Source organism: Rhinolophus hipposideros (assembly GCF_964194185.1).
Source record: "Rhinolophus hipposideros genome assembly, chromosome: 5".
Classification (NCBI taxonomy): domain Eukaryota; kingdom Metazoa; phylum Chordata; class Mammalia; order Chiroptera; family Rhinolophidae; genus Rhinolophus; species Rhinolophus hipposideros.
The window spans coordinates 6,855,205-6,980,842 of NC_138051.1; the positions used below are offsets into that span (position 1 = coordinate 6,855,205).

General features: G+C 38.9%; 4 protein-coding genes and 1 long non-coding RNA gene across 5 annotated transcripts; 2 read left to right on the forward strand and 3 right to left on the reverse strand.

Moving 5' to 3' along the window:
- Positions 1-54,195: 54,195 nt before the first annotated feature.
- Positions 54,196-56,884, reverse strand: LOC308497516 (uncharacterized protein; the record flags this gene model as incomplete). The annotated part of the gene is made up of 3 exons (XM_081048291.1): positions 54,196-55,514; positions 55,983-56,513; positions 56,596-56,884. The coding sequence occupies 3 exons, from the start codon at positions 56,882-56,884 to the stop codon at positions 55,273-55,275; spliced, it is 1,062 nt and encodes a 353-aa protein (XP_080904417.1). The 3' UTR covers positions 54,196-55,272.
- On the forward strand, positions 56,275-110,468 carry NEMF (nuclear export mediator factor). The gene is made up of 33 exons (XM_081048060.1): positions 56,275-56,490; positions 57,326-57,394; positions 57,540-57,642; positions 60,577-60,702; positions 68,497-68,645; positions 69,620-69,687; positions 71,093-71,179; positions 72,612-72,685; positions 73,565-73,635; positions 73,716-73,791; positions 74,169-74,231; positions 75,964-76,041; positions 76,129-76,337; positions 76,679-76,870; positions 77,272-77,335; positions 78,987-79,075; positions 84,990-85,093; positions 86,597-86,659; positions 94,847-94,959; positions 96,640-96,697; positions 97,171-97,229; positions 97,330-97,450; positions 98,598-98,877; positions 99,591-99,633; positions 99,789-99,838; positions 101,680-101,833; positions 106,228-106,305; positions 106,451-106,648; positions 107,882-107,914; positions 108,961-109,061; positions 109,162-109,205; positions 109,288-109,367; positions 109,655-110,468. The coding sequence occupies exons 1-33, from the start codon at positions 56,288-56,290 to the stop codon at positions 109,730-109,732; spliced, it is 3,378 nt and encodes a 1,125-aa protein (XP_080904186.1). The 5' UTR covers positions 56,275-56,287; the 3' UTR covers positions 109,733-110,468.
- On the forward strand, positions 69,870-70,118 carry LOC308497404 (cytochrome c oxidase subunit NDUFA4-like; the record flags this gene model as incomplete). The annotated part of the gene is made up of 1 exon (XM_081048062.1): positions 69,870-70,118. One exon carries the CDS (start codon positions 69,870-69,872, stop codon positions 70,116-70,118), a length of 249 nt encoding a protein of 82 aa, XP_080904188.1.
- LOC308497405 lies at positions 97,143-104,279 on the reverse strand. The gene is made up of 4 exons (XR_013993321.1): positions 101,848-104,279; positions 100,561-100,734; positions 98,960-99,098; positions 97,143-98,792 (listed from the first exon to the last, which is right to left on the reverse strand). It is a non-coding gene; the product is annotated as an uncharacterized lncRNA (long non-coding RNA).
- KLHDC2 (kelch domain containing 2) lies at positions 110,098-121,527 on the reverse strand. The gene is made up of 13 exons (XM_081048061.1): positions 120,607-121,527; positions 118,581-118,660; positions 116,956-117,073; positions 115,031-115,146; positions 114,621-114,702; positions 114,378-114,461; positions 113,908-113,988; positions 113,774-113,832; positions 113,230-113,339; positions 112,762-112,834; positions 111,630-111,717; positions 111,481-111,533; positions 110,098-111,234 (listed from the first exon to the last, which is right to left on the reverse strand). Exons 1-13 carry the CDS (start codon positions 120,757-120,759, stop codon positions 111,111-111,113), a joined length of 1,221 nt encoding a protein of 406 aa, XP_080904187.1. The 5' UTR covers positions 120,760-121,527; the 3' UTR covers positions 110,098-111,110.
- Positions 121,528-125,638: the final 4,111 nt, after the last annotated feature.

The following is a 125,638-nucleotide window of genomic DNA, read 5'->3' on the forward strand; positions in this document are numbered from 1 at the left end:
ACCAATATGCTAAACCACCTCACCTCCACAAGGTAACCTAAGGTTTTGTGAAACCAGTTCTGCCCACACTAGCCTTTACCAGGTCTAGCTGCTACAAAAGTACAAATTGGAGAGGCCTGGAAGAAAGGAGGATCCTTTTGGAGATGGGCATGGAAGCAGGTGCTTCCCCTTTACCAAGTGAGGGGAGCTTGAGGAGAACCACTCAGAGGCCTTGAGGGGTCCCCAGGATTGAAGGTCATAAAAATTTACATGTACCTGAAAAACCTAAAGACAACTCTCAATGAGGTGCCTCGCGATGGAGTGGAGAGTAAGGAGAAAGGTCTATCTTAGGGGAGCAGCACTCTACTGACAGTGGGCAAGGAAGCATGTGTTTACCAAAGGCAAGGGGGAAGAAGATAAGGGGAAAGGTGTCTGCCCTCTGGGGGACAGAACCAAGCAGAGAGGGTCCGCTGGGGAAGAATAGATGGCCAGCTGGAGTTAAGACGTCACCATGCCATAGTCCCAACGGAGTGAAGGGCTCGGAGAAATCCATGAAATGCTAAGTAGAAAAAGACCTTTAGACTTCTGCAAGCCTAGAAAGCACCAACCCACATAAATGCACCTGTCTTTTAAAACTGGGCCCTTTCCCTTACAACTTCCACCCAAGACAGCCAGACAGTCCTGCCCCAGACAGTTCTGCAGATTGCATATGGCGCTTTCTCTCTCTCTCTCTCTCTCTCTCTCTCTCTCTCTCTCTCACTATATCTCTCTCTCAATCTCTCTCTCTATCTTGGCAATGTGATGTTTGTCTTAGAAATACAAGGAAGGTTTAACTTCAGAAAAAAATGGCTCATGTAATTCACCATACTAACAGATAAAATGATGAAGAAAAACTACATGAAAAAAATATTGATAAAACTCAAACCTTTTTATATTTTAATTCAAAGCTTCATGTTAAAAACAAACAAAAACTCTTAGAACATTCGGGATAGTAGGAACTTCCTCAACTTAATAGAGGGTATCTTTGAAAAATATGCAGCAAACGTACTCAGTAGTGAAACATCAGATATATTTTCTTTAAAATGATAAATCATGTTATCTAGAATTAAATCTAACAAAAAATACTATAAAAAGAAAAATATAAAACTATATTGGAGGACATAAAATATTTAAATAATAGAGTATTACAGCACATCCATAGATGGGAGTTGTCTGTCTTTAAAAAATGGCATTTTCCCAAAATTATGTCTATAAATTCAATACCATTCTTGCCAAAATCCCAAAGGATGTTTTTCATAGAAGTTGATAAGATGATCTTAAAATTAATATGGAATGAAGGAGGTTCAAGAATAGCCAAGGCAATTTTGGGGAAAAAAGGAACCAAAATTGGGGGACTTATCTTACCAGATATAAAGGATTATTATAAAGCTATTACAATTAAAAGTGTGGTGTTGCTACAGGAATAAATAAGCAAACCGTAGAATAGAAAATAGAGCCCAGAAATAGACCTATGAGCATAGCTAATATGTAACAGAGGTGGAATTGTAAATCAGTGTAATGAATTATTCTATAAATAATGACTATAATGAATTAAGAAATGAGTTATTTTATAAATGGTTCTGGAAAAATTGGCTAACCATTTAAAAAAGTAGGCTTGTCTTCGCATTGTACACACGCACACACATACACAATCCAAGGAGATTAAAGATCTAAATGTGAAAGAAATAGAAATATAGAAAAATATTTTCATAACATTAGTATAGGAAAAATTTTAATCAAGACACATTAATTACAAACTATAAAGGACATTTTTGAAATGTTGGACTATATTGACATTTAAAATCTCTGTCTCTGACAAAAACTTTTATAAATAAAATGGAAAAGACAAGTCACGGATTGAGAAAAGGTATTTCAACCAACAAAAGAATATATAAAGAACTCCAACAAAAACCCCTCCTTGATGTCTGCAGGGTCTAGTCACTCCTTTCCAAGTGCCCTGGGGATTCCCTGCCTTCATTTTTGCCTGAATGACGCCATAGACGCCCTGCTCTACACTGGCCCCTGGAAGCCATCTAGCAGCCAAAGGCATCTTTCTAAGACATATACCTCACATTGTCGCTTGTCTGCTTAGAACCCTTCAATGGCCTACAAGATAAAGCCCAAGTGCGTTAGCAGAACCCACAAAAGTCTCGCCAACCCTTCCAATCCAGCCTCACGGGCTTGTTCACGGTTCATCAGAGATGCCAGCTGTTCAGCTGCCATGCCTTCCTCATGTGACTTGCTCCCTTTGCCCACCTGCACTGTTCCACCCGGCAAAGGGGATCAATCTGTCTATACTAGTGTCTATACTATACTCAAGTGTCTATACTCACAGCTCAGCTCATGAATTTCCGCGAAGACTTTGCCAAGTGCCCACACACCCCCACAGCCCCTTCTGCCCACTCCGTTGCTTTCTCCTGCGATCCCTCTGGCCACACCTCCAGGCACAAGGCCAGAATCTCTTCTCTGTGGGAACCAAGGCGAATCATTTCCCACTCAGAGCCGAGGACCACCCCTACGTAACAGCACTGACCGTTTGCTCTTGCTTTTCATGGAGGCTAGAGTGTGCAGGAAAGCTCTGGACGGGGCGTGAGAGGCCGGTTCTCTCTGCTCGACACTGCTCCTTCCCAGCCTTGTCAAACTGCATCCGGTCCTGTGGCTGTTTTCCTCCTTCCTTCCTCCACATCCCCACATTGAGTTCACACTCTGGTATGGAAGACTCACTAACAGAGTCGGAAGATGCAGGCTCCATATTGGGAGGGATGGTGTTCTTCATGGGAGAGCTTTAGTAGGAGACAGCCCCACCCGGCTCGAGCCCAGGAGGAGCCCATTGAGCAGATGCTCAAAGCCAAACTCTCGTGTCCTCCACTTTCCCACATGCATAGCCCAGAGAACCAGCCAAGGAGAAGGAGAAGGAGCCTGGACTGCCGAGGAAAGAGGACAACCAGGAAAGCAAGGTTGGACGCAGCCAGGGAGGAAGGAGCGCCTCAGACGCTGCAGAATGTTCTCATAGGACGGGTCTGTGGGAAAGAGTCATCATCCAACCTTGTGGATAATGGACCAAAAGCAGTGCTGTCATCCCTGACCCTGCCAAAGTGGTGCCAGGGATGTAACTGTGTAAAATGGTTTTTAACTCCTTATGACGACACCTCCTTTCTGTAGAAGGCTGAGCCTATTAAGTGGAAATCTTTTTGCCTGCTGAGCACGCTGGCGGGGGTGGGTGTGTGCGCTTGCAGGTTGGAGCAGCTCAGTGCTGAACTGCTCTGCCAAATAGAAGGAAAAGCACATGGACAGCCATGGGAGGGAGGAGGCGAGCATCAGAAAAGGGGGAAAAAAAGGGAGAAACTAGTAGGTGGGCATTTAGGGGTGAGGAGGCAAGTCAGAACATTGAAATAAAAAACACCGCTGCACAATCCTAAATCACGTGCCAGCTCATGCTCAGGTGGGTGGAAGAGTCGGCCATGTTCAAGGATATCTGTGTACCTGGGTCTCTTAGGTGTGGGGATGGAGTGATGGGTCACGTGGGGTGAAAGAGAGAGGGGGTTCCTGGATCTGCACCTTGAGACCGTGGGGTCCCTTGGGGAAGCACAGACTCTGAGAAGCACAGGGGGGTTCAAAATGGGGATTCAAGATATTCTGATGTGGATCACTCCTGTTACCTGCATAGTATCTAACAAACTTTTTAAAAAGGACTGTTTGCCTTTCCAAAGTGCATCCGAGCCCTCTAGCATATCATTTGCTCAAAACTACATGGATCAGTATGTACACCGACCACGTCTCACGTGGTATTCTGCTTCCCCTCCTTGCACTGCCACCCATCACGATCACTCAGCTGTCGAGGCCGTGGAGATAACCGAGGTGAAAGTCCATTTACTGATGGACCACACAGCTAATGGACGCAGAGCTAAGGCTTGTTTTCTTCTTCCCCCAGGTTTGGGCTTTTTCCCCAAAGTACCACAGCTGCTTATGAGTTTGGCTGGAGCCAATTTGGGTTTGAAGGCAATTCATTAAAACGTGTCCTGGGAGTCAGAACAGGAGACAAGGAGGCCTTGTTTTCTAAGTGACTGTCCCAGGGCTATGTGCTCCAAGCAAACACATTCCTGAATCGTTGCCACCACATTTAAAACCACAGTAGAAAAGTTATAAATGGGGTTTTTCTCTATAGAGAAGAGAACCACAGATGTTAAGTTTGCAGGAGATGGACTAGTGAGGTGTTTCCCTGCCCAGACGCCCTGCAGCCTAAGTGTCTGAATGCTCTACCATGTACTTTTATTGTTCCCTAGACGAGAAACAATGTGTCTTTTTTTCCTGCAACATCTGAGTGTATCTCATTCCTAATCCTTTTTTTTAACCCATTCCTCCACCTCCATCACCTTTGACAACATCAGTTTGTTCTCTGTATCTGTGAGTCTGTTTCTGTCATGTTTTGTTTATTCATCTGTTTTGTTCTTTAGATTCCACATATAAGTGAAATCATATGGTATTTGTCTTTCTGTGTCTGACTTATTTCACTTAGCATATACTCTCTAGGTCCATCCATGTTGTTGCAAATGGCAGCGTTCCATTGTTTTTCATTTCTGAGTAATATTCCATTGTATATATATACACCACTTCTTCTTTATCCATTCATCTATTGATGGATATCCAGATTGCCTCCCTATATTAACTATTGTAAATAGTGCTGCAATTCTTCAGATAAATACCCGAAAATGGAATTGCTACATAGTTGGCAGTTCTGTTTTTAATTTTTCAGAAAACTCCATATTGTTTTTTATAGTGGATGCACTAATTCACAATCCCACCAACAGTGCACGAGGGTTCACTTTCATCCACATCCTCACCAGCACTTGCTATTTATTGCTTTTTTTTAAGGGGAACAGGACTTTTTTGGGGAACAGTGTGTACTTCCAGGCCTTTTTTCCAAGTCAAGTTGTTGTCCTTTCAGTCTTAGTTGTGGAGGGCGCAGCTCAGCTCCAGGTCCAGTTGCCGTTGCTAGTTGCAGGGGGCGCAGCCCACCATCCCTTGACAGAGTAGAACCGGCAACCTTGCTGTTGAGAAGATGCACTCCATTCAACTAAGCCATCCAGGAGCTCAGCGGCTGCTCAGCTCAAGGTGCCTTGTTCAATCTTAGTTGCAGGGGGCGGAGGCCACCATCCCTTGCGGGACTCGAGGAATTGAACTGGCAACCTTGTGGTTGAGAGCCTACTGGCCCATGTGGGAATTGAACCGGCAGCCTTCGGAGTTAGGAGCATGGAGCTGTAACCGCCTGAGCCACCGGGCCGGCCCTATTTATTGCTTTTTTGATGATAGCCATTCTGACAGGTGTGAAGTGATATCTCACTGTGGTTTTAATTTGCATTTCCCTGATGATTAGTGACGTTAAACATCTTTTCATGTGTCTCTTGGTCATCTGTATGTCCTCTTTAGAGAAATGTCTATTCAGGTCCTCTGCCAATTTTTAAATTGAATTGTTTGTTTCGTTGGTGTTAAGTTGATTTCCTTACATATTTTTGATAGTAACCCCTTATCAGATGTATCATTTGTGAATATCTTCTCCCATTCAGCAGGTTGCCTTTTTATTTTGTTGATGCTTTCCTTTGCTGTGCAAAAACCTTTTAGTTTGATGTAGTCCCATTTGTTTATCGCTCTCTTTTGTTGCACTTGCCCAAGAAGCCATATCCAAAATTATACCAATGTCAAGGAATGTACTGCCTATATTTTCTTCTAGGAATTTAATGGTTTCAACTCTTCCATTTAAGTCTTTAATCTAATTTGAGTTTATTTTTGTATATGGTGTAAGTAAGTGGTCTAATAACAATTTTTTTTGCATGTTATCTGTCCAGTTTTTCAACACGATTTACTGAAAAGACTGTCTTTACCCCATCATATATTCTTGCCTCCTTTGTCATAGATTAACTGACCACATTAGTGAGGATTTCTTTCTGGGCTCTTTATTCTGTTCCATTGGTCTATGTCAATGCCAGTACCATACTGTTTTGATTATTGTAGCTTTGTAGTATAGTTTGAAATAAGGGAGAATGATACCTCCCACTTTGTTTTTTGTCAAGGTTTCTTTGACTATTTGGGATCTTTTGTGGTTCCATATAAATTTTAGGCTTAGTCGTTCTAGTTCTGAGAAGAATACCATTGATATTTTAATAGGAATTGCATTGAATCTGTATATTGGTTTAGGTACTAAGAATATTTTAACAATATTAATCCTTCCAATCCATGAGCATGATATAGCCTTCCATTTATTTGCATCCTCTTCAATTTCTTTCTCTAATGTCTTATAGTTTTCAGAGTACAGGTCTTTCATCTCTTTGGTTAAATTTATTCCTAGATATTTTGTGCTTTTGGATGAAGTTGTACATGGGATTGTTTTCTTAATGTCTCCTTATGATCATTCATTGCTGTAGATAGAAACACAACAGATATGTGTATATTGATTTTTGTGTCCTGCAACTTTGCTGACTTAATTTATTAGTTCTAATAGTTTTTGGTGGAGTCTTTAGAATTTTCTGTGTATAATATCATGTCATCAACATTTCACCATTGAGTATATTAGCAATGGGTTGATCATATATAGACTGCATTATGGTGAAGTATGTTCCTTATATATTCACTTTGTTGAGTTTTTATCATAAATTATGTTGAATTTTATCGAATACTTTTTCTGAATCTATTGAGACAATCCTATGATTTTTATCCTTCATTTTGTTATGTGATGTATCACATTAATTGATTGATTGACTGAACCATTCTTGTGTCACTAGGATAAATCCCACTTGGTCATGGTTTATAATCCTTTTAATGTGCTGTTGAATCCAGTTTGCCAATATTTTGTTAAAAGTGAAGTGTGTCTTTATTAGCTTCTTCAACAAACACTGTAAATATTTTTAAATCGTTTTTACTTCTTTTATCAGAGAAAAACAATAATAGGCATTAAATGAATTACATTAAATATTTTGCAAAATTCTGATTTATTTAACTTATCAAGAATGCATTTCTTCAAGGAATGGCCAAATGATGATAAGCATTAAAGTTGGGTTCTGGATACATGGGGATTTATTATACTATTTTCTCTATTTTTATATATGTTTTTAAATCTTCATAATAAAAAGTTAAAACTGTATGTATAATTTTTAAGTTTGGTTCTTAAATAAGTGTCAGAAGTAAGGATTTCCATCATAAACATTTTGCTGCTGGTCATTGACATTTTGCAATGTCAAATTACCATCAATAAACTCCAGTCTGTATACCCTTGCTTCTATCTAAGTTCTTGTTTTAAAGATGAAATTAAAAGTGCCTCATTTCAAGTGGAAATTGAGATTCAATGTAGTTAGGTGCACTGCATAATCCCACCATAGACTGAGGCAGCAATTACATTTAATTAGTCTGCATGACAATCACTTCACACTTGTGTACACACACACACAAGCACACACACAAAACACCAGCAGTGTGTTGATGGATCTGTGTTGCTCACTCACACTTCTAAGCTCTCTGCCTCCCCAGCAGAAGCGAGTACCCCCAGAGCACTGCATCCACCCCACGAGTCTTCACTGGTCATATTCTTTTATTATCGAATTCCTTCCTACTCATTTGTCTCCCCAGATGCCCTCTGCGCCCCTTGAAGGCAAGGATGGTGTTGGGCCCTCTTGGTTCTGGGCTGAGACCCTGCCCCACACAGAGTGGGCACTCAATAAATAAATTTCATATGATTTAAAAGTCAAACTGTGTAGTATTCTGAGCTTGGAGTATAGACAGTGGGGAGAAAACAGGAGAGAAGAGAAGTGACTTGGGAGATGGAGCAAGATCTGTGCTCCTTATCCCAGCTGCACTACTTATTGTCTGTGGGGCCTCAGTCTCTCCATCAACAAAATGGGAATAATAAACTTTACTTTGCATAGTTGTGGTGAAGAAGAGAAATGATGGATATGCAGTAACTGGCACATAGTAGGTGCTAAATAGAAGGCTGCTGTGACTAAAACGATGTCACTGAAATAAAGACAACATCTGATGCTAACTTGGTGCAAAGGTGAGTGTTCCAAGCAGGGGCAACGAAGGGTTACCAGACTGACACTAGCTGAAAAGTTCATAACCTTTTAATAACAGTCAGGGAGGAGAGAGAACTCACAGGTATTTAATACTTTTATATGCCATGACTTTAATTAATCCTCATGTCAACCTGTGAAGTGGATGGTTTTGTGCCCAAGCAAGCCTACAGGAGGGAAGGAGGCAACGGCGACACAGACAGGTGCTCACCCACGTTTTCAGGGGCGGTAACTGGTGGAATTTCTGGCATCTGAGGCAGGAAGTGACTGGGCTCCAGATACTCTCCCTATTCTCTTTAAATCTAATCAAGTCCTGGAAGCAGCTCAAAGCTCACCCTGTTTGGGGCCCAGTCCCTGTGCCTTTGTTTAACAACAAACATGGTTTCATTCCAGACTGGCCTAGTTCAAGTTGACCTGGGCAGGGCTGTTGCTTGGGGAGGTAGACAGAGCCTCTCTATTCCCTCCCTTCCCTTGTTCAGTCAGAGGACACGACCCTCTCTTCTCCAGGTCTGTAACCCTGCTTACCTTGGGTTCAGCTCTGAGTATTTGACCCTCAGAAACCCCTTCCTCACCTTGGAACAGGGAGTGAAGAGCTTTGAGGGGCTCAGAAGACAGAGAGAGGTTTGCTGAGAAGCACCATGAGGCAAAAACAAAAAACAAAGACAAACCTGGGTGGATACCCCTGCTGCCTATTCACGGGCAGTGGGAAACTTGGTTGAGTGACTTCACCTCACTGCACATCAGTGTCCTGCAAAATGGGGATAACGGTACCTGCCTCAAAGTTTGCTGTGAGGGTCTTCAATGTGATGATGTGGAGAAAGTACCCTGCCCACAGCAGGTACTCAATAAATGTCAATTTCCTGTCCCGTCATCCCATAGCATCCCATGCTTCCATCCCAGGGGACGTGGCCATTTCTGTGTACCACTGATGTGAGCCTCGTATTTTTTTCATGCATTGATTCACTTTTACAACTCAATCTCACTTCTGCAAATAGAAAACTAGCAGCACTTGGCAAACATTTATTCTTTGTTTAGTCAATATTTATGAAGTGGTCGTCACATACTAGCTACTGTCATGGGTTCTAGGGATGCAGCAGTGAGCCAATGACCCCTCGCCTTCATACAGCATGCGTTCCTGTGAGGGACGCAGACAGTGACCAAAGAGCAGACTATGACATCAAGTTGTACTACACACAGTCAAGAAAAAGAAACTAAGGCACATGGCTAGACTAGAGAGACAGGGCGGGCCCCTGTTTCATTGTGTGGAGCCAGCAAAAATAGACATACCCCAAAGCTAATGAAGCTTAAACTTCAGGGCTCTTTGCGTGACCACGTCCCTTCTTGTTCCCATTCTAAATATTTCCCTACCAAATTTTGCATCCATAATCACAAGTTCTTTTTCCTAAAGAGTGCTCTCAAAAACCAGATAAGCTACAGGCCCCACGGAGTCTGGTCCTGCTACTGCTGCTCAGGAAAGACCTCTCCAAGAAGGTGACATCTGAGCATAGACCTGAATAAGTAGAAAATAACCATTATAATGAACAAAACAAAATTCTTGGCCCCACGGAAGCCAGTGATTCTGAAAAATGCCCTGAACTATCTGCTTTGCTGAGTGAAAGGCTGCATTTGAAATTCCATCTCAGACCAGGTCTCCAAAACAAGTTGAGCCTGAAAGTTTCTCTCTCTCCCAAGCCCTCCTCCTCCCACCGTTTTGGCCTAAGCCAGGCCTGAGAAGTGGGGCAGAGAGGGTGGGAGAACCAGGGAGGATAGGAGGCATTGGCAGGCCTTGGGTCTCAGGGAATGGAGGGAGTGGAGACCTGTAGGAGCAGGAGCCCAGACAGACAATACCAGATGAGAATGTGGAGCAACTGGAACCCTCATCTACTTCTGGTGGGAATGCAGAGTGCTCCAGCCACTTTGGAAAACAGTTTGGCAGTTTCTTTCAAAGTTAAACACATACTTAACACATGACTCAGCAATCCACTCCTGGGTATTTACCCTAGAGAAGTGAAAACTTATGTTCACACAAAATCCTGTACACAGTGTTCATAAGAGCTTTATTCATAATAGCTGAAAATTGGGGAAAAGCCAAAAGCAGCCTAAATGTCCAACCACAGGTGACTAGATAAACAAATTGTGGTCTATCCATGCAATGAAATACTCCTCAGTATTACAAAAGCACTAACAACTGAAACACCCCACAGCATGTGTAAATGTCACAGACATTGTACTAACTTCTAGAAGAAAGCAGACACAAAAGAGTTTATCTGTGGGCTTCTATTATATGACATTCTAGCTATAGATACAGAAAGCAGATGATTGTAAAGGGACACAAGAGAACTTCTTGGGGAGACTGAAATGAATCTTGATGACGGTATATCTCATTGAATGTAGACGTAGGTTTGGTGCATTTTATTATATATAAGTTACAACTTAATTAGTTATAGCTTAATAAAGTTGATATAAAAATCAGCACAACACATTGTCCACTGAAAAGGCCCTCCTTGAGCTCAGTTATCCACACCCTTCACTTTATACATCAGGAGACTGAGGCCCAGAGAGGGGAGTGACTTTCCCAAGGTCACACAGTGAGTCAGGACTATTAACAATGAGCAACTGGATGGCTCATTGCAGTTCACTGAGGACGTTCCCAACCTCCCCTCACTTAGTGCTCACTGTAGCTTTGTGAGGCAGCAGCACAAAATCATTATGCCTGGGTTACAGATTAGCACACTGAGGCCCAGAGGTTGGAAGACTCGCTTGAGGTCACTCCGCCAGCTTCACCCAGCCTGGGCAGCTGCTGGTGAAGTGGGAATGCAGACCCAAATCCTCTGCTCTCAAAGCCCAGTTCTTCCCTCCTCCCCACAGTACTCCTCCTTGCAGAGGACGATGAGTTGAGAATCTTCACTGAAGCTGGGCGGCCCAGAGCCCAGGACTGGAGCAAGGGAGCCCCCGAGGGAAGGAGAGCGCACAGCACTCGCGAGCTCTCTCCACTGTGGGGCTGCAGGCTGGGCGCAGCAGCCATCAGGAGGCGCTTTTCCTCCCAGGCAGGGTGCACCCATTTGTGCGAGGGAGCGGGTGGGGAGACAGCCCTGGCTTTGCTCAGAAAGATCCGGTTTCCCCTGAATGATTTTTCCAGCACAGCCTGCCAGAGAGATTAAGATCGCAGAAAGCAACACGATCCTGAGGAGAAGGAGCTCCGCCTGTGACCACGGCCTTGGCTCTCTCTCTAAGGGGGGGGGGGGGGGGCTGCCCCAAACTCTCCCCATCTCCAGCAAAGGAGCACAGATGGGTTTGCAGACCCCCGGGCCCCAAGCCCGGAGCCTCTCTGCTCAGCTGCCACATCCCTTGACTTCACGGTGTTTGAAGGTCTAGTCTGGTCCCCGGGCTGAGTTCTTGTAAATAGCCAGTTGGGCATGCTACCAAGAATGTGTTGGCCCTTCCTTTCCAATGGCAGGGATAACGTGATCCATTATTTACTTGTTTGGAGGTTGCTTGCTCAAAGGCAAAGAGACTGAGCCACCAAACTTGTCGGGTGGCCTGTATTTCCATGGTGGCTCCAATGCCAGTCTGAGGTCCTGGCGTAGTATCCAGAGCTCCCGCCTGGGTGCCAGGAGCCTAAGCTCCCAGTCCAATTTTGCCCTGGGTACTATGTGACCCTAGACAAGTCCTGGGCCCTTTCGTCTGTTCCCTTTGAGCTGAGGAAGGATAGACGTTCTCCAGGGTCCTTCAGCTCTGACCAGAGAATCATGCTCCCCCTAGTACCCAGAGAAGATCAAGTTCAGGTCTGCCCTGCAGACAACCTCCTGAGTTAACATTTCACTCTTTTGTAGAACACAGGTATCTTCAGTACAATGCTTTTTGGCTGGTAATTACATGGGGGGAAATGAATGTGTCTGTCTCTAAAATCCAACACAACATGTTTTTTATAATGCTTTTTATAACAACATGTTTTTATAATTCATAGCCACTATGAAAAACAGTATGGAGTTTCCTCAAAAAATTAAAAAGAGAGCTACCATATGACCCAGCAATCCCTCTTCTGGGTATCTATGCCCCCAAAATTGAAAACATTTATCCCTAAAGATATATGTAACCCTATATTCACTGCAACATTATTCTCGGTGGCTAAGACATAGAAACAACCGAAGAATCCTGCACTGGATGATTGGTAACGAAGATGTGGTACATACATACAGTGGAATATTACTCGGCCATGAGAAAAAATGATATACTGCCATTTGCAACAACATGGATGGATCTTGAGATTATCGTGCCGAAATAAGTGAAATAAGTCAGAGGGAGGAAGTTGAAAACCATATGATTTCACTCATATGTGGGATATAAAACTAAAAGCAACAAATGAACAAGACAACCAAACAAGCAAAAATTCATAGACACAAACAACAGTTTATGGTTACCAGCGGGTAAGGGGGCAGGAAGGTGGTTGAAGAGGGTAAAGGGGTCAAATACTATTCAGGATAGAAGATGTGACTTGGGGTGGTGAACACAATGCAATATACAGATAATGTATTATAGAATTATACACTTGAAAGCTATATAATTTTATTAACCAATATCACCCTAGTAAATTTTAATTTAAAAGTACAACATTTTTAATGAAACAGGGTGTGGGAACAGAATGAAAATACATTCCAAATACAATTAGCAGGTGGTCTAAATCAAGGTGTTTTGAAAAAACATGAAAGTAGATAGTGGATGGTGCCCCTTGGCTGTCACTGGCACTAAGAGAGGCCGGATTCCAGTGTACAGAGCAGGTTGTTAATGTCCATATTATTTATGGGGTGACGAGGAAGCAAAGATTTAAGCAACTTATAACCTAACATGATCATTTGTTACCTATATAAGCATTTCGCTGTATTTTAGTTAGATCTAGGAAACTGGTTAAGGGACTGGGATTGACACAATGATATAATTTTTCTCCTTTAAAAATAATGGAACGAAAATAAATAGGAAAGGAAAGAAGTTCCCAGGAACATTTTCACAAAACAGCTCTTTTTCAGGGATACCTTACAGACACGAAGCGGGAGATACTGCGCATTCTTCCAAATTTAACGGTAGTGGTATTGCTGGGAAATTCAGTGTATATTAAAACTTTGCAAATATTTGTGGTGTTTATTATGTAAGGCAAAGTTCAGGTCTTAGCTCAGATAATCATCGATATCAATGTCCTAAGAGACATCGTGAAGTCATGTGGAATGCCAGAGAATTCATTGCGAAATGTTTAGTATCCATGGCTCCTCACATACCTCCCAAAGCCAGCAGCACCCGGTCAACACCATGACCCCCTAAAATACCCCCACATGTTTTAATTTCCCGCCTTGTTGGAGAAACACAGTCACCACATACACTGAGGGCGGGGGTAGGACAGGGCATGACGGTAGGGCCCTTAATATCTATCAAAGGTTTCAAGGACCCCACCATTCTTTCCATGGACTTTTTAAAAATTGAGATATAATTCACATCCCATAAAATTCACCCTTTTAAAGCACAATCAGTGGTTTTTAGTATATTCACAAAGTTGTGCAGCCATCGCCACTATCTAAATCCAGAACATTTTCATCACTTCCAAAGGAAACCTTGTACCCATTCGTAATCACTCCCCATCCTCCTCTCCCCCAAGCCTTGACAACCACTAATCTACTTTCCATCTCTATGGATATGCCTCTTCTGGACATTTCACATAAATGGAATCATACAACATGTGGCCTTTTGTGTCTGGCTTGCTCACTTAAAATGTTTTCAAGATTCACCTGTAAGTATGTTGTAGTGCGTATCCATGTAGTGTGTATTCATTACATTTAATGGCTAAATATTTCATTATATATGCGTATGCCACAATGTATTGATTGATTCATCAGTTTATGGGCAGTTGAATAATGGTGATCTTGGGCTGTTGAATATATGCTGCTATGAACATTTGTGTATAAGTTTTTGTGTGGATGTATGTTTTCAATTTTCTTGTGTATCGACCTAGTTGTTGCTGAGTCACATGGTAACTCAATGCCTGACTTTTTTAGGAACTACAAAACTGCTTTTCCAAAGTGACTACACTATTTCAAAATCCCACCAGCAATGTATGAGGGTCCCAATTTCTCCACATCCTAACATTTGTTACTGTCTGCCTTTTTGATAATAGCCATCCTAGTGGATGTGAGAAATTATGGTTTTGATTTTCATTTCCCTAATGACTAACGTTGTGAAACATCTTTTCATGTGCTTATTGACATTTGTATATCTTCTTCGGAGAAATATTTAGTCAAGTCAATTACCTATTTTTAATTGGGTCATTTGTCTTTTTGTTGTTAAGTTGTAAGAGTTCTTTATATATTCTGGATACGAGTCCCTTATCAGATATATGATTTTCAAATTTTCCTCCCATTCTGTCAGTTGTCTTTGCATTTTCTTTTTTCTTTATAAGTTTTATTGGGGAATATTGAGGGAGAGTGTGTTTCTCCAGGGCCCATCAACTCCAAGTCGTTGTCCCTCAATCTAGTTGTGGAGGGCGCAGCTCAGCTCTAAGTCCAGTCGCCGTTTTCAATCTTAGTTGCAGGAGGCTCAGCCCACCATCCCATGCGGGAATTGAACCAGCAACTCTTTGCATTTTAGAATTGAACGCTCTAACTCTTTCCATATTCTTGATGGCATCTTTTGAAGCACAAAAATTTTTAATTTTGATGAAATCCAATTTATTTTTCTTTGGTTACTGTGTACCATGGACTTTTGAACCAGTCGTCCCAGCAGCTCCACCTCACAGAGCAAGGACAGGGAATGGAGACTGCTGTGGTTTTTGAATGAAGGCAACATCTTTCCGGCTTCAAAGCCTTTTGCTGAGATTCCATAAAGAGTTGAATTTCTCTGGATAAAAACTCTATGCCTGCCCAAATTCAAATGCCCTCAGAATGGATAGCACCAGTCCTACCAGTCACTCATACCTTCGGGAAAAACGAATCTATTGGACCCTTTCCTAAAAGCAGACCATACCAAGGATGCAGAGAGAGTGTAGGGACCCTGAAGTCTGAGTGGGTACCATGTGGGTAGAGGGACATGGGGAATGAGGCAAGCTGGACAATGAGGATGACCCAGGTCACCTCTTTGCTGTGGGAAGTCACTCGAAGCTCTCTCCTTCATGGACCGTAGCTGGGAGCCTGTCCATTCCCTACCTCAGGCTACCCTTTTGGGGTTTGCAGCAAAGTGCCCTGTTAAAACATGAATAGGTTTGTAGGATAGGGACACTTTCCTAGATGGCTAATGCTAGACTGAGAGGGACCTCAACGCTATCACCTGCAGCCCTTCCAGCTGTACATGGAGAAGTCAAGGCCCAGAGAGGACAAGGGACTTAACAGCGAGTCCACAGCAGGGCAGAGACGACACTGCCCTCCTAGTTCCCAGTGCCCTCCGGCAAGCATGTTGCCCTAAATAGGATTCTACCAGCAGGGCCCTTGGGTCATGGGCAGTTTGCGGAGGCAGAAAGGTCAGTGTTCCAGAGGGTAAGCTCATTGAAGGGCCATAGCAGGGGACAAAGCAGCTCGAGAGCCCCACACCTTGGAAGGCCAGGGCCTCACCGCTTTGGGACTACCCCGCAAGTCACTTATGTCTTAATAACAATAATAGCATCCGTTCATCGGGCGCTCACTTGGTGCCAGGCCCCATGCTAACAAATGTACGTCGCATCATCGGCTTATTCCTCCTGACCGCCCCGTGAGATGAATGTTAATTTCTTTCGATGAGGTCACTGAGGCTCCAAGAGCTCAAGGGACTTAACCCTGGATCACACAATGGGAAAGAGCTAAGCAGGCTTTCAAATCCAAGTCCACCAACTCCAAGGCCAGTCCGAATGCCCATACCGACTGATATCGGAAGAGGCCTCTAGTTCTCAGCTCTCAGGTAAAAGAACCCTGGGGGGACGGTGGGCTCCTGGCCTGCGGCCAGTCTAACGGGACCCAGCTTTGCTCAGGAGCAGTCAGAGCCCCGGGTCTGTGTCCCAGGCAGGCACAGCTCTCCTCCGGCGTCATAGCGACCCCTGCTGCTCAGTCCCACTCTCTTCTGCACGATCATCTAACACCAAAGGGCTGCCTGTTAACGGAGACTCCGAGGGTTTCCCAAATGACAACCCCACTTTCTAATACCCTATCTTCTTGAAAGTCTCCTGGGGTTTGGGACAAAGCAGAGAGAAAAGTGAGAATGTTTATTTCTGGGTTATAAAGTCTGTGCCTAGGAGCCCCCAAACCCCACATCTATTTACCCTCCTGTCACAGAGCAGGCAAAGAGGAACTCTGGGCTTTGTGTCAGACACTGGAGGGCAGCCCCCCAACTCCAATTCTTCACAGTCCTACAGACGTGTAAACTGAGCCTCAGTTCCCTCACCTGCCAAATGGAGACAGAAGTGCCTGCCTCTCTGCTGGGGTATGTCTGGAGTTCAGTATAAGACAAGTACCCAGTAAGCTCCTTTTCTTTCTGAGCCTCAGTTTCCTCATCTGCTGGTGTTTATTGGGTACCTGGCCTTTACCTGTATTACCTTACTCAATTATCACAGTAATTCATGAGATAAAATAAGGCAATTTAGGCTCAGAAGAGTGAAGCAAGTTGCCCAAATTCACACAGTTGGCAAGATGTGGAGCCAGCATTCCAACCCAAACAACCTGGCTCCAGGTGCCAGGCTCATAACCACCTTGTCATAGTGCCTTCCAGAAGCAAGAGGCCTTATGTACTATGAAATGTGCAGAGTCTGTGCAGGGCTGAGGAGATATGGAAGAGGGGAAAATTAGGAAAACTGGTAATTAGAAAAATGAGGCCATAGTGGGAAGTCTCCTAGAGCTGCAGCCGTGTCAGCAGACTTCCCGGAGGAGGTGGGGGCTAAGCCACATCTCACCATGTCACAGGGTCCAGCAGCACGAGTGACTGGTGGCGAGGGGCCTGGCCGCCCTCCATTGCCCTGTCTGGGGCTTGGGGGTGTTTCCTGCCTCACAGGAACAGAGAGAAAATGCCTGATGGAACTGGAACTGTCCTGGTGTTGAACATCGTTTCTTGGGTGTCTATATAGACCACATACAGTATAAGTGTTTTGTGTGAATTACATCCTGAAAGAAGGATTTGGACTCAGAAGATTGGAGTTCAGAGTGCTGCCCCTCCATTTTATAGCTGTGAATCCTTAAGTCTCAACCTTGTAGCTTCATTTTCTTTATCTGCAAAATCTGATGAAGAATGGTTATCATCACAAATGAAGAACTTCACCATTGATGGATTGTTTGCTGTAGCAAACACTGCACTAAATGCTTTAAAATTTTTATTTTAATCCACACATATGAAGTAGCTTTGAGTGTTAATATTTCACAGATGAGGAAACTGGGGGTCAGGGAGGTTAAGTAATCTTTTGAAGATCTGAGATTAAATAATAAATCTACAGCTCATTCTCTTAACCCTCAAATTATGCTATCTCCCTGACTACCTAACATAGTTGCTTTAAAGCTCAATTACAGTATTTCTTAAAATGCTTTATAATTATAAAGTGCCATAGTAATTATTGTTATATTTGAGGAGGGAATCTTTTAATATATGGCAGGTAGAGGTGAGTATTGTATTTTGTTTCATTCCAACATAATAGTTTTCTCAGGGCAGATTCCAGTTTTTCCAAGTCTGCTAGGCTGGGATTTATTTTTCAATGGAAGCCATTGAAAAGTAAAAACAGAAGCAACTTGAAGCACTAAGCATGTCCCTGGCATTGATGCTATGCTAAGGCTAATAAGTTATTTTTGAAAGCCATCTTCCATTTTCACTCCACCAGAATGCAAGACTCATGGAGGCAGAGACTTTGTCTTGTCAACACAATGTCCCCACTGACTAGAAGACAGCATGGAGTATCAGGAGCTCAGTCATTATTTGAATGAATGAATGAATGCCACAAATAAAATAAAAAAAGAAAAGGCACATATTATGTTTATCTGGGGGGGTTAACTAATAGGTTAATTGACAAGCTTTTCATACAGTGGCATGTCTTAGAGTATTGGATATCTAGAGTGGCTCGTTATATAATAAATTATAGATAAAATTATTTTAAGTAGTAATAAAACATAATGGCCAAAACATAAACACAGGCAGTGAAATTTTTTTACTTTGTTTATATAATCATGGTAGTTAAAAAAAAAAAAGTAAGTGTGAAACTAATAATAGTAAAAAAGGGTAAGTGAAGCAACATGGCAGTGTGAGAAGACCTCCGGGTCTTTCCCCTTGAAGTTACAAGTTCCACAGCTATAATTCAACAAAAAAATTCCCTGCTCAATGCACAAACACATCTGTGAGATCTCCACCTTGAGACATCTGAAGGTGGGCGTATGTGAGTGAGTAGGGAAGATGGGACGGGAGGGGAGGACAGAGACGGAAACAGCAGACGCTTCCACAGCCCCAGTCCACGCCATAGCAGTGAAGGGTCAGGACGCGACCCCCACTTGGCAGAGCAGCGGGACAGAAGCAGCAATCCCACCTAAGTGGCCAGTACACGTGGAGGCTGAGCCCCATCACCACTCTGGGAACCTCCGCCCCTCCCCCGCCCCATCCTGTGGCCCGCGGGCATCACAATCTTCACTGAGCAGATCATGAAAAGGGAGAAGCAACTTTCCAGCCTAAGTGGTCTAAACTCACTCATGTGGTTGAACCCACTGGAAGGAACAGAGCCACAGACACTTGAACCTCCTCCCCTGCCCACCCATCACCGTAGGGCCGGGTAAAACAGCTGAGACAGAGCAGCATAGCTGGCCCCTCCTGGCTCCAAGAAAGTGATACTAGCATCACACAGGCCAGGAGACCTATAGCCGGCCACATCCCACCACGGAGGTGGTGCCCTGAGACAGAGGTGACCAGGCCATAAAGAGGACACCCAACTCCTCAGCGAATATGGAGCATTTTCCATGCCTGGCTGAGGTGACACCGTCCCTCAGAGATCCCTGAAGTCCCAACAATGCAAAGAGAAAACAAAAACTTGAGCTGTAGCGCCACCTATTGGAAAACAAAACAAAGACCTCTACTCATCATGCGGCTAAACAGTTTCAAAAAAAGACAGTACTTAGAAAAACAAACAAAAAAAACCACTTCACTCTCTCAATGCCCAGGCAGAGAAACAATCCATCAAGCACAATGCATAACCAAGGTAACAAGGTCATTCAGAAAGACAATGAAAAATTTCCAGAAAATAAACTTACATACACGGAAGACTGTGGTTTAAATGACAGAATTCAAGGCCGCAGTTCTGAAAAACTCAACAAGATACAAGAAAACTCAGAAAAGCAGTTCAATGAGCTTAGAAATAAAATCAATGAAGAAAAGGAGTACTCCATCAAAGATTGAAACTACAAAAAGAACCAAACAGAAATTCTGGGGCTGAAGAACTAATAAAAGAGATGAAGAATGAATTAGAGAGCTTAGGGGATAGAGCAGACCAGATGGAGGTAAGAATTAGTGACATTGAAGATCAAAATCTAGAAATAACTCAGATGGAAGAAGAGCGAATTGAGAGAGCGAGAAAGAGAAGGGTAGGGGAGAAAGAACTCTATGAGAACTACCTGACACCATTAGAAAGAACAATTTAAGAATAATGTGTATACCAGAAAGAGAAGAGAGGGAACAGAGAGCCTATTTAAGCAAGTAATCAATGAGAACTTCCCAAACCTATGAAAAGAGCTAGACTATCGAATCCAAGAACACCTAATTATCTCAATGCAAAATGAGACTGGCACACTATATTTAAGCTCTCAAAAGTTAATGACAAAGAAAGAATTATCAAGGCAGCCAGACAAAAGAAGATGGTAACCTATAAAGAAAATCCCAGTAGATTATCATCAGATTTTTCATCAGAAACCATACAAGCTAGGAGAGAGGGGAATCAAATATTCAAAATATTGAAAGAGAACAATCACCAGCCAAAAATAATATATCCAGCAACGTTATCCTTTAGATATGATGGAGAAATAAAGGCTTTTCCAAACAAACAAAAGCTGAGGGAATTTATCACCACAAGACCTGCATTACAAGGAATGCTGAAAGGAGCTCTTCTACCTGAAAAGAAATAAGGGAAAAGGATACAAAACTGTGAGTAAGGTGACAGACAGACAGAAGCCAGAAATTACACCTCTCATTCAGAAGAGAGTGTTAAACACTTAAATAAAACATAAAGATTAGAAGAGTAAAAGCATATATTAAAAAAAAGAAAAAGGCAATAGGTACTGCAATTTGGAAATGAACACACAGCATAAACAGGGATAATTTGTGACAACAAAAAGGGGACAGGGAAAAGGACTGAATGACGATAAGATGCAGTCAGAAGAAAAAGAACAATTGTGCATATGCAACTTTTTTTTTCCGTAGACATAATGGTTACCACAAGATGAAAATCTAGAACTGAGACATAGAATTAAAAAAAAGAGGAGGAAATGGAGGGGGGAAAATCATAGAATACCACCAAACTAAAATAGCAGACAGAAACACAAAGGTAAAGAAACAATGGAGACACAGAGCAACCAGAAAAACAAATAAAATGGCCATAGGAAATCCTTATATATCAGTAATCACCCTAAATATAAATGGACTGAATTCACTGACTAAAAGGCACAGAGTTAGAGGGATGGATCCAAAAAGCAAAACCCAACCATATGCTGCCTTCAGGAGACACATCTCTGTTGAAGGACAGAGACTCAAAGTGAAGTGGTAGAAAATGGTACTCCAAGCAAATGGCATCCAGAGAAAAGCAGGTGTATCTGTACTTATAGCAGAGAAAACAGATTTGAAGATGAAAAACATAATGAGACAAAGATGGACATTTTATAATGACAAAGAAAGAAATACCACAAGAAGACACACACACACATATGTATATATATATGCTTATAAATAAGCATATATATGTGTATGTATATATATGTATATATATATGTATATATATGTGTGTGTGTGTGTGTGTATATATATATATATATATATATATATATATATATATATATATATATATATATATATGCATGCAACCAACCTGGGGGCATCAACACTTCTTGACTTAGGTTTAACTTGGGTAAGTTATTCATCCTCATTAATTGTGAATTTCTATATTTCTGCTATAGGGAAATCTCTCTTAATTGTTTAGGGCAGAATATGTTATTGCCCTTTACAGTTGAAGGAGCTGAGGCACTGAAATTGTAAGGAATTTTCCTAAGGTTAATACATGGCATAAGAGTGATTCAAATTAAGATTTTTTTTTTGATCCAAATCTGGTGTTTTATTTTCTCTATTGTACCACAATGGCTGCACATTAAAATCACCTGGACCTTTTTTTTTCTTTTTAAGATTTTATTGGGGAAGAGGAACAGTGTGTATTTCTAAGACTTTATGATTGGGGAACAGTGTATTTTTCCCAGGACCCATCCCATTAGCTCCAAGTCAAGTTGTTGTCCTTTAATCTTAGTTGTGGAGGGCGCAGCTCAGCTCCAAGTCCAGTCGCTGTTTTCAATCTAATTGTAGGGGCGCAGCCCACCATCCCATGTGGGAGTCGAACCAGCAACCTTGTTGTTAAAAGCGCTTGCTCTAACCAACTGAGCCATCCGGCCGACCTGGACTTTTTTAAATCACATAAATGTTTCGGCCCCACTTCAAATCAATTAAGCCAAAATATCTGGGGTAGAAGGTTGACTCACCAGTATTGCTTTTAAAGCTCCCTGAATGATCATAATGTGTAGCTAAGATTGAGAACGACTGAAGTAATTGTTTAACTTCCCTTCATGTTAAAAATTCTATGAATTCTAACTCCTCTATTTTGTTATCCCTCATCCCCAAGATACATACCCCCCACACAAGTTTTGCGTAGTACAGTGCAATAATACTTTGATCACTGCTATAACGTACCAAGACATTAAATCCGTCAGACAAAGGCATAAATATTTTTGAGATTCTTGCAAAAAATGTTGTGAAAGTATACTATAATTATAGCTAAATTTATTGAATTATTAATAGAACCACTTTCAACTAGTCTGTGCCATTAAATGAAGAGAAAGTAAGGCAGAATACCTGACAACCATGGGATGATCAAACTTATGAGTTCTAGAGCAAAACTTGTCCATGAATCCTTGCCATTTGGCTGCCCAGTGTGAAAACACCCCTCCTATTTCATTTGATCCCAAATAAGGTAGAAGAAAAAATGAAGTGGGCAAACAGAAATTCCTTTTTCTATCTCCTTGGTAGCTTGGATTTGGGTAAGTGAACTGGGCTCAATGCATTAACTAATCAATGTCCTAGTCCAGGCTTTGAACTTTGAGAGTCAAAATTTTAGAGTTGCTGGGATAATTGTCCAGAGTGACTGAGTCCAGCAGCCTGATGGCAGCTATCCAGTGGCAGAAGTGCTATTGGCATCAGTAGCATAGTGAAAGCACCAGCAGTATGTTCTAAAGCCAACTGTTCTTTGGCATAGCCCTAGCAGTGCTTTTTCTCCCATTTCTACAGCCTTCCTGACAATTCTGTGGGCCTCATGATACACTTACAAAAAAAAAAAAAAAAAAAAAAAAAGCTTTTCTGCTCAAGTTCACCAGGGTCAGTTTCTATTGGTTGTATAAGTAAGAACCCTGAATGGCACATTTTAACTTCACTTTAAGTTAACTTTAAGTTAACTTTAAGTTAAAATGGTGCATTTTAACTTAAAGAATGCAAAAAAAAATCTTCTACCAACATCATACAAATTGGACATGTGATTGTTAATAATTTTCCCACTTGATAGTCATTTGAACGTGGAGTCAGACAAGAATTCTAGAATCATCATCATTACCAATCTATTAAAATTATGTTCCTTCTCATGGAAGTTTATGAATGTATTGTTTTTACATCAACTACATGAATCACTAAAATTGTTGGAGTGAGAAATAGTTCATATCCTGGAGATATGCATAACATCCTCTGTTAAGAAGAGGCATACAATCTCAGAAATTTGGTTTTCAATACCAAAAGAGTATTTTTAAGCTGAAGCAAGATTATTACTTTGGCAAATTAACAAAGAATTTACAGTATTGGTGCTCTGAAAAAGCTTTTGTGTGTGTGTGGTTTTGTTTGTTTGTTTGTTTGTTTTAAGAGCAGAGAGGCTAAGTCATTCAGACTACTTAATTGGCTGAATATTCCAAAACTTATAATTAAGCAATAAAACAACAGTGTGTGTTTCCAGTAACAATTGTTGGGCCCTATGCTAATGAGTTACTCAGATGTGCTGTTATCATGCAATAACATAGTTTATAGGTAGGTAACATGCTGTATACTGTGTGTTGATGCAGACGGTGTGCTCTTTATGAAGACATTCAAAGGACAAGGCTAAATCTTTGTCCTGTCTTTGTAGTAGCTCCAGCTTTAAATCTCCTAATTTTTAGATTTTGTCTTGTCTTGGTTCTATTTTTGTTTCCCCCTATTGTTAGAGCTATATGAAGGGAATGGCATATAAGCAAAACATTGACCTCTAATTGGTGAACGAGTCACAATGGTACTAAACAAATAGATCTCTCTGCTAGCTCTCTGTTACTTTTTGCCTCCGTCATAGTATTCTGCCTTTCGTCTACCTTACTTCCTGACTTGCTCTTTAGAGATACAGCTTCTCAAGGGGATCCTTCTAATGGCTAGGTTAATGGTAAAAGCAAGGTGGAAGAACTTTCCATGTTACAGAATTCAGAGGAAAATAATTAATCTTCCAAATCTCAAGAAAAAGTTGGTAAGCCAGTAAATTTACAACTGTTTATAGATTAAAAAACAAATAAATAAAATAACTTTTAATGCCACACAGATCTGCTTCAAAGAGAGAAAATAAATGAATATTAAAATGAGGTGGGGAGGGGCAGCGGGTTAGCTCAGTTGGATAGAGCGGTGCTCTTAACAACAAGGTTGTCAGTTCGATCCTCACATGGGCCACTGTGAGTTGCACCCTCCACAACTATATTGAAACAACTACTTGACTTGGAGCTGATGGGTCCTGGAAAAACACACTTAAAAAATAAATTAAAAATTTTTTAAAAAGAGTGGGAAAGAAGGAAGATAGAAGAAAAAAAAGGAAAGAAGGGAGGGAAGGTGGGCTAGATGGAGGGAAGGGGGAGGTAAGGAGGAAGGAAAAATGGAAGGAAGAAAAGGAAAAAATGAAAGGATTGTATCTATAAGTAGAGTTTCACAATGTTATAAATAGATACTCTAATCTAATCCAAAACCCAGTTTTGGGTTGGAAAGGAAAAATTCCTTAGAAAAGCATAACCAGGTAGATTCATATGCGATTTCCTCCTCCATAAAATTTTTTAAATTTTGCTTTATGTACACACGTTATGTGTATCAAGAACAAACAGTGGAACAGTTTTTGCTGTTCAGTACTTTTGGACCATCAGTATATAATTGTCGTAGCTCCTACAGTTTTGAGCAGTCACCAATACTTATGGGTGTGAAAATGGTTGTAAAACCCTAGGTAAATGTTACACTACAATGAATTGAACAACAGCTTAGTTGGGCAAAATTTATGTGTGTTTCCATTTCAAGTAAAAAAGATTTATTTTCCAATAGGCTTAGGAAGACACCTACTGGATTATACTTCTACAAATAAGAGTCAGATAACATAATCCTGCTGATCTAAAGACTGGCTTCAAGAGTAACAGTACAGTTTCATGAACTGGGGTCAATGGTTGCGATCCTCTCTTGCAAAGTAGGGCAACAGTTCCTGTGCTCTCTTTACTATAGGAAGGTTGGTTACCCTGTATGCCAGCTTCCCAAATTAACTGGATTAATGCTGGAAAGGGAAAGTTGTAGAGCCTTTCAGCAGCTTCTAATATTGGACTTCATTTCCAAATACAAAAAAATGGATCTTTCTGCTGTTTATTATATCTTTTTAAATTACAAGAAACATAAGTCATGAATTCAACGTGCTTACAACAGTAATAACTTTAGTTATACAAGAAGTTTAACCTGTAGCTTTGTAACAATTTTGATATGGATGCATTTTTCACAGTCAAAGATTCTAAAGAGTAGAGCAAGTTACCCAATGTATATGACACTTTTAGGGTGTCTTTAGGATGTCTTTGGAAATGCCCTCCCCCCCATCCACAGGAATATAGGAGTAGATTCCTGGTAATCCTGTTTTTTCCATGTGACCCCTGAACACATACATCTCTGTCCATACCAGGTACATTCATTATCCCAGCTGGCTAATTGGATTCCTATTCCTGAGAATTTAAAATCAGATTTGAAGAAAGATTACATGGGTCTGTCTCTTCCTGATGGATCCATGTCCAACAAACTAGGGACTATGTCACAATCATATTCTGCTTTGAGAACTGGGTGGCAGACAGAAGTTAGTCTTTAGGGAGAGAGGGGGGAAAAACTCAGATGTACCAAAAGGAGCAGAGATGAACCAGATTATTCCCCAGATTCCATTTTATGGTTCTAGGCCTTTCCCCAGGTCTGCATACCAACCTTTAAATTTCATGAGACATCCTGTATCTTTATACAAAATTACCTTTCTTTTTGCTAAAGTATGCTTCAGGAGGCTGCTGTTAAAGTAACCATCATAAAAATGCTTCAATGAGCAATGAACATGCTTGAAACAGTTGAAAGTCTCAGCAAAGATATAGAAAATATATAGAAGAACCAAATGAAAATTTTAGAACTAAAAAAATATAATGACTGAAAGGACAGGCACAATGGATGGGCTCAACAACAGAATGAAAAGGACAGCAGAAAGAATTAGTGGACTGGAAGGTATGACAATAGAAATCACCCAATCTGAGCAACAGAGAGCAAGTGGAGTAAAAAAATAATAATAATAATTGAGAAGAACCTCAGAGACCTGTGGGACTACAGGTTCAGGAAGCCTAACAAACATCCAAATAGAATAAATCAAGACACATCACAGTCAAACTTCCAAAAACTAAAGACAAAAATCTTGACTGTAACCAGAGAACAACAGCACCTTACCTACAAGAGGGGGAAAAACACATTTAAATGACAATCGATATCTTATCAGAAACCATAGAGGCCAGAAGGAAGTTGCATAGCATTTTTTAAGTGCTGAAAGAAAGAACTGTCAACCCAGAATCCTATGTCCAGAGAAAATATCCTTTGAAAATGAAGGGAAGATCAAGGAAATCTCAGATGAAGAAAAACTAAGAGAATTTCACTAGCAGACCTATCCTTAAAAAATGGCCAAAAAGTTAGAAGTTCTTTAAACAGAAAGGAAAGAATTTTTTAAAACAGGAATCTTAAAACATCAGGAAGGAAGAACATGGTAAGCAAAGATACAAGTAAATAAAATAGATTTTCCTTGTCTTCTTGAGTTTTCTAAATTATGTTTGATAATTGCAGCAAAAATTTATAACACTATCTGATGTGCTTCTAAATGTATGTAGAGAAAATATTCAAGGCAGTTATAATATAAACAGAAAGTAACAAAACAACATAAATATGTGAAGCAAAAACTGATAGAACTGAAAGAAGAATTAGATAAATCGAAATCCACAATTAGTTATGGAGACTTCAGTATCTCTCTTTCAATAACTGATAGAACAAGCAAGACAGAAAATCATCAAGGATATAGAAAAACTCAACAACAGCATCAACCAAAAGGATCTAATCAACACCTACAGAATATTTCATCTAACAACACAGAATGCACATTCTTATCAAGTGCCCATGGAACATATTCTAAAATAGACCACATCCTGGGCCATAAAACAAATCTCAACAAATTTTAAAGAACAAACCTCCAAATAGAGTAGCGTACAGAGTATGTACCCCAACCACAATGGAATCAAATGAGAACTAACAGGAAAATCCACAAAAAGTTGGAAACTAAACAACAAATTTCTGAATAATCCACGGGTCAAAGAGTAATACTCAAGGAAAGAAAAACATGTTCAAATGAATGAAAAATGAAAATACAACCTATAAAAATGTTCAGGAACAGCTAAAGCAGTGCGGAGAGCAAAATTCATAACACGGAATGAATACATTAGTATAAAGGCAAAGCTGCGAATCAATAATCTAAATCCCACAAGTTCAAAATGGTGGCTTGAGGTGAGTCTCTGTAAAGCTCCCCTGGAATTTACAACTAATCGAACAACAATAACTCCACAAAGGACTCCCTGCACAGCAGACAGGCAAGACGAAGAGGCCCACTACTGAATTCACCTAAAGGAGGGCGAATTGCTCAAGTGCGGAGGAGGGAAGGGAGAAGTGCGGAGACGGAGCCTCACAGGGGCAGGACACAGACCTGGCTCAGTGCTCGGAGCTCGCTGCATCCCGGAACTACCGCAGCTGCGGGAGAGGGAAGAACTTGGACTGTTAGGGCTCCGCTTACGGCCCACAGGGCTGAGGAGACAGCATATAACACGGCTGACCCCAACGCTCACGGCAGAGACCTCGGAGCAAAGACTGAGGGAAGAAGGCTGAAAACGGTGGTTTAAGCCCTCACTGCCGAGCAGAGAACGGAAGCCTTAGGCACTGAGACTAGCTGCCCCCTCCCTAACCTCCCAGAGCTCGCCCCGCCCCCACCTGCCCGGTGCTAGAAGCAGAACAGTAGCGGTGTCAGATCAAAAGAACAGAATATTTGCTGTTCTGAGAACTGTGGACGCAGACACAGATTCGCAGCCCAACTAGTTCCGGCAAAGGGGAGGGAGCTGTGGAAGCAGGACCGGCTGTGGTGGTGGTCACCGCCATTGCTCTGGGCCACCTCTCACAACTCATCCCGCCTCTGGCCCCACCTATCTGGGAGGATTCCTGCAGGAGTAAACAGAACTGCTGAAACATACGGGCTCTGAATCTGGTGCAGAAAGAGCTTTGGAACTTCAAAAGCTCTCTGCATATCCACACAGACACTGCGCCCTGTGACCCAGGAGAACTATTAACAGAGGAGAAGCCCATCTCCCAGTGAATCCCCCCATTGTTTGAGAAGCTGGAATAGTGCAGAAAAAACATAGCTCTACCGTGTGAGAGAGAGAGAGAAAAAAGGCTGCAGTCGGAGAGAAAACAAAACATTCTACCAACAAGTACTGGAAAACAAAAGAAAGACCTCTTCCTATCAACCTGTTGCAGAAGCCACTCCTGTAGATGTCTAGGAAGAGAAATAATAAATCAGTAATTGCCATGAATAACCAAGGCAACAAGACAGCTCAGAAAGAAAGTGAAAAGTCTCCAGAAAAGGAACTTAAAGATATGGAAATATGTGACTTAAATGACAGAGAATTCAAGATTGCAGTTCTGAAAAAACTAAATGAGATGCAAGAAAACACAGAAAAGCAGTTTAATGAACTCAGAAACAAAATCAAAGAACAACATGAGCATTTTACAAAAGAGATTGAAATTTTTAAAAATAACCAAATAGAATTTCTGGAGATTAAGAACTCAATAGAAGAAATCAAGAATGAAATAACCAGCTTAGGTAGTAGAGTTGACCAGATGGAGGAAAGAATCAGTGACATCGAAGATAGAAACCTGAAAATTACACAGATGGAAGAAGAAAGAGACTTGAGACTTAAAAGAAATGAAAAGACTCTACAAGAACTTTCTGACTCCATTAGAAAGAGCAATATACGGATAATGGGCATACCAGAAGGAGAAGAAAGAGAGAAGGGAACAGAGAATATACTCAAACAAATTGTTGATGAGAACTTTCCAAACTTGAGGACAGAACTGGATCCTCGAATCCAAGAAGCAAATAGAACACCTAATTACCTCAATCCCAACAGGCCTTCTCCAAGGCACATTGTATTGAAGCTGTCTAAAATCAAAGACAAAGAAAGAATCCTCAAGGCAGCCAGGGAAAAGAAGACGGTAACCTGAAAAGGGAAGCCCATTAGATTATCATCAGATTTTTCAGCAGAAACTCTACAAGCCAGAAGGGAGTGGAACCAAATATTCAAACTATTGAAAGAGAGAAATTATGAGCCAAGAATAACATATCCAGCAAAGATATCCTTTAGATATGAAGGAGGAATCAAGACCTTTCCAGACATACAGAAGCTGAGGGAATTTTCTAATACACGACCTGCACTACAAGAAATACCACCATCAACAGGGACAATTTGTGGCAACCGAAACATAAAAAGGGGGAGAGTAAAAGGCCTGAACCGGAATATGGGAATGGAGAAAGTAGGCGTGCTGAAGAAAATGGAATACTCTAAATATCAAACTTTCTTTTACATAAACTTAAGGGTAACCAATCAAAAAGAAATCCAGAACTGAAATATATACTGTAATAAAACAAAGAAACAGAGGGAAAGATCATAGAATACCACCACACAGAAATAATAGACAACAACAAAAAGGCAAAGAAACAATGGAGACACAGCCTTACCAGAAAACTAAAGATAGAATGACAGGAAATCCTCACACATCAATAATCACCCTAAATGTAAATGGACTGAACTCACCAATAGAAAGGCACAGAGTAGCAGATTGGATCAAAAAACTAAACCCAACCATATGCTGTCTCCAAGAGACACATCTCAGCTACAAGGACAAGCATAGACTCAAAGTGAAAAGGTGGAAATTGACACTCCAAGCAAATGGTACCCAGAGAAAATCAGGTGTAGCCATAATGATATCAGATGAAACAGACTTCAGGGTGAAAAAGATAACAAGAGACAAAGATGGACATTTGTAAGGAATAGAATATATGAAGGTCTGCCTGGGAACATTTGGGGACGTAAACTCTCACAGTGGCTGGGGTACGTGCTTGGCCTTGGAAGGATTGGCTACCCTCCCAAGGACCAAGAAAATATTTACAGGATGTGGAGCCTGGCCTTCGCCTTGGTACAGGTGGGCTGAGCTCTGATACATCTAATCTCACACCAAGGACTGGCCCCGGCTCCTAGCCAGATCCGAGACCAGTTTCTTGTGTTGTTAACACGTATGTTTATTGGCTCCTTGCCGCTGTTGTAGTGAAGTCCTAAAAAACCCCAGAAAGCCGAGGAGCAGCAGCAACAGTTGTTCCCCAGCCACCTGGGCTTCTGTAAGGTGTTTCGCTCGTGCTGATAAAGGGCCGGTGCTGTTTCTGCACATGATGTTTTGCCCGTGTTGATATTTTACCGGTGCTGTTTCTGCGCATGATGTTTCGCCCATGCTGATAACTTTACTTGATTGGGATTTTGCCCTGCTGATGAAAGGCCGTTGCTGTTTCTACGACTCTAATTGACCGGGCCCTGGTGGTATGATGAATTGCCTCCTTGCTTGTTAGTGGTATGATAATATATTCCCCTAATCTCTGTTTTGTCTTACTTACTTTCACTTTGTAATAAAACTCTTTAACCCCTTCATCCTGGCTTGTGGTGGTGTGTCTTAAGTATCGGGCCTTGAAAATAAGTCTGTGCACAGCAATCGATAATACTTATGGATACATTTCATAATGGTAAAGGGGACTATACAACAAGAAGACATAACAGTCTTCAATATTTATGCCCCCAATCAGGGAGCACCGAAATATACCAAGCAACTACTAACAGAACTAAAGGGAGAAATCGACCAAAACACAATTATACTAGGGGACTTAAATACATTATTGACAGCTATGGATAGATCATCCAAACAGGAGATAAATAACGAAATAGCAGCCGTAAATGACACATTAGATGAAATGGACATAATTGACATATATAGAGCACTTCATCCTAAAACATCAGACTATACATTCTTTTCGAGTGTACATGGAACATTCTCAAGAATAGACCATATATTGGGGCATAAAATCAGCCTCAGCAAATTTAAGAAGATCGAAATCATACCAAGCATATTCTCTGATCACAAGGCTTTGAAATTGGATATCAACTGCAAAAAGAAAGCAGGAAAAAACACAAATACATGGAGATTAAACAACATACTTTTATAGAATGACTGGGTCAAAGAAGAAATTAGAGGAGAGATCAAAAGATACATAGAAACAAATGACAATGAAAATACATCCTACCAAAATTTTTGGGATGCAGCGAAAGCAGTTTTAAGAGGGAAATTTATATCATTACAGGCCTATCTCAAGAAACAAGAACAATCCCAAATAAATAACCTCATGTTACACCTTAAAGAACTAGAAAAAGAAGAACAAGCGAAACCCAAGGTCAGCAGAAGAAAGGAAATAACAAAAATCAGAGCAGAACTAAATGAAATAGAGAACAAAAAGACAATAGAAAAAATTAATGTGACGAAGAGCTGGTTCTTTGAAAAGATTAACAAAATTGACAAACCCTTGGCTAGACTCACTAAGATAAGAAGAGAGAAGACACTAATTAACAAAATCAGAAATGAAAAGAGTAAGTTATCATGGACACCACAGAAATACAAAGGATCATGCAAGAAGAATACTATGAAGGACTATATGCCACGAAATTCAGTAACCTAGAAGAAATGGACAAGTTCTTAGAAACATATAGCCTTCCAAGGCTGAACCATGAAGAACTGGAAAATCTTAACAGGCCGATCACCAGTAACGAAATTGAATCAGTCATCCAAAACCTTCCCAAAAGCAAAAGTCCTGGACCAGATGGCTTCACTAGTGAATTCTACCAAACCTTCAAAGAGGATCTAATACCAATCCTGCTCAAACTTTTCCAAGAAATTGAACAGTACTCCCTAACTCATTTTATGAGGCCAACATTACCCTGATACCAAAACCTGGTAAGGACAACACAAAAAAAGGAAAACTACAGACCAATATCTCTGATGAATACAGATGCAAAAATCTTAAATAAAATTCTAGCAAATCGAATACAACAATGCATTAAAAAGATTATTCATCACGACCAAGTGGGGTTCATCCCCAGGGCACAAGGATGGTTCAACATCCGCAAATCCATCAATGTGATACATCACATAAACAAAATAAAGGACAAAAATCATATGATTATATCAATTGATGCAGAAAAAGCATTTGACAAGATACAACATCCAATTATGGTTAAAACACTTAATTAAATAGGTATAGAAGGAAAATACCTGAAAATAATAAAGGCCATATATGACAAGCCCTCAGCTAATCTCATAATTAATGGTGAAAAACTGAAGCCCTTTGCTCTACGTTCAGGAACACGACAGGGCTGTCGCCTATCACCTCTGCTTTTCAACATAGTGTTGGAAGTCCTCGCCAGAGCTATCAGGCAAGAGAAAGAAATAAAAGGCATCCAAATTGGGAATGAAGAAGTTAAATTATCACTCTTTGCAGATGACAGGATGCTATATATAGAAAACCCTAAAGACGCCACCAAAAAGCTATTAGAAACAATTAACAAATACAGTAAAGTTGCCGGCTACAAAATCAACGTACAAAAGTCCATTGCATTTTTCTGTCTGACTTATTTCACTCAGCATTATACTCTCAAGATCCATCCATGTTGTCACAAATGCTCCTATATCATCTTTCCTTAACGCCGAATAGTATTCCATTGTGTATGTATACCACAACTTCTTTATCCATTCATCTATCGAAGGACATTTTGGTTGTGATTTCACTGATATGTGGTATATAAACCAAAAACAACAAAAGAACAAGACAAACAAATGAGAAAGAAAAACTCATAGACACAGACAATAATTTAGTGGTTACCAGAGGGTAAGGGGGTGGGGGGTGGGTGATGAGGGTAAGGGGGATCAAATATATGGTGATGGAAGGAGAACTGACTCTGGGTGGTGAACACACAATGGGATTTATAGATGATGTAATACAGAATTGTACACCTGAAATCTATGTAAATTTACAAACAATTGTCACCCCAATAAATTTAATTTTAAAAAAAGTTAATGTGAAGTATATTGGACATGACATAGTGTTTCTGAAATATTGTTGGGTTCAGAGAATAAATGAGAAAACAGTAAAAAAAAAAAAATGTCCATTGCATTCCTGTATAGTAACAATGAAATCTCAGAAAAAGAAATACAAAAAAAAAAAAAAATCCTCTTACAATTGCAGCAAAAAGAATAAAATACCTAGGAATAAACTTAACCAAGGATGGAAGGTCCTATATGCTGAAAACTATAAGACATTTTTGAAAGAAATTGAAGAAGACACAAAGAAATGGAAAGACATTCCGTGCTCATGGATTGGAAGAATCAACAGAGTTAAAATGGCCATGTTACCCAAAGCAATATACAGATTTAATGCAATCCCCATCAAAATCCCAATGGCATTTTTTAAAGAAATAGAACAAAAAATCATCAGATTTATTTAGAACCACAAAAGACCCTGAAAAGCCACAGTAATCTTAAGAAAAAAAGAACAATACTGGAGGTATCACACTCCCTGACTTTAGCTTGTACTACAGGGCTACAATAATCAAAACAGCATGATATTGGCAGAAAAACAGACATGTAGACCAACGGAATATAATTGAGAACCCAGAAATAAAACCACATAAATATGGACAGATAATTTTTGACAAAGAAGCTAAAAACATACAATGGAGGAAAGACAGCCTCTTCAATAAATGGTGCTGGCAGAATTGGATAGCCACGTGCAAAAGAATGAAACTGGACTGCTATCTGTCACCATGTACCAAAATTAATTCAAAATGGATCAAAGACTTAAGCATAAGACCTGACACAATAAACTGCATAGAAGAAAACATAGATACTAAACTTATGGACCTTGGGTTCAAAGAGCATTTTATGAATTTGACTCCAAAGGCAATGGAAGTAAATGCTAAAATAAACAAATGGGACTATATGAAACTTAAAAGCTTCTGCACAGCAAAAGAAACCATCCACAAAATAAAGAGGCAGCCAACTGAATGGGAGAAGATTTTTGCAAACAGTGCCTCCGATAAGGGGCTAATATCCAAAAATGAAGCTCAACAACAAAAAAACAAACAACCCAATTGAAAAATGGGCAGAGAACCTGAAGAGACATTTCTCCAAAGAGGACATACAAATGGCAAATAGACATATGAAAAAATGCTCAACATCACTAATCATCAGAGAAATGCAAATAAAAACCACAATGAGATATCACCTCACCCCAATCAGAATGGCTATCTTCAACAAGACAAATAGTAACAAGTGTTGGAGAGGCTGTGGAGAAAAAGGAACCCTCATACACTGTTGGTGGGAATGCAGACTGGTGCAGCTGTTATGGAAGGCAGTGTGGAGGTTCCTCAAAAAATTACGAATAGAATTATCAGCAATACCTATGCTGGGTATCTACCCAAAAAATTTGAAAACATTTATACATAAAGACACGTGTGCTCCAATGTTCACTGCAGCTTTGTTTACGGTGGCCAAGACATGGAAACAACCAAAATGTCCTTCGATAGATGAATGGGTAAAGAAGTTGTGGTATATATACACAATAGAATACTATTCAGCGGTAAGAAAAGATGATATAGGAACATTTGTGACAACATGGATGGATCTTGAGAGTATAATGCTAAGCGAAATAAGTCAGACAGAAAAAGCAGAGAACCATATGATTTCACTGATATGTGGTATATAAACCAAAAACAACAAAAGAATAAGACAAACAAATGAGAAACAAAACTCATAGACACAGACAATAGTTTAGTGGTTAACAGAGGATAAAGGGGTGGGGGGAGGGAGATGAGGGTAAGGGGGATCAAATATATGGTGCTGAAGAACTGACTCTGGGTGGTGAACACACAATGGGATTTATAGATGATGTAATACAGAATTGTACACCTGAAATCTATGTAATTTTACTAACAGTTGTCACCCCAATAAATTAAAAATCAATCAATAAATAAATAATCTAAATCCCAATCTAAAGAAGCTGAAAAGTAAATCCAGAGTAAAAGAAGGAGGAAATATTAAAGATAAGAGCAAAAATCAATGAAATTGAGAACAGAAAATCAATAGAGAAATTTTTAAAAAAAGAGCTTGTTCATTGGAAAGATCAATGAACAAGCTCTAGCAAGACTGATGAGAGAGAGAGAAAGAGAGACAGAGACAGAGAGACAGAGAGAGAGAGAGAGAGAGAGAGAGAGAGAGAGAGAGAGAGAGAACAAATTACCAATATTAGAAATGAAACATGAGCTATCACTGCAGACCTTGCAGTTATCAAAGTGATAATAATGGAATGTTACAAACAACTCTATATACATACATTTGACGACTTATATGAAAGACCAATTTCTCAAAAAGCCCAATCTACCCCAACTCCCTATACGAAATAGATTATTTGAATAACCCTGTAATTATTAAGGAAATAATGTAGTACAAATAAGTACAAAAAACACTACAGACTGCTATATCCCTCATTTATATAAATGCAAAAATTTTAAACAAAATATTAGGAAATAAAATTAAGCAATACATAAAAAAAATAATACACTATGACCAATGGGAGTTTATTTCAGGGATGCAAGGCTGTTTCAATATGTGAAAACTCAATGTAATTCACTATATTACTGGGCTACGGAAGAAAATTCACACAATCACATGTGTCAATGCAGAAAACTACTTGATAAAATTCAGCACCTACTCATGGTATAAAACTCTGGAAAAAAAATAGGAATATATTTCCCAACGTTCATTGTTAAAAAATCTACATAAAACCTCACAACTTGCATTATACTTAATGGTGAAAGAATGAATGCTCTCCCTGTCAAATCAGGTACAAAACAAAAATGTCCACCCTCACTGCTTTTATTCAGCATAGTGCTGGAAGTTCTAGCCAGTGTATTAAGACAAGAAAAGGAAATAAAAGGCATAAAGATTGGAAAGGAAGAAATAAAACTGTTCCTATTTGTAAGAAATGATTGCCTGAAAAGAACATCCCAACAAATCTACCAAAAACAGAAAAGAAAAACGAGTGAGTTTAGCAAGGTTGCAGGATTACAAGATGAACACACAAAATCCATCATATTTCTATATACCAGCAATGAACACTTAGACACAAATTAAAGACACAATCATACTTATAGTAACTCAAAAAAATTGAAACATTTAGGTGTAAATGTAACAAAACATGTACAGGACATGTATGCTAACCACTATAAAATACTGATTTAAGAAATCAAAGAAGATCTAAATACATGGAAATATACTATATTCATGGATTGGGAGATTCAACATGGGAAAGATGTCAATTTTCTCCAATTTAATGCAATCCCTATAAAAATCTCAGCAAGATTTTTTTATAGATATAGACAGGACGACTCTATAAAATGTATATGGAAAGGCAAAGAAACTAGAATAGCTGGATAATTTTCAAAAAGAAAAGTGGGAGGAATCAGTCTACCAAATTTCAAGGCTGATGTAGCTATAGTAATAAGACTGTGTGATCTTGATGGAGCGATAGAAACACAGCTCAGTGAAACACAAGGGAGAATCCAGAAATAGATCCACACAAATATGCCCAATTGATTTGTGTGTGTGTGTGTGTGTATATATATATATATTATATGTATAATATATAAAATAGATTTTAAAATGTATAATACATCTTGTACATTTAAATAAATATACATAAAATTGTGGTAAAATATACAAAATTTGCCATTTTAATCATTTTTAAGTGTACAGTTCAGGAGCACTGATTAAGTTCACAATGCTGTGCAACTATCACTATTATATTTCCAAAACTTGCTCATCATCCCAAACAGCAACTCTATATCCGTGAAACAATAACTCCCCATTCCCTGCTCCCCTCACCCTCTGTCTACTTTCTGTCTCTATGTGTTTGCCTTTTCTAGAAATTTCATATAAGAGGAACCATACAATAATTGTCCTTTTATGGCAGGCTTCTTTCACTCAGGGTAATGTTTTCAAGGTCCATCTGTGGTGTAGCATGTATCAGAACTTCATTCCTTTTTATAGCTGAATAATATTTCATAATACCACATTTGTTCACTCATTCTCTGTTGATGGTCACTTGGGGGTTCTATCTTTTGGCTACTGTGAATAATGCTGCAATAAACGTTGGTATACAAGTAACTGAGTCCTGGTTTTCCATTCTTTTTAATATATACCTAGAAGTGGAATTGCTGGACCGCATGGTAATTGTAGGTTTAACTTTTCCAGGAACTACCAAACTGTTTTTCACAGCAGCTGCACAATTTTACACTCTGCCAGCAATGTACTAGTGTTCCATTTTTTCTACATTCTCACCAAAATTTGTCATTTTTGTTTACTTTTTTAAATTACAGCAATCCTAGTAGATGTGAAGTGGTATCTCGTTGTAGTTTTGATTGCATTTCCTTAATGACTAATGATGTAGAATTAACAGATGGAGTTAATGAATGAATGAATGAATGCACAAAGGGACTTACTATTTTAAGAAAATTTTATCATAAGATGATAAATCTCTCTTCTAGTTTATATTATTATTATATTAATGTACACAAGCATCAATATTAGTTTTGATAATGATGAATCATAATCAGCATTTGTATATATTTGTTTTAATTATACATATAATCTTTTTTTCTTTTTTTGTAAGTAGCATATTTGTATAGTTAAGGAAACTTGAAAATAGTATAGATATTAGATGTTCTCAAGGAAATATTTTTTATTTTATTATTTAAAAAAATGTATTTTATTAAGGATCATATGGAATGGTAATTATGTCAAACAAATTCCCTTTGTTGAGAGGCATATGAAGTACTTAGGAGTGAAAAAACCTGAGATTCTCTTTGAAACAGCCTCTCTCCCCAAATAAAAGTGTTGAGGTTGGGAGCTGATGAATCAAGAAGAGCAAAATGATGATGGCATTAGTCAGTGTTGTTCAAGCAAGAGATGGCAACACGCCTGGGCTTGAAGAGGAGACAGGAGGGGCAGTTTGCAGGCCCTAAATGTGGAGAGCTCTGTGAGAGGGCAGGGTGACAGGAGCTGCAAGTCAGGGTATAGGGGAAAGACCCTGACCTCAACCTCTTTCTGCCTTTGGTCCTCCGCTGTTGGGCAGATTCATCAGAAACTGGAGGGTAGGAAGCCCTGGTCCATAAAATCCCCTTACAGAGTGAAGAGGGAGAGACAAATATCCAGAGCAAGGTGGACCTAGCCTGCCTGGTACATTGTGATTCTATATATATGGGAGACTTTTATAATTAATAGTTTGATGAAGCAAGAGAAATGTGATTTTCTGATTTAGGGTGAGAAAGATTAATACATAGTTTCTAGGTCAAGTATATTAACTACATTATTCAAATCTCCTGTATTTTTACTTATTTCTGCATATTTGATATGTTGAATTCCAAGGAAATGTGTAGAATTATCAATTTCTTTTTATTCCTCATAGTTTTTGTTTTATATTATTTGAACCTATAAGTTTCCATGAATAATACATCTTCTTGATCGATTGTTCTCTTTATTGATATGAAATGTTACTTGCTCTTTTAAGGCTTTTTGCATGAATTCTATTTGTCTGGCATTAGCTATATCTGCTTTTTTGTTAGTATTTATTTTGCAGTTTTTCTATTTATTTTTAATATTTCTCTTTGTTTTGTTTCAAGTGTGTGTCTTAAACAGGAAATAGCAAGATTTTTTTCTTTCTTTTTAAAAATCCAATCTAAGCATCTCTTGTCTTTTAATAGGTGAATCTCATCCCTTCACAGTAGTTGTGATGACTGATTTACCAAACACCCTTTTTGTAATATGTAATTGTTTATCCATATATCATGGTGGCTATAGATTGTCTCCTTTAACAGCATATTGTTAATTAATGTGCAATGGTTTTGTCTGTCTTTGTTACTTTCACGCCAGGCCATGCCCTCTTGTGAAATGAGCTGTGCCACAAAATGAATTAGAAATCTGTCATTGTACAGGAAGGGGTTCATTTGAATAGGCAGAGGCATAGGCAGCCTGTGCCTTCAGTATTCTCTGTACAAATAGGGCTCCTTTCAGGGCTCATTAGCCCTAAAAGCAACCCCTGAGGAAACTATGAATCACTTTAGTTTTAAATTGTCATACACAGAAATCATAGTATAAGACAACGTATTTTTAATTATTAATAATGTGACTAGTGATAACAATGTACTAATAAAGCACCCCTTCGCAAGCACCATTGGGACTATATATTCAAACATCAAGTCATAAAATCTCAACAAGCAATATGAAAATTTGTCTAAACCATACACACAAATGTTGAAAATGTCCCCCTCCAGAGTAAAAGTGAAAGTAGGTTGCCCTTTGAACCTCAGAAGGCCTCAGTATTCTTCCACTCATTCATAGTAACTAGAGGAGGTCTAGGGGAAGATATCCTCCTCACTCCCTCCATATAGGGTAAGCCTTAGGATTTTTTTATTAGTTAGATTCGAGGCCAGCAGCCATACAAGATTAGCTACATTTCCAGTTATTCCTCTCTTATAAAGCCCTTTCCTCAGAGTTCAAGGGGAACAGCCAAAAACCTACATATTAGATTATTTGTATGGTGTCAAGTAAATTGTTTTTCCGTGTACACTTTTATTCTCAAAACTAAACTTTATCCCCAGTATTAATTGTTAACTCTTTAGGGGACCTAGCACATAGCAGGAGCTCAGTAACTATCTGTAGGATGAGTGAATGAATGATGTAAGGAAAGAATGTTATCTTGATTCTCTCTCACTTCAGTCAGTGAAAGGTGGATACAATTTATTTGTTTTCCTACCCAAAGCCACGCTGTTCAAATAATTAGCCTTAGGAATTGAATTTCACAATAAAAAATAAATCAATTTGCTGATTATTCTGGCTGGGTGTGACATTAGCCTGTCTAGGAGTCCCCTAACAAAGGAAGCACTCTTTCAAACGTTATCTGATGAAAGCGAAACATTCTAATGCATTCTAATACTTTCAGAACGAATAAATTAAATATAGCAGAAAGCTTTTGCCACACTGGTGGGATGAGAGAGAATAATATCGAGATAAAGTCTGTTACATATCAGATTTTAATGTAAGAAGTTTTGGTTTGGTGATGTGATTTATTCCTCGTCAGATCAGAGTCAATGTAATAAACGGTTATGCTCTAACGGAATTCTACTACTAAGTTCTAAAGTGCTAAAACATTTCAGCCGAACTCGCAGATGAAAGTCAAAACATATTCAAACTGAAGAAAATTGCCCCATACGTTTAACTTATATTTATAGGTTTCACAGTATGACACTGGATAAGTAAATGTGTCCACTGTTAGGATTTATTCTGGTATTTAAAAACCGCCACAAGAAATGAGTTTCTGGATCAGTGAGGTATTGTGTATTAACCGTATTACAGGCTCTTCCTCCATACAGGATGCGGCCAAGAAGGAAACGTTTATTATATCAAACTGTTAATTCTCATTAATCCATTGTTCGTTTATTAAATGTCATAGAGTCAGGTCAGGCCCCAGGGGGAAGGGGATGGCTCCGAAATGCAAACAATCTAGCTTAATGAAAATCCTGCCTGCAGCAGCAAGTGATCCCCCTGCAGGGAAGAATCCACAGTATGTCAAAGGGCGGGAACAGAGGATCTTTGTGGGAGGACGCTGCCCAAGAGTGGACCACGAGATCCTGGGGACCCACATCTTGGTAAGTGTTTTGACCTCCTCGCCCCGTGGTGTCCTCTACTCTGACCTTGCTGGCCCTGCCTCTCCATCCTCTAAAAGCTCCGCCTCTCCCTCTCCTGGTGACTCCGCCTCTCTCTTTCCACCACCCTCTCCACCCCCACCCTAGTCCCAGCCACCTTCCCTGAGGCCCTGGAGGCCTCTTTCCTCCCCTACCAGTCCTGTTGCCCTCCTGGAGGCCCTGGCTCTCCTTGCTGGTGGTGGAGGTAATACCCCATCCCAGTGTCTCTCCTGTTCCCCAGCAGCGGTCCTGGCTGGCTCTTCGACCTGGCAATAGTGCCCAGGGGGCACCCCTGTCATTCGTTGGTCTGTGGCCTCTGCGTCTTCTTTTCTTCAGCCACGTTGGGCCTCCTCCTCGGGTGTTTTCTGGGGGCCCAGCAATTGGAGCCTGTGCTGTCCGGGTGAGTCTAGCCTCAGCCTTGTGGGACGTGCTCCCCTGTTGACTTGCTGAGGCCAAAGCCCGGGACAAACTTGCCGAGGAGCCTCCTCCCAGAACAGGGCAGGTCCCCTTCTGACCACATGCTGTTCCTCCTTTCACATCCTAATTTATAAAGGTCTTGAGCCCCCACTGAGTGGAGCTTTTTAGACAGACTGAGACATCCCATTTGGTGCAGTACCTCTTCTAATGCTTAGTTTCTCAAAGTTAACCTCCATTAAGTTTATGTCTTGAACAAGCAAAACCTCATACAGCCCGACATGGCCTTGCTTTTTACACTGTTAAAAAGTAACCTAGATAAACGCTGGTGAGCATGTGGAGAAAACAGAATCCTTGTACACTGTTGATGGGAATGTAAGCTGGTTCAGCCACTATGGAACACAGGTATGGCAGTTCTTCAAGAAATTCAAGCTAGAAATACCATAGGCTCCAGCAATCCCACTTGTGAATATATATCCAAAGGAGGAGGTGTGTTTACTCCCATGTTCGTTGCAGCATTCTTCACAATAGCCAAGGCATGGAAACGGCGTTAAGTGTCCACCGATGGATGAGTGCATCAAGGAACTGTCGGACTAAGACTAAGGAAGGCAGGCAATGCAGAGGAACCAGGTTATTGCGTTTCCTTTGGCGCTCGGCACGCGTCCGGACTCCACACCCACAAGCATTGAGCGCCTACTGACCAATCTCTGTTATAGAACAGAGTTCGAGCAAAACACCGGGAGACGCGATGGAAACAAGGAAAGTAGCGTCCCACCCTTGCTCGTAAGGCCGGGCCGCTACCCCGCCCGGAGGCTGTCACGCTGGCCTGGCTTCCGGCCCGCCTCTTGCTGGGCGTGGTTATTCTCACGAGAGCCCCGCCCTCGCCCCGCCCTCGCCCCGCCCCGGATGACGTCACCGCGGCTCAGCCTCTAGTACCCTGTAGCGCCGCTTCTCACCGCCGGGCGCGGTGGCGCGCGCCTGTAGTCCCAGCTACTCGGGAGGCTGAGGCTGGAGGATCGCTTGAGTCCAGGAGTTCTGGGCTGTAGTGCGCTATGCCGATCGGGTGTCCGCACTAAGTTCGGCATCAATATGGTGACCTCCCGGGAGCGGGGGACCACCAGGTTGCCTAAGGAGGGGTGAACCGGCCCAGGTCGGAGACGGAGCAGGTCAAAGCTCCCGTGCTGATCAGTAGTGGGATCGCGCCTGTGAATAGCCACTGCACTCCAGCCTGGGCAACATAGCGAGACCCCGTCTCTTTTGAAGGAATCGTGTGATTCAAGTTTACCAGTGTTCATTACTGGCTCTTTTCTCACTTAGATTCGTCTCACGTTTTCCTCCTTTACGAGTTAAAGCCCGCGTAACAGGATAACTCAGGGTCTCACGGCCAGCTCAGTACTGACCCCTGCTGGAGCAGAGTCAAAACGTCTCTGAGAAAAGCTGTTATCACTCTCGGAACCAACAGGGGGTGCTCGTGTACTCACAACCTGTTGTGGGGGATAGCCGCCGACGCCAGGACAAGACACACACCTCCGGCTCCAAAATTACCAAGTTCTTCCCGCAGCAGTCCCACATGCTGCTGCGTTACCGCCGTTTCTTTTACCTGACCCGACCTTCCCTCCCCGCCTCCTGCCACCTTCTTTCACCACTGTCGTCAAGGTTTTTGTTTTGAAATGTTGCAGACGTAAGATCAGGCTAATTAACAGTCTTTCTCCCGAATATTTAAATTCTGCGGATTTACCGGGGGTGCTGACCTTCCGACTGGGCCCCGGCTACTCCCTCCTCATAGGGGGAAAAACAGCCTAAAGAGAACGCAGACGCCCGGTGACAGCAGAAGTGAGGGGCCAGTGCGGCAGAATGCTGTCACTCTTGTCTCTCTGCTTGCCAACCTCTAACGTAGGAGACAGAATTGAAGTGCAAGGAGGTTGGAGGACCCGGTAAGGATGGATCTTGAACCCAGTGTTCAGCAAAGCCTCAATGCCCTCCGCTGAGCCTTATTGAGAAAGTCTTGAATCCTTACCTCCTTTTTAAAACAAATAGGTGAATAACGTATGGAAGAACAGAATCTGTCAAACTGTCAGTTCTTGGTGGTCTATGGTAGTAATTCCATCTTTATGAAAGAACTATCTTAGAGGGTTCCCTTTGAAACTCAGGCATTTTAGGAGCAGTGGAAATTGATCACACGTTCACATCAGTCTTGACATTCATCTGATAATCTATTGGGGATTTAAAAGATCCAAGCAGATTTTCACTATTTGTAAAATAAAGGGGACAATGTAGTAAGCTTTTCATAAAGCTAATTGGATTCAATTTTGTTGAGGTGACTCATTCCATTTGAACAAACATCTGTTTTTTTTCAAAAAGTTTCTCTTTCAATTAAATGGATAACTTCCATAAAATGTGGTTGCTTCTGGGTCTGCCTTCTACAACCACATGGAATAAATCCTACTCCAATTCCTCAGGACAACTTTTTCAAGAATTCAAGTCACCTCCAAATCAATGTATTTTCACTAAATAAAAATACGTGGACATGCTTTTCACTTTTTAAATTTTTACCCTATTCCACCCAAAAAAATAAGAGGCAAAACACTTTGGGCATGTCACGTTTTTTACTGAACAGATCCCTGAATTTGGCCCAGAATGACTTAGCTATAGTGGTAAGGAGTGCATTTGAGTAGCTGCCTCTGTTAACCCTGAGATTCCTACCCACCTTCAGGCTTTTCCACCACCTTTACAACTCAGCTTTGTGGAGCTGCGGTGTGGTAGGCAGCACATTGTGCTGTCCCCCAATGATGGGTACATCCTAATGTTGGAAACCTATAATACCTACTTTACATGGTCAAAGGGGTTTACAGAAGTGAGGAAATTAGGGATCTTGAGATGGAGAGATTATCCTAGCTTATCCCAGTGGGCACAATGTAATTACAATGATTCTTATAAGAGGGAGGTAAGAGGGTCAGAGTCAGATGGGATGTGTCCTGGAAACAAATACTGGAGTCATGCAGGGTCACCAACCAAGGAATGTGTACAGCTTCTGGAAACTGGTAAAGGCAAGGAAACAAACATATTCTCCCCTAGGGCCTTCAAAAAGAATGCCGTCCTGCTGACCCATTTGGAACTTCCTGGACTTCATAACTGTTACATAATAAATTTGTGTAGCTTAAGCCACTGAATTTATGGTAATTTGTTACAGTAGCAGTAGCAAATGAATATATGAGAGGTGTCAAGGTTAGTCTGTAGCTGAAAAAACCCTATGAGGTCAGAAAGAAATCATTCCAATAACTTCTTTACCATGCTCGTACTTTTTAAAAACTTCATATTGAACAAGTTTTCAGGGTCAATACTTATTCCCTCCCGTGTGTGTGTGTGTGTGTGTGTGTGTTTAAACCATAATATTTTAACAATTCATCTATCCATTCATCCATTCATCTATCTATCCATTCATTTAAAAAAATGTTTACATGCCAAATATTACATGCCGGATCCCATGTTGATACTAGATAAGCAGAAATAATATAGAGAAGCCATTGCCTTTGCAGAGTTTCTGATCTACGGAGGAAGGGGGAACAACAATCATTTTAAAATGAGCCATGTATGGTATGATTAAGGGTTGTCATGATGCCCTGCCAAGTATAGTTAATTCTTTAGCTTGCCTGAATGCCCGAAATCTCCAATAACAAAAACTCTCTCCTGAGTTAAAGCATGGTTTTCAGAAGGCCATTGTTACAAGTTTACTTTGTTTGGCTTTTACTCGATATCATTAGAGAAAGCCTATTTCAACCACCCACCAAGTACACTTTACAATTTCCTACAACGTCCATGAAAGTTCAGTATATCATGAAGCTAACCATATTTTTTGAGCCTTTAATCATGTTAATGGCAGAATATTTTTGACATGAAGAGACTTTAAAGTTTTATGCATTCATAAAATTTTATGTATTCAGATCTCAGTCTTATCTTTTATGGTTTTTACTTTTGGTGTTTTCCTTTGAAGGGTCTCAGCCATCCTAAAATTGTATAAATATTCACATGAATGCTTACAACTCTTTGATCTTTAGAGTACATACATCACTGATTTAAAAAAAAAACACTGTCTCTACAAAACAATACTTTTGGTTCTTAACTCTCTTGTTTACTATTAATATTAGAACGCTTGCATTCTTTCTCGATTTTTTTGTTTAAATTTGCCTATTGTTTGTGTTATCTAGTATATATACTATAGAATCAGTGTTTGTGTTCCCCAACTTAATTCCCACTGTGATGGTGTTTGGAGGTGGAACCTTTGGAAGGTGGTGGAGTCATGAAGGTGGTGACGTCGTCATGAATGGGATTAGACACCCCAGAGAGCTCCCTTGCCCCTTCTACCACGTGAGGATACATCAACAAGACAGCTGTTTATGAAGCAGAAAGCAGGCGTTCACCAGACACCAAATCTGCGGGCCCATTGATCTTGGATTCTCAGTCTCCAGACTGTGAGAAATAAATGTTTATTGTTTAAGCCATCCCATCTGTGGTGTGTTTTGTTATAGCAGCCTGAAGGGACAAAGACAGTGTATAACACAAACTACTCCAAAACTTACTGCTTTGAAATAACCATTATATTATATTGAGGATCAGGAATTTGGGCCAAGCTCTGCTGGACAATTCTGCTTCAGGTGATATTGACAGCGGTCACTTGGTGGTCTGCAGCTGATGGCTAGTCTAAGCTGGAGGGTCCAAGATAACTGAATTCACGTGCTCGGTGCCTTGACAGCCTTGCTGTAAAACTGCACTCAGTAAGGCCCATCTCAGTCTCCACGTTGTCTCAAATCCTCTCTGTGGCTGGTTGTGAGACTTCTTACACAGTGACTCGAGCTTCAAGAGACCACGTTGGAAGCTACCAATCGTCTTAAGGCTAGAGCAAGAAATATTAGGTTGGTGCAAAAGTAATCGCGGTTGAAAAGGTTAAAAATAATTGCAAAAACCACAAGTACTTTTGCACCAACCTAATATTATAGCACCCCTTCTGTCTGCTGTACTTTATTAGTCAAAGCAGTCACAAGGTAGTCTCGACTCAAAGGCGGGAGGGGAACAGAACCTATCCTTTGGGCGTTAAAGAATTTGTGGCCATTTCTAATCCCCCACCACACATATCTATCCTTCAACTTTTTGTTTTGTTTTTCACTTTCGTGAGATGTGTGATACATATGAAAGACATACATGGAATGTAAAGTTTTAGTAATTTATAAACTGAACTACTATATAACTGGTATCTAGAAACAGAACTTGCTTGCGTCCTGGAAGGCCATACACAAATAACCTTCCCTTCTAAACATAACCACGATTTTGACTTTGTGACATTTTCTTCTTATTCTTTATGACTTTACCACCTATGTTTGCATCCCAAAATAGTTATTTCTTCTTTGAACAGTCTTGACTGATAGGCAGTTTTTTCTTTGTATTAAGACTTGATTCATTTCCCTGAAAATCCTCTCATAAGTACTAGCTTTAACCTTTGGGGTTACAAATCACACATCATTTCTGCCCATCAACTCCTCAACCATTTCTCACATTACATGATTCCAATCTCACTTCACCTTTATTTTGTCCAATTTAAATTCATATATCTTTCTTGGAAAACATGATCTCCAGTACAGAACATAGTATTCTACCTCTGGTTTCTCATCTAAACATAGGACTGGAATATCTTATCTTTCATTCTAAATTCCAAACTTCTGTTGATAAAGTCAGTGTTATTTGCCTGATGCTGAGCTTATAAGAAACTAAAATACCCAATATAAAACAATGCCTAGGGCTCGATTTATGGCTATTGAATAAATAAACGCATGAATAAACACACCTTGTGAAAGTTTGCCAGATTGGACTATGGTGGAATAGAGAACTCCTAGGCTCTGTCCTTCTCAGAAGCAACAAACAAGTTGTCAAAAGCTGGGGGGGAAACCTGTCCGAATCAGCTTTTTCAGAATTTTAGATTCTAATCAAAACCTTACAACCACAAGGGAAATGTTTAATGAAAAAAAAAACTGCATAATTCCAGTACTAGAGCTCTGTGGCATTCTCATTTTCCTGGTCACCATTGCCTACTCCTCAGTTCCCAGTAGCCTGGAAGACAGCAGCTCACATTCCATGTGCAATATGCTGGCAGCAGAAGGGGCAGTACAGGCATAATAATTCTCAAAGAACTGGAGTTGTGTATTTTGACCTGTGTGGTAGCTTCTTATGGAATCAACTCAAGACTGACTGCCTTTGTTTTCTTTACATAGGGGCTTTTCCGGGAATGGGGAGACTTCCTGCTCATCATTTGTTGAAAGCACTTAAAGGTAAATGTATTAGCTGCTGCCACCTGAGGCAAGAGATAACAGTTGAGGCAAGAAATAGACAAAAAAGCCTGGGAAGAAAGAAGCTGGAGAAGGAACTATTTGGGGGAATTAAGGCTGTGAAAAGCTCTGTTATATTCCAGAGAATCTAGAAGCTCAAACACATGCATAGGGCAGAGAGAATGCTCAGAGAAGACCTTAAGTTCTCACATCTGGCTGACCTTCGGGGTCTGAGCAAGAAGAAAGTGAAAGCTAATGCAGAGTTACAAACTTCCAGGCTAATGTTGAAGAAGAGCCCCAACTGAGCCCAATCTGCAAAGTGAGGGAGTGTTCTTTTGTTTGTTTGTTTGGTTGGTTGGTTGGTTCTACCATTTAAGGAAATCTCTGTCAAACCATTAGTGGGCCACATTAATGTAATGGAACAGAGACTTCAGTGACCACAAACGAAAAAGGCTTAAAATTAGTTCAGAAGGAGAGGGTCTTGGGAAGATGGCAGAGTAGAAAGCACAAGGAATCTGTCTCTCCACTTAGACAACAATTACACGGGAGGAATTAGTTTGATGTAACTATTTGGCAATTCTGGAGTCTTTTGAAGGCTTGCAGCTTCCAGGAAAAGGACTAAATGGTAAACTGCAATTAATTTCTCTCCTTTCAGCTCTCAACACAGAAGCAGCCACCCATCCCCAATTCATAGCTTTGTGGCAGGTAAATGTATACCTGTTCCTGGAGCAGCTTGTACACTGCTTTCGGGAGGAAGACTAAGCACAAAGGACTCCGTTTTCCAAATTGCTGCTTCTGGTCACAGAGGTGCAGACAAAGAGGCAGATGGTCATTACTGCTGCACGTCCCACAATAGTTGGAAGCCCCTGCCCCTTCCAGCTGAAGTAACTTCCAGGGAATTAAATGGGCTAGCACCCTTTTTTTTCCCCATCTTATTTTTTTTTCTTTTGCCTGTTTTGGGAGCCAGAAATTAAAGGCTAGGACATCCAAAGCAACTGCATATATGGGGAAAATTAGAAATTTCTGCTTCAAAGGTCTTGACTAGATATTTCTCCAAAGAAGATATTCAAATGTCCAATAAGCACACAAAAAGCTGCTCAACTTCACTGATCATTAGGGAAATGGAAATTAAAACTAAAACAAGACGTTACTTCACACCTAGTAGGATGGCTAATATAGATATTTTTTAAAAAACAGAAAATAAGAGGTGTTGGTGAGGATGTAGAAAAATTGGAACATTTGTGAATTTTTGGTGGAAACATAAAGTGGTGCAGCCATGTAGAAAACAGTATGGTGGTTCCTCAAACAGTTAAAAAAATAGAATTACCAAATTATCCAACAATTCCATTTCCAGGTATATGCCTACAAGAATTTAAAACAGGGTCTTCAAGAGATATCTATATACCCATGTTCACAGCAGCATTATTCACAATTGCTAAAATGTGGAAGCAACTCCAGTGTCCACTGATGGATGAATGGATAAACAAAATGTGGTATACACATACAATGAAATAATTTCAGCCTTTAAAAGGAAGGAAATTCTAACATATGTGCTACAGCATGGATGAGCCTTGAGGACATCGTGCTAAGTGAAATAAACCCTTCACAAAAAGACAAAAATGGTCTGATTCCACAAACACTGTATATGAGATACTCAAAATAGTCAAAATCATAGAGGTAGACAGTGAATTGGAGGTTGCCAGAATCTGGGGAGGGGGAATTGAAGTTATTGTTTAATGGGTATAGAGTTTCAAGATTACGAGATGAAAAGAGCTATGGAGATGGATGGTGATAATGGTTGTACAATATTATTAATATATTTAATACCACTGAAGAGTACACTTGAAATAATTAAGTTGGCAAATTTTCTATAATGTGTATTTTACCACAATAAAAAATTTGGAAAATATTAGTTCAGAAAAAAAAAACTAACGTGTTTAATTCACTATACAAATAAACAAAAAACAATAAAAAAAATGTTTGACCAAATATCTAGACACTGTGACCCAACCAAGTTGACACATAAAATTAACCATCATGAGTCCACCCCATAACACTAGACTCCCACAGGCCTCTTCTTAAACCGTACTTAATATCCAAATAATGACAACAATAAGGTCATACTTCTGCCTAACATGACATAACTATCCTGTGTACAACTAACAAGGCACTAACGCTGTCCCCAGAAGGGGATGCAGAGTCCTTGGATGATGTTTGCTCTTCTTGAGCTCCCATACTTAAGTGCTACGATGTAGAACGAGCAATACTTAAATACTATGATAGAAAGTCATTACATCTTATGTGATAAGAGGATAAAAGAAAACAAAGATATTTACTTGATATGTACATATCAAAATATACACACAAATCTATTTCTAACAAAATAAAGATTACTCAATTACAGTCCTTGCTTCTATGATTGGTCATGTAGTTGTACCTATTACTTAATAACCACCTTCTTCCACTACCCATTCCCTATTCCCTTTGCCTTCAGCAATCACCTCAACTGGTCAAGGTTCTTTAACTGGTGGAGTGAACCAAACCTTCCTTCCTGAAGGGTCTGAGCCATTAGTATTCCTGTCTGGATTCGGTTGTTGTAGTTTTGCACTGACTTTAATCTCAGGGCACGGTAATGCTATGAGATGCCCTAAGAGATCTACAGACATGCTCTTCCTTAGCTCCCCTGTGGAGCGGCAGTCCAATTTCTCCTTGGGAGTCAGGACCAATCACCCCAGCCAGCTCAGTAACTCCCTTCTTTGCCTGTTGATTCATGGTCATGAGGAACCCGAGTGACGAGGCAGCAGTCTAAACTTCCAGTTCAACTGAATCGTTATTGTGTCTCCTGGTGGAAACGTTCCTCCCTTTAGAACTAATACCTTTAGGCAAGCAGATTATAAGACTGTGAGGGACAGGAAGCAAAAGTTTTGCTAGTGAGTCACTGGTGGTAATAAAAAGTAAGTGGTGCCACTCCCATTTCTACCCTTGATTCCTGGACTCATTAATGTTGGCTATGGGAGAAATAGCACCATATATTGGACGCTTATTCAGAGCACAGATAACCTCCTGGAGAACTTTGCTTCAGCCCTGCAAAGTATTGCCACCTAGCTGGTATTGTAACTGAGTCTTCTAAAGGCCATTTCACCATTCTGTAAAGCCAGCTGCTTTAGGATGGTGGAGGAAATGGTAAAGCCAGTGGATTCCATGACCCTGGGCCCTCTGATGCACTTCATTTGCTGTGAAGTGAATTTCTTGATTAGAAGCAACGCTGTGTGGAATACTATGATGGTGGAAAAGGCATTTTTTTAAGTCTATGGGTAGTAGTTTGGGCAGGGAAAGCAAATCCGTATCCAGAGTAAATATCTATTCCAGTAAGAACAAAACCCTGCCCCTTCCGGGGTGAAGTGGTCCAGCGTAACCAATCTGCCACCTGTAGCTGCCTGATCACCCTGGGGGAATGATGCCATATCCAAGATTGAGCACTGGCTGCAGCCAGGTCTGCCTCGGTGAGTGGAAGTTCATGTTGCTGAGCCCATGTACAACCTCCCTCCCTATTACTATGGCCATTTTGTCCATGAACCCATACAGGTTGGTCATCCTAAACATTTGATTATTAAAATCCTCCTCTGCTGAGGTCACCCTGTGGTGAGCATTCACATAGAACACAAATATCTTCACATTTTTCATCCATTCAGATCTATCTATCTACATTCCTCTTCCCCCAGATTTCATTACCATCAATTTCCAAATCATGTTCCTTCCAAGTCCCTAGCCACCCAGACAAGCCATTGGCCACAGCACATGAACTGGTATATAATCGCATGGCTGGTCATTTCTCCTTCCTAGCAAAATGAACAACCAGGTGCTGTGCTCGACGTTCTGCCCACTGGGAGGATTTCCCTTCACCACTGCCTTTCAGGGATGTCCCAGACAGGCGCTGTAGTGCTGCAGCTGTCCGTTTCCAGGTGATGCTCACATATCACACAGAATCAGGTACACGTCAGGCCCAAGTCTTCTCTTCCTGTCAGCTGATCATAGGGAACTCCCATGAGGCCACAGTGGCACGCCGGGAAAGAGAAGGTTCTATAGTAGGAGTGGGGAACGTGGCTTTGGGCCACTTCCCCAGGAAACTTATTTGTCCTGCAGGGCCTGCTTGAGACCAATCTCATATATATCACTTCTTCCATTTGAGGATGGAGTGCTGCTCTGCATCCCCAACTTGGTGGCTCAGGGCCTCATGGTAACTTGGTGACCTATGGCTAAGCATTCAGTCTCTACTAAGGCCCAGTAGCAGGCCCAAAGCTGTTTCTTAAAACAGAGAGTAGTTATCTACAGAGGTTGGCAGGGCTTTGCTCCAAAATTCCAAGGGCCTGCCCTGTGATTCACCATAGTGACCTGCCGAAGTCTCCAAACAGCATCCCTATGTGCTACTAGCAGTGGTGCTACCAGAAGCACCACTGGTTCTGCTGGGTCATGTGGCCCAAGCGGCAAAGCAGCTTGCATGGCAGCCTGGATCAGTTGCAGAGCCTTCTCTTGATGTGGACCCTACTCAAACTAGCAGCTTTTTGGGTCCCTTGGTAAATGGGCTGGAGTAGCACACCCAAGTGAAGATTATGTTATCTCCAAAATTCAAAGGGGTCTACTAGGCATTGTGCCTCTTTTTTGGTTGTAAGAAGTCCAGATACAATAATGTATCTTTCACATTAAAAGGGATATGTTGACATATCCCACACCACTGGACCCCTAGATATTTCACTGAGGTAGGTCTCTGAATTTTTGTCAGATTATTTCCTCCCCGGGACACACCATATCTTACCAATAAGTCTAGAGTAGTTGCTACTTCTCGTTCACTAGGTCCAATCAGCATGATGTTATCAATGTACGGACCAGTGTGATATCTTGTAGAAGGGAAAGGTGATCAAGACCCCTGTGAAACTCATTATGATTTAGGGCTGGAGAGTTGATACTCCTGAAGTAGAACAGTGAAAGTGTATTGCTGGCTTTGCCTGCTAAAAGCAAACTGCTTCTGGTGGTCTTTATTAACAGAGATGGAGAAAAAGACATTGCTACGAGGTCTGACAATTAAAATCGCAAACTTGCCACCGTGCGCTTACATTGGCAGCACTGTACAAACAGTTCAAAGCTTGGTAAGGTTTCATAATCTTGTCATATCAATGTCTCACAGTTATGTTTGTGTCAATGTGTGGTGGTGTCTTGCTGAATGGCATTCTTTATTGTTGCATGTTTTTGTGTGCTGTAGCGAGAATGTCTGAGCTTGAATTAGCACAATGTACAAACATTAAATTTCTTGTTAAATTTGGCAAGAGTGGAAGTGAAATCAGGGATATGTTAGTCAAAGTTAATGGGGATGAAAACGGCAGTGTACTAATGGATTAAATGTTTTTCTGAGGGGAGAGAATGCGCCACTGATGAAGAGAGGTAAGGGCGGCCAGTAATGAGCAGAACTGACAAAAATATTGCAAAAATTCATTCAATTGTGCGTCAAAATTGTTGGCTGACTGTGAGAAGCATAACAGATCAAGTAAACATTGATAGAGAAACAGGAAAATCTTAACTGAAAATCTTGGCATGAGAAAGGTGTGTGTAAAAATGGTCCTGAAGGATCTCACCAATGAACAAAAGCAAAGGAGAGTCGAAATTTGTCAAAACCTTTTGGAGAGGCAAAATAACGTTTTGGGCCATGTTATCACTGGTGATGAAACCTGAGTGTACCGATATGACCCTGAAACAAAGTGCACAATGGAAGTCAGCCAATTCTCCACAACCAAAAAATTCCATTAGTACAAACAAGAGTCAAAATGATGTTGCTAACCTTTTTTTATATCAGAGGGATTATTCATTATGAATTTGTACCAACTGGACAAACAGTTAACCAAGTTTACTATTTGGAAGTGCTGAAAAGACTGTGTGAAAAAGTTAGACAAAAACGACCTGAACTTTTCGCTAACAATTCATGTCTCTTGCATCACGACAATGCACCAGCTCACACAGCACTGTCTGTGAGGGGGATTTTATCCAGTAAACAAATAACTATATTGGAACACCCTCCCTGCTCACCTGATCTGGCCCCCAGTGATTTCTTTCTTTACCCGAAGATAAAGGAAATACTGAAAGGAAGACATTTTGGTGACATTCAGGACATCAAGGGTGATGACAGCTCTGATGACTATTACAGAAAAAGAGTTCCAAAATTGCTTTGAAGGATGAACTAGGTGATGGCGTCAGTGCATAGCTTCCCAAGGGGAGTACTTTGAAGGTGACCATAGTGATATTCAGTGATGAGGTATGTAGCACGTTTCTAAGATGAGTTCATAAACTTAATTGTCAGACCTCATACAGATGGCTAATGAGCATATGAAAAGATGCTCAACATCACTAATCATCAAAGAAATGCAAATTAAAACCACAATGAGATATGATCTCATACCTGCCAGAATGGTTATTATCAATAAATCAACAAACAACAAGTATTGGTGAGGATGTGGAGAAAATGGAACTCTTGTGCACTGTTGGGGGGATTGCAAATTGGTGCAGCCACTATGGAAAACAGTATGGAGGTTCCTCAAAAAATTAAAAATAGGACTACCTTATGATCCAGCAATTCCACTCCTGAGTATATATCCAAAGAAATCCAAAACACTCATTTAAAAAGGTATATGCACTGCTATGTTCATTTCTGCATCATTTACAATAGCCGAGATATGGAAGCAACCTAAGTGCCAATCAATAGACGATTGGATAAAGAAGTGGTACATTTATACAATGGAGTATTACGCAGCCATAAAGAAGAATGAAACCTTACCATTTGCGACAACATAGGTGGACCTAGAGGGTATTATGCTAAGTGCAATAAATCTGACAGAGGAAGACAAATACCATATGATTTTACTTGTATAAAGATATGGAATCTAAAAATCAAAATAAATGAACAAAGTAAACAGAAACAAACTCATAGATACAGAGAACAGACTGATGGCTGCCAGATGGTTTGGGGGGGCTGGGTGAAAAAAATGAAGGGATTAAGAAGTACAAATTGGTAGTTACAAAACAGTCACAGGGATGTACAGTAGATAGCTTAGAGAATTTAGTGAATAATATTGTAATAATTATGTTTACTGTGGGGTGGATACTAATCATGGGAATCACTTTATAAATTATATAAATGTCTAACCACCATGCTATACCCCGACACTAATATAAAATAATACTGAATGTTAACTTTAATTAAAAACTAAAAAGATAAAATGTGTGTAGATAGCCCGTATTTTAATTAATCATCCCACTATTATTTAAGTTGATCAAGTTCAGTTCTTAGCTTCATAAGGAATACCATGCTGAAATAAAAAACTAGAAATGATAGGCTTCAGTAGTAAATGATGAAGATCCCTTGTTACTTTTACACTTGTCTTGCTCTACCTCTCCCCCTTAAGTATTTGCTTGCATTTTTCTTCTGATGCCCATTTTCCTTGACACAGCAGAAGCACTGCATGAGTTAGTCAGTGGGTTTGTCTGTCCCACGTATAATTTAAATTAGCATCTTGATCCTAGCTTATCGGTCTAGGGCCCTAAAGTGGGAGTTTTGCTATAAAGAACTTCCGTTTCTGTTTTCAAAGCGGCATCTGAGTGTTGTCTCTTTCAGTGTGGCGTTTTTACATGGGTTCCTTTTATTATGCAACATACGTACTCTGTAGGCATGCTTTTGGGAATACCTTCAGAGCCAATATAAGAACTTGAATGTTGTTTATGTTAGATCTCCCACGTGTACAATTTGGGCTGCCGTCAACTTGGCTTGCCCGTCTTTCCTAAACCCTCCAAGTGGTTTATTTCATATTTTGAGCTATTCCGTAGGATCTAGTGTGCCACGTGTGTTAGTTACATTATAGCAGCTCCCTTAGCGTCTACAATTCTCGGTTTCTTCGGAAGTGACAATCGCGCCCTATCTGCTTAGAGCTCCATCTGCTGGTGGGCGTTGTCGTTGCTACGACTTCCAGGCGGCAGGCTCGACCACCCTCCCACGTCCCCGCGCGGTGGCGCGCGCCTGTAGTCCCAGCTGCTCGGGAGGCTGAGGCTGGAGGATCGCTTGAGTCCAGGAGTTCTGGGCTGTAGTGCGCTATGCCGATCGGGTGTCCGCACTAAGTTCGGCATCAATATGGTGTCCTCCCGGGAGCGGGGGACCACCAGGTTGCCTAAGGAGGGGTGAAGCGGCCCAGGTCGGAGACGGAGCAGGTCAAAGCTCCCGTGCTGATCAGTAGTGGGATCGCGCCTGTGAATAGCCACTGCACTCCAGCCTGGGCAACATAGCGAGACCCCGTCTCTTGAGCTTTGACCCAAGGCGCCGTGTTTCCATTCTTGCACGTTCCTCCCCCCACTACACTCTGAGTCCTTCATGGTGGGGCAATCTTGTCTTATTTTTGGTTTTATCGTACTCCATCATCTAGTACTTGGATATGCAGGTTGCCAAGGGTTTATAGAGCCCCTGCTGCATACCAGGTACTGGAGAGCCAAGGGATACCGGGCTCCAGGAGCACGCAATACTCCACGGAACAGTCCTGCGTGGAGCAAGACCCCTCAAAACAGGAACACTTTGGGGGGGACTGGTTCTCCTTGATGGTGGAGGATAATTGCAGGGTGAATGACGCAGTCCCGCTTCTTACCTTTCAAAATGCTACACGCGGACGTCGCCGAATGGAAAGGGATCTTTGCCCTCACACACCGAACCCGTCGGTCCATCTGAGTAAATCTTCGATTCGTTCCTCGAAAATTGTCACGACCCGCGGGGTCACTAGGGAGGCCGGCGTGAGTCCCGAAATGCAAGCGAGCAAGGTAACCGCCCAGGTCTGTAAGCTTTCCAGGAAGGAAGGAAGGCAGTTTCAAGAGAACAGTTTGGATCTGTTTCGAATAGTGTTGGTCCGACACAAAGCGAGCTGACGGCGACTTGACAACCGAATTCTTCGGGCAAATGACGGGAACGCGTTCGCTTGAAGGAATGTTGGGTCCTCGGCGCCACCGTAGCTGTCCTCCAGGGGCGCCTGCGCAGAAGCCTGTCGGCGCCGAGCCTGGCCGTGCGCGCTGGGGACTGCGGGAGCCACCCTCGTCCCCCACCATGAAGACCCGCTTTAGCACGGTTGACATCCGCGCGGTACTCGCGGAGCTGAATGCCAGGTACCGTCGCACGGGTGACCAAGCTCATGCGGGGGGTGCAGGGGACACAGGCCGGGGCCCCACGGTCTGAAACAGGACCAGCGCGCTGTTTCCCGGCGCTCTCACCTGGGCGGTTCTTCCGTGGGCCCGGCCGGGCGCGCGCGGGCCTTGTCTCCGGGGCCTGCAGGATGCCCCCGGCTCCTGCGGGGCTGCGAGGGTCGCCAGGTCCGCGGGCCGGTGGCGGCGGGCTCCTGGCGGTGTCGGCCCGAGTCGCCTGGTGCGGCCGCAGACGCGCAGTAACCCGCTGGGTGCCAGGCGGACGCCGGGACGCCGGGAGCGTCGTTTGCCCCACGGGTTTGCAGACCGCGGGCCTGGCTGCTGGGACGTCCCTCCTCGCCCCAGAGAAACGGCGCATCGCGGGCTTAGCCGCACGTTAGCTAACGTTAGCACGTTAGCTGCAGATTAGGCCGGAGACCGGGCTCCTGCTCTGGTTTTTTATTGCTTAGCGGTGTGCACTTTGTCTTATTTCCCTCCTTTTTTTTTTTTTTTCTTGTCTGATACACGAAATGGATTAGATTGCATTTCCTAAAAAAAAAAACATGGGGTCGTTTCAAAGTCGCCGGCTGTTGGATGGCATTCCCGGGGCTGATAGACCACTTGTGTCCTCAGATAGTCGCAGTCCAGCTTTGGGCTCGATGCCCCGTGGTCTTGAGACTCTGCTCCCTGGCTGACACATCTGTGGTGTCCGCAAGGACCCCCGTCACAGGCTCTGCTTCCACCTACCGATTTAAATTGTGTCAAGTTGTGTGTCTCACGTGGTAACATGGTTTGTTAATGTTTCCTTTTCCCTTTGCAGCTTGCTAGGAATGAGAGTAAACAATGTGTATGATGTGGATAACAAGACATACCTTATTCGTCTTCAAAAGTAAGAGCGTTTTACAGTTTCTCTTCGGTAATTAAATGTGAGATGATCCATCTATTTTGCTTGCACTTTTTAGTCTGTTTCGCTGGCTGAGCTTGGCCTCAAGAACATGCCCTAAAGAAAAAAATTGACTTTTTTTCTTCTACAGACCAGACTTTAAAGCTACACTTTTACTTGAATCTGGCATACGAATTCACACGACAGAATTTGAGTGGCCTAAGAACATGATGCCGTCGAGTTTTGCCATGAAGGTAAATTTTAAGTTATACTTGAAGCTAAATTTTAAGGCCGTGAGATTGGTGACTCACTTCAGCTTAAGCTGTTTGGTTTTCCTTTACTGTTATAAATAGAGATAAAATAAAGATGGAGTGGTTGATAAGTATGGGGATGAATAAAGTAGATGTTTATTGACTTCTCTCTATTACCTGTCACACCCCATTGTGCTCTAAATCTTTCTGTTCCCAGAGTCAACAGTTCAAGCTTTCATAACATTCAACTTTATGGTCCCTTAACTATAGTCAACTTCTCCCTCTTAAAACAATTCTGTATTAGATCAACTTTAATTTTTCTAAAGCATCATTTTCATTAGTTAGCTCATGTTTTATGATCCCCTAATTTCTGAACATCCTATGTCCTAGCATTCTTGACTTTCTATGATCTCTCCTTCCCACCGCCTGAACCCGCCAACCCTTTTTCCTACTCTTATCTTCCATGGCTCACTTTTGAGCTACCAGTCTGTATTTTGTTGGAATACTCAATGACATCAGTATGTTTCCAATCATTGTATCTTTTTACTGCTCTTTGCTTTTGTTTTCACTGTTAAAACTGAGAATTTGCTTATTAACATAACAGATATACTGGAAGTTCATGTGGCACAGAGGAAAGATGTTAGAATCAGATATACCAAACTTTGAATTAATGGTTTTGCCACAAAATCGTTTTATAACCGGGAAGTTATTTAACCTCTTGAAATTTAGTTTCTTTAAATGTAAAATGTGGATAATGTCCCTCATAGAGTTATTGGTGAGGATTAATTGAAGGAGCATGAAAAGCACCTAACACAATGCCTGACACATATTAGGAATCCGTACGTATTAATTTCCTTCTTCCTCTCCTCCTCACTTTCCTTCAGAAATATATTTGTTTTGGCATTGTGTTATTTCATTAGAGGCTTTACAGAGAAGAGCCTTATCCCCAGCAACTTAGAATCTGTTTTGGATTACAAGTTAGGTAAGTGCTTCCCAGATCACAAGGGCTGTCACAAAATTATCAGATTCTTAAAAGTTTAATTTACTTAATAACCCAGAATGGTTCTTTTGGGGATGGTCCTTAAAAGTAATTAATAACACTTTATATTTTCATAGCACTTTTTAAGGTAGATGGGTAGTGCGTATTTTAAGTTGTTTAAAAACTCAGTGGATACAAAGAACAAATGTTATTTTAGTTTTACAGATCATGTAACAGGCCATAAGATAGATGATACTGGGATTGTGTAAACATCCCCTAATTAGGCTACACCAATAGGAGATCAAACACTCTTTAAAAAATTTAAACAGTTTTATGACTTAGGTATACATGTCAATCCAAACAGCTAGAAATATTCCATTTGGTGGAGCAGACAGTGTTAAGCACTTTATAAATAAAAGAGCTGGTAGTATCTGTCGTAAGGCACCGGCAGGGTCGTGTCCAGTATGAGGTAAATCACAGCGTTTGTTTCTAGTTCTCACATCTGAGGATGCTAAGTATGGCTTTGTGGCACTGACAGAAGGTGGTTTTCACCAAGCTGCTAATAGGGAAATAAATAAAAACACAAGCTTTACTTACGTACTGTATGTCCATCTATTACTGATGGTAAATTATCTTCCCTTTTTCACCATCCCATGGCGTGGGCTTCTCTGCCTATCAAGGACGCCTTTTATTTTAACTTTCCTTTTCCTGACTAAAAAGATTACTGGAGTACACTGGAAGGCTTGATTGTGATTTTTCCCCTGGGGATTTAAAGATAGCCTTATATGTAGGTCACTGTTTAAATAAAATCCATATAGGTTACCTTAAATCAGAACTATTGAATTTAGGAGGTGGAGATTTTTTATTCTGTGAAGTTTGGAAAGTCTTTTTATGTCTGCCTGAACATACAAGTACATAAAATGAGAATTTTAGTCAACTTGAATTATCAGGTCATGTTAGTTATGAAAGAGTTGGCATTCTAAAAATGATTGTATATTTCTTTTTTTTAAACGTGGTTTTAGATTTACTTCTCTATAAACTTTGTGTTAAATTTGAGTTGAAGAAAACATTCTTTCTTACTGGTCCTCACTAAGGGGTCTTTCAAATTCAAAAATTAGAAACACTTGTAAGATTTCTTTTAGGGGCTATAGAGTAGTCTTGGTTCCGTTCCGTGTCATACTTAAATATTTGTCCTACAGGATGGCACAACTAATCTAAAACAAAAAGTATTTACCAAGTAGTTTTTATTTGGGTTTAACATGCTATCCTATCTTAATTGCTAATGAGAACAAGAACCGTATGATTAGGGATATGAGGAATGCAGTTTGATAAAGAATAGGAGTATTATTACATTTAGATTTGAGCTATGATGATCAAAAACTTGGAACAAAAGCAGAAAAATTCTTTGTGTTATATTTTAAAAGTTTGCGGAAATAGAGGGTAATAATTGGACATGAGTAAGTTGGAGGACTAATTTATAGAATACCAATAAGCTCATGGTTCAGAATTTGTATTTGAAATGGAAGGTTAGTGGAAACCATTAATTAATCTGGAACACAAGCACACAAAAGGAAATTTGGGATACTTAAAAGATTGGAGTAGAATGAGACTTAAAAAGAAAGATTACCCCTTTGAGTGAGGTCATCTCATCAGGTCAAGAACAAGTGACTTAGCAGAGGTATAAAGTAACAAAGTAAATTTCACGATAGATCTATCCTTGTCTACTTAAAAATTAAAGATAAAATACTACTTCAGAGTTAACAGAGTTGTCTGAAACAAAATGTTTTTCCTCTGATTACCTACAAGCTTTTATTTTATGACTATACTGTTTTATTTACTGCTTCTAAAATATTATTCCTGATGGTAATACAAAGAAGAAACTTACATATAAACTAGTACGAAATGATTAGGAATTCACTTTTACCATATAAATGCCTTTTTCTTCTGTTTCTTGCTAGTGCCGAAAACATTTGAAGAGTCGGAGATTAGTCAGTGCAAAGCAGCTCGGTGTGGATAGAATTGTAGATTTTCAGTTTGGAAGTGATGAAGCTGCTTATCACTTAATCATTGAGCTCTACGATCGGGTAAGTTAAATTTGGGGCATGGGGTAAAGGAGAACTCATCATTATATTGTTAGTCATTCATGGAATAGTGGAACTTTTTTTCTGTCGAAGACTATTAATACACTAGGATAATAATCAAGTGCCAAACAAGTAAAATATAATTTTCCAGTAATAGCCTTCATTTTATGTGGACATCAGGATTTAGGCAGACCTCAGTCGTTTACAATAGCGTTGTGAATGTAGGAGATGAAGATCTGAGAGAGAAATGATCCGGTACTTGACGTTTCAGTACTGGTGTGGTGCAGCTGGAAAAGTCAAACAATTGTGTCATAAGTCAGACTGCAGTTGAGACTCAGAAACGTTCCACGTTTTTTTTTTTTTTTTACGTTCCACGTTTTGATAGTCTCATTCGTTGTAAGAGGAAGGCTTCTGATGTCCTCCCAATGCTTGCTTCTTGCTTCTTATTCCATTGGTCACTCAGTAGTTCTATCTTGGAAATGTTTCATGAGCTACTAAGCACAAAATCAATTCCATATGCATCAAAAATTTAAATATATTCGAGCAGGATTTAAAATGCAGAAAGAGAAAAAAACAAGTGGCCCGATGGTCAATTATCAAAATCAATCAAAGTCTCTAAAACAAAGGCTCATCAGTAGGGGGAGGTGGCCTGGCTTTTTATCTGTGTCACCAAAGCTTAAGTCGGGCACTTGGCTTGCAAAAAAGAGAAAACCCAACTCTCAGAGCGTACGCCACACCGAACCATTCGTATGTTCTTTTGTATGGTGATGTTAGTATTTCCAACCTTGGAGATTGTCAGGAGAAACACATATACTTGAAATAGTATCAGAATATTGTCTTCTTTATATTTTGTAAAAATAATAGCTTCAGGAAAATGAGTCTCATTTAAGGAAGATCTACTTTGTCATCCTCTTATGGGGCGGTGAGCAAAAAATGCAAATAGGGGCTCTGAATAGAAAGATTAAACCAGGTTTAGTAAAATTAGACAACACTGAAGACAAAGAAAACAAACGGAAAGGAAATTGCTCATGAAATAATTGCTCATGAAAGAAAGATAGTCAATAGCTACTTTTGTTAGCACACAAATAAAGACTAAGAATACTATTTCTGTAACACAGAAATTACTGAGAAGTGGGTTAGAAGCAATGTGATACAAGGAAAATGGCATACATGTTGAGAAATGTAGGTACAATTTTATGGTGTTTTGTTTTTTATTCTTGTGATTCAGAAAACTGGAAATGGCAGGTGATCAACTGAATTATGTTGTAGGGCTTCCCACCTGGACAGAGAATTGTATCATAACTACTCCCTTCCCCAGAAACATTTTGTGGAGCTAGCAAACCAGCCATCTTATGAGAATAATTATATATAAAGCCTTTCTTAGAAATATATATGTTCCATGGCAAGGTATGGTTGCATTATTAATAGAGGCTGCTATTAATGCAGAGTCCCAAACTCCAGCAAGCTTTCTTTGTATGGCAATGCCTAGAGCAGGGGTGTCCAAACTGCGGCCCACGATCCATTGTGAATTGGCCCACAGCAAATTCCAAAAATATATTTAGTTTACTTAAGCCAGGCAATACGTACTTCACCTCGAGTGAGTGGGCCAGCTGTTTGTGTATTTTACCGCATATGGCCCTTGGTAAAAAACGTTGAAAAAAGTTTGGACACCCCTGGCCTAGAAGAACAACACGCATAATTCCACAGCTTTGCCCAACTTTGAATGAATTTGTGTTCTTAAGTGCCGTACATATGTTAGTAGGGAACCACATAAGTCATGGTCTAGTGCTGTTTAGCAGATCCTCTGTGTAGCAGGTATCAGAAAAGTATTCAGGAAGGTGCTGCTAACACGTGGAAGGGGTGCAGACCATTCAGCCAAACCACGATGATTAAAAAAAATTAAAAAGTGAAGCCATAGAAGTGCGAGGTGAAAATATGGGTTAAGATTGATGAATTTGGGATGAAAAGGACTTCTAAGCCTAACAGTGAAAACAAATACAGAGAGATAGGACTACTTAATTTTAAAACTGCATAAGATAGAAAACACCGTGAACTGTATTGAAAGATGAAAAGCTGGGGAACAGTATTTTAACTTGTATGGTAAATAAGATGTGTATAACTCTCAGATGCAATTTTCACAAAGCACTGAAGTGGAAAAATGGGCAAAATGCTTAAGTAGACAATTTAAAAAAGAATAATACATATTGCATATAAAAAGCATGAATACCTGTCTGAATTCATGAATTACTGAAAAATAAAAACAATAAGATATTTTTCTTCCTTCTCTTTCTTCCTTTTTTTCTTTCTCAGTCAGTCTAAAAGCAGTTGGAAAGTTTGACAATAACCAATATTAGCAAGAATGTAGAGGAACAAGGGCAGATTAGAACATTATTTTCGGAAGATTATTTGAAAGTACATAACATGATTTTTAAAATTTATGTGCATAAACTTTAACCTAGGAATCCTACTTCCAGTAATTTATCATAAGCAAATGAGACAAATGCCCCAAAGGACCATACCCAGGATATTCAGCACAGTGCTTATAATAGTTAAAACTTGAAAAGAAACTACATGTCTCTGAATAAGAGCTTGCTTAAATAATTAAGGGAAACCCAAATAGTAGAATACTATGCAATTTTTAGAAATAATAATGTTGAGGTAAGTTTCTTTTTCTTTCTCATGAATGTTTTTAGGATGTGTTTGTCATAATTTTAAGCTTTTCTTAGAGGTATGGCACACACATCATACATGTACAATTTAGTGAACCAGCACGAAGTGAGTGTACTGTATTAGTTATTGGCCTGGATGTGGGACTGGGCAGTGAGAGCAGCTGCCCATCCTTGCGTTTTAACTGTTTATGTACTTCTCTGTGCCAGTGACTCTTTTAACCACCTGTCTCCCCCTCCCTTGCAGCTGCTGCCCACCTGGAATTGTTTTTTTTGTATGTGATCTCAGGTGGTGGTCAGTTTTTAAAATTTGTATGATACTCTCTTTTAACAATTATTTTAAAACTTTTAAATTTTGAAATGGTTATAGATTCACAGGAAGTTGCAAAGATAGAACAGAGAAGTCTGGGATAGTCGTCACCCCACTATCCTCAGTTGTTACATCTTACATAATTATAGTACGATGTCAAAATCAGGAAATTGATACTGGTACCATGTATGCTTATAGTTCTGTGCATTTTACCACATTTGTATATTCATGTAACCAGCACTGCAGTCAAGATATAGAATGCTTCCAGTGAGTGGTGAATTTGGAATAGATATTAAGGATTTATGTATGAGAGAATGTGCTTGGGGATTTTCACTAGTCACTGTGATACCAAGAGAGGTAGGTTGATTGATGCTTCGAGTATATCTTGAAGATTGCTCTTTCCTCTCTCACCACTAGGGTTGCATTGTCTAGCTTTCATGTCTGGAATTTTGATGTATGGTTTATCTAGAGTTGGTCAGGCCTTGGGTAAAGAAGTTATTGCTACTCAAACTCAAGAAAGTCAGTTTTTTAATTTGTAATAAGTTTCCGGTAGAAAAGACTCTGAAGAAAGTAAATGAAGATCACAAAATGCTTTATTGTGTACATCACAGTTAAGTGAAATATTTTCCAAAATATGTTTCTTGGACACCACTTCCATAAGATAATAGGTGTGTCTAGAAAAATGGGTCCCATAGTCATAAAAGTTTAGGAACTTGGAGAATAAGGTAAAAAAAAATTTAACTCTAGGACTTATCAGTGCCTTTCATGTGATAATGTGATATGTACATTTTCTAGAGAAGGATATCTTGTATAGATTTTCCAAAACTTACTTGATCACAGAATTCTTTTTCCTTTTTTTAAAAATGGAGTAGGGGGAGCCACCTCACAGAGTACTTTTAGGAAATCTTGGTTTAAGGAAAGCCCTTTCAGGAAGTAACTGCCTTACTGGAATCTTCCAGATGTTCTTGATAACTGTACAGTTTGATTCAAGAAACATTTACTGAGTACCTTCTATGGTGCCGGGCTCAATGGCCAGGTTTATTATTCAAGTCACATCCTCCTGAACCAGACACTGTGGACTTCTGTCCCTCCATTTTCCTTCTCTGGTTTACTTTTCTGTTCTTTAAATTAAACACATGTTTAAAAATTTAAATGCATGGCCTCTGCTTTGAAGTCACAACATTTAGCAGTAGTTATGTAGTACTCTTTCAACACCTAGTAACTTCTGGTCATCTATATCTCTGATCAAGGTGAATGGTGGCCCTACTTACAGAAGTCACTTATCTTGCAACCTGTCATTTCTCATAAGATTGGGGCTACTCTCTCCATCTTCTATGACCAAATTCTAAGTAGTTGCTAAGGCATTTGTGACTATTTTCTTGGATGCTTTTTATATTTTAGTTAGACAACAACCCCTGTCTTCACTGTAATAAATTTGGAAGGTTGTATTCTAGAGCAGTTTTATTTTCATTAGGTTCCTCTGCTTTTTTTATTGAAAATATTATGTAGCAATTTTAAAAGATTTTTATTAAAATATAGCTAACATACAATATTATATTAGTTTCAGGGATACACCATAGTTGTTCAGCATTTATCTACCTAAAGAAGTGATCACCATGATAAGTCCAACAATCATTTGACATTGTACCACACTGCCACAATATTATTGACTATATTCCCCATGCTGTACATTACATCCCCATGACTTACTTGTTTTATACCTGGAAATTTGGACCTTTTATTGCCCTTCACCGTTTTCCCCCCTTTTTAAAATTTTTCAATTGCAGTTGATGTTCAGTATTACTTTGTATTAATTTTAGGTGTACAGCATAGTGGTTAGTCCTTTATATAATTCAAGAAGTGATCCCCCTGACTAGTACTCACCTGGCTCCATATAGTTACTACCATATTATTGATTATATTCCCTATACTTTACACCCCTATGACTACTTTGTAATTACCAATTGGTACTTCTCAGTGCCTTCACCTTTTTCACCCTGCTCCCCAACCCCCCTCCCATCTATCACCCCAATAAATCTAGTACCCATCTGACACATAGTTATTACAATATTATTGACTATATTCCTTATGCTATACCCTACATCCCCATGACTACTTTGTAACAACCAATTTGTACTTCTTAATCCCTTTTCCTTTTTCACCCACCTCCAATCCCTTGCCCATCTGGCAACCATCAAAATGTTCTCTGTATCTATGAGTTTGTTTCTGTTTTGTTTGTTTGTTTTATTCTTCAGATTCTACATATAAGTGAAATCACATTGCATCTGTTTTTCTCTGTCTTAAACTCCACTTAGCACAATACTCTCAGGTCCATCCATGCTGCCGCAGATGGCAAGAGTCCATTCTCTTTCATGATAGAGCAATATTCCACTGTGTATATGTACCACCTATTCTTCATCCAGTCATCCATCGACAGACACCCAGGCTGCCTCCACATCTTGTCCACTGTAAACAAGGCTGCAATGAACATATGGATGCTCATGTCCCCTCGAAGTAGTGTTTTGAGTTTCTTCAGATAAATACCCAGAAGTGGGTTTACTGGGTCCTTTGTCTCTTGTTATAGCCTTGTTTTAAAATCTGTTTTGTCTGGTATAAGTATTGCTACCCCAGCTTTTTAAAAATTTTTTCCCCATTTTCATTAAATAATCTTTTTTCCATCCCTTTACTTTCAGTCTGTGTGTCTCTCTTGTAGGCAGCATATGCGGGAGTCTTGTTTTCTTATCCATTTAGCCACTCAACCTTTTGATGGGATCTTTAATCCATTTACATTGAAAGTGTTGATAGATATGTAGTTATTTATATTTTATTTGTCATACTTTCCGTCTTAAAGAAGTCCCTCTAAGATTCCTTGTAATACTGGTTTGGTGATGATGAACTCCTTTAGCTTTTTCTTGTCTGGGAAGTTCTTTGTCCTTCGATACCCAAGATAGCTGTGCTGAGTAAAGTAACCTTGGTTGTAGGTCCTTGCTTTTCATCACTTTGAATATTTCTTGCCAATCCATTCTGTCCCGCAAAATTTCTGTTGAGAAATCAGCTGATTTCTTATGGGAGCTCCCTTGTAGGTAACTGTCTTTCTCTTGCTGCTTTTAAGATTCTTTCTTTATCTTTAACCTTTGGTATTTATTTATGATTTGTCTTGGTGTGGGCCTCTTAGGTTCATCTTGTTTGGGACTTTGCACTTCCTGGACTTGCACTCATATATCTGTTTCCTTCAGCAGGTCACGGAAATTTGCCATTATTATTTCTTCAAATGGGTTTTCAATTACTTGCTCTATTCTCCTTCTGAATACCAGGGCGGGCAAATAGTGTTAGCCAGGTTGACAGTGACTCACCTGCTGCTTCACAGTGAGAGTGGAGGGGGCTCAACAAAGAAATAATGGATTAAAGGAGTCTTATGAGCATTTCTTTCTGAGAGCATGCTGCCCCTTCAGCCCTCGCCTTGAAGCCAGACAATCTAGTTCCTCTGTGTATGTCCCCGATGCCTTTTGAGCTACTGCTCCAGCACTGGAGCTCAGAGCAGTTCCATTAGCGAGTGAGTCTGTGTGCGGACCCTTTAAGAGGAGCGCCTGGAACTGCAGCCACTTTCATCTCAGTCTGTCATAGTCTCCACTGGTATTCACAGGAAGAAGTTATGGGGGCTGCCGTCCCTGGCACTGGAACCCTGGGCTGGACGCCTCGTTCCTCAGGGGGGACCTCTGCAGCTGAGATATCCCTCCTGGTTTTTAATGGTCACAAACGGGGGTGGGACCAGCCCATTCTGCATCTTTGCCCCTCCTGCCAGTCTCGACGTGGCTTTTGTAGGTTTTTAGTTGTAGGGCTTCAGTTCAGCTAGACTTCAGGCAATTCTCAATGGTTCTTCTGTAGTTTAGTTGTAATGTTGATGTCGTCCTGAGAGGAAGTAAGCATAGCAGTTACCCACTGCACCGTCTTAACCCGAATCCCAACAATGTTACATTTTAAAAAGTTTTTTTAATCCTAACTCTAGGAAATATTTTCACTTTTCCCTCTATTTGCCTTCTACTTCCTAGGATACAGAATTGTTTTGTCTTGCTATTTTTTACTTAATATTACACGCAGTTTTCTACTTTTCTTACAGTCTTCATAAGTTAATAGCTTTTAAATATTTTATATTGATATATAATAATTTATTTAACAATTTTCCCAATTTTTACATTTGGCTGTTTTCCATTTTTTTCTGTTGCAAATAAACTGCAGTGAATATCTTTAAGCATTTAGCTTTTGGTTTTATTGAGTTATTAGGCTACATTACCAAGTGTGGAATTACCTGGGCAAAAGGTATCACTATCTTTTCTTTAATTGCTATTAAAAGACACAATACAGGTGAAAGTATACAGGCATACCTCATTTTATTGTGCCTAGCTTTATTGCGCTTCACAGATAGTGCATTTTTTTAAACAAATTAAAGGCAAGATTTTACACCAGTAAAAAAGATTAAAAAAAAAAAAAAAAAAAAAAAAAAGATTACCACTCACTTTATTGCAGTGGTCTGGAACTGAACCTTCCATACCTGAGGCATGCCTGTAAATAGCTGTTCGCTTGGCTTCTGAAATATGTATCTGTTCTGACTATTTTTCTTAATAAGCCACAGTGTTTGTAGACTTGCCTCATGGAAGTGTAATAGTAAGTTCAGATGGTGGTCCTCAAGGTGCAATGCTTTCTGTAACTTCATTTCTGTAGCCTTGGTAAGGTTTTTAAGAGATTACGTTTTCTTTCTCAATTTTTAAGAAGTTTCAAGAATGATTTGGGAAAGGCATTAAATTATATTTTGTTCTATTACAGGGGAACATTGTTCTTACAGATTACGAGTACCTAATTTTAAATATCCTGCGATTTCGAACTGATGAGTCAGATGATGTTAAATTTGCTGTTCGTGAACACTATCCAGTTGATCATGCTAGACCTGTTGAACCTTTGCTTACCTTGGAAAGGTAACATGGTTTGTTTATAAACTCATTTCATATTGCATTAAAAGGTAAAGTTAAGTCATAAGTCAGAATGGAAGAACTGTCATAAGAAAATATTTTGTTTACTTGCACAAAATAACTAAATTTGGGCTACTTGAACTACATAAATGTGCATGTAAGCAGTTAAGCCTCATTTGAGAGTAGCAAATATGTCTTTTTAATGTAAATTTGGTGTTACTTCAGATATTTATGATTTCTTGATAAAGTGAGGAGACTTTTCAGCTATTCTGTGAGACGACAAGTGGGTATCTTGGGCAGAGTGCAAAAAGAGAAATTGTGGTTTAGCTAAGAAAAGAGTAGGATGGGATATGGTGCTAACTGTAGTTGTACTCTTCTGGCTGGAAGGCTTTGCTGTCTAACAGGCTCCAGCAGTGCTTCTCAGTTTAGCATGAGTCAGAATCACCTGGAGGGCTTGATAAAACAGATTTTTGAATCAGTAGATCTGGGGTAGGGCCCAGGAATTTATGTTTCTAACAAGTTCTCAGATGCTATTGGTGCTGCTGGTCTGGGAACCACTGCATCCTGAGTTCTTACTGAATGCTTATGTAGGTAAAGCCATTTCAGGCATTACGATATATCACCAGGCTCCACATATAACGATTAACTGTTCCATAAAAATGTCATGTCATATATGGGATAAGCAGTATGACGATAAGCAATATTGACAATAAGCAGTATGACTTAGTTGAAAAAGTATTGATTTTTTTCCTTGGAAAACCTCGTTTCACGTCCCAGTCTGCTGTTTTAAGAACCAACGAACCTTGGATAAATTAATTTTGTGACCCATTTTCTTACCTACAAAATGAACTAATACCTCTTATATTTTAGACTGTTGTGAAGATCAGGCTAACTGACATGTGTGAAAGTATTGTGAATATAAATATTGCTGTAAGGTTTATTAAATATATAGTAAGAAGTGTGTCTATTTTGTTTCACAGATTGACTGAAATAATAACCAGTGCTCCTAAGGGGGAACTACTGAAGAGAGTTCTTAACCCAATACTTCGTGAGTAATCCTACATAGAGCAATGAGATGTTTGCAGGATAATGTAGTTTTCAGGAATATATTTAAATCTTTTATAGTTCTAGTAGAAAATTAGAACAACTTGATAACTGTAGAAGGAGTTTAACCTGGGCCTCGCAGTTTCGTTTTCCTATGCTTCGGCACCCGAGCCCACTGCTGCAATCATGTTGTGCCAAATCATTGGTCAGGCTAAGAAGCATCCAAGCTTGATCCCTCTCTTTGTATTTATTGGAGCTGGAGGTACTGGAGCAGCGCTGTATGTCATGCGCCTGGCATTGTTCAATCCAGATGTCTGTTGTGATAAAAAGAACAACCCAGAACCTTGGAACAAACTGGGTCCCAATCAGCAATATAAGTTCTACTCAGTGAATGTAGATTACAGCAAACTGAAGAAAGAAAGTCCAGACTTCTAAATGAAATGTGTCACTAAAAAGCTGCTTAGAATGAGTCTTCCAGAAGCCATCCACACAATTTTCTACTTAACCAGGCAATATTTCCCCTCCAAATGCACAAAATCATGTTGGTGTATAATGTTGGGGTTTACACTGATTAATAAATACCTGAAACTTGGAAAAAAACAAAAAAGAAACAAAGGAGTTTAAAATGATCTTTTGAGTAAATAAGAATTTATTTTTAAGGAGAGAGAAATTTGTTACACCACATAAGTTTGATCTTTATTTGTTAGATTTTATTTAAAAGCAATGCAGTTATGTAAACTAAAAGTATAATTTAGCACTTTAGTGCTAGTTGTAGTATTCTAAGAAATCATTTTTGTTTTTCAATTTTTCAGTTTAATAACGACTTAGCTTGCTTTTGTCTTTCTCTTTTTTTTAAGTTAGTGTGTCTCAGAGCATCACAGGATGCCAGGTACTTTTGATAACCAGGGTAAAGATAATCCAATAAACTTTTATGCTTGAGAAAATCATCACTCATCCCTATACTAAGGACTCTGAAAAGGATGTATTGGTAGGCAGATACCCTTAATTACTGAGCATTAGGAAGTTACTCATATTTTCCTATGAAATTAGAATGCATTAAAAAGTTATTTTGGGAACTTTCCAACTGTTAGTATAGCACGCATGAAATTTGTAAGTTTTGATTTTTCTTTTCTTTATTAACATAGTATATTATTCCAACCTTGCATTCCTGGTTTATAATCTTTTTTATATGTAGCTAAATTTCATTAAATTCCTGTAACTTTTGCACTGACTTCTACAATGTTATTGAATTATCATTTCTAATAACATTTCAAAGGAAGTAAACTAATTGTTATTTTCACTGGCCACTGTTATTGAGTAGATTATTAATATTGGGTATAAATTTCTATTATATTTTGAACATTAATTTTATAGGAAAATACTAAAAATAATACCCTCCATTTTTATAGCCTATGGATCAGCTCTCATTGAACACTGCCTTATAGAAAATGGATTCTCTGGCAATGTCAAAGTGGATGAAAAATTTGAAAGTAAAGGTATGTCTGTATGTTACAAGTTTTGTTCATTTTCATTTATTTCCTTTTTTAAAACTATGAAAATTATTTTTGTGAAAGTAATAAGTGAGAAGGTAGTTTGAAACTTTAAAAACATTGTGCCTATGAGTGTTCTGTCCATGTGGTAGGCCTCGCTTCCTACTCTAACTTGGCATATCATCCCTAGTAACGTAGTTCAATCTCTTGACCTACCTTATTACCTTTCAACTTTAGAATATTCTCCTTCCTCTAAATTTTTGAAGTGGTTACTGACCTTGAGACAGTATCTGGTACAGGCTTGAAAAAGCTGAATTACTTACCCTCTGACTCAGAATCTGAAGTACTTCTAGGAATAGCAGCTTTCATGTGTTTTAATTCTGTAAGTACTATAGTGTGACTGTACAAATTAGACTTGTAACTACATAAGGGCACCTAACGTATCTGCCAGATTAGGATGATAAAAACATCAGAAAAAGTTTAAGGAAAATGGAAGATTTGGTCTTTGACAAGTTTTTATGTGTAGATTCTCGTGTACAATTAAAATAGTCATTCTTGATATTTATATTTTGGGTTATATATCATTTCTTAAAGTTTTGGGAAAATTTTTGTACTAAATTTTTTGTTTAAAAATACAAATTGAATATTTTTATCTCTTTATTTATTTATTTATTTATTTAACTTTTAAGTTTTTTTATTGGGGAACAGTGTTTCTCCAGGGCCCATCAGCTCCAAGTCGTTGTCCTTCAATCTAGTCATGGGGGGCGCAGCTCAGCTCCAAGTCCAGTCGCTGTTTTCAATCTTTAGTTGCAAGAGGTGCAGCCCACCATCCCACGAGGGAATTGAACCGGCAACCAACTGAGCCATCCGGCCTCCCCAAATTGAATATTTTTAGTGAATGGTTTCTGAAATATACTAAGTCAGTGCAGTCGTGATCAAAATGCCAACAGGTGGTACTATTCTTTTTACTGTTACAGTGGTTTTTTTAAAAAAAATAAAATGAATTTGATATTCATGTGGAATAAAAGCATGTGAAAATGTTCAGGGGAACTGGAAAATAATAGTAATGATGGAGAATAACCTTTTCACAAATTAAAATATATTACGAAGCCTTAGTAGTTAAAACACTAAGTTTTTAGAGAAGGAATAGACAGAATAAAGAATTTAGAAACAGGCCCAAAGATATATGGAAATTTAGTATCTGAACAAAGTGGCTTTCAGATCATGAGGGGCAAAAGGGATTCAATAAAAGCTGTTGGAACAACAGGCTGGTTAAAACACATCCTTCTTTACACATATTGATAACAAACATGAAATAACTATATCTCATTTTCTTGAATACCTTTATTATTTCACAAGCACTTTCTTGTTTTCTACATAATTGTTTAATAATAGTTCATTGACAATTAGCACTTTTCCCCCCTTTTTATTGTATTAGATATTGAAAAAGTACTTGCTTGTCTGCAGAAAGCAGAAGACTATATGGAAACAACGTCCAACTTCAGTGGAAAGGTAGCGTAGCACCACATATACTTACTATATTGTGGTGGTTTTATTTATTTAAATTTTCAGAATTTAAATATTCATTAAAGGATCAATACATGTAAATTTTTTCTTGTAGTTTGGAAATTTGACATCTGTGATATACTTATAGTAGGGTTTTGTTTTGTTTTTTAATTGCTGTTGGTTTATAATTTTTGTTTTGCTTTTTGCCTTTTATGAAAAGTACTAGGTCAAGTCAACATGAGCACTCAAAAAAAAGTTGAGGAATTTGAAAATTTTATTTCTTAGGTTATTTTTAGATAAAAAAGCACATTTCAATTCACCAGAAATTTGGTGATTTATATTCTTTTAATAGTTAAACATCCTTTGAATTACCTTATATTTTATGAATGTTTTCCTTCCCTATTCAAACTATAACTTTACTTACAAAAAAAGGTTCAGAAAAGGTTCTTATTAATTATAAAATTATAGCTAAATTTAGTTCAAATATACCTATCCAGTTTTTAAAATGAATTAAAATCTCCTACCAACAAGCTGAACTTAAAGAGTTTTTCTGCTGGAAGTACTTTTGGCTTTTTTAAGTTGCACAACATCTAAAAATGGAAAGAAAAAAACAAATTGCACATGTATAATCCCACCATTTTATCAAATCACTAGTTTTCATTTTCTTTGTTCCCTGTTTTTTCTTGTCCATGTGAATAAACTGGTATTTTCTAGTAATACTCTGAGTCTAAAAAAACACCATTTTGAGAAGTGATACAGTCAATGGACAGATGCAGTCAATAACGTATAACTGGAATAATTTTATAAGTTGAATTAATGTCAGTCATGGAAAGTAAATCTTTGTTAATTATGATAGAAATGAGTTTTAATGTTGGATTTTTGTAGGGGTATATCATTCAGAAAAGAGAAATGAAACCAAGCCTGGAAGTAGATAAACCAACCGAAGACATACTCACGTAAGCATGTAGGCATGGGTCAGTTTGCTTTGGATGTTTATTAATGTTCTTGAATGTGATATAATAAATATGTTTTACAGGTATGAGGAATTTCATCCTTTCTTGTTTTCTCAACATTCACAATGTCCATATATAGAATTTGAATCATTTGACAAGGTGCGTTTTCAGATTCTATTTTTTGACCAGTTAGCATGATATGAGTCATTAAATTAATAACTTGCTTTGATTGAGAAATTTAAAATAATTTTGCTTTACAATCACTATAAATCTGGACATTATAGAATAGTGCAGGCATAGATACAAACTGTTAGAAACATTTTTTGCTACTTTATTTCAAGGAGAACAATCAAAGATTTAAATATAATTCGATTCTTGATTGTTCAGCCAAGTAATACATTTACTGGAAATCTGTTCAAGTTCTTTGAGTGGTGTTATAAACAAAATGGACTCTAAAATTCTGTGCAAGTTGAAATAGAGACCACAGTTTTTTTCAACTAGTTACTATTTTGTTTTTTTTGTTTGTTTTTAATAAGGCCGTGGATGAATTTTATTCCAAGATAGAAGGTCAGAAAATAGATTTAAAAGCTTTACAACAGGTATGGTATTATGGAAAACGTTTCTATTAAGCCATCTATCCTTGTATGGTTTGCTGGGTACATGATGCTTTGGTATAGGAATGGGCAGACTCGGAAGTGTATGGGAACAGCCCCATCTCTTGGTTTATTGATGAATGTCCAGGAGAGGTCTCACTGTTGAAAAGTATACCTTCATTTGTTCCGGTAATCTTTAAAATGGAAAATACAGTAGGAAGGTAAGGCCTGTTTATATTATACCCTAATATGGTTTGCTTTATTACAGCAACCCAAAGCTTCTTAAACTTTGCTGGTAAGGGAATACTGTTCTCAGGAGATGTTAAATAGGCCAAAGGAGAGGAAATAGTTCTTTCTGTGTACAAATAAAGTGGACTTTTAAACTAGGCCTTTAATATGCTTTGTGTATCATGACTCCACAAGGAGGTTTCAATATGCTGTGTTTTCCCAGAACATTAAACTATGTTTTTGGAACATTTGCTGTAGAACGATTTTATTTATTTATTTATTTATTTATTTGTTTGTTTGTTTGTTTGTTTCAGGTGTATAAAACAATGTAATAGACATTTATCATTTATATCCCTCACACAGTGATAACCTCTCTCCCCCATCCACTGTCTCTTCCTAATGCTGTACTCCGCTTCTTGTAACTGTGTGTGTGTGTGTGTGTGTGTGTGTGTGTGTATTATACATATATATACATATATATATATACATATATACATATATATATCAAATTGTAGTTGACATTCATTATTGTTCAGCTTCAGCTTCAGGTGTACAGTGCAGAACAGTTTTAGAAATTGGTCACAATAACTCTAGATTTGAAGAGGATGTGGTTACTCAAAGGTATTAATAGAGTCTTAAAATGTGGTACAAAATTTGAAATTGTGTGAATCTCTGTATCCTCCCCTCACCTCAGTTTGTAAACAATTAATTAACAAAAGTACAATTTCAAAACAGGTGGGTCATACGAATCCAGTAGTGCGATTGCCACATGGTGACAGCACTTTAGCTATTAAATGTATTTAGCAGTGACACTGAACCCGTTTTTTATGTACATTAGAATACCAGGAATGATTTTAGTCATAATTTTGCATTCTTTTGATAGTCACCATTCTTATAATTTAAATCTTTTAATACTACGTTCCTTAATTGGTAATGCTGTTACTAGTATTAGAAAATTTGGCCCCAAATCATCAACTTTGAAGTGTAAATTATATGTGATAAAATGATATCTAGAAGGTCAAATAACTACCATGAGGCTTTGTGTTGTTAATTTAACAGAAAGAGTTATCTGTAAAATATTAGAAATAATGCTAAGAAAATTAAAGTCAGCAGTAAAATAAAAAGAAGCTATTTTGGTAATTTATGCTAAGAATACATTCCCCCAAACTTTACTTTTATGCCATAGGGAAAAAATGTCTTGAATTCTACCTTCTTGAATAATGCAAGAGCTTTAAGTACACATCTTACATACAGTATAACCTGTAATCAAAATACCTTCCTATATAAGGAATGGGGAGGTGGTTGGGCAGGAGAGGTAATTTCGGAGCACGGAACACTTTGGGGTAGGATGGACCTGGGGAGGTGGGCTCTGGGCAACTTTAGCTAGCTAGGTAGCAACTTTGAGGGGGCAGAAGAGGGTGATGGGATTGTGAGTTTCAGCAGGTAAGAGAGAAATGGTGCCGGAAGTAGATGAAATCTAATTTTTTTAACATCTGTTTTGTTAAAAAAGGAAAAACAAGCATTGAAGAAATTAGATAATGTTCGAAAGGATCACGAAAACAGATTAGAAGCTCTTCAACAGGCTCAGGTATTGTGTTTAGATTTTTCAGATGCTTTTTCAAAAATGGTAACTTTAACTAACATTGTAGTAAATGTTTTTGGTTTATTTCTTAAGGAAATAGATAAACTTAAAGGAGAGCTCATAGAAATGAACCTGCAAATAGTTGACAGAGCCATTCAGGTTGTTCGAAGTGCTTTAGCCAACCAGATAGACTGGACAGAAATTGGGTTAATTGTGAAAGAAGCCCAAGCTCAAGGCGATCCCGTTGCAAATGCTATCAAAGAATTAAAATTACAAACAAATCATGTTACAATGCTGCTAAGGTAAGTTTGATTCTTAGTTAAGCAGTTAAACGCTTATTTTTATTTTGTTATGTAATTGTTTGCTGTATTCATTAAAAAGTTTTCCTCTTTTATTTGGAAATTTATACTCAACAATACAGAAAAAATTAATGTACAGTGAAATAATACTATTTAAATACTGTAAGCCATTTATGATTTCATTGAGAAAAAAATGAAAATAAAAAAGTGACGTCGGGAGCATTTGAGATGTTGCTCCCGGACTATGTTATCAGTTTGGCTCAAATAAACTCTTATAAAATCAAAATAAAAAAAGAAAGTCATGTCATTGACATTAGTGAAATACTATTGAATATTTTTAATAGAAATCCGTACTTGTTATCAGAGGATGAAGATGACGATGTTGATGGTGACATCAATGTTGAGAAAATTGAAACTGAACCACCAAAAGGAAAAAAGAAAAAACAGAAGAATAAACAGCTGCAGAAGCCTCAGAAAAATAGGCCATTACTTGTTGATGTTGATCTCAGCTTATCAGCATATGCCAATGCCAAAAAGTAAGTCTTAAAGTTAAGTATAAATTTTAGGTAAAATGTTATCTGCTATAACTCAGGGTGTTAAGGATAAGAAAAAAAGAAATCATTATTTTGCCTTTATATACTTTGGGGTGAAAATACTTTGGGGGTGTTTTTTAAATTATATTTATTGTAAGAAAGGATACAGAAATTACTGTTTCTCAAAATAGTAATTCTGGGAATTTCAAATAGCAAATTCTTTTTTAAAATCTCATTTTGTGCATCCTACAACTTTGTTTTCATATAGAACGTAGAAAAAAAAAGTTGCATAACGCACAAAACTTGTTCTGTATGACTTGAGAGTCTATAAAATTAGAAATACCAAATAGAAAAGTAAAGAATAGACATTTTACTCAAAATTTAAGAGAATTACGTTTTTCTAGGTATTATGATCACAAGAGATACGCTGCTAAGAAAACACAAAAAACTGTTGAAGCTGCCGAGAAGGTACTTAGTATTTTTTAGAGTGAATGTTAATTGTTTTTCTCTAATTTAATGGCCTTAATTATTTCTTCTGTTTAAATGAGGTTTTCTAATTCAGAAATATTTAAACTTAATTTTGCTTTAAATGTATTTCCAGTGCTTGTTTTCTGCCCCAAACCTGCGCCTCGCGGTCTTCCCCATCTCAGTAAATAGCACCTTCATTTTTTACCTTTGCTTGGATTAAAAATGGTGGAGTCATCCTGGACTCTACTCTGATAAACCACATCCAACCCTTCAGCAGATCCTTGTGGCTCTTCCTTTAGAGTGGAACCATAATTTGGCCACTTCTCATTAGCCCAGGTTTCCACCACCTGTGTTCTCAAGGACTGTAACAGTAGCCTCTTACTGGGTCCCTCTCCTACTCTTTCCCCACTACAATCTGTTCTTCACACAGCAGCCGTAGTGATCCTTTTAAATAAAAAAACGAAGTCATTTCTCTGTGTTCAAAATCTTCCATGAGCTTCCCATGTTACTCAAGACAATCCAAAGCCCGTACCCTGGTCTCCAAGGTTCTGCATAATCTGCTTCCTTCTGATCTCATCCCCTGCACTCCTCATGGTACACTCTTTCCAGCTACACTGCCATAGTAGCTGTTCCGACAACAGCAATCCATGCTGCCTTCTCAGGGCCGTTGCACTTGGTGCTCTTTCTACCAAGACCACTCTTCCCTCACAATTTCCATGGTTTGATCCCTCCCTTCATTCACATGTCCACTTACATGAGACTTCATCAGAGAGGCCTTTCTTGACCGCTCTTAGTACTAAAAAAAGTAGGACACTCCATCACTCCCTCTTTACTCTGCTTCGTTTATCTTCTTAACACTCTTCCCTACATGCATTTTTCTGTCTTCCCTCTAGAATGTAAATTGCATGAAAGTAGGATCTTTGTCTGTTTGGTTCATTGCTGTGTCCCAGCCACTAGGAAATTGCCTAGAACATGGTCACATTAATATCTGTTAAATGAGTGACCCTCATGACTTAGCCTTCTGTCTACCTCTCCAACCTCATTTCTTGACATTTTACCCTGTGATCACTACTTGCTGGTCATGCTGGTCTTTTCTTTCTGCTTACAGTGCTCTTCTTTCTATTCTTTATCTCCATAATTCCTTCAGTCCTTCAGGCTTCAGCCTGTGTGCCATTTCCTCAGAAATACCTTCTTTGGCCATAATCAGTTACAGATTAGGTTCCCTTGCTATACTCCATAGCACTTTTAGAAACACCAAATGTTATTTGAATGATTTGTATTTTATATTTGTTTCTTCTAGACCCCAGTGGGGTTGGAACTTTTTCTCTTGCTTCCTGTTGTGTCCCCTGCTCCATTGTTGTGCCCAGAACCTATTTTTTGTAGGCATTTAGCATCTGGTAAATGAATGATAGTTTTTCTAATTCGTAGGTCTTGATCAGATATTTGTATACAGTAAATCTTTGATTTACATTATTTTCATATTTAAGGCAAAAATCTTTTCATTTCTTCATTACTTTCATGAGTGTATGGTGTGTGTGTAGATAATGCCGTTTTGTGATATTTAAAAAATTATTTCTTGCCCTATCATTTAGTTGGCGTTATTTAGATACATTCTTGACAAATTATTTAAAAACCCTTTTCTTATAAATAGGCATTCAAATCAGCGGAAAAGAAAACAAAGCAAACCTTAAAAGAAGTTCAAACGGTTACCTCTATTCAAAAAGCAAGAAAAGTATATTGGTAAGTGTTTCACCTTTTTTAAATACAGTTTTTGTTTTTATCAAAATTATTATACAGACATTGTTTAGAAAAATCAAGCAGTTCTACAAAGCTTGTTACAAAAACTAATAGCCTTGCAATTTTTACCCCACTCCTGTTACTTTCTTGCCCAAAGAAACTCCATTTATACTTTTAGCATATACCTCCCTTTCTCTCAGTAATGTGGTTGTATTGCTGCTTCTTAGTTTTTCTGTTTTACACTCTATTAATGATTTCCCACTATGAAAAATGAAAATTTTACTCTTTCCACTTGTGCTCCATCATATACACAAACACACCCCAGCCTTCCAGTATAGTTACAGCATAATTCATGGATGTTTAAACTGCAGTCACAGCTGAGCCACACAGTTATTATTCTGGGTTTTTTCTCTGCCCAGCTTTTTGTCTTCCCTGAAGTTGTCTTGTTTCATTTGCTTTATTTTTATTGTTGTTCTTATTATTAATTACACCTCCACACTTCCAAGTGTATTCAAACAAAATGAAATTCTGTTAGTATCATCTTGCAGAAGTCTTTCCTGGAGCTTTTTTACCTTTATTCTAGATTGGTTACTCTAAGCATCTTTAGATGCCCTTTTATGTTATCCTAGATGTTCTCTTTATCCCTGTCTGTGTTAGATTAATATACCGTGTTAAAGGGATGTTCTCTTTATCCCTGTCCCGGATGTTGTACTTCCTTTTTCTTTGTTGATGGAGTTATGTGCTGTAGAAGCTTAATGAGAAGGGACATATGGGAGATAAAGTTTTTGAGGTATTCAGTGTATTAAAAAATGTGTTTAATCTTAATAGTAGTTTGGTTGGGTATAGAATTTGAGAATTGTTTGAAATTATGTTTTTCTCAGACTTTTAAAAGTATTGTCTATTGTATTAATTTCCAGATTTGATCTTGAGAAGCATGATGTCATTTTAATAGCTGATATTTTATGGGAAACTTGTTTTTGCCTTTCTGTGAGCTTGTGGATATATATAGATAGATATATATATATATATATTTTTTTTTTTTCTCCTCTCAGTTTTCCAGAATTTCACAATGATGTAGGTCAGTGAGGATGTTTTTATCCATTATTCTGGATGCTTTGTGGGCCTTTTTAATTTGGAAACTTTCAGTTCTGAGAAATTTTCTTGAAATATTTCTTAGAAAACTGCTTGCCTTTGGATTTTTTTTTCTTTTTCGTTTTCTTTCTTCCTAGAAGTCTTATTTTTTAAATATAGGAGCCTCTGGACGGTCCTCCAATTTTCTCGCATTTTCTGTATTTCAACTCCTTATCTTTTTTTATATTCTGAAGGATTTCCTCAACTTTATCTTTTAATCTTGCCACTGAACTTGTTTTGTTTTTTACTTCTTGTATCATGTTTTTAATTTTAAATTGTTTATGGTTCTTTGAATGTTACTTTTTAAAAATTTTCTGCTCTACTTTCTTTATACTGAGAATAGTTTGGGTATATTAAATTTTATTTAGACTCCTTCTCCTGGTCTCTCTCTTCTCCAGGGTTTTTTTTTTTTTTTCCTCTGTTGGTTTTGTCTCTAGCTTTCATGTTAGAGACTTTGTTAATGTTTAGTGATCCTTGACTGTCTGCTCACATTTTATAGTAGAGCATTAAAAAGTTGGTTGGAAATTCTCTATGGGTGGTTATGCTTATAAAATCTGTGTGAGCCATTTTGTGTGGAACTCTTGATATCTTTAGCTTTTTTAGCTAAAGAGCTGGTCTCATTTCCTAGAAAAGGTTGTTTTCCTCTCCTCCTTGTAAAGGGAAGATCTGGTCGTCTAGCATTTTGGAACTAATGGGCTGGGGAGTCTCAGTGTCCAGTATGTCATACATTTACTTGATTGCCCTGTTTTACATATGTTACCCCTACTTATAGCTGTGCCACATTTCCCCAACCCCATTGATTCCCTTTGTACCTGTTCTAGAGAATTAACTTCTGGCCTTCTGTCAAGCTGTGGAATGTGCAGTTACTGCCATGTTCAGAGTTGGAAAGAAGATCTAGGGAAGTAACTTCTTCTCATTAGACTTTCAGTCAGTCCTAGTTTTAACCCCATCTTAAACCCTATCTCTAGCAGTATTTTGTGCTGTTATTTTTTAGCCTTCTATGGATTACATAGTGTGAATTGATTTATTTCTTGGCTTTTTCCACTGTCAGCTCAGGAGCCAGCTTCTTGACTCTAATCACTCATTTATTTTCCAGCTTTCACAACGTGGTTGTGATAGTCTCCTCCTCAACCCCTCTGACATCTCTACTGATGAATAGGATTGCCCTGTAATTTTCATTTCTCATAATGTTCATGTTCAGTGTTGGTATCAGGGTTATATTACCTCCTAAGAGAAATTGGGAAGTGTTCCTTTATCAATTGTTCTTAAATGTCTGGTGGAATTGGCCTGTAAAGCTGAGTAGTCCTGGAGTTTTCTTTATGGGAAAGTTTTTTATTACCGATTCAAATTCTTTAGTAGATATAAGGACTACTCAGATTTTCTAGTTTTGGTTAGCAGGTTTTTTATAAGACTTTATCTATTTTGTCTAAAGTTTGAAACGTATTGCAAAAAAGTTTATAATATTCCACTTAACTTTTAATATCCCCTAGGATATTTATTGACATCTCCATTTCATTCATGGTAATTGCTATTTGTACCTTCTCTTTTTCTTGAGTGGTCTGACCAGAGGATTTTCAGTTGTACTAATATCTTTAAAGAACCAGTTTTTGACTATTGATCTCCTCTATTGTATATGTGCTCTGTATTTTATTGGTTTTTTTTTCATCCTTTTACTTTTCTTTGAGATTCACTTGTAGTTCCCTTTCTGATTTCTTCATTTGGAAGCTTAGTACCTTGATATTTTTTTCCAGCCTTTTTTCTAATGTATATTTTAGGAGATAAATTTCCCTCTAAGCCTGGTTTTGACTTCATCTAAAAAGTTTTGTTATATACTATTTTAATTATTTTTCACATCAAAATATATTCTAATTTTCATTTTGATTTCTTCACTTATGCATTATTTAGAAGTATATTAATTTCCAAATATATGGGGCTTTTTTGGTTATTTTTTGTTACTGATTTCTAGCTTAATTTGCATAATGGTAATTGATGGTGTTCTGAATTATCTCAATCCTTTGACATTTGTTGGTTAACTTGCTTTATGGCCCAGCATATTTATGGTTAGTTTCATTTATAAATGTTTCAGATAGAATTGAAAAGAGTGTCTATTCTACAGTTGAGTGCATTTCTCTAAATATCAACCATGGTCGTACTTATTAACCATGTTGTTGAAATCTCTGATATCTTTACTAATTTCTCTTTTAATAATTGTTTTCTCAATTATTGAGAGAGGTATGTTAAATATCACACAATTGTGGATTTGTCTGTTTCTCCTTTTATTTCTGCCAGTTTTTGCTTTCTATATATGAGACTATGTAAATAGGTGATACAAGTTAGAACTGTTATATCTTCCTAGTGAATTGAGCCTTTTATTAACTTTAATGAAATGCCTTTTAACTTATTTTTTCCTTCTGTGTGAGATATTAAAACTATATCAGCTTTCTTTTGGCTACTGTTCGTGTGGTATATCTTTTTCCCCTCATTATATTTCAACCTTTTTATATCTTTATATTTTAAAGGAGTATACATACATTCTTGTTTTCCAGTCTGACAGTCTTTGCATTTTACCTGGAGAATTGACTACATTTATACTTAATGTAATTTCTGATATATTTGGGTTTAAATCTACCCATCTTACTGTTTGCTTTGTGTGTGTCCCACTTGTTCTGTGTTCTTTCTTACTGCCTTTTTTGGGGGGGAGTGGATATTGGGGAACAGTGTGCTTCTCCAGGGCCCATCAGCTCCAAGCCATTGTCCTTCATTCTGGTTGCGGCTCAGCTCCAATTCCAGTTGCTGTTTTCAATCTTAGTTGCAGAGGACACAGCCCACCATCCCATGCAGGATTTGAACTGGCAGCCTTATTGTTGAGAGCTTGTACTCTAACCAACTGAGCCATCTGGCCTCCCCTCCGGCAACTCACCAGCAGCTCATAGCCTTCAATCTAGTTGTGGAGGGCGCAGCTCACTGGCCCATGTGGGAATCGAACTGGCAACGCTGTTGTTCAGAGCTCATGCTCTAACCAACTGTGCTATCTGGCCACTCTTGTTGCCTTTTTTAAAATTTTTATCTTTGGCGTGTTATACATTCCTTTACTAAGATGATTACAAAATACATCCTTGCTTTATCTGTCTCATTTTCTTTGTCCTTGTGGGTTTTACATACCTCTTTACCATTAATAGGCAAGCAGTTAAATAAGTATAGTACATTGATTCAGCAATTAGGAAAATATGTTTTTAACTGATAAAAGAAAGCAATATGCAGAACAGTGTGTATTGTGTTAAAAAAGGTTTAAGATAAGCATTTTAACTTTTGCACATATAAGTAAACTCTGGAGAGGGATAAACAGGAAGCTAATCACAATGGCTCCCTTTTAGATGTGGTGGTGGGAACTAAACGGATGCAGGATCTTCACTATACCTTTTTATATAATTAAAAAATTTTTTGAAGGCCGGCCTGGTGGCTCAGGTTGTTGGAGTTCCATGCTCCTAACTCCGAAGGCTGCCGGTTCTGTTCCCACATGGGCCAGTGGGCTCTCAACCACAAGGTTGCCGGTTCAACTCCTCGAGTCCTGCAAGGGATGGTGGGCTGCGCCCCCTGCAACTAAGATTGAACAAGGCACCTTGAGCTGAGGTGCCGCTGAGCTCCCGGATGGCTCAGTTGGTTGGAGTGCGTCCTCTCAACCACAAGGTTGCGGGTTCGACTCCTGCAAGGAATGGTGGGCTGTGCCCCTTGCAACTGGCAATGGCAACTGGACCTGGAGCTGAGCTGCGCCCTCCACAACTAAGACTGAAAGGACAACAACTTGAAGTTTAACGGCACCCTCCACAACTAAGATTGAAAGGACAACAACTTGACTTGGAAAAAAGTCCCGGAAATACACACTGTTCCCTTTCCCCAATAAAATCTTTAAAAAAAGAAAAAGGAATTTTTTTTGAACCATGTATACGAGTATGTATTACTCAGTCAAAAATCAGATTCAAAAATAGGAGTAAAATCCTTTTACTGTTATATTTTGGGATTTTGGTGTAATCCCTGTGCTCAATCTAACATCGTTAGCCCAAGTTTTTAAATTGTAGATTAAATTATGAAAATTATTATCTCAGAAGTCATGTAATACAGGACATATTTATGTTCATCACTATTGCATATCATTTTCTAAATGCCACACAAATATGCACTCGTTACTTTTTATTGTGATGGTACATGTTAATCATGAGAACCCAAATTGTCTCTTGAGAAAAACTAAAATTTTACATTTCTGAAGGCAATTTTTGGTCATCAGCCAAAAAAATATAAAAGATGTCATATGTATAAACATTCTGTTCACTAATGGAGGACAGGGAAGATGTTTCTTTCTTACCAGTGGTTGTCCCAAAACATATCCAGTGCCCCACTGAAAGAAAGTTATACCTAGGGACCATGTGACATTTTATGCTTTTACTTTGTATAATTCGTTGTTGTAAATATGTAAAACATATTTTTTTAGGTTATCCTTGAGTTTAAGAGGTTATCTACCTGAAAGGGAGATAAGGAGAGAACATATTTTTTTAAACATAGAATTTAGTTGCTTTCTTCTCAGACTGTCTTAAAAATGTCCTAGGGCAATTTGAATTATAAGTTTTCATTAAAATTCAACTTGATGCCCTAAGAAAAATCAAACTGTCGAGCTGTCTTAACCTACACAGGATAGTTTCCTGTTTTGTTTTGTTTTCTTTTTAAAAAGCATATGAATTTAGACAACTATAAAGGAAAAGATACGTTAACTTTTTTTCTTTCAATTTGGTAGGTTTGAGAAATTTCTGTGGTTCATTAGCTCAGAGAACTATCTGATTATAGGTGGACGAGATCAGCAACAAAACGAAATAATTGTGAAAAGATACTTGACACCAGGTAAGTAAGATTAAAACTCCAAAGAATTTTCCCCCCAAGTAATTGGATCAGTTATCTCAATATTAAATATAGATTGTCGTCTTAAAGTTCTTTTTGACACATTTAATTTGTAGAAAGTGTTTGATGCTTGATGGTTTATGATTTGACACTTAATTCTCATTTTAAGTGAGTATTCCTAAATAGTAATGCTGAATTAATCTGCAGTATTGGACTTTTAATTCTGTACTCTATTAACAAAATAGCTTAAATCTTCCAGAGTCATTGTAGATCAAATTTTTTTTTTAAATTTATTAGTTTCAGGTGTACAAGACAAGGTAATACTTAGATGTTCATCATAGATCAGATTTTTTAAAGCTTAATTTTTAGGTGCTAAAGTTTGCAACCTTTTTTTTTCACATTTAGAAACAGTATTTAAGCCCTGTGGTGTAAGGCCTCTTATTTATTTTTGTAACCACCTCACGGTGGCTAAAACCTCAGTGTGGGTATCAGAAATCAGTAATCAATGTCAGAGCTAATCTGATATGTCCGCTGGTATCAACCAGGAAAGAAGGCAACAGAGATCAGGTTACATGGTGTCCAGGGCTTGGCCTCTGTCTTCTCCAGCAGTGCTCATTGTGAACTGAGCCACTCATGGAACAGTATGGGTTTTGTTCTTTGAGTTTCAGATCCCAGATGACCTGTGTACAGCAACAATGGCTGCTCGTTTTTCCAATTAGGAACTATGGACTTTGCTCTGCTCTCGCTGAGCATTTACACCTGCATTCATCTATTTGCTCTTGTTTGTTCATTCATTGCTATCACATACTTAGAATGAAACAGGAAGTCCTCATCATGGCTTACAAGACTCCTGGCTTCTTTTCCAGCTGCCTTTATTACAACTCTGCCTTGTCTGGCCTCCTGACTGCTCTTCATACATGTCAAACACCCATAGTCCTCAGGACCTTTGCACTTGCTGGGATGCCTCACCTGCTCCATGTGTCTCTCACCTTCCAGCAATCTAGCCTAGGCTCGCTCACATGGTACCTCAGCAAGTTTCTAGGAGAGGAAACACACAGGTCTCTCAGGGCCTAGGCTGGGAACTGGCACCTGGTTACATCTGCCACATTATAGTGGCCAAGGCAGATCATGGGACAGGTCCAGATTCAAGGGGTTGGAAAGTGGACTCTACTTCTTGGTGGGAGAAATTTCACCATCACAGAGCAGAAAGGTGTGAATAGAGGGAGGGAGAGGAATTGTGACCATTTTTGTATCTTGGTGGGAGAAATTTCACTGTCACAGAGCAAAGAAGTGTGGATACAGGGAGGGAGAGGAATTGTGACCATTTTTGTAATCTACCATATTAACATTGTTCTCCTATAAGGAGGCCTATGAGAACTCTCCCAGGAGTTTTTATATGCATTCTAATCCCTTTAAGATTTTGAACTGATTAAACAATAAATAAATAAATAAATAATTTTAACTTAAAAACAGGATTTAAAGTATCATTTCTTACTTGTTTTTAAGGGGACATTTATGTACATGCTGATCTTCATGGAGCTACTAGCTGTGTAATTAAAAATCCAACAGGTAATGTACTTTTCTAGTATTCGGAACTTTAATTCCTTTTTTAAAAATATTTCAGTGTAAGACAAAGATTGTCAATAGAGATAAAGAAGAACACTGTAATGATAAAAGGGTGAATCCATCAATAAGGTAAAACAGTTATAAACACATGTACCCAACAACAGAGCCCTAGAGTACATGAAGCAAAATCTGACAGAATTGAAGGGAGAAATAGGTAATTCAACAATAATAGTTAAGACTTCAATACCTAACTTTCAGTCATGGATAGAATAACTAGATATAAGATCAATAAGGAAACAGAAGATTTGAAGAACACTGTAAGTTAACTAGATCTAACACATCTCTAGTACGTTCCACCTAACAACAGTAGATTCTCATTCATTCTTCTCAAATGTACATGGAATATTCTCCAGGATAGATAGACCATATGATAGTCTATAAATCACGTCTCAGTAAACTTAAAACTGTTGAAATCACACAAAGTAAGTTTCTGACCATGAGGGAAGTTAGAAACCACTAATAGGAGAACATTTGGAAACTTCACAAATATATGGAAATTAAACAATACTCATAAATAATGGGTCAAAGGGGAAATCACAGGGGGTGTTAGAAAATACTTTGAGATGAACGAAATGAAAACAATGTGTCAACTTATGAGAAGCAGCATAAGCAGTGCTTAAAGAGAAATTTATGGCAGTAATGCCTATAATAAAAAAGAGGTAAAATCTCAAGTCAATAACACAGTTGTGCACATGAAGATCTAGAAAAAGAAAAGCTAATAACCCTTAGTAAGGAAAGGAAGAAAATAATAAAGTGGAAATAAAAGAAACAATAGAAAAACAATAGAGAAAAATGAGCAGAAACAAAGTTCGTTCTTTGAAAAGATCCACAAAATTGACAAACCTGTAGCTAGACTGACCAAAAAAATAAGAGAAGATTCAAATTCCTAAAATCAGGAACAAAAGAGGGGACATTTCTATCAAATTCATAGAAATCAAAAGGATTACGAGGGAACTATGTACAGTTGTATAGCAACAAATTAGAGAACTAGAGGAAATGGGCAAATTCCTAGAAAAACACAAACTAACAAAATGACCCAAGGTGAAATAGAAAATCAAAACAAACCAGTAACAAGTAGACACTGAATTAGTAATAAGAAAAGCCTACAAACAAGAGAAATCTCAGGCCCATATGGCTTCCCTGGTTAAGTCTACCAAACTTAAAGAAGATTGATTACCAATTGTTCACAAACTCTTCTAGGAGAAATAGGAATGCTTTCTATCTCTTCTGTAAGGCTGTTTTACCCTGTCAAACTAGACAAAAACATCACAAGAAAAGGAAGCTATAGACTAATATCACTTATGTTGTATTTCTAAATACTAGCAATCAGCAATACTAAAAGGAAGTTAAAACCACCCACTTTTAATAGCATTAAAAAGAATAAAATACTTAGTAAATTTACTAAAGAAATACAAGACATGCACCTCAAACTACAAAAAAAATCATTGAAAGAAGTTAAAGAAGACCTACATAATTGGAAAGAAGTGTTTATGGATTGGAAGTGTTAATATTGTTCTAATGGCACTTTTTCCCATATTAATCTACAAATTCAGTGCGATCCCTCTCAGAATTCCAGTTGCCTTTTTTTTGCAGATGGACAAGCTGATCCTAAAATTCATGTGGAAATGCAAAGGACCCAGATTAGCCAAATCATTCTTGAAAATGAAGAATAAAATTGGAGTACTCACACTTCCTGATTCAAAACCTACAAAGCAACAGTAATCAAAGGAGTGTGGTATTGGCATGAGGAGGGACAGATAAATCAATGAAGAGACTTAAGATTCCTTGTTTATGGTCAGTTGATTTTCAACAATGGAGAGACAGAATGGTCTTGGGATCACTAATATCTATGGGCAAAAGAGTGAATTTAGATCCCCTTCTACATACCATTTATAAAAATTAAGTGCATCAAAGACCTAAACTTAAGAGCTAAAACTATAAAACGGTTAGAAGAAAATAAGGCCTAACTCTTTATAATCTTGCATTAGGAAGTTACTGCTTAGATGACATGAAAAGCATAAGCAACCAAAGAAAAAACACATGAAATGGACTTAATCAAAATCACAAAACCTTAATTCAAAGGACACTATCAAGAAAGTAAAAGAGACAACTCACAGAATAGGAGAAAATATTTGCAAATCATTTATCTGGTAAAGGACCAGCATCCAAAGAACCCTTTAAGATTCAACAATAGACAGAAAAACCAACTTAAAAATGAGCAATAGATTCAAATAGACATTTCTCCAAAGATATATAAATGGCTAACAAGCACATAAGGTACTCGGCATCATTCATCATTAGGGAAATACAAATCAAAACCATAATGAGATACCACTTCACACTCCCTAGAATGGTTACAATGGGAAAATGAAAAGCATGATTGCAATACAAAAACAGACAATAACAAGTGTTGGTGAGGATGTGGAGAGATTGAAACTGTTACACACTGCTGGGGGGAGTGGAAAATGATGCAGATGCTATAGAAAATAATTCAGCAGTTCCCCAAAAAGTTAAACATAGAATTTACCAATTGCACTTCAAGGTATATAACCAAGATAACTGAAAACATGTCCACACAGAATTGTTTGCAAATATTCATAGCAGCATTATAATAGCCAAGAAATGGAAACAACCCATATGTCCATCAATGGTTGAGTAGATAAAATGTGGCATATCCATAGTGGAATATTATTCAGATTTAAAAAGAAACAAAGTGCTGAAACATGCTCTGACGTGGATGAACCTTGAAAACATGCTAAGTGAAAGAACCAGACATATGAATCCATTTAGAGTTGAGGTTAGGGGTGCCGGACCACCCCACCACTGTGCAGTTGAAAATCAGTGTATAACTTTTGATTTTCCAAAAGCTTAAGTGCTAATGGCCTACTGTTGACCTGTAACATAAACCACAGATTAACACCTATTTTATTTGCTATATGTATTTGTATATATACTGTATCCTTACAATAAAACATGCCAGAGGAAAAATGTTATTAAAATCATCAAGAAGAGAAAATACACATACAGTATTTATTGAAAAAAAACTGTATATAAGTGGACCCATGTTCAAAAGTCAGCTGTATATGAAATTCCAAAATCAGCAAATCTGTAGAGACAAAGTAGATTAGTGATTACCAGGGGCAGGAAAAATGGAGAGTGACTTATTTTAATGGATATAGGATTTCTTTTGGGGATGATGAAAATGTTATGGAATTGATGGTAATGCTTGTATGGCTTTATGAATATACTAAAACCCACTGAATTAAAGGGTGAATTTTATGGGATATGAATTATAATCCAACTTAAAAATATCTGAAATGAACTAGAGCATGTATTAATATGCTCTTCATTTTGATTATTTAAGCTATCTATAGTAATTCTGGAAGTCTTTAAACTTTAAATAGATTTTTAAAAATTTTCCTTTTGCAAATGAAGTTACAATTATTGATATAAGTGGGATATTTCTTTTCTAACTTGTTTTATTTACTTAGGCCATTTAAAAGCCTCTGTGTAAATACATGTTTAATGATATATTCAAAATGGTGGCGTGAGGTGAGCCTCTGTAAAGCTTCCCTGGAATTTATAAATAATCGAACAACAATAACTTCACAAAGGACTCCTTGCACAGCAGAGAGACAAGATGAAGAGGCCCACTACTGAATTCACCTAAAGGTGGGCGAATCACCTGAGCAGGGAAGGAGAGAAGGGAGAAGTGCGAGACGGAGCCCGCGGGCGCAGGACGCAGACCTAGCTCAGTGCTCCGAGCTCGCTGCATCCCGGAAGCACTGCAGCTGCTGGAGAGGGAAGAACTCGGACTGCTAGGGCTCTGCTTATGGCCCACATGGCTGAGTGGGCAGCATATAACACTGCTGAACCCAACACTCATGGCAGGGACCTCGAAGAAATGACTGAGGGAAGAAGGCTGAAAATGGTGGTTTAAGCCCTCACTGCCGAGCAGAGAACGAAAGCCTTAGGCACTGAGAATAGCCGCCCCCACCTTACCCTCCCAGAGCTCACCCGCCCCTACCTGCCCAGTTCTAGAAGCAGAACAGTAGCAGTGTCAGATCAAAAGAACAGAATATTTGCTGTTCTGAGAACTGTGGACCGCAGACACAGATTCGCAGCCCAACTAGTTCCGGCAAGAGGAGGGAGCTGTGGAAGCAAGACCGGCTGTGGTGGTGGTCGCCGCCATTGCTCTGGGCCACTTCTCACAACTCACCCCACCCCTGGCCCCACTTAACTGGGCAGATCCCTGCAGGAGTAAGCAGAACTGCTGAAACATACAGGCTTTGAATCTGGTGCAGGAAGGGCTTTGGAACTTCAAAAGCTGTCCACATACCCACACGGACACTGCGCCCTGTGACCCAGGCGAACTATTAACAGAGGAGAACCCCATCTCCCAGAGAATCCCCCCATTGTGTGAGAAGCTGGAATAGTGCAGAAAACACATCGCACTACCGTGTGAGAGAGGAAAAAAAAAGGTCTGCAGTTGGAGAGAAAATAAAACATTCTACCAACAAGTACTGGAAAACAAAAGAAAGACCTCTTCCTGTCAACCTGTTGCAGAAGCCACTCCTGTAGATGTCTAGAAAGAGAAATAATAAATACCAGAAGGAGAAGAAAGAGAGAAGGGAACAGAGAATATATTCAAACAAACTGTTGACAGAACTGGATCCTCGAATCCAGTTAAACAAATAGAACACCTAATTACCTCAATCCCAACAGGCCTTCTCCAAAGCACGTTGTATTGAAGCTGTCTGAAATCAACGACAAAAAAAGAATCCTCAAGGCAGCCAGGGAAAAGAAGAGGGTAACCTACAGAGGAAAGCCCATTAGATTATCACCAGATTTTTCAGCAGAAACTCTACAAGCTGGGAAGGAGTAGAGCCAAATATTCCAACTATTGAAAGAGAGAAATTATGAGCCAAGAATAATATATCCAGCAAAGATACCTTTAGATATGAAGGAGGAATCAAGACCTTTCCAGACATACAGAAGCTGAGGGAATTTTCTAATACACGACCTGCACTACAAGAAATACTAAAGGAGGCTATTCGACCACCATCAACAAGGACAATTTGTGGCAACCAAATCATAAAAAGGGGGAGAGTAAAGGCCTGAACCGGAATATGGGAATGGAGAAAGTAAGCGTGCTGAAGAAAGTGGAATACTCTAAATATCAAACTTTCCTTTACATAAACTTAAGGGTAACCACTCAAAAATAATCCAGAACTGAAATATATACTGTAATAAAAGATGAAACAGAGGAAAATATCATGGAATATCACCACACAGAAATAATAGACAACAACAAAAAGGCAAAGAAACAATGGAGACACAGCCTTACCAGAAAACTAAAGATAGAATGACAGGAAATCCTCACATACCAATAATCACCCTAAATGTAAATGGACTGAACTCACCAAAAAAAAGGCACAGATTAGCAGATTGGATCAAAATACTAAACCCAACCATATGCTGTTTCCAAGAAACACATCTCAACTACAAGGACAAGCATGGACTGATAGTGAAAGGGTGGAAATTGACATTCCAAGCAAATGGTACCCAGAGAAAATCATGTGTAGCCATAATGATATCAGATGAAACAGACTTCAGGGTGAAAAAGATAACAAGAGACAAAGATGGACATTTCATAGTGGTAAAAGGGACTATACAAGAAGAAGACATAACAGTCATCAATATTTATGCCCCCAATCAGGGAGCACCGAAATATACCAAGCAACTACTAACCGAACTAAAGGGAGAAATCGACCTAAACACAATTATACTAGGGGACTTAAATACATCATTGACAGCTATGGATAGATCATCCAAACAGAAAATAAATAACGAATTAACAGCCCTAAATGACACATTAGATGAAATGGACATCATGGACATATATAGAGCACTTCATCCTAAAACATCAGACTATACATTTTTTTCTAGTGTACATGGAAGATTCTCAAGGATAGACCATATATTGGGACATAAAATCAGCCTCAGCAAATTTAAGGAGATCGAAATCATACCAAGCATATTCTCTGATCACAAGGCTTTGAAATTGGATATCAACTGCAAAAAGAAAGCAGGAAAAAACACAAATACATGGAGATTAAACAACATGCTTTTAAAGAACTACTGTGTCAAAGAAGAAATTAGAGATCAAAAGATACATAGAAACAACTGACAATGAAAATACATCCTACCAAAATTTTTGGGATGCAGCGAAAGCAGTTTTGAGAGGGAAATTTATATCATTACAGGCCTATCTCAAGAAACAAGAAAAATTCCAAATAAATAACCTCATGTTACACCTTAAAGAACTAGAAAAAGAAGAACAAGTGAAACCCAAGTTCAGCAGAAGAAGGGAAATAACAAAAATCAGAGCAGAACTAAATGAAATAGAGAACAAAAAGACAATAGAAAAAATTAATGTGACGAAGAGCTGGTTCTTTGAAAAGATTAACAAAATTGACAAACCTTTGGCTAGACTCACTAAGATAAGGAGAGAGAAGACACTAATTAACAAAATCAGAAATGAAAAAGGGGAAGTTATCACGGACACCACAGAAATACAAAGGATCATGCAAGAATACTATGAAGGACTATATGCCACCAAATTCAATAACCTAGAAGAAATGGACAAGTTTTTGGAAACATATAGCCTTCCAAGGCTGAGCCATGAAGAACTGGAAAATCTAAAAAGACCGATCACCAGTAACGAAATTGAATCAGTCATCCAAAACCTTCCCAAAAGCAAAAGTCCAGGACAGATGGCTTCTCTAGTGAATTCTACCAAAACTTCAAAGAGAATTTAACACCAATCCTACTCAAATTCTTCCAAAAAATTGAAGAGACGGTACTCCCTAACTAACTTTATGAGGCCAACATTACCCTTATACCAAAACCTGGTAAGGACAACACAAAAAAAAGAAAATTACAAACCAATATCTTTGATGAATACAGGTGCAAAAATCCTCAACACAATTCTAGCAAATCGAATAAAACAATGCATTAAAAAGATTATTCATCCCGACCAACTGGGGTTCATCCCCGGAGCACAAGGATGGTTTAACATCCGCAAAGACATCAATGTGATACATCACATAAACAAAGGACAAAAATCATATGATTATATCAGTTGATGCAGAAAAAGCTTTTGACATCACTACATCAAAGAAATGCAAATAAAAACCACAATGAGATATCACCTCATCCCAGTCAGAACGGCTATCATCAACAAGACAAATAATAACAAGTGTTGGAGAGGCTGTGGAGAATAAGGAAGCCTCATACACTGTTGGTGGGAATGCAGACTGGTGCAGCTGTTATGGAAGGCAGTGTGGAGGTTCCTCAAAAAATTACGAATAGAATTACCATATGACCCAGCAATCCATCTCCTGGGTATCTACCCAAAAAATCTGAAAACATTTATCCATAAAGACACACGTGCTCCAATGTTCGTTGCAGCTTTGTTTACAGTGGGCAAGACATGGAAACAACCAAAATGTCCTTCGATAAATGAATGGATAAAGAAGTTGTGGTATTCATACACAATGGAATACTATTCGGCGTTAAGGAAAGATGATATAGGAACATTTGTGACAACATGGATGGATCTTGAGAGTATAATGCTAAGTGAAATAAGTCAGACAGAAAAAGCAGAGAACCCTATGATTTCACTGATATGTGGTATATAAACCAAAAACAACAAAAGAACAAGACAAACAAATGAGAAACAAACACTCATAGACCCAGACAATAGTTTAGTGGTTACCAGAGGGTAAGGGTGTGGTGGGGGTTGGGAGATGAGGGTAAGGGGAATCAAATATATGGTGATGAAAGGAGAACTGACTCTGGGTGGTGAACACACAATGGGATTTATAGATTGTGTAATACAGAATTGTACACTTGAAATCTATGTAATTTTACTAACAATTGTCACCCCAAAAAATTTTTAAAAAATACATGTTTAATAAATGCAGTAACTTTTTGTAATACTGAAATAAAAATGTAGTATGTATGTAAGATACAGGAAGATGGAACCTGTCAGGCTGTGGTTTTCCTATCTTGCTCTATAGAAAGGCTGTGCATGGGTACTGAAGCATTGTAGCGTTGTTGTTCCAGGAGAACCCATTCCCCCTCGGACCTTGACTGAAGCTGGCACAATGGCACTTTGCTACAGTGCTGCCTGGGATTCCCGAATTATCACTAGTGCCTGGTGGGTGTACCATCATCAGGTAATAAGGGCGGTGGTCCTTCTTCTTAATTTATCAAGAGCTACTGTGTACCAAATTGTGAGGGTATAGAATAGAAGTGAACAAGGCTAAGTTCCTACCTTGATGAAGCTGACAGTTTGGAGGTGAAGGAAAAATATATACATAATGTCAGGGAGCAATTGCTATAAAGATTTTTTTAAAGTAGAGTAAGAGAATGATAGGGGCCACCATTTTGAATAAAGTGTGGGGGAAGGCCTTTCTGTGAAGGTAAGATTTGAGCAGAAGAGATCTAAATGAAGAGAGAACGATCTCTTCATTTATGCAATTATACGGGATAACGAGTGCCCCAAGTATGACTGGCATACTGACCTAAACGGTCTTTCTCCTATTGGTCTCTGGAATTTCCTGAATTCTCATTGGCCCTTCTAGAAAAGTAGGTATATCCAGTGGTTTTGTATTCACTTGGTGTTAGTAATTGCCCTCCTTTGTGGTTGATGTTATTTTATTTGATGCTGTTTTATTCCATATTTGACTTCACACTGTTATTGATACCACGTTTTCAAGAATTATAATGAAATTTGACTCTGGGTGGTGAGCACGCAATGCAGTATATAGATGACGTATTAGAGAATTGTACACCTGAAGCCTACAAAATTTTATTCACCAATGTCACCCCAATAAACTTAATAAAGAAAAAAAAGAAATAGAGATGGTAGGTTGTGCACACATTAGAAATGAGGAGTTACATTGCAGATAAGTTTAACTCTGTAAGAAAATATTTGTGAGCAATTTAACTTAAACTGTTAAAAGGAACAACTTGCCCAAAGTTGCAAAGGGCATAAACGTTGCTGTATGAGATTGTTATATTTTTCTATGAAGTACGTATACCCATCTATGTGTACAAGAGAGGAATATAAATTAAAACATTTAAGCTAAAAATGAATTATAATAAATGATATATTTTTACAAGGTCTTAATGCTATACAGCAAGGTAAAAAGAGTTCAGTACCATTATCCTTCTTTAGATTTTGTTTCATTTTATGTTTACATGTATTATTTTCCCCTATGCTATAATACTGTGTTTTTAGGAAATTAATATCACTTCTAAGATTAGATTTTTTACCTCTGTCTTGTTACAAAAGTGGCTTTAATTCTTTTACGAATATGTTTTGGGGGTTTCACAGATGTATAAAATTTTTTCAAAGTGTAGAAGTATCTTGCTAACTTCCTATTTTGACAAATTAGAATATATTTTTTTAAATCTACTATCCTCTTTATTTCCTAAAATGAAAGATTATTTTATTATTAAAAAAAGACTATCTCAGAAAAGTTTTATTTAATAAATATACTTTCAGTAAGTATAGTTTTATGATAAGCTTATTAAACTATTTTATTTTTCTCATATATCACACTAGAGGAAACATGTGGATCAGTCCTGGCCCTAGTTTAAGGCATTTGAAAATTATCAATGTAGTGTATCTATCCTCTATTACTTATTTTCTTTATAACTGCCAAAGGTGTATCTGTCAGTGAAGAAAGATATCTACCCCTTCAACGTTAAGAATTTTTGCTGAATTAATAAGCTTTTCAGGGCATAGTGCTGTTTACTTGAATATGACTTTACTTTCTCTAGTGAAAATAAAATAAATAAATATATATATTTCTTAAGCCAAGAGTATAATATATTATTGTGTCCCTCAGGTGTCTAAAACAGCACCAACTGGAGAATATTTGACAACAGGAAGCTTCATGATAAGAGGTAATGACTTGTCAGTGGATTATGGAGACGGGTTTGAGGACCATCTATTAATATTCTCAGAACAGACACTAATTATGTTGATTCATATATAAAGTCGCTTAGGAAATGAGGAAAATTTTGTCTTATTTGTCATGACAAATTTAGCATTTGTCATGTTATCTCCACATGTATTTTTATTGATGAGAATGTACTTTTATATAGTTTAAAGGTATAAGGGTAAGAAAGTATAGCACGACCTTTTTTGTAAAAATGTATTATTCAGGGTCTGACTAACCCAAAGGATGAGAGCAAGTAATCATGTATATTTTTTCTTTCTTAATTCCTGTTTCTTACATAATGCTGAATTCTGTAAATAGGAAATGTTCCTTCATGACAAAAACAACAAAACAAATGTGACCGTTGATGTGATATCTTGTAAGAATAAAATGAAGAAAACAGATTTTTAAAACATCTATGTACATTATCTTTTTTAGGAAAAAAGAATTTCCTCCCTCCCTCATATCTAATGATGGGGTTTAGCTTCCTGTTTAAGGTACTCTTCATCTTCTTCGTGTTTTTTTTTGTTGTTATTTTTTTTGACTTTCATTAGTCTGGCCTGAAGTTCCGTCAATGAAAAAGAACTATTTCCACAGGTAGATGAGTCTTGTGTTTGGAGACATCGGAGTGAACGAAAAGTCAGAGTGCAGGATGAAGATACGGAAACACTGGCGAGTCGCACAAGTGAGCTCATATCAGAAGAAATGGAACAACTAGGTAGTGTATGGGTTTTCATAAAGCAGCTTATCATGTGTTCTGTTGTCTAATTCTGCTTCTAAATTCCTACCTAGGAGATTACGTCTCCTTCGGGATAATTGAAATTTCCAGAAAAAAACTTGATACCAGTTTTACTGAACTTTGTTTTTGGAAATGTTAAATATACTTATAATTCTAGTGAATTATAAAAGTAATTGGATCCATATCTAATATAGTTGAGTATATGGTTATGTAGTAAAACTTCAGTATTTAATGGGTAATATACAAATGTGTTTAACAGATAGACTCAGGTACATATGAATGAGCATTTACTTTGGGTTTAGGAATTAGAAGCGATACAAAGATGAATTTCTAACAAGTACAATTTCCTTTATGGGAATTTAGCTTGATTTAACAATATGTTTGCTTCCAATAGAGAGCAACTATGGTTACTGAAATAAATTTACCTACCCACCTGAAGGAACTAGGGAAAATATGCCCTGTAAATTATTCTTTCTGCTAGTTCTTTTTTAGGAGTATTATTGCATTGTTTCATTTACAACTACTATTGCACTATAGGATTTCTACTTTTTTGAATTTTCACCATGTTCCTGATAGTGTTTAAAGTGCTTTATTTACATTATTTTTTATTGAATTCTCACAACCATCCTTGTCAGATGAGTGGTGGCAAAATCATTTTATAGGTGAGGCAACTAGACCATATTATAACTACTAGACAGTTCCTTTTGCAAAAGTGTGAATGCCTCCTGCTGTGTGACAATTATATAACACGTATTGTCTCATTTCAATTCTCATGTGCAAATTAGAATAAAAGCAGCAGAATTTATAGAACTACTTCAGTTGTCCTCCTTTTTGGAAATACCTAACAATGACAAGTTCTAGTTTTTATTGTAGAGATGGTTGTGATGTCCAAGAAACGCACTGTAGATTATAGTAAAGGATCTTGGAGGTCATTTATTCCAACCAATTCAGGACACAGAATATTCTTTGTCTGAGTCAGAGTACCCTTGGGGCATGATCAGGCATTCTTCTGGTGATTTTTGGAGACGCAGAGTCAATGAGATATTTTCATTGCTTTCTTGTGGTGGAGATCACTTAGCTTTCTTGTGGTGGTAGCACCCTGACTTTTCTCATGGTAATTCTACAGACGGGGGTGACACTAGCAGTGAAGAGGAGAAAGAGGAATTACACGAAACTCCTGTGGAAGTGGAACTCGTGACTCAGGTTGACCAGGAGGGTGTTACTATTCAGAGTGGTGGAGATGAGCTAAGTGAAGCACTCATTCAGGAGGAAAGCTCTGAAGATGAGGGAGAATCTGAAGAAGTAGTGAAAGATCGGGAACCTGTTGGCGAAATAAAGGATGATGGGGAAGAGACATTAAATTACCCTGATACTACCATTGACTTGTCCCACCTTCAGTCCCAAAGGTAATTTAAAAACCATAATTTTAAGTTTTATTTTGTAAGCTGGGAATGATGAAGAGTTAATCCTTACAAAGGTAATACATACCAAGATTGACCTTAGTACTTTTACCCTTCGTTGTCCTGGGTCTTCCTATCTTTTCACCATTTGATTTTGAGGTAGATCTCTCTAAAGAAATGCCCAGGACCCAGAGTAGAAAGATACAGTAAATAGAAAAGTGGGCAACCTAGGTCAAAACAGAAACGAGTAAATGGTTATAAATGCTAATAATATAAAAAGGCAATTCTACCCCAAAATAAGGTGTTTCAGTCTTTAATGTCTTATTGATCACGAAGTAAACAATACTGTAGTTATAAAAATATTACCATTGGAGTAGTTAAGACTGGCTTAGGAGTCAGACAGACCCAAAATTGAGTCTTAGGGTGTCTCCTTGGGCAAGTTACTTTATGTCTGAGCTTCAGTTTCCTTCTTGGTGAAAGTGTAGATTACAAACATGTAAAGTATCAAGCAGTGTCTGGCACATTGGAAGCATTTATGTCAGCTATTAAAGTATATATTTAAAAAATGTGAGGAAATGAGCGATTTGATTATATTTTTCCTGATTTTACCAAATTTGAAAATGTGTGGGCTTGCTATGTGAAGAGTATGCTATGGGAATGTTTGGGGACTTTGTAAATGGATGCTTTTTACAGGCTGGTGCGCTCCTCTGTTTTCATAGGCCCCTCCAGAAACTGGCTGCAAAAGAGGAATCTTCTAATATGGTGAGCTGTTTTCAAAGTTTTACGAAGAACGTCATGTTCTTCTCAATGAATAGAGTAATTTTCTAATTTTTAATTTTACTTTTGAAAAATTAATGTTAGTAATATTATTGTATTGGTTTGTTTTTTGTTTTTTTGGTTTGTTTTAATTTGAATAGAGTGACAGTAAATTACAGAGCCGGAGACATTTGTCAGCCAAGGAAAGAAGGTAAACATATTTGTGTTATCTAACTGAAAAGCATGTAATTTTTTGTTTTTTTATTGACAATTCAGTTATGACAGATCACTGGGCTTTTCTAAAGTCCTGCCTTATTAAAATTACCAAGATTTAGCAGAAATCTTGTTTAGTTTTTAATATTCAGCTCTGATAGGTTTTTGTGTTTTAGGGTCCTAATCTGTCACTATAACCAGTGAGAGAAGTCAAGTAACACGAGACAGATCTTTTATTACATAAATAGATACAGTAGCGTTTGCAATGTATTAAATAGACTGGTTTGGGGACAACATTGACAGAAATAAATAGGAATACTTGAAATTAACTAGGAAAGTTTTATATGCAAGAGAGAAGACTTGTATTTTTGGTTTTTGTTTTTAAATACAGCAGGACTTGGGAGGCACATAGAAAGGTAGAGTCAGAAGGAAAGGAACACCTGTGATACCTACTGTGGGTGAAAAAGACTTAAACTAGTAAAGCACTCAAGGAAGGGGCCCTAGATTGGATGGAAAATACACCTTTTTGTTTGAGAAAGATGATTATTAAACAATTAGAGAACTCTGAGTACCTGGCCCTGTGCTACATACCACATATACAGCGAGGTTCAACATAAAGTTCGTGACATCAAGAATTTTTTGAGTCCTGGATTCAGGAACTAGCTATAAACCTATAAATATATATGACCCTTACACTACGCAGGTTTTAGGGGTGCTAACCTCCATGCAGTTGAAAATAATGCATGTAACTATAATCTGGTCTCTGCATCCGTGGATTCCTCACTGAGGGTCAAAAATACTGGCCCTGAACAACACCGGTTAAACTGTGCAGGTCCACTTCTACGGGGCCTCCGAGTGCAAGGCTGTCACGTTCAGGGTCAACTTCAGTGTTACCTGGAGGTGATACAGGAGTTGAGGAACAAGAAATTGCTGTGAGTTCAGGGGTCTTAGCAAATGCCATCAGCAGTATACTTTGAAAACATATTAGGACTTAGGTAAATGAAGATAATAAAATCGAGCACAGAAACTCCCAAGGAGAACTAGCGTGAACAAAGCAGGCCAGAATTGGGAAGCAGTATGCATTGTGCTTTGAGAAAATGATAAATAAACAGATTGAGGTGAAAGGAGCAGGAAGTTCATGTTTGTGAACTAGTAGATAAGTTTGGCAAAGTGAATTCGGACCAAAAGTCGAGAACTTAGAATGACAAGCTATAAGTATCCTGAAGGTGATGAGCTCTTTTGAAAGATTTTAAATAGGAATGTGACATAGGTGAGTAATTAAGGAAGATGAATTTGGAAGTTCACGTAGAACAGGTTATGGAGGAAACCACAGAGGAAGTGAGTGGCAAGTGATGAGGACCGGGCCTAGGGCGGCGGCATGTGAAATAGAAGAGATTGCCCGTGAAAAATGCCACAGTAATAGAATTTCCCTTTCCTTCTTAATCTGCTTATTTTTTATCCATTTATTTATTCAGCTAACCAATCAACAAATGTTTTATTGAATACCTAAGCTCCTCCAAGGCCATGGTAATACAAAGACTACAAATCCCAGTGCCTGGTCATCAGGGTTTTGAGGGACTGAATGTGGCTACTGCGTAAGGATAAGTCCAGGGTGACCATGTGAGAGAAAGAATGATGAATCCGTCAGAGCAAAACGTTCAGCTTTTGCCTGTGTCACGATTTGCACTTCTTTGTATACTGTAGCCTAGTGATTATCAAGTTAAGCAAAAGCCACTGCCTTTTATATATTGTACGCGTCCACTTCCCCGTGTCATTTTTGGAGGGCACTAAGAATTTGAAATTGTAAGAATTAGATGTTTGCGTTTCATTTATATTTAGGGAAATGAAGAAGAAAAAGCTTCCAAGTGACTCAGGGGATTTAGAAGTGATAGAGGGAAAGGACAAAGAAGAAGAAAATGCTCTACACATTGAAACTCATCAGAACATAAGCAAAAATGCCCAGGCTGTGCAGCCCATAAAGCGAGGACAAAAGGTAAGAAAACTTACGGGTGAAAAAAATAATATACATAGTCACGGGATGTAAAGTCCAGCGCACGGTCAGTGGTATTGCAGTAGCTATGTACAATGTCAGAGGGGTCGTGGACTTGGGAGGGGAGGCGGTCTGGCGAAGGGTGGAAATGTCTCATCATTATCTTGTCTTGTACACCTGAAACTAATGATAAAAATAAAAAACTTTGGGGTGAATTGTTCAAGTTAGTACTGTATGGTTCACAAATGAAGCTGTGAGGTTCCTCTTAATATTTTAAAAGTTAAGTGAAACAGATGATGTAGGCCAAAAAATAATCCTATGTGACACCCCTTGACTGAAAATTAGTTGGAAAGATAGTGTTGACGGAACATAGAGATCACTGTTCTATGTTCCTTAAGATCATCTTGACGAAAGATCTCATTTTATGTAGAAGAGGAATGGGAGGCCGTGATTTGCCAGAGACACTCGACTAGTCAAGTGGCAGTGCTGCTCTTTATTGGTAATTTAGCTTAGTAGTTTCTTTTTCAGTTAAATGCTATTTTTGGTTAGAGTTCTTATATATTTTATTAAAGGTGGGTGATTGAAGGAAGAAGTAGTGGATATAGAACATACTTTTTAAAATGCTGTAGCAATATGAAAAAGAAGGGCTTGTGAGCTAACCTATCAGTGTACCTTTCTTAAAAAATTCCTTTGAAATCTTAATAAAGATTATCTTTCATGATCTTTCCTCCATCCATAGTGAGCAGAATTTCCTGTGTTTTTTCCCAGTGGATCTTAAATAAATGAAGTATTGTACTACACATATGAACGGGAAAAATACCAGATCTCCCAGTATAATAATGTAAATTCAACATGACTTTAATCAGAATTGAGATTTTAATTAACTTGATAAAGTAATTCTAAAGTTCATTTGAAAGAGTAAATACTAGAGAATAGCTAAGGAAATCTTGAAAAAGAAGATCGAGAGGGGATTTCTCTACTAGGTAGTAAAACCTTTAATGTTAGAATTATTAAAACAGTGTGGCACTGGCGGGAGCCCAGGTGGCTCAGTTGGTTAGAGCGCGAGCTCTCAACAATAAGGTTGCCGGTTCAACTCCCACAACTGAAGATTGAATATGGCAACTGGACTTGGAGCTGAGCTGCGCCCTCCACAACTAGATAGAAGGACAACAACTTGGAGCTGATGGGCCCTGGAGAAACACACTGCTCCCCAATATTTCCCAATAAAAAAAAATTTTTTTTAAACTGTGGTATTAGCATAAGGACAGGCAGATAGAAAAGTGAAACAATAAAATCTAGATACAGGACCACTAATTGTATATTTAAAAACTTAGTATATGACAAAATAATGTTATAGATTGTTAGGAAAGGTATGAAATAATAAAAATTAGTGGCTAGTCATGTTAAAAAGATATAATAATATGCAAGTAAATCCGGTGAAGAAGAGAACCATCAATAAAACTGAAAAATAAATGGCAAATCTGAAAAAAAGGTGATAAAAGAAATGCTTATATAAACAAGGGGAATTTTTTCACTTGTCAAATTAATAGATAATGTGTGTTCATTGTCATTCAGTAAATGTTTGAGTACACACCATGGGAATTCCCAGCAAGAGTTCTAACAGTGCATTTACTCTGACTCAGCAATTCCACTTTTAGGAATTTATCCTAAAAGAAATCAGTGTATGCACTAAGGATATTCATCAGGTTGATATTTATAATAGCAAGAAAACTGAAAATAATCTTTAACGTCCAATGATATAAAAGAACAATAAATAATATGGTGCATTTATATAATGAAATACTCTACTTTTCATTAAAACTTTTATTAAAGTGCATTAAATTTTTATTTTGTGGAGAACTGTCATCTATACCTCATTGAGTCTTCCTATTCCTGAATGTGAACTATAATTATGTAAGAATACTTTATATTCTTCAGTAAAAATGTATCTTCCCCTAGAGTCTTACCCATCTTAGCTATTACTACGTATAATTTTTCTTACTTTTTGTAAATGGTATATTTGGAAAACTTTCACTTTATGGTTATTAGTTGCTGGTATGTGGGAAGACAATTTTCATATTCTAGTGATTAGGCAATGTTACTGAATTTTTATTTTTATTTTCATCTGTAGGCAATCATATTGTCTGCAAATAATGGCTTTTCTTTTCTACTCTTAATATCCGTTATTACGTTTTTTGCACTGGCTGAAACCTCAGCAGTGCTGTGTAGAAGTAATTGTGTTCATCGTTACTTACATTAAGGGGACTGTATCTGAGATTTTTATCATTGTGGGATGTTCCCGGAGGGTTGTTAGTAGATATCCTTTATGAACTTATTTTTAATAGTGATGAGTTAAGTTTTTTTGAATGCTCTTTTTGCATCTGTTATTTTTCTCCCCTAATTAGTTAATGTGGTAAATTGAGAAAAATCTGTTAAATTGGCCTCTGTTAAATGAGAAGCCGTCTGGTTTTGGTATCTAGGTTATACCAGTTTCATAAAGTAAGTTTGGGACTTTTTCTGCTCTCTAGACCTTTGTATGAAATGGAAGTTATTTGTTCCTTGAGATTTGATAGCATTCGCTTATAAAACTGGGCCTGATGTTTAGGGTTTTGATGGTAGGTTTTTAAGTGCTAATTAAATCTTTAGTGATTATAGGTCCATTCGGGTTTCCTGTTTTTTCAACTTGGTTTTCCTCAGTTATATTTTCCAAGAAACTGTTCTTATCAGGTTTTCCATTTGGTTCAATTTATTGGTACTATTGTTCATTATATTCTCAAGATTTTTTTTTGAGGCATAATGTATACCCGTATATAGTGAAACAATGAATTTTTATTCATGCACATATCTGTGGAAGCACCATCCAGATCAAGACACTAGAATGTTTCCAGTCCTCCAGAAGACTCACTCTTGCTTACTGCTTTCTAAATTGTATCCCTCACCAAAAAAATTATTCTTACTTTAATCTCTGTAGATTATTTTGCCTGCTTTTCAACTTTATGTAAAAGCAATCATATGATGCATACCTTTTTGTCTTGCATGTTTCACTCAACATTCTGTGTTGTATGTAACGGTTAATTTGCATAGCATTCCATTGTGTGAGTCTGCCCCAGTTTATGTCTACAGTATTGTTGATAGACATTCTTATGTGTCTTTTAGATCCACAAGTATGCATTTCGGTGTGTATAGCTAGGAGTGGAATTGCTGGGTTGTAGTGTGCAGGTTGTGGTTGGCTTTTGTAGATGTTACTGGTTTTCCAGAATACTTGTATGTTTCCCAACAAGCAGTGTATCCGAGTTCCTGTTGCTCCATATCCTCACTAGCATTTGGTATTGTTAGGTTTTTGGTTGGTGGTTTGTGGTTTCTTTATTTTTGGTTATTTAAGTGTGTATATACTGAAATCTTATTTTGGCTTTAATTTGCATGTCCACGTTGACGACATTTGAGCACTTTTTCATGTTTAAGACCTTTAAATGTACTCTTTCAAGTGTCCATTTTAAAAACTAGGCCGTCCAGCTTTCTCACTGGTGTATATGTGTTCTTTGAAATCCTGGATACAAGTCTTTTCTTGGATACATGTATTACAAAAACTTTTCACATTTTGAGGCTTGATTTTCTTTTCACTTTTATAATAGTGTTTTTTGATGAATAGCATTTAATTTTAATGAAGTCTGACTTGTCCATCTTTTATAGTTTTTTGTATGTGGTGTGTGCCCTGTTCAAAGAAATCTTTAAATTTTTAGAAATTTGTTATTTGAGCCCCAGCTATGATAATCAAGACAAAAATCTTTGGAGGTGAGGCCTGGGTATCTGTAGTTCTAAAAACTGCTGGGGTAATTTGGATGTGTAGCCTGAGTAAAAATCCCTATTTTGATAAAGTTCAGTCTTAAGAGTTTCTATTGTCAGTACCCATCCTCGCTCTGCTGCCTTATTTCCTGTTCTTCCTCTATTATATGTATATCCTGACTCCAACCAAATGCAATGACTTGCGATTACTGCTCTGTCCCATCTTTACCTTATAATCTTGCTTTTCCTACATTACCAAATACTGTAAATTTCTTTCCTTTAAGACTTTTCAAATTTTGCTTTATTTCTTCCCAACAGTTCTTGCTCAAGCTGAAAGAAATGTCTCCTTTCTCAAAACTATCTTAAAAATAATTTGTTTGTACCTCTCCTGTAGCATTTAGAATATGTTGTATTAATTTATCCTTACTCTTATATGTGTCGTCTTTTTCCATCAGATGGGCAATTCTTGGAGGGTGAGGCCTATGGTTTATCTCTGGGATGGAATCTTGATCAATACGCATTTTTGACAGAACTAGAGAAGCACTTTTTCTTTGCAAACATTTGTCCTTTCTTTACGGCCAAATTTTTCCCACCAAAGTCTTTTGATTTTGTAGAGTAAAATGAAAAAAATGAAGGAAAAATACAAGGACCAAGATGAGGAAGAGCGTGAACTCATCATGAAGTTGCTGGGGGTGAGTAACAACCCAACCCGTCTTCTTCCTTTGCTGAACTTCCTAAGGGGCGTCCAGACCACTGCCTACTATAGATGCTAGGCATTCAATATATTTTAATATTGACAACATTGACATTACTTGTTTTTTCCTCTATGAATTAAAGTCTGCAGGTTCAAACAGAGAAGAAAAAGGGAAAAAGGGAAAGAAAGGAAAAATAAAGGATGAACCAGTGAAGAAACAGCCTCAGAAGCCCAGAGGTGGACGGAGTGTCTTGGACAGCGTAAAAAAAGAAACCCCCTCCCTAGAGGTTGTGACTCATGAGTTACAAGACTTGGCAGTAGATGATTTACATGATGACAAGGTAAAACTACCACATACCTGTGGGCTTTTGCTTGATTAGGGTGACCCATTATCCCAGGCTTCACAGGACATGGGACATAATAGTGTTCAAACCAGGATGAGTGGCAACTCTAGTCTTAATAAGTATATCTTATAAAGTTTATCACAAGTCTTTAAAAAATAATCACTTTTTGGCGAGGCTTTCTTTGAATCTGGCAGGAACTGACTTAGTTAAAAGAAGACAAATAATTGGGGTTGTCTTGAAGATGAGTGGAAAATAAGTTTGCACTTCTCTTAAGATTTATATAGGAACATATGCTGTATTGCCTTAATGTTGAAAGTAGCTACTTAGTTCAAGTGCCAAGTGCCCTGGTTGCAAAACCAATGAGAAGCTAACCATTTCCTAGTTAAGATGGTTGCCGAATTGTTCTGTCAGCTGAATACAGCAAGCCCAGCCTTAAAGCATGTTTTTACATGAATATATACATCTTCTTGAAATTTTGAGCAAAAGATTTGTTTTCTAAATTTGTAACAAATTTTCAATTCAGCCTATATTTTTATTTATGACAGTTAAGTTTTGGTTTTTGTGTGCTCTGTTCAGTGCAGGTAATGTTTATGGTGACCTAATTATTTTCTTTTTTCTCTGCTGAACGGTGTTGTTGTTTAGTAATACTAAAACTAATTTTGGTCCTCAGATTTTCACATTGTTCTCATATTTGTAATTTATTCTGTAAACCCCAGACTCAGTAAGTATTCGTTAAAGTGATATAAATTATGAGTGTTCTTTCACAGATAGGTTATCTCCTGGTAGGTTTAATGTGAGCAAACAAAATTAAGCTTATCTTTATATGTGAAAATTTATCCTAAAACTGTTGAACAGAGACTAAAACATAAAAGCCCTGTTCACCAAAATTCTCCCATTTTCTTTTTCCCTGTTAAATGCATCAAGCTTAGTGGTCATTTGTAATTGTCCTTACAACATTGACTGCTTTAGCATCTACTCTATGTAGAAGTGGGTTTTTTTTAAACTTCAGAGAACAATCTTTTTTCTGTTTGAATGGCATTGCTGTCTGAAATATTAGACACACAATGAATTCACTCAGTCTTTAGGACACTGAAGAACACAATCTTGGGGTCCGTACCTGTGGGTTAGATGTGATGGTCTGGTTACATCACTGTTTCTTTCTCAGTTTTTAATGGTGTGGAATGTCAATGTAAGTTATAGCTGACTTTGTAAATTTTATGTTTGGAGCAGGAAGAGCAAGATCTGGATCAACAGAGAAATGAGGTATGATACGGGGTTGGGGTTCCCACTATCGTACTCTGGACTGCAGTTCAGTTCCCAGAACGTTTTACACACAACTCCTGAAAGGGCTAAGACAAGTCTACAGGCTCTGGGAGTCATACATTCTGGGTTTGGATCCTGGCTTTGTTACATATAACTGTAACCTTGGAAACATTATTGTTTGTGCCTGTTTCCTCATCTGAAGAATGGGGCTACTAGTTTGTCCCCAGTAAGAGACAGTTGTTTTGAGAACTAAGATAGTATACATAAAGCATTTAGAAAAGTTCATGGCACATAGTAAACACACTACCTCAGCACCAAGCATTTGATCTCTAAAATTTACTCATGTTGTAAAATAAATATGGTCAATCTCATAGGCAGCCCACCAGGTGGGAGCTCGAAGAAGCCCTAGGACTTCTCCTTAAGAACGGGCAAGAGAAGGCTGTCCTAGCCCAGGAGTTTCTCAGCTTCAGCACTGTGAATATGTGGGGCAGGATTAATTCTTGGTTGTGGGGCCCATTCTTGGCCTCTATGCACTAGATGCAGTTAGCACTCTATCCCGCCACCCATTCCTCTTCCCCACTTGTGACAACTAAAAATGTCTCCAGACATTGCCCAGTGGTTTTGGAGAGGCGAAACTCCATGGTTGAGAACCACCAGTCTAGCCAAAATATCAGCCCAATTTCCATGTGATGGATTTAAATCTATTTGTGGTCATTCTTGTGCTTCATCTTAATCCATAGTAGTTTTCTGCATCTCGAGTAATATCCAAGTTTTTTTCTCCCTTTCTTTTAAATATATTACAAGTGCCATTTTGAAAATCATTGTCCTCAGTTTTCATTATGCTAGGCAAAAATTACAAGCACTAAACTATATATTTAAACACCATTGCTCTTAAACTCTTTGGAGCTATAAAGCAGAGCTTAAGACTATATGTCTATCAGAAAAGGATAAAAATATGTTGACATATCAATTTGACAGGTTTTAGAGTTTTCTGTTTAGAACTGATGTCAATTACTTTAATAGTTGTTTCTGTTTTCCCTTTTTAGGAAAACCTGTTTGACTCTTTGACAGGACAGCCACACCCTGAAGACGTACTACTGTTTGCCATCCCGATATGTGCCCCTTACACCACCATGGCAAACTATAAGTAAGTCATTACTAGGTTTACTCAAAATACCTGTCACCATAGTGATTTGTAAATTGTTTTGCAATCTCTGTTTAGTAACACATGTAATTCTTTTTTAAAGATACAAAGTGAAACTTACTCCTGGAGCTCAGAAAAAGGGGAAAGGTATTTACAGTTTTTTTTTTAATTATGATTTTAAACATTTCTTGACTGAACAAAAGTAGATTGTTCTATTTTCTATTTATAGCTGCAAAAACAGCCTTGAATAGTTTCATGCATTCCAAAGAAGCAACTGCAAGAGAAAAAGACTTATTCCGCAGTGTTAAGGTAAATTATTCCTCTAGGACTTTCTGGATATTGTTATTGCAACTAAAAATGTCAGCAGTATAATTTGCTATTTTTTGTTCTTGCTTTATTTAGTAGTTGCAAGCTGCAGCTGTTGTTTTGGTAGAAAAGGCTGTCTTACTAGAAGCAGTATAAAATAAGTAAAATCACTTCAGGTGAAAATTTTGGAAATGCCTTTGTTCTGACAGCAGAGAATACATAATTGTCATAAAAAGAAATACGATTAACCATTTAGAATGTGAAGATATTTAGCAATTCTCTTTTTTTAGGACACGGATTTATCAAGAAACATTCCTGGCAAAGTGAAAGTGTCTGCACCCAATCTTCTGAATGTAAAAAGGAAATAGTTCAGAGATGAAAATACCACGTAATAAGACTTCCGCATTTGAAAATTAACTAAACATTGCCTTGTTGTGTTCGCTAAAAGGACTTATTCTTGTTTTTGCAGTTTTATAGAGAGGAGACTCGGTCTATGATAGGATTTCCTAAAATATTTGTGGATAGTTAAACACCAATTGTATACATCTGTAGTTATTCTACATTTTATTGAAATTTGGGGAGTTAATATTAAGTATTCATTTCATGTTGTAAAGAAATTGAATAGTGTAACAGCTCCATTGCTTAGACTATTGACTTGGTAGTCTACTGTATATAAGGTCTAATATATCTATTACTCAGAAGCCAATCACAAGTTTTCTTTTTGGGTTTTTTTCTGGTGGTGGTTGAGATTGGGGGTAGTTAAACATTTAGGGTTAAGTTTTGAAAACCCTAAGTATTGAAGGAGTAAATTTCTTTCTGCCTTTACTTATACTTGTCAAAGGTATATTAGACCAAATTTAAAATACAAATAATTCCCATGACTCAGCTTAAGAAATAACACCTAAAAGAAAGCGGTGTCAATCATTTCCATGGATTTATACACTGTCACTATTTATCTTAATTTCTTTTTTGTAATCTCATTCAGTTCTGTACCATTTTATTTTCCACCTCTAGTAATTTATCAGTAGCATGTTATGGAGTGTCTTAACTTGTAACCTCAAAAGTGCACTTTTAGGCTACCAATAAAGACTCCTGACCCAGCTTTCTTCTGTCTCCTAACAGAATGGAGAATAAAGTCAGACTTTACTTCCATTCTTTTATGAGCTACAAAATGATCAGACAGCAGTGGTCCAGAGTCAGCACGACCATCTGCCTCAGCCCCTATACCAAAGTCCTAAACAGCTATTGGGCCTTGCAGAATTCCTTTTACCAACATATTAGTCCTACTGAAGATATTTTTCCACTTGAAATTAATGTTTAAAAAACTATAATTATGTAATCTGATGTAAGTACAACAGACTACTCTTCCCATTTAAAGAAACCTATAATATTATTTTTTTTAAGAAATAACTTGACCATTTAAATAGTGGTAAGAATAATTAGTATAATGTTTCTACGGATAACGTATCTTGAAGTTACCAAAAAGGAACTATAATAACCATACCTCGGCATACAAAGCCCAAGTATTAGTTTTCTTTGTTTTACTAGGAGACAGTTATTGGTGTTAAATACATTTATTGTAAACTTTAGACACAAAAATAGGTTCTCTAGGCCATTCACATGCACATTTAAACCAAAAAGCTGTAAAACTACAACAATGCATATATAATTATACCAACAATGCCACTCAGATGTTTACAGAATTGCTGTCCATGCAAGGTGGTCAGAGGCGTTATCTGTGAAGCCTTAAGATCCAGAAGTGTTGTTACTACCAAACCTCTGATTAACACTGTGAAGTAAGTGTTTGGGGAGGCAGTTCCACGAGTTGGCTAACATTTCTTTAAAGCAAATGACTGCTTCTAAGCTTAGCCTGAAAATGAACAAGGAAAAGAGAAAGATAATTTCACTTTACTGTTCAGAAGTACATTCACTTGAAGAATTATTTAAAACACACATTTTCTTTAAAGATTTTCATAAGAACTGGTTAGTTGTATCAATGAAGGCTTGTTGTTGCCCTTGAATTATCCATAAACCAGGTTTTTCAAGATCACTACTTTAAAGTGTTAAAAAATACAATCTAAAATACTCCAAGTACCAACTAAAAAGTTTTTTTTACCTTACAAGGGACTTTGGTTGAACTGAAAATATAAGTACTTCATTACTGTGTGCCTGAAGAACAGATAAGAACACATTAAAAAGCAAGCATTTGACAGATACACTTCAGCGCTATGATGAAGAGCCCTTAAGAGAGGGTAGTATACTCACAGCTCTGTGATGGACAAGAAGGTTATTGGCACATCCACCGAAAACAATTACTTCTCCTTCATCACTGGCACAAGCTGTGTGCCATAATCTACATTTAAAACAAAAGTTTGAATTTGAAGTCACCCAAAACACCCAATTTGTCATTTGCACTACAGAATAGGACTGATGAAATAAACACTAGCGATCTTTAGTTCACACCAAAACATCAAGGTGAGAAGCAATTAAGTAGCCAAAGCTAGAAAAATCAATGTCTGTTTTATCTGGATGTTATCATTTTGTCTCTCTGGTCCAGTCCTAATTTATGCAATGAGGGGTTTGAACTGAATGAACTGTTCTCTGGGTCTTTGTTAACAATAGAATCTTACAGGAGGTGAGTGGTACATGGCCTCTCCTCCTTCCTCTTTTCATAGGCAGGGCCAACTGGCCTTACACAAAACATCTGAGGAATGCTGAATCTGCCTGAGTAAACAAAGTATCTGAAGACCTGGGAATTCTATGGAAAGAATATTTATGCCAAATGAAGTCTTAATGGCATGACTGACTGTATTTAGGTTAGAGACTTAGAAAAAAATGCAGGGTGACATATCTGAATGTGCTTTGAACACCAATTTTGACTGTATCGTTTCCTTTTCAGTCTTTAAGTCTTTGTCAAAACTTTACTTTGAGAATAACAAAAATAACTATCAGGGTTTTAATAGGCTCTTTTTTTATCTTTGTTATACAGTGCTACTGCAAATTGAAAGTTCTCGATCTTTTTTCCCTACATACATTAATGTTTTGAAATTCTCTCCTTTCTAGTTTCCCTTTCTTTTTTAATGACAGGCCTAGATGCAGTTCAACTCACTCAGGTAAAGAGCTTGATTATAAATTTTAACTATATCAGTAATTTTCCAATAAAGGAAGAAAATAAAAATGCAGCCCTATTTTTCATAGAGATGAGGGGAAAGAAAGCATTTGATACTGGGAAAACATTAGTTTTCTTTCAAAAGGTATGTTAAACCTTAGTAAATGCTAGGATATTTATTATAAGAATGATGGATTTAATGCAGCCAAAATTTCCTCATTCAGTCTTGTACACCTCTATGGACCTCAGTCCTTCAGGATAAGAATTACCTTTTGAAACAGCTCATACCTTGGTTTGTCAGCATAGGGATGATTAAAGTGTATCCATTCATTTTTACTGATGCAGTATGTCCAGGCATCACCTGATGACAACAGAAAAGCTATGAAGTATGTTGTTCTGTCAATGTGACATTGACACTTAAAGGGCACGGCTTTAGCAAGAAAGGTAATAAATCAGATTGTGAGTAGATAAAGTATAATTCCTTTTTTGTCTCTGCAATTAACCAAATAAGCCCTTTGCATGTTATTGCCCTTCAGCAGGATTTAAAGAGCTCTAGGTCGTTTCTTTCTAGAATGGATGTATGTCGTAGTATGAACACAATTACAAGTATATGTGACAGGATCGAAATTAATATAATAGCAAAACTTCCAACCAACCGTATAGCCCTGATACATCTAAAATAGACTAATTTTTTACAACTATTTATACATATGAATGATACATAATGATTTCTTACCATATTTGTAAAGGACTTACTTAGTGGCTGTTTGTCAGTGGTAAATCCTCCAAAGAGAAAGAGGTGATCTGAAGAAACGGGTGTGAGCGAGTGCCAGGATCGGCCGACGGGGCACGTGCCCTGCGGGATTCTGAAAATGACCATGAAGTTGCAGTAGCAACATTTAAAAGCAGCTACTGTAGTTAATGCAGAGAAATACTGAAGTTTTCTTTTAATATTTATATGGAATTAAGAAAAAAAACAGACTTTAAATTTAAAAAGGCTTCTTGGTATTAACAAATGCATGCTTTAGAATGTACTCTTTTCATTGAAGGAAGAGTGAACTTTAGACTTTTTTTTCCCAACAAGCACTGGACACATGCTACGTGCCAGATACACAGTTATGACAACTGGAAATAAAAAAATAAAATTCCTCCTTCAAGATCTAGTGATCATGTTTATTAAAATTCACAGTTACAGAAAATTTAAGCAAATATATTGTATACCCATAATACAGAACAAGCAAAAAAGCCATTGAGATGTTTTGAAAAACTTTTCTAAATAATTATATGAAGTGATACCTACAGTTCATTCCATTCCCATGTATCCAGATTAAGATAGTGAAGATCATTCATTCTAGCATCCTAAAAAGGGATAATTAAATAGTTATCATTTTGAATAATTCAAAAGCAGGTCATTCAAACTGTTTATATACTCACCCGGTATCTGCCTCCAAACACAAAGCCCTTGTTTCCAACAGTTGCACAGGCGTGGGCAGCGCGAGGCGAAGGTGCTTTACCCTACCGAGGTATAAGTGCACTTTTGATAACTACTAGAAAAAGTTTTCCCTGGATGTGGGATAAGAATATGCAAGACACTTGAGCTTTTTAAGCTGAAGTGCAGACTTCTAGTCAACAGCAATACTAAAGGCTGATTCCAGACTGGAAATTTTAATTTTAATTACTAACAATACTACACTTAATGTCTATTAGATAATAGACGCTGCGTTGGTCTACACATTCATTAAATGTTTCTGAGTTCCAATTTAGACTCCTTGGAGAATAATAATGAAAGCCATGGCTCTACTCTCTCCAGAAAAGAAGAATGAACTGTCTGTTATACACCACCTCCCAACTTCCCCTCCTCTCTAAGGAGCATTGCTTTAATAATCCATTATTCAGTAACTTACAGTAGTTACAGGCTGGCTCCAGATAAATGTTTCAGTGTCTAAAATATGTACATGATCATTCCATCCTCTTGGGTGACTTGAATTCTATAGAAAATAATAATCTGAGTTATTTTACAATTATTTTACAAATAATGTTTGCAAAACTATATAGCCTTAGATTAACAAGGCAAAATGAACAAAACTAGCAAACAAAATGTATTCTTTTCAACATCCTACGTAGGCCAAATATGAAACTTCACTTACCCAGAAAGATGTTTCATCAAATTCAAACGTTCCTAATACTTTTTCTTCAGGTAAATATCCATACCCTCCAAAAAATATTAACCTATTTAAAAAAAAAAAAAAACAGACAGTAAATACTCAAACATCCACAGGTTAGGATACAAGAGATTTTTCTTCTTACTTTGTCATATGCTCTAAGTCGAAAAGGCACACTTGGTTATATGAAAACACTTATTCAAATACTAATGACTAACACGGTTAACAGTTATAGCTCAGGTGCTATGCTAAGTGCTCTGCTGTAGAAATTCACTTAGCCCTCACATGGGCCCTACAAGATACGTTCTACAGTTACAACAGTTATTGGCTAAGGATACTCGAGGGGCAAACCACTTTCCACGTAAAAAGCCAAACTTGTAATGCTGCTAACTCACTTGTTTTTATATACCCAGACACCAAGTTTGTCCTTTGATGATGGAGGAATTCCTTGGCAATCAATTCTTTCCCACTGTAATACTCTGTCTGGAGACCTTGAATCCAGCATATAGAACTGTCAGAAGCAATGATTTCAGTTAGATTTGGTTATGTGGAAGAAATTCAAGCTTGGCATTTCCCTGTACCGTGCTTTGTGACAAGGGTGCCACCGAATGCAGCGCCACCAGGAGTGACTGCTCACTGGTACTGGTCTGAGTCTAGATCAGGGACTTGTGCCACAATGTAAATTACCTCAGTCACTAAACATCCTGTTCAGTTCAGTTAATTTTTTTCCACAACCACACTTTTTTGTTGAAGGCGTTGAAAGCAGTGTATTGATTTACGTTCTATGCCTTAAGGTAGGTGCTTTGAGCTGTACTGAAGGCAATTTCACCTTCAAATTCAATTTAACAAATATGTCTTAAGTGCCTACTTAACTTAAGGAGCTAAGGATTAATGTTTAAAAGATTGAGGATTGGTCTGTCTTTCAAAGGATTCACACTCAGGTACTTGAATAAATCTGACCAATACATATTTTTTACTCAAGACTCCAAAGCTTCCTTGTGATCAAACTTAGAATACTCAACCCTAACCACTTGATGTATTAATCACTACCATTTCTCTGACCACCCCCTAAAGCCACACAGCTTCTCTCTTTCCTAAGCCTCCTCATGTTGTGTCCAAGTTATTTTTCTCCCCCTTGACCCTGAAAAAGAAATGGCTCAACTAGAGCCTACAGCCGTGCCTCACAAAATCTTTCAGGCACAGAACCCTTTTCTTCAAGCAAAATCTTAAATAAAAACCTAATATATAGAAACAAAAATGGCGCTATACAAGGGAGGCTTGGGGCCTACCTGTCCCCATGACGCTCCGCCCACAGGTGTCCCAGTGCATCAGAAATCCCTCGAGTTGGTGCGATGCAGTCTGAAACCATCTCAGCCATTGCTGCATCTACACTGACCCACGTGGCCTTCCCACGAACAAGGCGTATTTGCTTATACCTCTGTGTCTTGATACCAGCATCTTGGCTACGCCTTCGAATTGCATTATTCAATTCACACATCACCTCCTGGGTGAAGACTTGACTTTTTCTGTTCCTCCATCCCACCTAACACAATGTCAAGGATTCTTTTTCAGATTCAGCCGTATCTACCGAGCTATTACTGTGAGCCAGGCTCTGCGTAACTCCTTATCATAAGCTACCGAAATCACTTATTTTATGTATCCCTTCTAGAATGTGAGCTCCAGGAGGCGTGGACTGTAGCATTCATCTGTGTCCAATGTCTAACTGCGCTAGGCATAGCAGGTCTTACTAAGTTGCCAAATAAATGAATTTGTGAGTCTACCTAGAACACATGCACCTTTCTGACTGACTTCATCTGTCTCTGGGCCTGAGAGGACAGCTGCTATCTTTTTCCTATTTGGAAAAAACACGGACAAAGTCTGAACAACAGTATCTTATGACGCCATATAGGAATGTTAGTATATAAAATTTTGTCGGTGTTATTTAGCCTTAAGGTTTTCTGAGTGATGGCCTGTTACTTTTTACCCTGCCCCCATAATGTTACATCTTGTTTTCATCTGATTTACTACTATTCATCTAACACTAAGAGAACAAGGTTTCTAAGAGAACAAGTAGCTGCAAAAAATACAAAGAGAACAACCTAGGAAGTTACTGCACACAGGGGACCAACCAAAATTGATTTTACAGAAGGCCTAGGTAAATACAGACTGGTAGACAAAATACTAAAATGCACCTTCACACCACAGTGGAGTCCAGGTATTTGTTAACTGGACAGGAATACATATGGGCTAACCTTAAAAGTCTAAAGTTGTCTGAAAAACAATAAAATCGCCTTGAGCCATAGTCCTCAGCAACACTGACCTTATTCGTGTTGCCTCTTGAGTGGTGCCCTCCAAACAAGTACAGCACCCTGTCCACACACACAGCACAGCTGCCTGACATGGAAGGAGGAACATCGCCTTCTGTGTTCATTTTTCTCCTGGGGGGGGGGGGGAAGGGAAATGAATGTAAATAAACTTCCCAAAAGGAAAAGAAATGCAAACATCTATTCATTTTTCTTCTATTCCTACAGTGGGGGTGGGGGGAGTAAACACTGTGACTCCCTAAAGCCTAGGTCTAAAAGGATGAGCTTGCCCCTCTTCCCCATTCCACAGGCTGAGCCAGCTGGTCCTATACACAAGCAGAATGGGAGGTCCTAACAGCCTCAGTGTTGTATCTTATTATTCTAGGAGCTACCAGTTTATGTTTTCAAACTCAATTGTTTGCTTTTATTTACATAAAATGGCCATAAGTGGGGTTTTGTTTTTGAGTGGGACAGGAAGCCAAAAGAAAACTTCAACATCCCAGTCCTGTCAGATTAATACCTTTTAGCCATTCAAATGAATCCAGTTCAGACCTTATGTAATACGACAGACATGCAGGACTGCTTGCTATAGGCCAGGCACTCCTCAGTGCTTTGCTTGTTTTAAATCATTCTGAATCTAAAAATGAATCTGAATCAAATGAATTAAGAAATCTAAGATTCAGAATATTAACAGGACACTCAAGGTCTGCTCACAATATCACTATGCTAAGGCTGTAACTCTTGGTAGGCTTATTTTTTAAAAATTCTTTATGCGACTGAATTTTTTATAAAATACACAGAATTCCCTATTAAAGGAATACCATTATAAATTTCCAATTCTCTAGAAAAAGATGAGCAAATAGCTCAGATTAACACTGATTTTCTCTTTACAGAAACAATCCTAACTTAGTTTTAGTTTAACTCTTATATCAAGTGGGAGTACTATTGGATTCTGAGATCTGTGATATGTAATATATGTAAAGCACAAAGTTCTACACAGCCAACCGTGAGAGAAGACGACTTTATAAAGCCTCAAACATGGCCACCCAGCCTTTAGAGAAGCACATTAATTTAATTCTGCCAAGAACATGCTCCTAGCACCACTGTTGTAAGACTAGCAAGGATTCTTCTGAAATATCCCTACTTTGTATGGGATGCAAATTTAAGTTAGTTTGGGTTTTGAAACAACAATTCAAAGAAATCTGCATAGAAATTTTAATGTTAGAGTTCATAAAATAAAGTACCACCTTTATTTGTAGCAGACACATTCTAGAAATGTTTTCCTCATTCAAGATACTGTATAACAAGATACAATATCTTAAAACAAAATGCAAAATGGAAGTTTTATATTTCCATTCCAGGACCTGAAGCCATTGATACTTATTTTAATATAATTGATACTTTATAGAGCCTTGAATAAAATTTCTTCAACGGTCATAAAAACATCTAACAGTTACTGAGCTACTTATAAAGAGATGCTAAAGTATCTACGCTTAGCTGCTAAGCTAAACTAGCAGAACACTGTTTTCAGAACATAGATTAGCATCTTTAAAATATTTTTATTCAATAGAATGGGTTTTATAGTTTCTTTTTGTTTGCAACCTTATTTGAATGGAGTTCCCCTTATAATATCCACAGTTACCATCTTCCAGTCTCCATGTTGTAGATCCATAGTTCTTCTCTAGGCAGATAAAAGTCATATAATCCTCTGACTTGGTTACTCTAAGAACCAAAACAAAACAAAACCAAAATTGCAAATATAAAAAATAATTGGTATTCTAAAAAGGCACGATTATATCTTTTTCATATCTTACTTGAGATACTGAGTTATGAAAAATAGGTCTTATAATTCTATCAAATGCACAAGCCTCCTCACCCCATGCCATATACTCAAGATAATGTTTAATATAGACAGCTCTTAATTCAAATTTTTGATGCAGCAGTTGCAATGGTGCAGGTGCAGTGATACAGGAAGTGAAGCGATCACAGGAATCTCCAAGTCCACTTTATCCTGAACAGACCACGTACCAAATGTCAGCTGCATGACTTCAGGAGAGATTACTTGTGCCACCGTAAGCCCACTAAAGAAATGTCTACCTTGAAGGTGCCTGACCCACACTAACACATGATGTATATTTTTCTAGCCATTCTTTCCTTTCACCTGTTCTCCACCAAGATGCAGACAGGAGAGAACTGCAATATGCAAATAAATATTAACTACTCATGTAAAATTTTAAGTTCCTTGTTCTGCTCCATTTCCCTTCAGGGAATAATTAACAGATTGAGTTTTACCATATGCCAGAACTAGCTGAGTGCTATCCACGGATTGCTTTATTTAATCCTGGCAACAACCCTAAAAAGTAGTTGATATAGTAAGAAAACATTTTTTTTTAAGAGAAGTAATTTGCCCAATTTGAATTACTTAGGAAATTCAACCCCCTTTCCCTGAGTTTTTGCAGCTTCAACCGCTGCCTGACCCGTGCAGCCTTTGAACCTGCCTGGCCCCCTTCTGAACAATGTCAGCACACGGTAAATAACCGCAGTTCACCAAGGATGGGCGTCAGTCTCGTAAGCCCGCGTACTACACAGCACTAGAGCGGCTGGCGGGGTACGCGCTGTGCTTCGCACGCCAGCACTTGCAAAGCGGAGGCTGGGCCGGAGCAGCGCCCTGGCCCGGGAGGAGCGCTGCGCGCAGGAAGCTAAGGCTCGCGGCCTCCGGCCTCCACGGCTGCTCCGCGGGCTCCGCGCCCCGCCGCGCGGGGGCCCGAGCTGGGAGCGCGCTCCTCACTCCCTGACCACCCTCCTCCCGTCCCCAAAGGGGCGCCCACGCCCTCGCGCGGCCGCTTTTCCCAAACAGGATTTCCGAGCAGCTCGCGGAGGTGTGACGACCAACAGGTGGGCTGTTCCCCGAGGGAATTACTTACAACTTATAAGGGTCACCGCATGCCCACCCCTCCTCTTACCAGGCGCCCCGCACACACCTATTTGCGGGCGGCCGGGGACACCGCGGATTACCGAGGGTCGGCACAAGCACAAGGAGACCCCGCGCTTGCAGCCACGCGCACGGCTCCCGCAGTCCACCCGTCTGCGTGGCGTGTCTCCAACGCGGCCAGGCCCCCACTGCGCGGCGGGGAGGCGCAGGGCCAGCCGTGGACCGGACGCCCAGCGGGGGGGCGGGCAGGTCCAAGGCGGGGGGGGGGACACACGGCGCGTGACTGGCCCCCCCGTGGGGACGGGGCTCGGGGGCTGCGCCTGGGGCCACAGCCGTGAGCGTTCCTGTTTCGCTTATTGGAGCGCTTCCCCAGTCACTTTCTGAAAAACGTGAGCGCTCCGTCCGCTGACACGTTCACACCACGGGGCGGCCGACCGGCTCGGGGGCAGGAAGGGCAGCGCCGCCGCCACACGGGGTCGCCCCGGACACCCCCCCACGCCTCCGAGGGGACGCGGCTCGTCGTCGCGCGGCGCCCCACGCGCCGGCCCCAACATGACGCCCCGCGGCCGGAGGCCGGGCCGCCGGGAGGGGACAGGCGGCGCGACAACGGCCGGGGCGCCCGGGGGAGGCCGGGACCCTCGTGACAAGGTCCCCGCTCGCAAGAGGGACACGCAGCAGGCGAGGCGACGCGCGGAGCCGCGGCGGGGAGGCGGCCGAGCGGCCCCCGCGCACTGACCTTGTAGCCGCCCCACACGAGCATGTGGCGCCCGTCGCTGACGGCTACGTGGCCGCTGCGCTCGGCGGGGCAGGCGAGCTCCAGGGCCTCGGGGCCCTCGAAGGCTGGCCCCGCCACGTCGTCCGCCCGCAGGTCCTCGTTGCCGTCGGCCATCGTGAGGCTCCACTGCTGTCCACCCACGATCCGGATCCACGCCCGCGACGGGGGAAAAGACAAAGGAGAGGACGACAGAAATGCACGGCGGAGAAACGGACGGCGCTGAGGCTGCGCCCTCGCCGCTCGCCGCTCGCGCCCGCCCAGCCCCACGGGCGAGGACGGGCTCACGGCGGGCCGGGCGGCTGGGGCGCGGGCGCGGGGCGGGCAGGGGTCCGCCGAAGGCCGGCTCCAGGCCCCAGACTCCAGCGCCGGCGCCGCCTCCGGCTCGCTTCTAGCCGCTGACGGCCCTTGTTTACGCCGCGGCCGGAACCGCCCCTTCCGCTGACACCGCCCACCGCGCGCCGGAAGTGCTGCCCGGGCTCCGCCCCCAGCGTCGGCCGTCCCGCCCCCGCCCCCGGGAGCCGCCGCCGCACGTCAGGGTCCCGCTGCAGGCGTTTGCCCTGAAGCTCTGTGACGGGCGTTCCAAACACGCTCCGAGTCTGCTTTCCTTCAGGAGTTTAGCCATGTTTTCTCCAAAAAGCCCTGCACTTCCCGAGAAGCTCCCCTTGTTTGATGGAGGGATATTCTCAAACGGTTCACAGCCTGCAAAGGGGCGGTAAAATTGCTCAACTGGTATGTTTCTGGTCTCAGTTTCCCCAAGCCTCTGTTCAGGAACCGGGGCGGTGTCGCCTCGCCCTCCCACATCCCGGCCGATGATGACTCGTGGGCTCCCCGCGGAGGGGCCCCGGGCTGCGTGTCCGCCCCGGGACTCCGCGGCCCCCTCCTTCTTGGGCGATTGCTCAGTGTTCACAGCCTATCAGCGGCAAGCGTTTCCGGGAGGACGGTCAACCCTGCTCACTCACTTTCCTCTTATACGTCACGTGATACGTTTCACTTGGTTCCAGAGAAAATTAAGAATTATTATGACTAAACTTGATTCTTCACGTGTAAAATTGGGCTGGAGTAGAATATGTCTTAAATCCCTAATGGAATGGTGGTGCCTCTGTACTTGAATGTGTTGGTGGGGGGGGGGGGTGCTTTATTGTCTGCATTCCCGTCTTCAGGCTGCTGTTACTATCTACTGTGTTTCCCCGGAAAAAAATAAGACCTCACCGGAAAATAAGCCCTCGCATGACTTTTCAGGATGACATCCCCTGAACACAAGCCCTAGTGCATCTTTTTGGAGCAAACCTTAATGTAAGACCCAGTTTTATTTTCGGGGAAACAGAAGAAATACTTTGAAAAACAACAACAAAAGGCTTTCCTCGATAAAGTTTTCAAAGCCTGAAACTCCTTCCGTAGCCTCTGCCTGTATGTTTACAACTTACCCAAATTTGGGGTATGGTGAGAGCGGTATGCATATGTCAGCAAAGAAGATCTAAAATCAATTACCTGAAGTTCCCGTCTTAGGATACTAGATAAAGAAAGTTAAATCCAACGTAAGCAGAAACATAAAAATTGGACTGCTATCGATGAAATTGAAAACAGGAAACCAACAGAGGAAATCAACAAAACCAAAAGCTGGTTCTTTGAAAAGATGGACAAAATCAGTATGCCTCTAGCCATGCTAAGAAAAAAATGAGAGCTGTAAATTACTAATATCAGAAATGAAATGGTGGGCAGCCAGATGGCTCAGATGGTTAGAGCTTGAGCTCTTAACAACAGAGTTGCTGGATCGATTCCCACATGGGCCAGTGAGCTGCGCCCTCCACAGCTAGATTGAGGGACAATGACTTGAATTGGAGCTGATGACTTGGAGCTGATGGGTTCTGGAAAGACACACTGTTCCCCAATATTCCCCAATAAAAAAATTAAAAAAAAAAAGAAATGAGATAGGGGCCATCACTACAGATGCCACGGACATTAGGAGGACAATAAAGAAATATTATGAACAACTCTTTGCTAACATATTTGATAACGCAGATAAAATGGACCAATTCTTTGCAAGACACCATATGCCAAAACTCAGAAGAAGAAATACAATTTGAATAGGCCTATATCTATTAAAGAAACTACTAAATCAATAATTAATAACCTTCCAAAACAGAAAGCAATAGCCCCTGACGGGTTCACTAGTAAGTTCTAACAAACATTTAAGGAAGAAAATATACCAATTTTCTTCAATCTCTTTTAGAAGACAGAAGCAGAGAGAATACTTCCTAACTCATTCTGAGGCTAGCCTTGTCCTAATACTAAAACCAGACAAAGACATCACAAGAAAACAACAGGCCAACATCTCTCATGAACATAAATACAAAAAACAAACAAACAAAAGAACTAACAAAATATTAGCAAATAGAATCCAAAAATTTTAAAAAGAATTATATACCGCAGCCAAGTAATATAAACCACATTCAGGTATGCAAGGCTGGCTAAACATTCAAAAATCAACTAATGGAATCCATCCTATCAACAGGCTAAAACACAAAAATCACATGATCAACAGATGTAGGCAAAGCATTTAACAATATCCAACACCTATTCATGATAAAAATTCTCAGCAAACTAAGAATAGAAAGGAACTTACTCAACTCGATAAAGAACATCTACAAAAAACTAGTTAACATCATACTTAATGGTGATAAACTCAAAGCTTTCCCACTAAAATCAGGAATAAGGTGAGGATGTCACCACTCTTTTTAACACCTACTGGATTCCTAGCTAATGCAGTAAGACCAGAAAAGGAAATAAAAGGTTGGGACAGAAGAAATAAAACTGTCTTTTTTCATAGATGACATGATCGTTTATGTAGAACATCCTTAAAAAAAATTATTGTAGTACATACATACAATGGAATATTATTATTCAGTGCTGAAAGGAAATGAGCTCTCTTTTCAAACCATGAAAAAACTTAAATGCATATTACTAATGAAATAAGCCAATCTGAAAAGTCTACATACCATATATTATGGAAAAGGCAAAACTATGTAGATTGTGAAAAGATCAGTGGTTGCTAGGGGTAAGGAGGGAGGGAGAAATGAACGGACAGGATTTTGGGGGCAGTGAAACTGTTTATGTAATTTATCTAGTAAACTAATATAATGGTGGATACATGTTATTACACATTTGTCTAAACCCATAGAATGTACCACCAAGAGTGAACCCTAATGTAAACTGCAGGCTTCAGGTGTATCTTAGCTTGGCCTTCTATAACAAAATACCATAGTCTGGATGGCTTAAACAACAGACATTGATTTCTCACAGTTCTGGAGTCTGGGAAGTCCAAGAACAAGGTGCTGGCAGATTCAGTTCTTGGGGAGGGCCCTCTTCCTGATTTGCAGATGGCTGCCTCCCATTGCATACTCACTTGGCACAGAGAGACGTGCTCTGGTCTCTTTCTCTTCTTATATAAGGAAACTAATCCCATCATGAAGACCCCACCCTCATAACCTCCTCTAATCCTAGACACCTCCCAAATACCCCACCTCCAAATCCCATCACATTAGGGTTTCAACATATAAAATTTTGAGGGAACAGAAACATTCCATCCATAACAGGATGATTTAAAAAAATGTTCTTGGGCCAGCCTGGTGGAGCGACGTGCTCCTATAAGCCGAGGTTGTTGGTTCGATTCCCACGTGGGTCAGTGAGCTGCGCCCTCTACAGCTAAGATTGTGAACAATGGCTCTCCCTGGAACTGGGCTGCCAAGAGCAGCTGGAGGTTGGCGTAAGCTGCCATGAACTGACGTGGGCTGCCGAGATCGGCCCACTAACGACTGGTGACCAACTGCCTCGGCCAGGGGGAGCGCAAGGCTCATAATACTGGCATGGGCCAGGGAGTTGTGTCCTACACAACTAGATTGACAAACAACAGCTTGAACCGGAAGGGGGAGGAGGCAGAAGAAGGGGGGAAATGTTCTTGCTGTATCTACTTGCTGTATGGTGACTTCATCAAACTGGAAATTCCAACAGAATTACATCAATACAATGGAAAAACAGGCACATACACAAAAAAATGTGCACAGGTGGCACTGTTGTTTCTTAAAACTGCTCTTTTCAAAACTTCTAAGTGTTCTGAAATCCAAATTTTAATTTGTCAGACAGTATGTATTACCTTGAAAATTATTCTATCTTAGTGAGTTTATTTTATATTATTTCTTTCTCACACATACATATGTACAATGTATTGGTGAAAACATCACTTTGTGTCTGGGCTGACAGTATGAAGGTCTAAAAACTCGTTTAAGCTTCTGTCAAAGGCTAGTGATTTTTTAAAGGTGTTCGTACAAAGATACTACTTGGAAAAAAATGTACACTAATTTTGATGTGCTATTTATGACATCATACTAAAAATGATAATACCAAAAGAGAATCCTTCTTGACAACCGGAAGACTATCCTGAGAGAGATAATAAAGATGGCCAGAAATTCTTTGTTCTTGAGAACCAGACTGGAAACCTATTTTGTGAATCACCTGAAACAAAACAAACAAAACAAAACACCAGCCCTTCTACAGTCATCTTTCAAACACAGACCCCATAAGTAGAGTTCAGAGCTAGTTATGCGGCTGTTACTGTTTTGGGCTCCTATACACTGGGGAGATCAACAGCACAAAAGTTGATAGTAAGCCATCAGCTATTGAGAAGGAATGAATGTTGTTTGGCTGTGAAATTTCAAAAGTGGCTTTGCCAGTCTCCAGAATTTCCACATCTCCTAATAGCAGGGGAGCCTTGGTTTAAGCCAAGTTTTGGAAATTGAAGGTGAAGATCAGAATTCTCTGCCACTCCCAATATGGGGCTACCTCAGGACATAATTTTTGGAGTAGCACAGTATATTAGGTCCGATAAGAATAGCACCAATTATGTGTCCTAGATAATATATAGATTTTCATTCTGTTGAAGCCTAAATGTCAGTGTGTAGTTTGAGGGGCTAATCGAACTTTTAATGTTGTAAGTACA

Excerpts from the sequence above, each read along its gene's own strand:
- NEMF (XM_081048060.1), top strand. The coding sequence starts at position 56,288 with ATGACGGGAACGCGTTCGCTTGAAGGAATGTTGGGTCCTCGGCGCCAC. Across the intron at positions 69,688-71,092 it reads AGTTCTTAACCCAATACTTC|CCTATGGATCAGCTCTCATT; the intron begins GTGAGTAATCCT and ends CCATTTTTATAG. Across the intron at positions 76,338-76,678 it reads CATGTTACAATGCTGCTAAG|AAATCCGTACTTGTTATCAG; the intron begins GTAAGTTTGATT and ends TATTTTTAATAG.
- KLHDC2 (XM_081048061.1), bottom strand. The coding sequence starts at position 120,759 with ATGGCCGACGGCAACGAGGACCTGCGGGCGGACGACGTGGCGGGGCCA. Across the intron at positions 114,703-115,030 it reads GTCTGGGTATATAAAAACAA|GTTAATATTTTTTGGAGGGT; the intron begins GTGAGTTAGCAG and ends TTTTTTAAATAG. Across the intron at positions 111,534-111,629 it reads TTCTTGTCCATCACAGAGCT|GCACACAGTAATGAAGTACT; the intron begins GTGAGTATACTA and ends TCTGTTCTTCAG.